The sequence below is a fragment of the Hemitrygon akajei genome, chromosome 31 (assembly GCF_048418815.1).
Source record: "Hemitrygon akajei chromosome 31, sHemAka1.3, whole genome shotgun sequence".
In the NCBI taxonomy this organism is placed as follows: Eukaryota; Metazoa; Chordata; class Chondrichthyes; order Myliobatiformes; family Dasyatidae; genus Hemitrygon; species Hemitrygon akajei.
Window position 1 is genome coordinate 31,089,961 of NC_133154.1, and position 144,179 is coordinate 31,234,139.

The 144,179-nt window shown below is 41.9% G+C and overlaps 1 protein-coding gene across 2 annotated transcripts; it reads right to left on the reverse strand.

Annotated features, from left to right (window-relative positions):
* Positions 1–555: 555 nt before the first annotated feature.
* pla2g6 (phospholipase A2, group VI (cytosolic, calcium-independent)) lies at positions 556–118,062 on the reverse strand. 2 transcript variants are annotated; one of them, XM_073033451.1, is made up of 17 exons: positions 117,944–118,062; positions 103,096–103,310; positions 92,557–92,772; positions 86,836–87,019; positions 79,824–80,011; positions 78,725–78,821; positions 67,635–67,817; positions 57,817–57,925; positions 48,599–48,733; positions 46,376–46,460; positions 45,543–45,706; positions 38,403–38,553; positions 33,624–33,760; positions 28,291–28,445; positions 22,969–23,136; positions 8,322–8,395; positions 556–4,771 (listed from the first exon to the last, which is right to left on the reverse strand). In XM_073033451.1, the coding sequence occupies exons 2-17, from the start codon at positions 103,296–103,298 to the stop codon at positions 4,627–4,629; spliced, it is 2,394 nt and encodes a 797-aa protein (XP_072889552.1). In that variant the 5' UTR covers positions 103,299–103,310; positions 117,944–118,062; the 3' UTR covers positions 556–4,626. The 2 variants fall into 2 exon arrangements, with proteins under 2 accessions (XP_072889552.1, XP_072889553.1); XM_073033452.1 differs by lacking the exon at positions 48,599–48,733.
* Between the last annotated feature and the right edge of the window lie 26,117 nt (positions 118,063–144,179).

Sequence of the window (144,179 nt, forward strand, 5' to 3'; positions counted from 1 at the left end):
CCATTTATACTTGAAATTAGGCCAATTAGGAGTCAACCATTCTGCTGTGCGATTACAGTTATGTTAAGGCCAGAACAAGAAATGAGGACAGATTTCCTTCCCTAAAGACAATCCATATAAATACAAAAGATTCTGTAGATGCTGGGAGCCCCTCTTTCAACCCTTTCTCCCATTGACCACTCTCTTCTCCTATCAGAGTCCTTTGTCAGCCCCTTACCTTTTTCACCTGTCCCCCTCCCCCACCCATCTAGCTTCACCTATCGCCTTCCAGCTTGTATTCCTTCCCCTCCTCCAACTTATTATTTCTGGCTTTTTCCTTCCTTATTTTTCAGTCCAGTTGAAGGTCTCTGCCTGAAACTTCAACTGTTTTTTCCTCTCCATAGATGCTGCCCACCTGCTGAGTTCCTCCAGCATTTTATACGTGTTGCCATTAATTTATAGTAAAATCTACCAGCAGACATTACCATCTATCCTGTGTCCTATGTAATTAGAAGCAATGGGATCCATTTTCCACTTAATCAAAATAGGTAATTAACAGCATTGGAACGTGGAACATGTAATTGAAATGATTTTATTCCATTTAAAATAAAGTGTAACATGTTTTATTAGGAATTGATGCAGTGAATCATAAAGAAAACAATCCATAACAATTACTGAACAGTGAAGGAACTTCTTGAAGGTGGATTCTATTGCATTTCTGTTTTCCTGTGGGTGTTTGAAAGGCAATGAATTTCAAGGTTGTATATGCTATACATACTTGGATACTTTACTTTGAACTTTTGGATAAAGCATTAAACTGATGACTCTCAGATGGCTGACAAATGTGTGAATGGAGTACTCAATTCTGCATCAGATCGAATCAGCGTGAATTGTGCTGGGAAGGCTAGCTACTATGCTTCTGGTTCCAACAAAGCATGCCCACAACTCATGACCTAACCTGTACATCTTTAGAATGAGGGAGGAAACTGGAGCACTTGAAGAAAGTCCACAGAGTCATGGGGAGAATGTCCTTAGACAGTGGTGGGAATCAAACTCTGCTTGATGATCACTAGTGCTATGAAGTGGTTGCTCTAACTGCTACACTCCCTAAACCAAGTTCTTCACCTTTTATCTACAAGTTTGTAAATTCATAATGCTCTCCTTAGATTTGTATAATTTTTTTTAGTAATGATCCTGTGAGGCTTTAGGCACCATGTTCTTCTCATTGCTACCATCAGAGAGGAGGTACAGGAGCCTGAAGACACATACTCAACATTTTAGAAACAGCTTCTTCCACTCCCCGATCAGATGTCTGAACGGACAATAAACCCATGAACACCACCACACTATTTTACTCTCTTTTTGTACTGCTTTTAAAATTTATTTCTTACTGTAATTTATAGCATCTTTATGTATTGCACTGTACTACTGCCTCATAACAAGCTTTTCAATGTATCTCAGTAGTAATAAACAATTCTGATTCATATTTTAGATGAGAGGACAGAGAAAAGATTCATTGGAATGGATAAAAGAATTCAGTTACACAGTTAGTCTAATGTTTTCCTCTTAATCGAGGGTTGGGGCGAGCTTCAATAGAAGCGGACAAGTCAGGACTGGTTTAGGTGGGGTGAAAATGGCACAAGAGGCTGGAGATGATGGATGGAGTCTAGATGAATGGTCTTGACCCAAAACATTACATGTCCACTTCCCTCCGCAGATGCTGCCTGACCTGATAAGTTCCTTCAGCATTCTGTTTGTTGCTGAAAAAATAGGAAGTGTTCTTGTAAGTGGTGGTCAAGAGCTCGGAGTATGTACAGTACTATGCAAAGGTCTTAAGCACATTTATATAGCCAGGGTGCCCAAGACCTTTTGCACAGTACTGTATTTGTCAATGCGGATAGGAGAGCATGCCTTTAAATCTGGTGGGAGCAAAGGAGGTTGGGAATGACAAGGGGATGTGGTGTGGCGCAGGTACAGATTTGCCCTGCCCTGAGACACCAGGCAACGTCATTTAATTCCAAACAATTGGTTTATTGATCATTACAGAATGTCCCTCTGGTGTCCCCTCCCCTCTACTTCCCCTTTTCCCAACCATGATTCCCCTCTCCCTGTCCCCCTTCCACTCTCAGACCACATTAGAGGCCCAAATCAGAATCAGGTTCCTCATCACTTACATATGCCACAAAATTTATTTGTTTTTGCAGCAGTACAGTGCAATACAAAAAAATTACTACAGTACTGTGCAAAAAGTCTTAGGTACCCTAACTATACATGTGTGCCCAAGACTTTTGTGCAGTACTGCAGGTTTGACATTTTGATCAAAAGGAATTTGTGAAAATTATCTGACCTCACCACTGGGAATGGCAATGGCTCTCAGTAGAGGCACTGGGGAGGGGATAACTGTAGAGAAATGGCAGAGGATGAATTTGCTCTATGGAGTTTTATTGCCTCATTTTTATTAATACAAGACTATGATTATGACACATAAAGTATGTCATTGGAATCACTGTACACCTTTACTCCTAAGTTAAGGCTCATTTATTCATATAATGTTTATCTTGCTTGGTTATATTCATTTATTCTAATTACATCATACACTATTAGTGCAAATAGTTAATTTCATAAAACATAGATAACGGAACAGAGAGAGTCTGCATTCCAGTTTGAACCACCTTCTCTGCATCATTTAAAGGAAATATGACAGCACAGTTTGTTGGCTCGTTTCATGCACAGTACAGCAGCATTGCAATTATTTAAATACATTAAAATCATATGTAAGGCTGTCAGTTCATCGTCAATTTGAGTAAACATAAATTTAAAACATGACTATGCAGTGTATCAAGTATACATGTTTTTAAGACAACGAACCATCTCTTCATTTAAGGCCTTCAGAATAAAGATCTGTGCCACTTACAATGTCAGCACACTCCAATTTGCTTTAGAACCAATAATGCTTAATCATGATTACAATATATATAACCATAAGGAAAGTATGTCTGAAGGGTCTGTCTTAATCTGTATAACGCTATGAAACTACAAAACACCTGAGCTTATTTGTATTCTATAAAGTGTGTATGGAATATTACTGCCTGTGTTATAGAGATGGGCTAATTGTTCATCATATAGAGGTTTTAACTGTAGTAAATTGGGTTATTCAAAGAGTGGACTTAGTGGAACATTAATCCACAGGGTCAGCTCCATGTTCTCCTTGTAATTAAGAACAAAACATTATTCTCACACCTGTATTTGCCTTACACATTGATTTTATTTGAATGTAGGTTAGGACTGATGAAAATATTGTTTGTTTTCCCATTAACCCATTGAACAATTAACTAATGATACCTGGATTGGTCTACAAATTGATCTTGTCTACCCAGTCTGATAAGAGCAATTGTGTTTTTTTAAGCAACTTGCAAACATTAACATCATGTAATCAGAAATCTGAAGCAATGCCGAAGTTCAAAGACAAAAGTGTATAAATATTTTAAATGATATTTCCCTTAATGAAATGTATTTGGGACACTTTGGTTTTTAGTTATATTAACTCTCTTTCCCAGCTGAAGAACTAACAAGCTTGGTAAGAATATTAAGACAAAAGTGAAAGGGATATAATTAGGCATAACAAAATGCATAATTCTCCATGATTACAATTAGTTATGTTTAAAATATTTTAAAGTTTATAATTAAAAAATTACATTAACCCATTATCCACATACTATCAATGGACAGGATACACAATCTGGTCAAATGCAGTTGGCTTTCAGACTACCTTTCAATCAAAAATTCAAAGAGTTTCCAGCTGATTTGGTAAGGAGAGTCACAAGTCCAAGGACATAGTATAAGCCATTTAGGACCAAGATGAGGGCAATGATCAAGTGAAATTCTCAACCACAGAAAAATGTTGTCAGTCCATCAAAACTCTTTCCTCTAATTTTCCTACATCTTTTCCAGCTATATAATCCTGACATCCACTGGTTATGCTCTTCACATCTAGTGAAAGTATTCTCTCCATACCTATAGATGCAAAACACAGCTTCCAAATTAAAGATTCCCTACCCCAACAAAATGAACTTTGTACCTCCAACCAAATGCCTTGAAATAATATACAAAATTTTTATATCAACTTTCTTTAATCAATTCTGTAAGCCAGGTTTTAAGGTTATTCTTGTTATTTAACCAATACATTCACAGCATTAAATTATTATGCACTGCCTCCAAGATCAAATATCCCTCTAAGTATGATGCAAAAAAATTTAATTTTGTATGCCAGACACATTCAGGTACGTTTCCGTGGACCACCTGCCTGTCAAACTGGATCCTGGTTTCCTCTACTCAACAGCGAACCCCTCATTAATTGGAAACACTCAGCACTCAGCTAGTCCAGTGCATCACTAAAGAGAAAAGAGTGGTTATGAGATTCGTAGCTGAATACACTCTTGAGTGGGATCTCTTTGTTTCTCCTTGATTTTATTTACACAAGACACAAAAGTATTAAGCATTGTGAATTTTCATTGGGTTAAAACTGTACCATTATTTAGTTCTAGTCATCACAAGTAAAAAATAATTAAATTAAATATTAAATATGTGGCAAAAATTCATTCGGCTCAAATATCTTCCAGTGGTTGGTCAGTCTTCCTTCCACACTAATTAAGCACTTAACAGAAGACGGGCAAGCTCTTGGATTCTCTCCCTCTCTTGATGGATGTAGATTTGCGTATCCCAAAGCATGTTGACTAAAATGGTATTATCAATTTCATCCAGCATCACATCTGTCTTCAGCTGAGAGTTCAACCTGGAAAGATAAAATGAATCAAATCAAATTTAGCCACCATTCGCATGGCTTCCTTACACAGCCAGGCTCAGCATCTCGCCACACAACTGTTGACCTGTGAAAGAGGCACATTATGACCTTATGCCAGCAAACCAAGTTATCACTATCAGTATTCCTGTAAAATTTTACAAAACAGAGCTTAAGATCTGTTATTCCTCATAGCTTCAGTAGACGCACTTTTTGCCTCTTAATTAGAAAACTCTAAATCAAATTCCCTCATCCTGAGTATAGAGTACAAGAATCTAAATTGATGCTTCAGTGCCATACTGAGAGAGCTCCACACAAAATCCAAGATTCAAAGTTTATTTATCACATCAAAACAAACAGTCCTCCATCATTTTGTGTGTAATACAATGAGATGTGTTATTTGCATTAACAACCAAAACACCCATGGGGTGCGCTGGGGGCAGCCCGCAAGTGTCAGCGCACATTCTGGTGCCAAAATAGCATGCCCACAATGTTCAGTGGAACAACACAGAATACAACAAGCAATAACAGCAAAGCAAGCCCTGTTCCTCCCTCCCATCCATGCACACACACGGTCCTCTAATCCCGAATACTGAGAGCATTTTCTGGTCTTCAGTAGATTTGGATTTGGACCTGAACACACAGGTTTTGCGTCTATAACTATCCCACTGGACTGGCGGAGATTCACAGAACCTGAGCTCGGGCCACTCAATTTCCAGACTTCCAATTTGACTCTCAGACCTCAATCCTTGGCATTGACTCAAAGGACTGGCCAATAACTGAACACAAGGACTTGAACTCTGGTCTTGCCAAATGACGGAACCCCAAAACTAAGCCTTGAACTCTGGTCTCACCAATTTGCAAACTCAGGAGGCGTCATCAGACCTCATGCATCCTGCCCACACAGAACACCGACTCCAGAACCCGCTGACAACTTACGACCTCTCTCTTTCTCACTGCCTGCCTGTCTGTCTGTCTGTCTCACTCCTGCCTCAGCAAGGACCTGGACTCACTGCAATTTGCCTATTGCCACAATATGTCTATGGCAGACGCAATCTCAATGGCTCTTCAAACAGCCTTAGATCACCTGGACAAAACAAACACCTACTTCAGGATGCTATTCGTTGACTATAGCTCAGCGTTCCAACACCATAATTCCCACAGTCCTGATCAATAAGTTACAGAACCTGGATCTCTGTACTTCCTTCTGCAATTGGATCCTCAGCTTCCCAACCTGAAGACCACAATCTGTGCAGATTGGTGATAATATCTCCTTCTTGCTGATGATCAACACTGATGCAGTGGGTGTATAATGTGGTTTGATACGGCTTCAATGCAATCTGTAAATTTGCTGATGATACAACCATTGGTGGTAGAATCTCAGATGGAGATGAGAGGGTGTACAGCTGAGTGGTGTCATGGGTACAACTTTGCATTCAACATCAGTAAGCCGATTGTGGACTTCAGGAATGGTAAAAGAGGGAACATAGAGGGATCAGAAATGGAGAGAGTGAGCTATTTCAAGTTACTTGGTTTCAAAATCTCTGAGGATCTAACCTGGTACCAACATATTGATACAGCTATAAAGAAGGCAAGACATTATTTCATTAGGAGTTTCAAGAGATTTGGTTTGTCACCTAAAACACTCAAAATCTTCTATAGATGTACCATAGTGAGCATTCTGACAGGCTGCATCACTGTCTGGTATGGTGGGGCTACTGCCCAGAACTGAAAGAAGTTACAGAAAGTTGTAAAATTAGTCAGCCCCATCTTGTATATTAGCCTCCACAGTATCCAAGACATCTTCAAGGAGCGATGCCTCAGAAAGGTGGCATCCATTACAGAAGACCCCCATCACCCAGAACATGTTCTCTCATTTTTACCATCAGGGAGGAGATACAGGAGCGAAGGAACACACTCAGCGATTCAGGAACAGCTCCTTCCCCTCTGCCATCCAATTCCAAAATGGACATTGAACCCATGAACACTACCTCACTTTTTTATTCACATTATTTGTTTTGCACTATTTAACATACATATATATACTTGCTGTAATTGATTTACTTTTTTTCTTTCTACATAATTATGTATTGCTTTGTACTGCTACTGCTAAGTTAACAAATTTCATGACACATGATAATAAACCTGATTCTATCTACCTGTCAACTCTTTCAAGTAGATACAACATATTCTATGACAGTGCCATGAAGTTAGTGATTTTCTCTGTATTCTACATATTTATCCCTCATTATTAAAATGCCTTTTATATTGAAACTAGTTCTTTATCTTCTTGCACCACAATAGTGATGACACTTTAAAGGCATCTCCCCACAATTGGTGACCTGTGCAACAGTAGCACACGGAGGTGAGACACACCTAACTAAGTTATCACTCTGTTAATACTCTTGTAAAACTTTACAGAACAGAGTTTAGGATCTATTGTCCATGCTTGCCTCAGCAGACACAATTCTTGCCTCTTAATTAGAATCAGATTTTTTGGATTTTGCATTACATAATGGGATAGCTTGGGATTTCTGACTCTAAATTTATCTGCTACCAGTAAGCAGTTTTTGTCTTACACTTGTTCATCGCACATACAGTATGTACTTAACAGTAAAAATTATTACATACTATTAATATAATGAAAATACAGCGTGTGCAGGGTAACAAAAGCAGCAGAGCAGCATTGGGAGAAATCCTGAATCAGCTGATGAACAACAGACAACAGCAGGCATTCAGGGTCACCTACAATGCCGATTAAAAGGTTACAGTATACTGTATTTGCATATTACTTTTTTATAGTTTTTATGTAAGGTATAAAAGCAATTAGCATTGTTATGTAAGGTATAAAAACAATTAGCATTGTAGACATGTTCTGGAGTCAGATTTTTATCAAAAACTTTTGACTTTAAATTTTTAAAGATTTTGAAAATCTTAATGCCATGCCTTTTCTTAAATTTCTGCAATCAGCTTTCTGAATATTCATAATTAACCTCAATTTTCAGTTTGTTGTGATAGATCTTTACTTGTTTCATGATCGACACACCATTGTGCCATATGTTTACTCCAACACTGACAAATTCATTCTTTCAATACCCGATCAAGATCTTCACTTTTTGCTTTATGCAGCGTTTTTCTATTTTTCATTAACTTCTGTTCAGTACAGTACAGTACATATATGAGGTTTCCTTAGAACTGTCTGTGATGCGCAGAGCATCATCTGTGAGCCTTCTCAGTGCCTTGTGGAATTTTTCATTTGTGATGTTATGGCAGTGCTAAAAAAAATTCGGATTTCAGAGGTTTTCGGATTTTGGATTTCGGGTAAGGGGTACTCAACCTGTATTAGCAATTGTTAGCCAAGGAATGGTGGATAACTCATCTGTTCACCTTCAAGATGTGTGAAAAGTAATATAAATACATTGTTTTGTATTGCTAATCCCAGAACAAATTTAATTTCTGCCAAGGTATCCCAGTGCTAATGCACCCAACTTCACATTCGGCAAATACTGGAGTCTTTGCTGTGTGAATTAAACTCAATGCCTACCTAAAGTATGGAATGTCCACCATTTCACACCAAGCTTTGGCTCGATCCACTGCTCGGCCATCAGAATCAGTGCACTAAAGACCAAAAGACAAAGGTTCCATTACTTGGTGTTCCGGTATGTATCAACCACTTTTCTCATCAACAAAACTATTGTAACATGTTTAAAACAAGAAAAACTCTCAAAGGAACTCCCAGTGGCAAACCAACAAAAGGTGCATGAGCCACAGAACCATTACAAAAGAAGGCAGGTTTTCAAAGGCAATGCCTCAAAAAGGTGGCATCCATCACTAAGGATTCCCACCACTCAGGACTTACCCTCTTCTCATTACCACCAGGAGAAAGTACAGGAGCCTGAAGACACACACTGAATGTTTTAGGAGCAGCTTCTTCCCCTCACCATCAGATTTCTGAACGGACAATGAACCCATGAATACTACTTCATTATTTTTGCACTACTTATTTAATTTTTCAAGACATATTTCTCAGAGTAATTTATGGAATATTTTATGTATTGCACCGTCTTGCTGCTGCAAAACCAATTTTATGATTGCGGATATTGGTAGTTTGTGTTAGCCATTTGGAAGTTTGGTTGAACGCCAAGCTTGGCAAATGTTCCTGCTCTAATCGAGAAGCCATCATCAGTGCGCAGTTGAGAGCGTTGTCTCCTCAGAAGGCCAGCTTATATACTCCTCCGGGGTCCAAATGGAAGAAAACACCTCCCTCAAAGATAGCCAATCAGAATCTTCTACTGCTAAACTGTTCATAGTGTTTTGAACCAGACAACCAGATTACGGCATCTAATCAATAACCCTAGAGGAGTATAAAAGCCATAATTCCAAGGAGACAACATCCTCAACTGTACACTGATGATGGCTTCCCGACTGGAGCCGAAACGTCTGTAAACATTTTGGCAAGCTCAGCGATCAACCAAACTTCCAAATTTCATGACCTATATCAGTGATAATAAATCTGATTCCGATTCTGATTCTTAGAAGTATCATAAAAGGTAAGAGAGAGCTAGAGAGATATGGCTTTGGGAAGAAATCCAGAGCTTGGATTTTGGTAACCAAAAATATGGCCATTGCTGGAGGGATTAAACTCAGAGGCAAAGAGTTTAGAGGTCTAAAGGTTTTGGGGTTAGGTGTAGGGCCTTACAGAGTGGTGAGCATACAGAAAGGTACGAAAATACAATTTCTTTCTCACTGAACCACCTACTCCCTGAGAGGCACCAGTTCCAATGAGTTTCCAACTGGAACATCAATAACTTTACTGATGACCAGTAATTTGACTCATCAACTGGTCAGTAACCTTAAATTCCTTGGCGTTACAATTTTGGATATGGGACCATTACAAAGCAGGCTCTGCAGTGCCTCCACTTTCTTAGAAGTTAGTGCAGATTTGTCATATCAGCTAAAACTGACAAACTTCCATAAATGCACAGTGGAGAGTATCCTGACTGTATCACGGCCTGGTATGGAAACACTAATCTCCAGGAAAGGAATAGCCTACTAAAAGTGGTGGATTCAAGCAAGTCCATCACAGGAAAAGCCCTCCCCACCACTGAGCACATCAACAAGGAGTGCAGCTACAGAAATCAGCATCCATCATCAAGGACCCCACATTTTATCACTTCTCCCTGCCACCACCTCGAAATGGATCCCACACCAGCAGGTTCCAGAACAGTTATTACCCTTCAACCATCAGGCTCTTAAACTAGCATGGATAACTTCAGTCACCTCAACATTGAACTGAGCACTAAACTCAACCTGTGGATTCACTTTCAAGGGCCTGTCGGGAAGCGGCCTGGTTGAGGGAAGTGCCTGGTGTGAAAAGTGCTAGTCTTTGGCTTGAGAGTCTTCGGTGAGGAGACTACGCCAGGCACAATTGCAGAGGGTGAAGACATGACCGCTAAGCTGATTCAGTGTGCTACGTGCATGATGTGGGAGGTCAGGGACACTGATGGTGCCCCCAGCTGCTACAGCTGTGGAAAGTGTGTCCAGATTCAGCTTCTGAAGGAGCATGTTGCAGCACTGAAGAAAGAACTGGATGACCTCAGGTTTATCAGCGAAAACGAGTGTTTTCTGGACAGGACCTACAGTGAGGTCGTTACACCGAGGATACCGGAAGAGAGAAAGGGGGCGACGATGAGGAAGGAAAGCATGCTTGAAGTACAGGAGACCCCAGGGGATGTACCTCTCGTAAACAGATTCACCTTCTTAGAAGCTGTCAGGACAGAAGATACTGCCAGTCTGAGAGGCGGACAGGTCTGCGAGCCGAAAATTGGTGCAGAAGCAGAGCCGAGGAGTCAGACATCAGGAAGAGCCGTGGTAGTAGGGGACTCCATATTAAGAGGTACGGAAAGGGGTTTCTGCGGCAACAGGCGAGATTTAAGGATGGTGTGTTGCCTCCCTGGTGCTAGGATCCAGGACATCACGGACCGATTGCAGGGAATCCTCAAGGGTGAAGGTGAACAGCCGGAAGTGGTAGTGCATGTTGGCACAAATGACATCGGGAAGAAGAGGAAGGACATTCTGCAGTGGGACTTGAGGGAACTCGGAAGAAGGCTGAAAAGCAGGACTTCCAGGGTGGTTATCTCTGGTTTGCTTCCAGATCCTCGTGCTGGAGAGGGCAGGAACAGGGAGATAATGGATCTGAATGTGTGGCTGAGGAACTGGTGCAGGAAGCAAGGATTTACATTCTTGGACCACTGGGATCTGTTTTGGGGTAGGGATAAATTGTACAAAAGGGACGGGTTGCACCTTGATAGGCGGGGGATCAGCATTCTGGCAGACTGGTTTGCCACTGCAACACGGATGTGTTTAAACTAAGTAGTGGGGGGGAGGAGATGAACTGAAAATATAAGGATGGAGTTAAAGGGAAAGTGAAAATAAGAGAAGTTAAAAAGGACAACAGAATCAATGGAGTAGAAAGCTCAAGAAGAGATCATACAGTATGGCCAAGTGAAATAGGAATTGATATGAAAGGAGAGGGAAGTAACGAATTAAAGTATTATATATGAATGCACGAAGTATAAGGAATAAAGTAGATGAGCTTGAGGCTCAGTTGGAAATTGGCAAGTATGATGTTGTGGGAATAACAGAGACATGGCTTCAAGCGGACAGGGCCTGGGAAATGAATATTCAAGGATATACATCTTATCGAAAGGACAGACTGACTGGCAGAGGGGGTGGGGTGGCTCTGTTGGTGAGGAATGATATTCAGTCCCTGGCGAGGGGGGACATAGAATCAAGGGATGTAGAGTCAGTATGGACAGAACTGAGAAATTCTAAGGGTAGAAAGACCCTAATGGGAGTTATCTACAGGCCCCCAAACGGCAGTCTGGATGTAGGGTGTAAGTTGAATGAGGAGTTAAAATTGGCGTGTCGCAAAGGTAATGATACAGTTGTCATGGGGGATTTCAACATGCAGGGAGACTGGGAGAATAAGAATGGTACTGGACCCCAAGAAAGGGAGTTTGTGGAGTGCCTCCGAGATGGATTCTTAGAACAGCTTGTACTGGAGCCTACCAGGGAGAAGGCAATTCTAGATTTAGTGTTGTGCAATGAACCAGATTTGATCAGGGACCTGGAGGTAAAGAAATGATTAGGAGGTAGTGACCATAATATGATATGAGAAGGAGAAGGGAAAATCAGATGTGTCAGTATTACAGTTGAACAAAGGGAACTATGGAGCTATGAGGGAGGAGCTGGCCAAAGTTCAATGGAACAATACCCTAGCAGGGAAGATAGTGGAACAACAATGGCAGGTATTTCTGGGAATAATACAGAAGGTGCAGGATCGGTTCATTCCAAAGAGGAAGAAAGATCCTAAGGGGAGTAAGGGGCGGCCGTGGCTAACGAGGGAAGTAAAGGGCAGTATAAAAATAAAAGAGAAGTATAACATAGCAAAAATGAGTGGGAAACCAGAGGACTGGGAAGCTTTTAAAGAGCAACAGAAGATAACATAAAAGGCAATACGCCAAGAAAAAATGAGGTACGAAGGTAAACTAGCCAAGAATATAAAGGAGGATAGTAAAAGCTTATTTAGGTATGTGAATAGCAAAAAAAAGTTAAGACCAAAATTGGGCCATTGAAGACAGAAACAGGTGAATTTATTATGGGGAACAAGGAAATGGCAGATGAGTTGAACAGGTACTTTGGATCTGTCTTCACTAGGGAAGACACAAACAATCCCCCAGATGTAATAGTGGCCAAAGGAACTAGGGTAAAGGATGAACTGAAGGAAATTTATATTAGGCAAGAAACGATGTTGGATAGACTGTTGAGTCTGAAGGCTGATAAGTCCCCGGGACCTGATGGTCTGCATCCCAGGGTACTTAAAGAGGTGGCTCTAGAAATCGTGGACGCATTGGTAATCATTTTCCAATGTTCTATAGATTCAGGAACAGTTCCTGCTGATTGGAGGGTGGCTAATGTTGTCCCACTTTTTAAGAAAGGAGGGAGAGAGAAAACACTGACCGGTTAGCCTGACGTCAGTGGTGGGAAAGATGCTGGAGTCAATTATAAAAGAGGAAATTACGACACATTTGGATAGCAGTAGAAGGATCAGTTTGAGTCAGCATGGATTTATGAAGGGAAAATCATGCTTGACTAATCTTCTGGAGTTTTTTGAGGATGTAACTATGAAAATGGACAAGGGACAGCCAGTGGATGTAGTGTACCTGGACTTCCAGAAAGCTTTTGATAAAGTCCCACATAGGAGATTAGTGGGCAAAATTAGGGCACATGGTATTGGGGGCAGAGTACTGACATGGATTGAAAATTGGCTGGCTGACAGGAAACAAAGAGTAGCGATTAATGGGTCCCTTTCAGAATGGCAGGCTGTGACCAGTTGGGTACCGCAAGGTTCGGTGCTGGGACCGCAGCTGTTTACAATATACATTAATGATTTAGATGAAGGGATTAAAAGTAATATTAACAAATTTGCTGATTACACAAAGCTGGATGGCAGTGTGAAATGTCAGGAGGATGTTATGAGAATGCAGGGTGACTTGGACAGGTTGGGTGAGTGGGCAAATGTATGGCAGATGCAGTTTAATGTGGATAAATGTGAGGTTATCCACTTTGGTGGTAAGAACAGGAAGGCAGATTACTATCTAGATGGAGTCAAGTTAGGAAAAGGGGAAGTACAACGAGATCTAGGTGTTCTTGTACATCAGTCAATGAAAACAAGCATGCAGGTACAGCAGGCAGTGAAGAAAGCTAATGGCATGCTGGCTTTTATAACAAGAGGAATTGAGTATAGGAGTAAAGAGATCCTTCTGCAGCTGTACAGGGCCCTGGTGAGACCCCACCTGGAGTATTGTGTGCAGTTTTGGTCTCCAAATTTGAGGAAGGACATTCTTGCTATTGAGGGAGTGCAGCATAGGTTCACAAAGTTAATTCTCGGAATGGCGGGACTGTCATATGTTGAAAGATTGGAGCGACTGGGCTTGTATACACTGGAATTTAGAAGGATGAGAGGGGATCTGATTGAAACATGTAAGATTATTAAGGGATTGGACATGTTGGAGGCAGGAAGCATGTTCCCGCTGATGGGTGAGTCCAGAACTAGAGGCCACAGTTTAAGAATATGGGGTAGGCCATTTAGAACAGAGATGCAGAAAAACTTTTTCACCCAGAGAGTGGTGGATATGTGGAATGCTCTGCCCCAGAAGGCAGTGGAGGCCAAATCTCTGGATGCATTCAAGAGAGAGTTAGATAGAGCTCTTATAGATAGCGGGGTCAAGGGATATGGGGAGTGGGCAGGAACGGGGTACTGATTGTGTATGATCAGCCATGATCACAGTGAATGGCGGTGCTGGCTAGAAGGGCCAAATGGCCTACTCCTGCACCTACTGTCTGTTGTCAATTACCAAGTTCTCAGTGTTATTTATTTATGTGTTTATCTTTTTATTTATTATTTGTTTTTTTTGTATTTTCATATTTTGTCTTCTTCACATTGGTTGCTTGTCTGTCTGTAGTTTTTCCATTGATTCTATTGTATTTCTTTGCTCTACTGTGAATGCCTGAAAGACATGAATCTTGGGGGTAGTATGTGGTGACATATACATACTTTGATAATAAATTTACATTGAACTTTGGAAGTTGCAGTGATGCTGTAATATTTACCTGCCAAATATTAAAAAGTCTAAATACAGTGGTCATTTAGAGGATGTTTCCAATAGTGGAAGAGTCTAGGACTGGAGGCACAGCCTCAGAACAGAAGGATATCCCTTTGGAACAGTGATAAGGACTACATTAATTTCTTTAGCCAGAGGGTGGTGAATCTATGGAATTTGTTGCACAGACTGCTGTGGAAATCAAGTAATTGGGTAAAAGGCATCAAAGGTTTCCGGAAAAGACAGGAGAATGGGGTTGCAAGGGATAGTAAATCACCTATGATGGAATGGTGGAGCAAAGTTGATGGGCCAAACGGTTTGGCGTTCATAGTCATCTGCCGGACGATGCTGAGGATGTTCTACGAGGCTGTGGTGGCCAGTGCTATCATGTTTGCTTTGTGTGCTGGGGCAGCAGGCTGAGGGTAGCAGACACCAACAGAATCAACAAACTCATTTGTAAGGCCAGTGATGTTGTGGGGGTGGAACTGGACTCTCTGACGGTGGTGTCTGAAAAGAGGATGCTGTCCAAGTTGCATGCCATCTTGGACAATGTCTCCCATCCACTCCATAATGTACTGGTTAGGCACAGCAGTACATTCAGCTAGAGACTCATTCCACCGAGATGCAACACTGAGCGTCATAGGAAGTTATTCCTGCCTGTGGCCATCAAACTTTACAATTCCTCCCTCAGAGTGTCAGACACCCTGAGCCAATAGGCTGGTCCTGGACTTATTTCCACTTGGCATAATTAACTTATTTTTATTTATTTATGGTTTTATATTGCTATATTTCTACACTATTCTTGGTTGGTGCGGCTGCTAGGAAACCCAATTTCCCTCAGGATCAATAAAGTATGTCTGTCTGTCTGTCATAGTTACACAGCATAGAAGCAGCCATTCAGCCCAGCTTGCCTTTCCCGACCAGGATGCCTAACTATGCTAATGCCATAAATTCTGGCCTAAATTCTTTTAAGTCTTTCTCATCCGTGTAACAGACTAACCGTAATTGTACCCGCTTTTATCACCATTTCTGGCACTTGTTCCATAATCCCACCACTCCGTGTGGAAATACTTCTCCCTTAGTTCTCTCCTAAATATTTCTCCTTTTACCCTAAGCATATGCCCTTTAGATTTAGACTCCCTTATGCAGGGAAGTAAGGACGGTCTCCCCTATCTGTGGCCCTCATTATTTTATCAATTAGGAAGAATAGAGGATGTCAAAAAGGAATAGCCTCTTCAATTCAATTTTGGAAATAAACACATAAACTTTAAAATATTACTTCAAGAGTAAATCACATCCAATATTACATGACTATTCAAAGTCCTCCCCACCACTGGGCACATGAAGCGCTGCCACAAGAAAGCAGTATTCTACCTCCAGGCCGTGGTCTCCTCACTACTACCATTGGGCAAGAGGTACAGGTAAAGTTTTAATGCTGCTAAAATAAATAACTACTGTGTCTGGTTGCTACTGCTGGGCAAGAGGTAGAGGTGACTTAGGTCCCACACCACCAGATTCAGGAACAGTTATTATTTACCCTCCAACCATCAGGTTCTGAACCACTTTGGAAAACTTCACTTATTTCAATTCTGAACTAATTCCAAAATCTGAGGACTCACTTTCAAGGACTCAATGTCTCATTTCTCAGTATTATTTATTATTGCTGTTGCATTTTTTATTTTTTTTGTCAGCTCAAGTTGGTAAAACCTGAGGTACTGGCATAGTGAAGCACTCTCAATTACTAGGAATTTTCAGATTAATTTGGTGGTGCTTAGTATTGTGGCTTTCTGGAAATTTACATAAATATTGCTGTGTAGACTTAATTGTTTAATGCTATTGTGTAGTAACTTTAGGATGATAGCAGCTATAGATATTCCTATTGGGACAATGTTCATATTCCATAGTCTTTCAACTTCTTCTTTTAATTCAACATATTTCTGATGTTTTTTACTTACTGATTTCTGTACGTAATGTGTGTTTCTAAAGGTGGTTATCTATTAAGTAAGTTGTTCCTGCTTATTTATCCAGTAATATTGTATCCAGTCTGTGGCTACAGATTGTTCTATCTATAATAATAGACTGGTTGTAATATAACTTGTAGGAAGGACTCTGACACTAAAAATGGCTCAGGCTTGTATTTATAATTAGGTATGGTTCCTTATATGAGTTGGTATTTTAAAGCAAGATTTTGGTGAACGATGCTTTCCATTTGATTGTGCCTGTGTAGGTAATCAGATTGAGTTAAACTGCTGTGGGATCCTGTAATGTGTTGGATTGTTTCTGGTTTCCCCTGGCATTTTCTGGATTTATTGTCTTGTATTTGTTGGGGTTTTTTTTATTACTGTTACGTATTTTTTGTGTTACCCACCTGGTCATGTATTGCCACATGGAAACCCTTCTGTTTCTGGGAAGAGGTCTCCGACCCTGAGCCATGTGTTTGACGCTTCCCTGTCAGCATCTAGTCTGCTCAGATCATGGGGGTGTCTTCCACTGGTTAACTTTTTTCTTCTGTAATTTCATTTTTCTGGGTTGTGCTTTCATTTAGGTTTAGTGGTGTGTAGTTCCTATCAGAATTGCATATGCTTATGCCGAGTGCTGAATCCTGTTTTGTTGATGAAAATATATCCTTAGAAGTTTTATCTGACTGTTATTACTGTACTGTATTACTACACTGTATTTATCTGACTTAGAAATTTATCTGACATAATTTTTATGTTTGTTATTCCTCTTTCTCCTTCTATCCTAGGTAGTGTTAGTCCATTGCTTTTGAGTGCTCATAGTGTTTTCTAAAATTCGTCATTTCAATTGTTAATTTTCTTTGTAAATATTCCAGATCAGTTTCAGACCAAGATATTACGCCAAAAAGGTCACATTACAATGGGTATAGTGTAAATGTTAATTGCCTTCCTTATATTTTTACTATTGAACTCTGGCAGATTTTATTAAGCCTTGAAGTAAATTTTGTCAAGTTTTTCCTTATCACACTATGATCTATTTTCTTTGCTTGTTGATATCCCTGAAACTTAATTGTTTTATATTAATCTACCAGTTGTACTGTATCCTACTATTCTGTACTATATTCTACTAGCTCTTTTCATCTTTCTTTATGTTTAATGTTCTGCACTTATCTTGTCCAAAGTTCATGTTTGAGCCTTCAGAAAATAGTTCTACTGATTGAATTAATTGCTTTAGCTTGACTGATGCACGAGTGTATAATTTCAAATTGTCCATGTACAGAAAATGTGCTAATGTTTCATTTGTTTGGCTGTCTCTTATTTGATACCTTATTTTTGTCCAATTCTGTTAATTTCAGAGCAGGTTTAAAGCTAGACGAAACCATAGTGGGCTTATAGAGTCGCCCCAGAAAATGCATTGGTTTATATTGATAACAGTGGTTGTTATTTATTGGTTGTCAATAGGTAACAGGTTTATAGTACGCCAACTCTTCATCAGATGTTGTAAGAATTTCTCAGGTACTGGGTGTACTTTATATATTAAGTCCTTCTATTAACCATGAGTGTGGGACAGAATCAAATATTTTTTGGTAGTCAATATTACAACATAAGAGATACCTGCTTTTCTGCTGGACTTGATTTAGAATTACAGAATCTATAATCAGATGTTCTTTAAATCCTTTCATACCCTTTCAACATCCTGTTCTGTTTTAAATATATTGTGGTTTTCTAAATGAGTGGTGATAAATTGCGAGGTGCATGATGTTACAATTTTATTATATATAGTTTGTAAACAAATAATAGGACAATATTTTAATGGGTCAGTTTTGATTTCTCCTTTACCTTCTGTCAAAAATTCAGGCATTTTATCAGGATTTTTAAGAAAATTGTAATGTATTTACAGGTATGGATGAAGGTAAGTTAATTTTTATGCCAATAATTATGAATATTATCACTGTCAGTACTTTTACAGTTGTAGGTATCTTTTATAACCACTTTTAGCATATCCATTGCAACTTCATGTGGTTGCATGTCTACGTTGTGTGAGTGCATTCTTTTTCCTCTTAATCCAGCTTGCTTCTGGATTCTGCATTTCCTTGTTTAACCAGATATTAGACCAAAAGTTCATTATCACTGTGCTTGTTGATAATTCTGTGCTAGTAATAATTCTGTTTTCTTCATTGCATGCATGTATGCTTTGTATGCACCAAGCTTTTGTTTTAGTGTATCTATAAATTTTAATTGTTCTTATTATTTTTAATTCTTCTTCTTATTAAAAAATTTGCAGTTTACTTTCTTTTGCACAGTGGCTGTTTGTCACCCTTTGTAAGTGGGAAGTTTTTCATTAATTCTATTGCATTTTTTGTTCTACAGTGAATGTCTACAAGAAAATTAATCTCAAGGTAATATATGGTAACATACACTATCTTACATAAACTGAGATAATGAGATAAAGTGGGATACATAAAGTGAGTCAATTTAGTTTGAAACTGTTTAATTGCTGATGAGGCATACATCAATGACAATGGCAGGTATAAAACCTCATTGTGAGAGAAAGCAGAATAAAGATGCAAAAAACATAGCAGCAAAGTAAGCAAGAACTCAGCTGCTGCCAAACTTGGCTTCCAGTTTTCTGCATTGTGGATATTGGGAAGGCTTAGAAGAGGCAGAATGTGCCAATACAAGATATTCTGCAGATGCCGGAAATCTTACACAAACGCACACATGAACACATGCACGTGTGTATATATACACACACACACACGACAATTTATCTAATAAGACACACAAAATGCTGGAGGTACTCAGCAGGTCAGGCTGAGAGGAATAAACGGATGACATTTCAGGTGGAGAGAAGCCAGAATAAGAAGATGCAGACGTGGAGGAGTACAAGCTGGCAGGTGAGACCTGGTTGGTGGAGGGGGGTGTGGGGGATAGATAGGTGGGTGGGGAGAGAAAATGGTGATGAACAGGAAAGTGATAGGTGGAAGAGTTAAGAGTCTGAATCTGAGAGGAGGAGAGAGGGTCATAAGAGAAAGGGAGGGAGGAGAGGAATCAAAGGGAAGTGATGAGCAGATGAGGAGAACAGAAGGAGCAAGAGGGGAGCCAAAATGGGGAATGGAAAAAGGGGCGGAGAAGAAATTTCTGGAAGTTAGGGTAATCAATGTTAATGTCATCAGGTTGGAGGCTACCCAGATGGAATATGAGGTGTTTACTCCTTCAACCTGAGAGTAGCCTCATTGCAATTGTAGAGAAAACCATGGACCAGCATATCGGAATTGGAAGTATAATTAAAATTTTGGTCACCAGGAACGTCGATCCTGACTCTGTTCTTAGCAGGGATTGGGAAGTAATATTAAGATGACTTCGAAGCACAGAATTATGGGGTTAAAATTCATACAAGGTGTGAGTGGAGCATTCAGTTCCAGTTGCCTCATTAGAGGAAGGATGTGGAGGCTATGGAGAGGGTGCAGAAGCAGTTTACCAGGATGCTGCCTGGATTAGGAACTATGCAATATGGGGAAAGCTTGAACAGGATCTGATGTGGCAGAGGCTAAGGGGATATCTGATAGAGGTTTATAAAATTATGAGCGGCATTGATAGAGTTGACAGCTGATATCTTTCCTTTGGGGTTGAAATGAGGGCATGCATTTAAAGCGAGAGGGGTTAAGTTCAAGGGAGATGCGTAGGGGCAAGCTTTCTTTTTAGAGTGGTAAGTGCTTGGAATGCACTGCCGGGGGGGGGGGGGGGGGTGTGCTAGTGGAGACAAATAAGATATAGAAATGTTTAACAGCCCCTTGGATAGGCACATGAATGTGCAAAGAATGAAAGGATGTGGACATTGTGGAGGCAGAAGGGATTAGTTTTCTTAGACATTTAATTACTAGCTTAATTAGTTCAGCGCAACACTGTGGGCCTAAGGGGCTGTCCTGTGCCACACACCAGTACAAAGGATGCATTTGCTCTTCTCACTTCATTCTCCTCACCACTGAGCTGACTCCAGTACTTATTGACTCACATTCAAGGACTCTGCAACTCCTGCTCTCAGTATTATTTATTTACTTTTTGAAAATTTATTATTGGTACTTTTTGACCTCTTTTGCACATTGAATGTTTGTCAGTCACTTTTACATATAGTTTTTAGCATAAAGTATTACATTCCTTTATTTTCCTGTGAATGCCTGCAAGAAAATGATTCACAAGGTAGTATATGTGACAGTCACGCACTTTGATAATAAATTTACTTTGGATTTTGAAGTGGCTTGGAAGGTCATTTTAGAAGGCAGTTATGTAAAATCCATTGCCATTGATCGCAAGACTTTTAGAGGTATGAATGGTCAGGGTCAGAGATTTACTTTCCAATATGAGACAACCTGGTTATTTTATAGTCCCCTTCACTAGGGCTGGCTAGATTGGTGCGCAGGAGAAACTGAATGTTGCAGCAGCAGAAGACCATGAACATACACCGAGTGGCCACTTTATTAGGTACAGTTTTAATTAACTCAGCTGCTTGATGGGATATGAACCAATGGAGTCCTTAAGACCATAAGACATAGGCTCACTGACTCTGCTCCACCTTTCCTTCATGGCTGATTTATTATCCCTCTCGACCCCATTCTCCTGTCTTATCCCTGTAACCTTTGACTCCCTTAATCATCCCTTAGCAGGCTGCAAATGCTGCAATCCGAAGCAGAAAACGAAGTGATGCAGGAACTCAGTGGGTGAGGCAGCATCAGTGGAGGGAGATGGTCAGTCGATGTTTCAGGTTGGCCCTGCAACCTGGATTTAGACAGTTTCAAGGGCAATGCAGTGAACCAGGAAAGTGCAAAGACTGAGTTTCTTCTTTCATGGACACTGGGGAATGTGATTTTTTTTTTACGATCAAGTTCTGATATCAGCCTTTTAATTCCAGATTTTATTACGTTCACAGAATGTACCAGTAGACATTGAACATGTCTCCCCATCATTACATCAAGGGATATGGGATTAGGGCAGGAAAATGGTGTCGATTAGAAGATTTGCCACAATGTTGGTGGACAGCAGAGGTTAAAGGGCTGAATGGCCTCTTACTGATCCAGAGTCTTAGGTTTTTACACTCAGTGGCCACTGTACCTAATAAAGTGGCCACTGGGTGTATGTTCATGGTTTTCTGCTGCTGTAGAGTTCAGTTTCTCTTCTGCACACTAATCTGGCCATTCTCCTCTGACCTCTCTGATTAACGAGGCATTTTTGCCCACAGAACCGCTGCTCACTGGATTTTTTTTTTTGTTTCTTGCACCATTCTCTGGAAACTCCAGTCTGTTTTGTGTGAAAATCCCAGCAGATCAGCAGTTTCTCAAACCACCCTGCTGCACCAGCAATCATTCCATGGTTGAAGTCACTTAGATCACATTTCCTCCCCATTCCGATGTTTGGTCTGAACAACAACTGAACCTCCACATAACTGGCAAACTAGACATTTGAATTGAAGAGCAGGTGTATAGGTGTATCTAATTTAATAGCCACTGAATGCATATTTGGGTTTTGACCTGAAACTTTTTTGCCGAGTTCCTCATAGTGTTGAAGGAAGATGAGTTAGAGAGACATGTGATTCATCTTCCTCCCCCATGTCTATGCTGGTGTTTAAGTACCTATCCACACACATCCTATGATAATCCATTTTATTCTCTTCACATTTCCATCAACTTCCCCCAGATTCTACCTCCTACCCATATACAAGGGGCAATCTGCAATGGCCGCTAAACCTACCAAACCACACAATGCTTTCAGATTTGAGAGGAAACCAGAGCACCTGGGTTAAATACATCACTGATTAGGAATTTTGTAGACCTCAGAATTGGCTGTATTGTAATTTAGAAGAATGAGGGGTGATCTCATTGAGACCTATTGAATATTGAAAGCCCTAGATAGAATGGATGTTGTGAGGATGATTCCCTGTAGTCAACTACATATACCTGTCTGGACACGCCCCCCCTGCTGACTGCTTCTGTGGCTCCTCCCACTGACCGTGGCTCCTCCCATGGACCCCGGTATAAAGGCGATTGGAGACACTGCCCCGGCCTCAGTCTCCAGGATGTAGCATGGTGGTCAATTGCTGCTTGTTCTTATAAAAGCCTATATCTCGCCTCATGTCTCTGAGAGTTATTGATGGTGCATCATTCCCATAGCGGGGAGACTAGGACTAGAGGGGACAACCTTAGAATACAAAGGCGTTCCTTTAGAATAGAGATGAAAAAGAATTCTTTTCAACAGAAGGTGGTGAATCGATGGAAATCATTGCCACAGACGGTTGCGAAGACCACGTCATTGGGTATATTTACAGCGGAAGTTGATAGATTCCTGAATAGTAAAGATGTCAAGGTTATGGGGAGAAGGTAGGAGAATGAAGTTGAGAGGGATAATAAATCAACCATGATGGACTGACGGAGTAGACTGAATGGGCCAAATAGCTTAATTCTTATGGGCTTATGGTTGAATTTTAGAAAGAGCCTTATAAATGAGAGCTGCTGTGAGTTCTTAAAGACACCAAATTCAAACAAGGATTGTAAAGATAGGCATATTTTATACTTACACAGTCAACCACCATCTTGCCCAGCTCCCGTGCACCAAAGACCGTTTTAGCCAGTTCCCAGGGATTGGAAGGACGGAAGACATCAACTGAGGACACTGGTACCTGCGGTGGTTTTCCTGTCCCAAGTGAAACCACGATACCAAGTCTCTTCACCTCATTCTCTCTACCCTGAAAATTGAACACATTTTAAATAATAAGTCTTTAAATAATAAGACTTAATAATAAGTCTTAAAAGCGGCTTCATAAACAGTTTTCTGACTGATACAGCAGCTATCGGTTATTGAATAAAAATCCTGCTACTTGATGGGGCTAAACTTTCCTCAGACTGTTGGATATAGTACTGTACTGTACACTCAGTGGCCATCTTATAAGGTACCCCTTATACCTAATAAGATGGCCACTGACTATGTTCATGGTCTTCTGTTGCTGTAGCCTACCCAGTTTAAGGTTCAATGCGTTGTGCATTCAATGTGTTATTTGAGTTACTCTTGCCTTTATGTTAGCTTGAATCTGTCTAGCCATTCTCCTCTGACCTTTCTCATTAACAAGATGTTTTCACCCACAGAACTACTGCTCACTGAATTTTTTTTTGTTTTTTCCACATCATTCTTCATAAACTCTAGAGACTTCTGTGTGTGAAAATCACAGGAGATCAGCAGTTTCTGAGAATCTCAAACCACCCCGTCTGGCATCAACAATCATTCCACAGTCAAAGCCACTTAGATCACATTTCCTCCTCATTCTGATGTTTGGTCTGAACAAAAACTGAACCTCTTGACCATGTCTGCATGCTTTTATGCACTTGAGCTTCTGCCACATGATTAGCTGATTTGATATTCACATGAACGAGCAAGTGTACAGGCATACTTAATAAAGTGGCTACTGAGTGTAGATCTACTGTATACATCACTTAACAGAGAATGAAGTTCTCTAATGATCTCAAAAATTCCTTTTCCCAGCATCTGTAAATACTGATGAACCATCTGTCTAAGTCAACACAATTGTGTGCAATTTCATTTCCATCTTGTTCTTAACTGAATTTGATGTATGCTCACTTCCTGTAGGTTATTGATAAAATTCCCTGTTAATATCCCTGTGTTATTCTCCTCACTATTTCGGGCATATCACCAAAATATTTACACCATGTGCCAGGCTACATTGGTGGGATGACAGTACAGAGGATCAGCTGCCTTAAATTCCAGAGGATTAATGTGTCAGATGACCTGTCCTGGACCCAGAGAATATATATGCAATCAAAAGGAAGGAATATCAGCTCTTCACTTACATAGAAGGTTCAGGAGCTTTGGCTTGTCACCAAACACTAATGAACTTCTACTGTTAAAAGTGTGCTGATTAGTTGCACTAAGCTTTGGTTCAGCAATTCAAATGTGCAGGAACGCAAGAAACATCAGAGTAATACACTCTTCCCAATACATCACGGGCACAACCCTCCCCAACCCCGGTATTATCTACAGGAGAGACTGTCTCAAGAAGGCAGAATCCAGAATAAAAAAAACACTATCCAGGCCATGCCATCTTTTCACATTACCACCTGGCAGGAGGTACAGAATCTGTGAGTCTCACACCACCAAATAACAGCTACTTTACTTCAACCGATTTTGAACTAACATGCACAATCCCAATCACCTCAGTACAGCTACACCATGGCAATTTTGTACTACAATCAAGTTTTGTTCTAGTTGTGTTCTGTGGTGTGGACAGCCCAGCACATCTGCAGCTGTGAACTTCCCATGATTCAGGACGTTTACAAAGACAGGTGGGTTAAAAGGGCCAGAAGGATCACTGGGGATCCGAGTCACCCGAGCCACAGTCTATTCCAGCTGCTACCATCCAGGAAACGGTACCGCAGCATAAAAGCCAGAACCAACAGGCTTCGGGACAGCTTCTTCCACCAGGCCATCAAACTTATTAAGTTACGCTGATCTGAGTGCATTTCTATGTTACATTGACTGTTGTATTTATTTTAAATCATAAATTACTATGATTGCACATTGCACATTTAGATGGAGATGTAGCGTAAAGATTTTTACTCATGTATGTGAAGGATGTAAGAAATAAAGTCAATTCAATTCAATTCATTGTAAAAATTGTGCACAATTGATATTTAGTTCATGTTTTTCTTGTTAACGTTACACATCTTGTGCAGGGGGCAGCGTGGTAGCATAATGGTTAGTGTAGTGCTTACGGTGCCAGTGATCAGAAGATCAGGGCTCAATTTCCATTACGGTCTCTTTGTGACCACTTGGGTTTCCTCTGGGTGCTCCAGATTCTTCCCAAATTCCAAAGATGTACGGTTAGGATTAATATGTTGCAGCATTACATATTGGCAGATGGTGACACTTGTGGGCTGCCCCCAATATATCCTTGGACTGTGTCGATCGTTGATTCAACAATGCATTTCACTATGTTTCGATGTATATGTATCAACTTAAAGCAGATCATCCTTAATCTGGAATATGTCTGTGACACAAAGGTTTTCATTGCACCTGTGCATACATAGACAGTTCTCGTGCATGTGACAATAAACTCGACTTTGACTTTGAATCTGGTGATTGAGAGCAATAAGGTAAGCGCGGCTCCAGTGCCAAACTAGTGATTTGCTATTACTGCTCACACCTGACAATCCTTTCACACACTGGGCATCAGAAGGGCAGCAACATCATTTAAAAACAATCAGTGAATACAGAACCACACGCGACATGTTGGAGGAACTCAGCAAGTCAGGCAGCATCTATGGAGGGGAATAAATGAAGAGGTCTCGGCCCATAACGTCAACTGTTCATTCCCCTCCATGGATGCTGGTTGACTTGCTGAGTCCTTCCAAAAATTTAAAACCACAAGACATCGGAGCAGAATTAGGCCATTTGGCCCATTGAGTTGCTTGCACATTCCATCATGATTGATTCATTCTCCTCCCTCACCCCATAACCTTTGCATGCCTTACTAATCAAGAACCTATCAACCTTTGGTTTAAGTATACCCAATGACTTGGCCTCCACAGCCATCTCAGGCAATGAATTCCAAAGGTTCACCACCCTCTGGTTAAAGAAATTCCTCCTCATCTGTGTTCTAGAAGGACATCCTTCTGTTCTGAGGCCATGTCCTCTGGTCCTAGACTCATCCACTATAGGAAACATCCTCTCCACATCCACTCTATCTAAGACTTTCAATATTTGATAGGTTTCAATGAGATTCCTCCTCATTCTTCTAAACTCCAGCAAGGGCAGGCCCAGAGCTATCAAACGCTCCTCACACAGTACTTTTGTCTCTTACATTTCCAAGAGTATTCCCATAAACCCCTTCTGGACCCTCTCCAATGCCAGCACATTTTCATATTCTATAGAATCTCTTGGATTTTTGAAATACAGTACACTTCATACCTGAACTCAGCAAATTATTGCTGACTTTATGACTTTGCTATAGGCAAAATAAGTCACTTTCAATGTATTAATATCAATACAGCAATCTGGCTGTCTTAAGATTATGCTCTTAGATATATTATCCTAATACCTATATGCAATTCTTGTTCTTGTTCAAATATGTTCAATACTTCTGCCTTGTGCAATAAAAGGGTAAACTGAGGACAGGATTCCTCTTGGTTGGGATTACTTTTCTGCCTAACATTGCAATTTTCAAATAAAACTCAAAAGAAAACTGTAAACAGAGTCATAGGATTATACAGAACAGAAATAGCCCACGCCAACCAAGTTGCCTACCTCAGCTATTCCCTTTTGGTTTCATCTGTGGCCAACCCAGGATGAGATGAGGAATTGTTCCGTGCCTGTTCTTGCTGAAACGTGGTTTCCGAACTACATCTCATGCACCATCAATCTTCAAGCCATGCCACACAGGGACTTGTGCTAATATTATTCCTGGGACTGTATGTGCTATTGTAACTGTATCAACTGTGTGTGACTGTATGTACTGTGTTTGCACCTTGGCTCCAGAGGAACACTGTCTCCTTTTGCTGTATACATGTGAATGGTTGAATGACAATTAACTTGAACGTAAACTTGATTTGCCTGTGTTTGTCCCATATTTCTCTAAACCAGAGGTTCCCATCCTTCTTTATGCCATTAAGCAAGGGGACCATGGGCCCCACGTTTGGAACCCCTGCTCTAATCTATCTCTACTAAAGATAACGTATTTCCACTCTAGTCTTGCAGTTTCTGAGGTGGAAACTCAAAGTCAAATGGGGAAGGTAGTGGCTAATGAGTAGTCTGTGAATTGGTCTACTTTCTCCTCTGTCTGCTCCCAACGCATGTCCTCAAGCTTCTCTGTACTATACCACATATTCCTTCTTCCCTCTGGGCAGTCAGTTAGCAGGAAAAAAGTCACAGAGTCATTTAGCTATATATTATGGAAAACAGGCCCTTCAGACCAACTTGTCCATGCTGATCAAGTTTCCTTACTGAGCATGTTCCATATTTCTGCATTTGGTCCATATCCCGCTAAACCTTTCCTATCCACCCTTCCATACCTGACCAATTGTCTTTTAGATGCCATCATTGTGCCCACCTCTACCACTTACACTGGCAACTAGCCTCATATACATACCGCCCTCTGTATGGAAAAAGTTGCCCATCAGGTTCCCTTGAAGTCTTGAAAGGTCTTGGCCCAAACCATCAACTGTTCATTCTCCTCCAGTCTTGCTGATTTCCCTCAACATTCTCAGTGCGTTACTCAAAATATGTTTTTGCCCTTGAAATCCTTCCTCTCTCAACTTAAAGCTTTGTCCTCTAAATTTTTGATTTCTTTACCCTGGAACCATCAACTTTGATGAGGCCCTCGTGACTGCCCTCAGCCTCTATCACAATGAAAACAGATAAAAATACCTTCAACTTTAATCAGAAACATTAACCCTGTTTCTCTTCCTACTGGGAGAGGAAGATGGGAGCTGACCTACTGAGTATTTCCAGTATTTTCTGTTTTTATAGCACCAACCAAATCTTTTGGCCAGGGCCTTGAGCCAACAGTAAATGTCTGAAATCAGCCTCCTGGAATTAGTTCAGTCAGTCTTCATGTTAGCAGTAGATATTAAATACAAAGTGCATCAAAATACATATCTGGAGCAATACATACAAAATACCGGAAGAACTCAGTAGGTCAGGCAACATTTCTGGAGGGGAATAAACAGTCAATGTTTTGGGCCAAGACGCTCCTTCAGGAATATCAGCCTGAATCATCGACTGTTTATTACCTTCCATAGATTCTGCCTGAATTTCTGAGTTCCTCCAACATTTTGTGTCTGTTTCCAGCATCTGCAGAATTTTGAGTCTGTGGGGGGAAAAGGTAACATACCTTTCTTTTCAAATTCTGATTGTATTCATGAATTTCAGTCAAGGCGTCCAGTGTTGGATTATTTGCGAGCAGCCCCCCATCAAGGAAGCGGCCCATTGGTCGGAAGTAGGTCGGGGCTGCTCCACTGCTTCGAGCTGCTCGCCACACCAGCTGGTCTGGTTTGAAGAAGAGCAACAGTAAAGAAGTATGTAACTTAATGTTTTTGATTATAAGTTTCTTTTGCTATATTTGTAACCTTTCAACTAAGAGGGTTGATTACTCACTGTGTTCCATGCACCCACCACTCTCTGTGTAAAGAACAGAGACATCCCCCTATACCGGGTATTCCCAACCTATGGTGCACAGACCCTCAGTTATCGGTATTGGTCCATGGCATAAATATAAGGTTGAGAGCCCCTGCTCTATATTCTCCTCCAATCACCTTAAAATTATATCTCCCTTGTATTAGCCATTTCCACCCTGGGAAAAAGTCACTGGCTATCCACTTGATCTATGCTTCTTATCATAGATAAGAATGACTATGACTTCTTATCAAGTCAACTCTCATCATTCACTCCAAAGAGAAAAGTCCTAGCTCACTTAACCTATCTTCAGAAGGTATGCCCTCAAGGCCTAGTAAATCTCCTCTGCATACTCTCTAAAGCTTTCATGTCCTGAAGGATGTGTGTATCTTTTTCTCCCCCCAAAGGATGTGAATCATAATCAGGTTTATCATTGCTGACATATGTTGTGCAATCTGTTGTTTTGTGGCAGCAGTACAGTGCAAGACATAAAAATACTGTAACACAATAAAAATTTAAATAAATAATGCAAAAGAGGAATAGAGAGGTAGTGTTTATAGGTTCAGAAATCTGATGGCAGAGGGGAAGAAGTTGTTCCTGAAACATTGAGTGTGGGTTATCAGGCTGCTGTACCTGCTCTCTGATGGTAATAAGAAGAAGTGGGCATGTCCTGGATGGTGAAGATCCTGAATGAAGGATGCCTTCTTGAGATCTCCCTTGGCTGGGATGGTAAAACTCCAATAATCAACAATATTAAATTGGATGTTTCCAAATGCACCTGTATTTCAATTTTTTTGACATGCTACACAGTAAATTAATTAATATTCCAGTTAACCTGTTGAGCTTAAAGGGAACTAGAAATATTCAAGTATTCTACAACGCAGCTCTGGCCACAGAGATTCCTGATTCCCAGTGTCCCCGGCCCCAGTTCTGGTTCAAGCCAAATAGGCCCTCCCTGGGTTCCAAAGACCTGACTTTATGGACACCCCATACATACAAATGAGCTCCTATATATGCAATGATATTCATATGACAATGTGAATTGGGAAAAAAATTACATATAATCACCTTGCAGTAATCAGATACCATTGTCTCCAGAACACAGGCTGCCAATTTCACTTCAGAAGGACACTTAAGAGAAATGCTTTGGAAAATGACAAGCAATCATTTCCATTGTAATTGTGCATGATACAATGAGACTTTTAGATAGGCATAGGAATATGAGGGAAATAGAAGGATATGGACACTGTGTAGGCAGATGATTAATTTAGCTGGCCACTTGATTACTAATTTAATTGGTTCAGCACAACTTGTGCGCCGGAAGGCCAGTTCCTGTGCTGTACTGTTCTGTTTTATGCTTGAAATGTCAAACCATCAGGATTTTTGAAAAAGCAAGCACTGGATCATGGAGTTATACCGTATTTATTGTTCATCCCCAACCGACAGATGGGTTTGGACTCATGTTTATACCAGACCAGGTAATGATGGACAGATTTCCTTCTCTGAAATATACTGGTGAACAAGATGAGTTTTAGAACATACTCTAATGGGGCAGCACAGTAGCATAGTGACTAGTGTACTGCTTTACAGTACCAGCAATCAGGGTTCAATACTCGGCACTGTCTTTGAGCAGTTTGTACATTTTCCCTGTGACTGTGTGGGTTTTCTCTGGGTGCTCCAGTTTCCTCCCATATTTCAAAGACATACGAGTTAGGGTTAGTAAATTGTGGGAATGCTAAGTTGGCACCACAAGCACAATGACACCGCGGGCTTCTCTCAGCACATCTTCAGATTACATTGGTTAATGACGCAAAAGATGCATTTCACCATCTATTTCAATATTTCGATCTACGTTTAACAAATATGGCTAAACTTTATTTTTAAATTCATTTTTTTAAATTCCAAATTTATTTAATTGATTGAATTTAAATTGCTACATACAATGGGATCAAAAGATCCAGGCCTCCAGATAAAAGCACAATGACCTAACTACTTTAATCCTCGGGGCCTGAATCGGACCCTGCAAATGTTTTATCAGAAGACTCTCCAAGTAGTCTAATATTCTCTTTCATGCAATAACTCGTCCTGAGAGCGCAACAACCCCCTCCAAATACACTCAGCAAAAAACATAAAATAGTACCTTCCCTCAAAATCTAACCCTTTAAGCCAAGTACCAATCTCTTGCTTCCCTGCTACATTTAGCTCAAGGCAAATAAATTTATCAGTCGATACTGTGCTCAAAACTAAATGCAGAATTTCAGATGAGACAAAGTATTTGGTGCCTAGTCTGTACTGAAAAAGATGTAATTCAGCCAGAACAGAATATACACACCAGAGAGCAAACATGAAACCTTCTTGGTTTGCTGTGGTTCTGGTCACAAAAATAACAAATTTAACGCACATGCTGCAATATCCAGCTACCCGAGGTGACTGACACTTGGGGAAACCAATCTCACACAACCAAGGCTCACAGAAACTACCAATTCATGCAGTCAAATGTGAAAAAGGAAGCAACCAGTCTTGGATGTCATTACTGACAAAATTTCCAGCATATTGTACATTCCTAAGCCAAAGCCTAAGGAAATTCCATCCCTATTGCAACACACATACTTAGACAGTTTTACATCTGGAAGGGATTGTGTATATAAGACAAACACATGCACAGACACTATATATATAGAAATCATCCTGTAGAATTAATTGCAATTTGAATTGTTGAAGCCAAAGGAACAATTGAACACCTGGGAGTCCCGCCAGGCCTTTCCACTGTTGACAGGTGAATAATCCATAAAACTTGTACTGCTCCTTCTCATATCTCTGTAGAGGCATGACATGTTTTTCTCTGCTTATGTGGCACAGTAATACAAGTTGTTGCATTTTATGCTGGTTGGTCTTCACATGGGAACTCTTGAGGCCCCATGTAAAAGATAAGAGCATAATTAGGCCATTCAGCCCATTGAGTCTGCTTGAAGTCTGATACAGGACCAACAGCAATTGTTACGCGACAGAGAGATAACTAAATGGTGCATTGGAGAGGGGAGGAGGAGAAATTATTATTTCAGATATATAAGGAGAAAAGAGACAAGAGTAGATACTGGACCTCTGGAAAATGATGCTGGAGAGATAGTAATGGGGACAAGGAAATGCAAGATGAACTGAATAGTATTGTGCATCAGTCTTCACTGTGGAAGACGCTAGTAGCATGCTCGAATTTTGAGAGTGTCAAAAGGCAGGAGTGAGTGGAGTTGCTATTACTAGGCAGACAGTGTTTGGGAAATTGAAAGGTCTGAAGGTAGGTAAGTCACCTGGGTCTGATGGACTACACCACAGAGTTCTAAAAAGAGTTAGCTGAAGAGATTGTGGAGACATTAGTAATGATCTCTCAAAAATTAATAGATTCTGGCATGGTTCCAGTAGAATGGAAAATTGTAAATGTCACTCCATTCTTCAAGAAGGGAGGGAGGCAGGAGAAAGAAAATTATAGGCCAGTTAGCCTGACCTCAGTGGTTAGGAAGACAATGGAGGCGATTGTTAAGGATGTGGTTTTGGGGCACTTGGAGACAAAATAGGCTGTAGTCAGCATGGCTTCCTTGAGGGAAAATCTTGCCTGACAAATTTGTTGCAGTTCTTTGAAGACATAACAAATAGGATAGACAAAGAAGAATCACTGAATTTTGGGTACCTGGATTTTCAGAAGACCTTTGACAAGGTGCTGCACATGAGGCTGCTAAAAAAGGTAAGAGCCCAGGATATTACAGGAAAGATACTAGCATGATTAAGCATAGGCTGATTGGCAAGAGGCAAAGAGTGGGAATAAAGGGAGCTTTTTCTGAATGGCGGCCAATGATTAGTGGTGTTCCACAGGGGTCTGTGTTTGAACCGCTTCTTTTTACGCTGTATGTCAACATTTTGGATGAAGTAATTGATGGCATTGTGGTCATGTTTGTAGATGATACAATGATAGCTGGAGGGGCAGGGTGTGTTGAGGAAACAGAGAGGTTGTACATAGGCTTAGACAGATTAGGAGAACAGACGAAAGGGTGGCAGATGGCATACAGTGCCAGGAAGTGTATGGTTATGCACTTAGACAGAAGACAGAAGGAATAAAAGCACATATTATTCTCTAAAGGCGAAGAAAATTTAAAAATCCAACATGCAAAGGTATTTGGGAGTCATCGTGCTGGATTCCCTAAAGGTCAATTTGCAGGTTGAATTAGTAGTGAGGAAGGCGAATGCAATGTTAGCACTCATTTCAAGAGTATATACAAGCCAGGATAATGCTGAGGTTTAATAAGGTACTGATGAGGCCTCACTCGGAGTATTATGAGCAGTTCTGGGCCCCTTATTTAAGAAAGGTTGTGCTGACATCCTTCAGAGGAGGTTCATGAGAATGATTCTGGAAATGAAAGGGTTATTTATATGAGCAGTGACTGAAGACTCTGGCCTTGTACTTACTGGAATATAGAAGGGTGGGGCGGGAATCTCATTGAAACCTATCAAAATGTTGAAAGACCTACAGTGCATGTGAAGAGGATGTCTCCTTTGGTGGGGGAGTCTAGGACCAGAGGGCACAGCCTCAAAATAGAAGAATGTCCATTTAAAACAGAGATGAGGAGGAATTTCTTTACCCAGAATGTAATAAATCTGTGGAATTTGTTGGCACAGGCAGCTATGGAGGTCAGGTCACTGGGTGCATGTGCTGCAATTAACTGGAATCCACTGTATATCTAAATTAGAAACCTATCTTTGGGTTCCAAAATGTTATACTGGCTATATACTACTTTCAAAAAAAGTACAGAAAATATAAATCAATATCACACACACACACACACACACACACACACACACACACACACACACACACACACACACACACACACACACACACACACACACACACACACACACACACACACACACACACACACACACACACACACACACACACACACACACACACACACACACACACACACACACACCACCCCTCGTTGATCTCCATAGCATCACCATCATAAATGCACATCCAGGCACTGAAACATTTCTCTTTACCTTTCGGCTGTGTAAGAGCCTGGAACTCTGCAGTCCGCTGGTACGGTGGGTCACGCTGCAGCTCAGGTGGATCATAGTTGCGAAACAGATGGAGTTCGGCAGGGTGTCGGTCTGAGAGGGTTCCAGTCACCATGACTCTGTCAGCAGGTGAGGCAAAGGAGTATGTGGAGAAAACAAAAAAATCCCCCAACACACGGTTTAATATAAGAAAATTGTTGTCTTAAGCCAGTCCAAAGCATTGCTGGTGCTTATGGTCAGGGTTATAAGAAATGTTGCAGGTAATTGTCACTCAGCAAGATCTCACTAATGATGATATAGAATCATAAATAAATCACAGAATAAAGGCAGGACCTCCAGCACAAGTCTGAATCAGATTTCAGACCTCCAATCTAAAATTATTTTAACATACAGGGTTATTCATCTTTTATTTTTTATTTAAGGATACAGCACGGTAACAGGTTTTTCTGGCCCAATGAGCCCACACCACCCAGTAATGCCGATCTGACCAACTAACCCATGCCTTTGGAATGTGGGAGGAAACTGGAGCACCTGAAAGAAAACCACATGGTCACAGGGAGAACATACAAACTCCTTACAGATAACAATGGAAATTAAATCCTGATTAGTGATCCACCCTGCTCATAGAATGATTATCCCATTCCTTTCAGGGAGGAGGCAATGTAGCATCCACACCAGAACCACTAAACTCAAAAGTAGTTACTTTCTCCAAGTAGTTATGGCTGATCAACACCACCACCCACTAACCCACCCCTCCACAACTCCAACCACCACTTTTATCAGTTCCTCTCAGAACTATGTACACACACTTCTGTGCCAAGTGTCACTTAATAGACATATAATCAATCTATGTACATAAGCTATCTAATGTATTTATATTTATAGTACTCTTTTATTAAAATTGTGTTCTTTGTCTTTCTGTACTTTTTCTGTGCTGCATCGAATCCGGAGTAACAATTATTTCTTTCTCCTTAACATTTGTGTACTGGAAGTGACATTAAACAATCTTGAAACTTGAATTTTCTTAGTGCTATAATAGCATTATGCTAACATGCTATGCTACCATGCCATCCCCAATTCTGCTTAGGTACTGCCAATTAATCTATCAATCAACATGCCTTTGGGATATGGAAAGAAACCCAAGCAGTCATAGCAAACTTCACCCAGATGGCAACCAGGACACTGTGAAACCCCAACATATTAATACAACAGCAAACTAAAGGTGAAACCACATGTACAAAGTGGATGCAGAGCTTTGACCTTGTTAAATTTGCTAGATTTATTCCTGTGCTGAGGGGAGTGTTTAAAGGGAAAGCTCAAGTAAAATGGGCCTATTTTCTCCTGCAGTTGAAATAATGTAAAACAATCACAATTGAATCTACATGACTGTTGACAAGATTTTGGTAAAAGGTTCTTCTCTTCTCTTGAGCTGAAAGTGGCTTTGAAATTAGGAAGGGTATTGATAGTGAATACTGAATTAATTACGATCAGTTCTATACCATGTTTCGCCCACATGGCTTTCCTTCGGGTGCTCCTGTTTCATTGCATATCCTAAAGATTGGTAGAATGCTACCCATTTCAATTCGACTTCCCATTCTCATTCTGACATGTCCTCCTCTATCATCATGATGACGCCAAATTCAAGTAAGAGGAGTATCACCTCATATTTTGCCTGGATAGCCACCAACCTGATGGCATGCATTTTGATTTCTGTAACTTCAGATATTTTCTCCCCCCTCCCCTTCTTAAACACAGAAACACAGAAAACCTACAGCACAATACAAGCCCTTCGGTCCACAAAGTTGTGTCGAACATGTCCCTACCTTAGAAATTACTAGGCTTTCCTATAGCCCTCTATTTTACTAAGCTCCATGTACCTATCTAAAAGCCTCTTAAAAGACCCTATCGTATCCGCCTCATCACCCTTGCCGGCAGCCCATTCCACGCACTCACCACTCTCTGAGTAAACACCTTACCTCTGACATCTCCTCTGTACCTACTCCCCAGCACCTTAAACCTGTGTCCTCTTGTGGCAACCACTTCAGCCCTGGGAAAAAGCCTCTGACTATCCACATGGTCAGTCCCTTTCAGCATCTTGTACACCTCTGTCAGGTCACCTCTCATGCTCTGTCATTCCAAGGAGAAAAGGCCGAATTCACTCAACCTATTCTCATAAGGCATGCTCCCCAATCCAGGCAACATCCTTGTAAATCTCCTCTGCACCCTTTCTATGGCTTCTACATCCTTCTTGTAGTGAGGCAACCAAAACTGAGCACAGTACTCCATGTGGGGTCTGACTAGGGTCCCATTACCTCTTTACCTCTTGGCTCCTAAATTCAATTCCACGACTGATGAAAGCCAATACACCATATGACTTCTTAACCACAGAGTCAACTTGCGCAGCTGCTTTGAGCGTCCTATGGACTCAGACCCCAAGATCCCTCTGATCCTACACACTGCCAAGTATCTTACCATTAATACTATATTCTGCCATCATATTTGACCTACCAAAATGAACCACTTCACATTTAACTGGGTTGAACTCCATCTGCCACTCCTCAACCCAGTTTTGCATCCTATCAACCCGCTGTAACCTCTGACAGCCCTCCACGCTATCCACAACACCTCCAACATTTGTGTCATCAGCAAACTTACTAACCCATCTTTCCACTTCCTCATCCAGGTCATTTATAAAAATCACAAAGAATAAGGGTCCCAGAACAGATCCCTGAGGAACCCCACTGGTGACTGACCTCCATGCAGAACATGACCCGTTTACAACCACTCTTTGCCTTCTGTGGGCAAGCCAGTTCTGGATCCACAAAGCAATTTTCTTTTTCCACTCCCCATTCTGGTTATTTTCTCATTCCTTCTCTTCTCCTCACCTGCTCATCACATTCCCTCTCTCCCATTTTCTACTTGCTGCTTATCAGATTTCTTCTTCTTCAGTCCTTTACTTCTTCCATCTATCCACTCCCAACTTCATAATTCATCCCCTCTCCCCTGCCCACCCACCTTCCACCTTACCTGGTCTCACCTATCATTTGCCAGCTTGTACTCATCCCCATACCCCTCAGTTCCGTATTCTGGCTTCAGCCCTCTTTCTTTTTAGTCCCGTTGAAGGGTCTCTGTCCAAAACATCGGCTATTTATTCCCCTCCATAGATGTGCCTGACCTGCAGAGTTCCTCTAGCATTTTATGTGTTACAGTAGATTAATTAGCTACATAAGTCCCCCATGTGTGAGTGGTAGAACCTGGGGAGAGTTGATGAGAACATTGGGAGAATAACAAATAGGAATAAGGTAGGATTAGTGTAGTTGAATGGCTCAAGATTGGTGTGCCATTGGTAGGTTGAAGGGCTATTTCCACTGTATGACAATTACACCACAATGAGAGGCAAATGATGTAAGAATCACCAAGAAATTCAAGAGGAAATTCAGAAAAAGCTATTTTCCCCTAACAGTGATTGGACTCAAACTCACAGGAAGTGGTTGAGATGAGTAATGTTGGTGCATGTAAGGGAGGTTGGAGAAGTAGACCTGAAGGAAATAGGTTTGACTGAGGGAAGTCAGGAGGAGGTGGCGGGAGTGGAGTACAAATGGACTGGTTGGGCTGATTAGAAAGACTACTCTGGGACACTCAGGGTAGGAGGCTGACTATTTAGCAACGAGATGAGGTAAAATGTCTTCTCTTGAAGGGTTGTGAATCGTAGGGATTCTCTATGTTCAAAGGCAGTGGATGCTTGGTCATTGAATGTTTTCATAGTCAAGATCAATAGTTTTTTAGACTTGAAGCATATCAGAGGATCAGAGAATCAGGGCATGTGGGAGGGAGGAAAGGGGATGGTTTGCTGTTGTTGTGTTGGTATTGTTATTGTTGCTTGTGTTTGTTCTGGGCGTCAGAGTGTGTGGCAACACTTGTGGGCTGCTCCCAGCACATCCTTAGATTGGGTTGGTTGTAACGCAGATGATGCAATTCACTGTATGTATTTATGTACACATGATAAGTAAATGAATCTGAATCTGTGTGGAGAGCAGATGGGAGAGAGGAGCTGGTATTGATGATCAGGCTTTACCTTCTTAAATGGTGGGATAATTTCAGCATGACACTTGTTCCTGGTGCTTACATAAAATAGTACTATTTTTAATTAATAGATAGACAAACAAAATGACAAGGTTTAATTAATATCCCAACAGATGTAACCATATAACAGTTACAGCACAGAAACAGGCCATCTCAGCCCTTCTAGTCCATGCCGAACGCTTACTCTCACCTAGTCCCACTGACCCGCACTCAGCCCATAACCGTCCATTCCTTTCCTGTCCATATACCTATCCAATTTTACTTTAAATGACAATACCGAACCTGCCTCTACCACTTCTACTGGAAGCTCATTCCACACAGCTACCACTCACTGAGTAAAGAAATTCCCCCTCGTGTTACCCTTAATCTTTTGCCTCCTAACTCTTAACTCATGTCCTCTTGTTTGAATCTCCCCTGCTCTCAATGGAAAAAGCCTATCCACGTCAACTCTATCGATCCCCCTCATAATTTTAAATACCTCTATCAAGTCCCCCCTCAACCTTCTACGCTCCAAAGAATAAAGACCTAACTTATTCAACCTTTCCCTGTAACTTAGGTGCTGAAACCCAGGTAACATTCTAGTAATTCTTCTCTGTACTCTCTCTATTTTGTTGACATCTTTCCTATAATTCGGTGACCAGAACTGTACACAATACTCCAATGTAACAGTTTACTCACTTGGGTTTTATAACATCGGTCATTTTGGTATTTTCCCCAAATTCTCTCTTTAAAAATTCCTCGAGTGGAACTGATGAGAATGGCCTGGATCCTTTAAAAACCTCATCTTTCATTCGGAAGTAAAGGCAGCGCAGAAATTGCATGGATTTTCCTACAAGGGGACATAAAGGAATATCCCAGTATGGGGGCCACAGGAAAATCTGTTTCATAATAACAACCGCAACCAATCTTAAAGTCAATATGACAATATTAGCACAATTATTTTCAGAATCGGAATCAGGTTTATTCTCACCGGCATGTGTTTTGAAATTTGTTAACTTAGCAGCAGCAGCATAATGCAATGCATGATAATATAGAAAAAAATAAATAAGTAAATCAGTTACAGTAAGATGTATATTAATAGTTAGATTTAAAAATATATTAAAAAGTGAGGTAGTGCTCATGGGTTCAATGTCCATTTAGAAGTCGGATGGCAGAGGGGAAGAAGCTGTTGCTGTTGCTGAATGTGTGCCTTCAGGCTTCTGCACCTCCTTCTTGATGGTAACAATGAGAAGAGAGCATGTCCTAGGTGATGGGGGCTCTTAATAATGGACACTACTTTCTGAGGCACCACTGCTTGATGTCTTGGATACTATGGAGGCTAGTACCCAAGACAGAGCTGACTAAGTTGACAACTTTATGTAAGCTTCTTTCAGTCCTGTGCAGTAGCCACCCTCCCCCCATACCAGACAGTGACACAGCCTGTCAGTATACATCTATGGAAGTTTGAGTGTTCTAGGTGACAAACCAAATCTCTTCAAACTCCTGATGAAATATAGCTGCTGCCTTGCCTTCTTTATAGCTGCATTGATAAGTTGGGACCAGGTTAGATCCTCAGAAGTTTTAACACCCAGGAACCTGAAACTGTTCACTCTCCACTTCTGATTTCTCTATGAGGATTGGTTTGTGTTCCCTCGTCTTACCCTTCCTGATATCCACAATCAGCTTTTTCATCTTACTAATATTGAATGTAAGATTATTGCTCAACACCACTCAACTAGCTGGTATATCTCACTCCTGTACACCCACTCATCTCCATCTGAGATTCTGCCAACAATGGTTGTACCATCAGCAAATTTATAGATGCACTTGAGCACTCATGAGGTGCGGCAGTGTTGATCGTTAGCAAATTGCAGTGGGTCCAGGTCCTTGCTGAGGCAGGAGTTGATTCTAGCCCTGACCAATCTCTCAAAGCATTTTATCACAGTAGATGCGAGTGCTACTGGATGATAGTCAGTAAGGTAGCTCACACTATCCTTCTTAGGCACTGGTGTAATCATAGATATTGACCAACTAAAGTTAAAGACAGAGTAAATTTATTATCAAAGTATGTATATGCTACCCGGAGATTCTCTTTTGCAGGCATTCATAGTAGAACAAGGAAATACAATAGAATCAATGAAAAACTACAAAGACTGACAAACAACCAATGTGCAAAAGAAGGCAAACTGTGCAAATACAAAAAAAAAACAAGTAAGAAATAAATAATACCGAGAACATGAATTGTAGAGTCCTTGAGAATGTGTCAAAAGATTATGGAATTAGTTCAGTGTGGAGATGAGAACAGTTCATTTGACACCCAAAGTAGACACTTTATTCCAAGCACTGTTATGAGAATAAATTACCTGGTGGAAAGATGCAAGGATGTTCTTTCCACAGATCCTGCCTTACCTGAAGAGTTCTTCCAGCATTTTGGTGTGTTACTCGGGATGTGCTCAAGGCCTCTATGAAGGATTGCAATATTCTCTTTATTACCAGGATTGGAGGATCTGAGTTATAAGGAGAGGCTGGATCTTTCTTCTCCTGGAGCATAGGAGGCTAAGGTGATCTTATAGATAAAATCATGAGGGGCATAGGTAAGGTGTACAGTCACATTTATTTCACAGAGTCTGAAATCCAGGTTTAAGGTGAAAGGGGAAAGACTTAAAGGCGACATGAGAGGCAACATCTTCAGACAGAGGTCTGTGACTATATGAAAGAAGTTGCAAAAGGAAGACCATAAGACATAAAAACAATCGGCTCATCGTCTGCTCTGCCATTCCATCAAGGCTGATTTATTATCCCTCTCAAACCCATTCTCCTGTTTCTCCCTGTAAACTTTGACAGCTTTACTAATCAATAAACTATTGAAGTGCTAGAGGCATGCAGAATTACAACATTAAAACACTTTTATAGAGGTATATGAATAGGAAAGGCTTAGAAGGATTTTGTCTAAACACAGGCAAACAGAGTGAGCTGAGTTAAGAAACCTTGTCAACCTGGATGAGTTTGCCCAAAGGGCCTCTTTCAGTCCCCACTGGCTCCCAGAATCTCTGGTCCACGAATGCACAGTGGAGAGAGGCAACATTCAGGATGGTATTGAGAAACTCAAGGCCATGCATTGGGAGCAGATAAAGGAGAAGTTAGACCAATTCACATATTACTCATCAGCCAGTATCTTTCCTGTCTGAGTTCAAGTTCCTACCTCAGAAGCCACAAGACTAGAGTGGAAGTACGTCAACTTCAGTCACGAGCAACCGGTCAACTAGCAGCAGCTTCTGCAGCACACTTATTGATGCAAAGATCGGAGAATGATCAGCGCTTGAGAAAGTTAATGATGCTAGAAGTAATCATTGCACATGGGTCCAGAGTGAAATACAAGGGAGTACCCAGAGTCAATGAATAAAACTGACTTAGTGCACAGCAATTAATGACTGCAAAGGGCAATGGGAAACCAATGGTAACACAGAACTTACAGTGATTAAAACCTGCTCACATCTCACTAGTCACCTAGTCACTAGTCAAATTTCAAAGTGAAATTTTACAAATTTAGTACAAGAAAAGAGCAGGATATGAAAGTCTCCACAAAATAGCAGCTTTTGGCTTGAAGTCAAAGTCAAACTAAATTTATTATCAATGTATACGTATGTATACGTCAATGTAGTATACGTATACAACATTGATATTCATTTTCTTGCAGGCATGAACATGAAAATTAAAAAAAAATTCATACAATAGTATTTGTGAGCAGCCATAAAGGCTAACAAACAACCAATGTCAAATGAAGACAAATAATGCAAATATAAAAAACGTACTGGAAAAATTAGTCCTTGAAAGTGAATATGTGGGTTGTGGAATCAGATCAAAGGTGAGTGAAGTTATCCACATCAGTTCAGGAGCCTGATGGTTTTAGGGTAATAACTGTGGGTATGGCTTTAGTATATCAGAGAAACCTGAGCACCCAGAGGAAAACCATGTGGTCTCAGGGAAGTCATACAAACTCCTTACAGACAGCAGCAAAAATTGAACCATGATCAGTAATCATCGGTACTGTAATTGTTTTATGCTACTGTGTAGTACCATAGGCTAGTTCAATCCAAACGAAATTCCTAGCAAGACCCACTGAAGCATGTTTAGCCAGGGGAAATCTGAACAATTATTCTGTCCTTTAGCCTAAGAACAACAGATTGCATGTGGTCTACCGGATTACACCTTGGCTGGAAACTATCCAAGGACCAGGGTTCAAAGCTGTAATTCTTCTCATACAGTTGGGATGATTCTAAATATGCACAGGATGTGATGACTCCAAACACAAGCATCTGTTCTATGCAGAGGCTTTGTACAGCATTGGTCAGACTACTCGGGAGTATTGTGAGTAGTTTTGGGCCTCTTATGCAAGAAGGGATGTGCTGGCATTGGAGTGTCCAGAGGAGGCTCACGGGAATGATCCTGAAAACTCACTGTAGTTTAGAAGGGTGAAGGGGATCTCACTGAAACCTATCGAACACTGAAGGCCTAGATAGAGTGGATGTGGAGAGGATGTTTCCCATAGTAGCCGAGTCTAGGACCAGAGGGCACAGCCTTAGAATAGATGGATGCACCTTTAGAACAGAGATAAGGAGGAATTTAATTCACCAGAGGGTGGTGATTCTGTGAAATTCATTAGCATAGATGGTTGTGGAGACCAAGTCATTGGGTATATTTAAACTGAGGTTGATGGGTTCTTGATTAGTAAGGGTGTCGAAGGTTACGGGAAGAAAGTAGGAGAATGGGGTTGAAAGGAATAATAAATCCTCTATGGGGTAAATGGCCAAAGTCTGCTCCTATGCTTTATGGTCCTATTACCTGAAGTAGCAGATAAAGATGAGCTCAATTAGTTGTTCAGAGATGGGTAATTTACCTTACCAACAAAAAGCAGGGTTTGTTTCAATCTACCCAGCGACTGTTGACTCCTATTAATAAGGCTTTTTATTTTAAAAAATAACAAATGAAGCTTAATGTATTTGGAAATACACCTTTGTGAGCATGAGATTAATTCAAAGATTTTTCTCTTCAATGAGCACTAGATGGCCTCCTTTCTGTTGATAATGATGGAACTGAGATTCAAGTGTAAATCATTTAGAACCGTTTAAAAGGGAGACTATATTACAGACTGTCCCTGGCTAAGAAACAAGTTCCGATTTTACATATGCTCCTCAGTCAATTTTGTCCAGAAGTTAGAAAATACACAAAAATCTATAAGATCATAAGATATAGGAGCAGAATTAGGCCATTTGGTCCATCAAGTCTGCTTCACGATTCTATCATGTCTGATTCATTATCCTCCTTAAACCTAGTCTCCTTCCTTCACCCCGTAACCTTTAACACTCTTACTAATCAAGAACCCATTACCCTCCACTTTCAATATACCCAGCATCTTGACCTCCACAGCCGTCCAAGGCAATGAATTCCAGATTCACCACCCTCTGGCTAAAGAAATTCCTCTTTATCTCTGTTCTAAAGAGACGTCCTTGTCATATGGTACATAGCCACATCTCCACAGTATTGAAATGAATAACATCAAAAGCACACAGGATTGATTAAAAAAGAATAACTGAAAGTGGAGAAAGAGGAAACTAGTTCTGCTGCTTGTAGCAACAAATATATGTACATATGTCTAACTTTTGAAATTAGTATTATTGTGGAAGCATATTCATATGTAGAGGAGCCCATAAGTCGGTTGTTTGTAACCTAGTTACTACGAGTATATAATACAACTTTTAAAAAACATCTAAAGTTATATTCTTTCCAGAATTCCCATATTTTCTTACACACAAATAACTAACATCTGAAACTGATAAGTTAATAAAGTTGTAAGTAGCTGAAATAATTTTGCTTGTTCAGCCTCAAAGGGAAATATTCATTCTCAATATTACAGTGCCAACTACTGCTTTAACAAAAGTTGACAAGATGAAGATAGGTTCTTCTCTAATGAACATGAAAGCCAAAGCAGAAGTATCGAGGGTAAGATTTTGATCTCATTCCACCCATTTCCAAAGTGGGTTCAGTGAGATATAGTTTCAGATGTCATGATCTGCACCCAATGAGTGCCAGAAAAATATCCAAGGTGAATTTTTAGCTTTATTTTTGTTTGCAGTTACTCAAGTCAAGTATGATGTTCTTGCAAGGGGTCATTCCCTTAATGGAGAACATTTGTGCATGAGTTTGTTTAACATGGGGAGGTTGATGCATGGGTAGCCACCAAACAGTCCTTGACAGGTTAGGGCCAGGGTCCAGTGGCATGGAATGCAAAACAACCTCATACCTTGCACTACTGCAGACTTCCTCCACCTTCACTGGCGTTGTGATCTATCATCATCTATCGCTAGCTCCATTGTTGAGGTCTTAGTTGGATCGTTCTTTGGAACCTCCCCTTGACCTTACTGCCATGATGACCCTACCAGAAACTAATCTCCAGACAAAATAGCTCTCGGGGTTACACAAAGTCACAAGTCTCTCCTCCACAGTGAAGTTGTGTCTGTCACATACATGTCACATGTGCAACACTACCATCACTTCTTATCTGGACAGTGTATAATTCTTGCACTACCATCTTATCAGTGTGGAAAAGCTGTTGCACTGGGTCAGATCTACCCTCTCGATCTCAGAAGTCTGTGTCCAGTGGTACAAGTACTTGTCACAAACTAGGGTCTTCCTTGGTGACAGTGGATGACCATCACTTCTTCTGTGCTTTATCATGCCCTTTACTCTCTGCAAAATGTTGCAGAACTACGTTCAAGGCCGTTGGATCTCAATGTTCATCTGCTCAGTCCGCTGGACTGACTTCACATGCTAGGACAAGTGTGTCCCTATTTATCAGGGCTGCTGGCTACCCTCACCTGGTTTTTCCTGCTTGTCAAAGTGGTGTACTGGGGTGTGGCCACTATCACGTGCAAACAGCTACTTAGAGCCATAGATGAGAGTTGAGTGATGATGCGACCAAAGGTGACTGAGCTCCTACAGAATGGACATTATAAGCCCTTTCACCAGAGGAGCCACCCCTCCTCGGACAACTCAAACACTGTACCTTATACTGGATGAATTCCTCCATTCATCACTATTAGCAGGTAATACACAGGTTTATGGTACTATATGGCATTGTTTGCATTCTAATTTGTTCTGTATTTCATTTAACTACATAATTTTTACTTAGTTAAATAGTAGTTTGTCTTTTTTATACCTTTTTAACTATTTCCAAGAAACCAATTAATTGGGGAAGGTGCTTAATTGGGCCAAAATGTACTGGTCCCGCTATGTTGAAATTAACTGTAATCCACTGTATTTAAAACAAGGTTGATAGGGTTTTTGATTCGTAAGGGCATCAAGAGTTATGGTTAGAAGGGAGGAGAATAGGGTTGAGAGGAATAATAAAAAAAACCACGATGGGATGGTGGAGAACAGTCAATGGCTGAATGGTTCTGCCCCTATATCTTATGGACATATGAACATCTGTAAAAATGGAACCCATTTGTTAGCTAGAGATAGCCTGTAATGTGGTCTCCCTTTTGCGAAAATTCAAAGAGTTTTAAATTTTAGTCAGGCTAGTTTCTTTGTGGTCAACTACAAAAGGCTTTTGGTACCCAATATGGAGATCCAGGAATATCGATTTCTGTTTTAACTACCCTCACAAACAGTTGGGCAGCAATGAAAAGAGTGGATGCTAGGTAAAATCCACATGATTACAGGAAGAATGTGCAAACTCCTCACAGACACAACCAGAGATCAGAATGAGCCAGGTTGCTGCAGCTATGAAATATAAAGTCCAGATCTTGGTTCACATAGCTCACTTGCCAGGCCACCTACCATGAACAATGGCAAGAGCCAGAATTCCTCCAGTGCTGGTGCCCGATATCCAATCAAAGAGCTCTCGAATGGGTCGGCCCGCTGTCTGCTCAATGGCGATTAGCAGCTGAATTAGGACGAGACCTCGGATTCCTCCCCCATCTAGGCAGAGCAACCGATCATATCTGAAAACAAGGACCAACAATCACTTTTATTCACTACCTACACTTAGATGTATTTGGAATTTGGTGTGGCATGTTGGCGTGACTTGCAACAAAAAACATTCAAGAGTTATAAAAAATATCACATAAGAACTAAACTTAGAGGTTAAAGTACAGAAATGGAATAAAGTGTGCATAAATGCATAAACACCAGTATTGTAAAGAGTGGTTTTAAAGTGTTTACAGTGCAGTGACTGAGACAATAGATAGAGGGGGTTGGGGCTAACTAGAATGGTTGACCAGATGGCATGCAGCTTCTGTTTGAATAGCCCTATAATACTTTCCAGAAGGGAGCTTTTGGAAAAGGCAGTCTGCTAGGTGGGTAGTGTTTGCAACAATTTTTCCTGACCGCTTCTTTGTTCTTGCCACGTGGAAGTCCTGCGGTGATAGTCGACTACAGCCAATGACTTTTCTGCTGCCCTGACTTTGCTGTAGGTTTCATATATTGTGGGAGGATGCTGCACCAAACCAGACAGTAATGGCTGATGTGAGGATGCTCTCTTTATGGTTGTGTAGCTGCACCAGTATGTCTGGGGAAGAAGGAATTTTACCATTTGACTGAGCACCCTTTTCCATCCCACTCAACTGCAGAGTTTGATTTCCGTTTACGGATTCTCTGATGCACTTGCTTACCGCAGATGCCTATGTCCATCTGGAACATCCATTCCTTTCGATAAGGATCCAAGTACAGTGGCAATCCCTACAATATCATCATATCCTAAAAGCAGAGAATACACTTCGGTTACATTAAGCTTCTTCATCCTAATTTCACTGGGAAAACTCCTATATCCACTTTCAAGTTTTAGAGCTATGTTATTTGATTAGGAGGAAAAGAACCATTGCGGTTAGTAATTGAGAGAGTAAAAGGCTGAGTTCCAATCTCAATGCAGTGTGCTCAGAATTTGAATTCAATCTAAGCAAAATCAGAAAACCAAAAGCTGAGCATGAAGAAGTCAGAAAAAAAGAACTGCAGAAAGGAATTGATAGGTTGTTTGTAGAATCAGCACTTGACGGCCTGAATGACTTCCTTCCTTTCTGTAGTGACTCTAGTAACCAATATCTCTTAGGGAAGGGAAGTTATTGCAGTTTACATATTTATGCAGCTCTAGCCCCATAAACGTGGCTGATACTTACAAGCCACTCAGTTATGTGAAACTACTTCCAGCAGCTCACCTTCTTAACCAGGGATGGGAAATTAATGGAAACCCAGTTTGCAGAACCATGGATCAATAATTACTTTAAAAATATGTTTTTTTGGCAATTAGCATATGGTGTCCAACAGATAGTATCAAAAAACTGCCTAGATTTGGGGCCACCTATAATCAATATTCATTAGACCTGGTCTAAGTTATGGCTGATGTGGAAACAAGAGTTCAGGGAGGTTTTGGCTTTGACTTCCAGCCTGCACTGGATGTCTTTTCATCTGATTATCTACCACAGCAAAGCCATAATTTATGTCCACCCTTAAGAGGACGGCAATGAGCCTCTTTTTGAATTGTTGAAGTTAGTAAAAATATTTGCTTGTGAGGGATTAGATCCAGTGACAAATGGTCAGTGAAGTACCTCCAAGTCAGGATGGTGTGTGACCTGGATGGGAAATGCAGGTGGTGATTTTCTTCTGTGTCTACTGCCTTTCAGATGCTTCATGCAAGAGATGCTGTCAAAAAGCCTTTGGCAAGTTTCTGCAGTGAAGTTTATAAGTGGTATGTACTGCAGCTACAGTCCATTCACTGGCTGTGAACATTCAGAGTCCTAGAAGAAATTTCAATCAATAAACTGATTTTACGGTTTGGAAATTGGGAAAATTTTAAGTGGATAGGATCTTGATTAGTAAGGGTGTCAAATGGGGGGAGTTTCCTATAGTGGGGGTGGGGGGGGAGTCTAGGGCCAGAAGGCACAGCCTCAGAATGGATAAACATCCCTTTAGAACAGAGATGGGGTGGAATTATTTTAGCATCTGCGGAATTCATTGCCACAGACTGTTGTGGAGGCCAATGCATTGGGTATATTTAAAGGGGAGGTGGATAGTGTTTTTTTGATTAGCAAAGGCGTCAAAGGTTATGTGAAAAAGGCAAAATAATGGAGTTCAGAAGGATAATAAATCAACCATGATGGATTGGCAGAGCAAGCTTGATGGGTCAAATAGCCTAATTCTGCTCTTATGTCTTATGGTCACCCTACGTTCATAATCCAGCATTTGGTGTTCAGAGAGGGATTGCTAAAGCAAACAGCTTCCTAACATTTGATACTTCATGGCAATAATTAACTGGGTGTAACCGTGGAGGCATTCAGTATGTGTATAGCTGCATTCCACTAAAAACACATTTGGACAAAATGATGAATCAGAATATATCAATAATAGCTGACAAATAGTCAGACAAATATGTGGAAACCATACTCACATCCACTACTCAGAAAAACAGATGGTTTCAAAATGATGACTTTGCAGAGGTGGTGCTGTTCTACTTGTGTTAATGGGCTGGCAAACTAAAGTTAGCAACTCTGTTCATCTTGTGAAAAACTTTTGAACAAATAGGGGAACTGTGCCTCCTTTTAGCCCTTTAACAGCAACCATTGGACTGCTTTCAACATCCATATGCAACCCATTTTTTATTATGAAAAAATTTTCAAAGTGACTCAAAAAGAAATGTTTAAAAACAGGCATTGGGAAGAGAAAGTATGAAGAAACAGGAATTAGAAATTTGCTCATGTGAATTTTGCTAGGAACACATTTCAGAAACAGCAAAATTTTGCATCTCCCTCAATCCCTCCCCTGACTCCACCGCCACAAAGCATAGACAGGTCCAGGTTGGAAGAGCAAGGGTGCAGCAGAAGGAAGCCAGTAGCTAAGGTTACCTAATCCAGTGTTTCCTCTCACAGGGGCTGGTCTTGCAGAGTGTCTAGCTGGCGATGTGGGGGAGTCAGAAGGCGGGTAACAGCATTCAACCCCTATACTATACAGTAGGCTCAGCATCACCTTCCGGTTATTGCCTTTGAGGGCATCAAACAGTTAGTACCAGGCATTGAACAGACATGGCATCATCATAACTCAGAACCAAATTTATCACGTGCAGGTTGAAAAGTTAAAGATTATTTGTTATCAACACACCTTTAAGCACTATATCTAAAAACAGTAAAGGTTAAAATCAATTTGGAGATGAAAATTTTTATCTGCTTATCAAAAATCAGACTTTCATCTTGTTCCTCCTTCTCTCAAATTCTTTTATCAATTGTTGGAAGAATAGGGAGGGTGGGAATAATTTCATGGGCGTGAAATTCATTCATCAGACATAGTTTCTTTTTTTTAATGCCCAGTGGTGTGTCACATTGTTTTGGTTAATTTGCACTCTGGTATGCAAAAACCACAATTTTTTTCGGAATGCATTGTTAAACCAGGGAATGATGGAATTTATAAAACTTCCTTTTCTATCATCTCCCAAATTAATTTTTTTCTCTAAAAAAACATACATTGCAAAGGTAAATGGTGAACCAAATAAAGATCCCCCCAAGCTACTCCTCCCCAAGTTATGACAGGCATCCATTCCTATGAGCCGCTAGTAAACTAGACAGTTCACAAGTTAAAAATGCAGCCACGAAGTGTGTTTTCACCTAGCCGAATATATCTGCAGTCTCACAGCAGCTGCCAAATCCATCCCCACCCATCACACCCCATCTCCCATATGCTTGGTTGTGTATACGTACATCTAATGGCCTGGATAAGATTTCTACTGCTATGCTATCAGGTATTTTTATTTTAACAGTTTTCTGTAAAGCAGTGTGTTATGTTATTAAGAGTGTTTTGGCTTTGACTAAAGGTAAAGAGCCATGTTGCCTAACTTAGAAATGTTCTGTCAACCAATCAGTACTGCCTGGGTATGCATTGTAACTTTCTGTCCAGTGGGGTGGAAGATGTTTCTGCACTCTGGTTTGGGGCATTCTGATAGGAGATGCAAAGAGAAGATCACCAAGGAAGATGCCTGGAAGGTCCCATCCGAAGGAGACACCCTAATGCAAGGAGTGCTTTGTGAGATGAGGGATTCCAATAAAGGAAGATTTATCTCTGGTTGGTAATAGGGATTCCACATGAGTAAAGTGATACACCCAGCTACTACAGAAAAGAGTTCCAACATTTAGACTGGCTTAACTATAATAGGCCCTTGTATCTTTCTCTTCTTCTCAGGTTAACTGTTTGATAAAGTTGAAAAATTGGTAAATATACTTTCTGTATAATTTTATGTTGGTGTATGATCTGTCACTTCTTGCTGACCGATAATTGTGTGTGTGAGCACAGTATTTACACAGCATTCTCTACAATCAATGTTCCTCCCCAGAACATCCCAACATTTCTACTTGGTTGGATTCCAAATCATACCGACCCGAGACGTATATTGTTTATGAAAGATGGCCTTCTCACCGGTGAGTCACATGGCTGTTAGCAGAGTTAGCTAATGAACCAAGTTTGTATACGAGCCCTGGTGAGAGGGTTACATACTAGGTGCATATGTTGGGTATTTACAAGCTTAGGAGGACCTGGAGGAACTCAGCATGTCAGGCTGAGATTCTTCATCGAGACTCCTGCCACAAAATAATAACTTTCACGACATATATCACATATTGAACTTAATTCTGATTCTGCTAAATGTCTGAATCAAATCCCAAATGAGACAGATTTGATGCACTATGTAATACATAAATACTCTTATACCTAGGTCCACTTTACTGCATGAACCTTTCTTGATATTTTCATACTGTCATACCAGTTGTAAACTTTTTCCTTTTATTAATTGCCATGTCAATATTTTTCATGCCTTGTGTCAATATAATCACCCCACTGAAATTATACCCTCCTCACAACTATAACATTGATGCTGCTGTGTGTGATCATAGTCTGGCCCAGTCAGTCATGGGTGTTTTTGAGGTGGTAATATGCAAGACCATAAAAACCATAAGACATAGGTCCAGAATTAGGCCATTTGGCCCATTGAGTCTGCTGTGCCATTTCATCATGGCTGATCCATTTCCTCAGTCCCAATCTCCTACCTTTTCCCCATATCCCTTCATGTCCTGACCAATTAAGAATCTATCAGCTTATGCCCTAAATATACATAAAGACTTGGCCTCCACAGCTCCCTGTGCCAAAGAATTCAAGATTCACCACTGCCTGGCTAAAGAAATTCCTCTTCATCTCTGTTCTAGTAGGACACCCCTCTGTTCTGAGACTGCATCCTCTGGTCTTAGGCTTTCCCGCCACTGGAAACATCCTCTCCACATCCACTCTATTAAGGACTTCCAACATTCGATAGGTTTCAATAAAGCCACCCCTCATTCTTCTGAATTCCTGTGAATAGAAGCCTAGAGCCATCAAACGCTCTTCATATGACAAGCCATTCAACCCCGGAATCATTTTCGTGAACCTCCTTTGAACCCCCTTCAGTTTCAGCACAGCCTTTCTAAGAAAAGGGGCCCAAAACTGCTCACAGTACTCCAAGTGAGGCCTCACCAGTGCTTTATGAAGTCTCAACATTACATCCTTGTTTTTATATTCTAGTCCTCTTGAAGTGAATGCTAACATTGCATTTGCCTTCCTCACCAGACTCAACCTGCAAATTAACCTTTAGGGGGATCCTGCACAAGGACTCCCATGTCCCTTCACACCTCAGTTTTTTGTATCTTCTCTCCATTTAGAAAATGGTTAACTTCTTCCACCAAAGAGCATGACCGTAGACATCCCGACACTATATTCCATCTACCATTTCTTTGCCCATGTTCTTAATCTAAATCCTACTGCCAGTCTTCAAATGCCAAAGACATGCTAATTATAGAGGCTCTGCAGCTCTTACAATCTGGAATGGAGGTGCATTTGCTGGTCAGATGGTTGAGGTTGTATGAATTGGACAGTCAGATGAATGAATTGGATTTGTTTGCTTGAACTGTCACTTCCTTATCAATGGTAGAGAACCTCACCTTTTTTACGGAGTTGGTGGATCTTGGCAGTAAGCTAGAAGTCAGATTTTTGGCATTTCATTAGTGCTCTCAATGCCTGACTGGGAGTGAGGGAGTATCAGCCAGAAGGATTCCTGATCAGTACACAGTCAGCAGTCCGTGATCGCAAGCATCTATTCAATCATTCTCCACCAGAATCTAAAGCCACTCTGCCATCTTTCCTCCTCCCTCTGCTATACATATCCTCCGGGTTTTGTTTTTTTACCCCTATGATTACTCATTCAAGTTAGTTTGGCACCACATACTTATATTTGGTTATATATTCTTCCTGACTCTCTCCTGTCACTGACCTTCTTCCTGTCTTCACTTGCCCTCTTTTTCCTGACTCTCCACTTGTTTGAAATCTGTACTAGACTGAAACTGCCCATATCAAACACTAACTCTGTGTCTCCAGCCACACACTGTTTCTGACATGCTGAGTGCTTCCAGTGCAGCATGATAGTGCTGTGGTTAGCGTAATGCTTTAGAGTGTCAGTGACCCAGGTTCAATTCCAGCCACTGTCTGTAAGTAGTCGGTACATTCTCCCTCTGACTGAGGGGGTTTCCTTGAGATGCTCTGGTTTTCTCACACATTCAGAAGATATACAGATGGGTAAGTTAATTGCTGTACTCAATGTGGGTAAGTTAATTCCTGTTGCTGTGGGTAAGTTAACTTACTAGATGGGTAAGTTAATTCCTGTTACTGTGCTGTATCTCTAAGAATGCTTTATTGTTTATGCTTCTGATTTACATAATCCAGCCTTTCATTATTCTAAAATATACTGTATCTTGACTGTTGCAATTCAAGTGTAGAAGTCCAAGATAATAAAAGAACAGACAAATTTCTTATAAGGGTTTCAATCTCTGTAAACTGCTTCATTTTTCAAAGCAATAAAAGTAAGCTATAGTTACATAATGTTTATATTATAGTTTAGAAGAATGAGGAGGATTTCATTGAAACATATTACACCATATAGTCAGTGGGACTAGGTGAGAGTAAGCGTTTGGCATGGACTAGAAGGGCCGAGATGGCCTGTTTCCGTGCTGTAATTGTTATAGATAGATAGATACTTTATTCATCCCCATGGGGAAATTCAACATTTTTTCCAATGTCCCATACACTTATTGTAGCAAAACTAATTACATACAATACTTAACTCAGTAAAAATATGATATGCATCTAAAATCACCCTCTCAAAAAGCATTAATAATAGCTTTTAAAAAGTTCTGAAGTAGTTTACTTAAATACATTGAGTCCTAACTCAATATGGTTATATGGTTAAATATTGAAAGGCATAGAGTGGATGTGGAGAGGATGCTTCCTATAGTGGGGAGTCTAGGACCAGAGGGCACAGCCTCTCTAGCCATTGAGTGAAGAATCAGTAGAATTTAATGCCGCCGACAGCTGTGGAGACTAAAGTCTTTGGGTATATTTAAAGTGCAGGGTGATAGGTTCTTGATTAGTAAGGACATCAAGGGTTATGGGGAGAAGGCAGGATAATGGGGTTGAGAGGGAAAATAAATCATCCACGTTTAGATGGCGGAGCAGACTCCATAGGCCAAATGGCCTAATTCAGATATTTTATCTTATGGTCTAATGTTACAAAGACATTCAAAAGCTATAGGTTTAGGCTCTAATTTAATAGTATACAGTTTCATTTTAAGGAAAGGAGCTGTTTATTCTAGTTTAAAGTTTCATCATTCTGCAATATGTAATAATTTGCATGAAATTTTGAAGTTAAGGATGAGAGGAGACTTTAAAGATATGTACAAGATGGTAAGAGGCATAGATTGAGTGGACAGCCAGAGACACAGCTGATGCAAGAGGGCATAAGTTAAAGGTGATTGGTGGAGGTGTATGTCAGAGGTAAATTCTTTACACAGAAAATGGTGAGTATATAGAAGGACCTGCCGGGGAGGTGGCAAAGGGTAAATAAGGGGCATTTAAGAAACTTAGATAGGCACATGGCTGACAGAAAAATGTTGGGGTATGTTGGAGGGAAGGGCTAGATTGTCCTTAGAGTAGGTTAAAAGATCGGCACATCATGGTTCAAGGGGCCTGTACTGTGCTGTAATGTTCTATGCTCTGTTAATTTTTAATCTGAACAATGTGAACTGTGCTAAATATTACCCTGCAAAGTAATGAGGAGTAAACAGCGGGAAGCCACAGATAAACTCTCATATAAAAAGTCAAGGCTTTAGAGGAACTAGATCTATAGCGTACAATGCCTTTCATTTTACATTTATGGTTGCAAGATTCATCTCATAGCAACGATGCAGATCAGGTTCCAGGATATTGCAGACGTGCTGTGAGCCAGAGTTAAACATTCTAAGAAATTCTAAGCCCAACAGTTCTATAATGCTCCTTCAGTGCATTCAATACTATATAATAAAGAACTGAATCTTAAAAGTTAAGAGTATGAACAACATAAACCAGTTAATTCCAATCTCTCTTAAAATTTTGCACAATGCACTGAGAATCTTTAATAGATACCTCATGAACCAAATAATATGGCTGCTGAGTGTATGTTCCTGACCTTCCCATGTTCGTGCTGTAGCCCATCCACTTCAAGTTTCAAAGTGTTGTGCAATCAGAGATGCTATTCTACACACCACTGTTGTAATGTGTAATTATATGAGCTACTCTTGCATTTTTGGAACAGTCTGGCCATTCTCCTCTGACCTTTCTCAGTAACAAAGCACTTTTTCTCACTGAATTGCCGCTGACTAGACTTTTTTTTGTTTTTCACACCATTCTCTGTTAACTCTACATACTGTGCGTGAAAATCCCAGGAGATCAGCAGTTTCTGAGATACTCAAACCACCTCGTCTGGCAGCAACAATCATTCCACAGTTAAAGTCACTTAGATTACATTTATTCCCCATTTTAATTTTTGGTCTGAACAATTGAACCTCTTGATCATATCTGCATGCTTTCATACATTGAGTTGCTGCCATATGATCGTCTGATTTAAATATTTGCATTGATGAGGTGCTCAGGTGTGGTAATGAGTATATGTTGTACTGAATATAATGCATTCAGTCAAGGACATGAGACACAAGATTCAAAAATTCACAACCAAAACACATGCAACATTCACCTCTTTACAGGTTTCACATACCCTGGCTGTGAAACATTTACAGCATTGTTTTAAGTCAGCATTACATGCTAGAAAAATGATCAAGAGTCATGCAAACAGCCCATGCACATTCACTTGATATAGTCATACAGCATAAAACCAGACCCTTCAGCCCAACTGATCCATATCAGCTAAGAATCCCATTTAAGATAGTTCTATCTACCTGCATCTCAAGGTACATTTATTATCAAAGTACGTATACAGTACTTCCAGACAGTCCTTTCAGGTGACGCGACACTTCACCTGTGAGTTGGCTGGTGTGGTATACTGCGTCCGGTGCTCCCGGTGTGGCCTTTTATATATTGGTGAGACCGACGCAGACTGGGAGACCGTTTCGCTGAACACCTACTCTCGGTCTGCCAGAGAAAGCAGGATCTCCCAGTGGCCACACATTTTAATTCCACGTCCCATTCCCATTCTGATATGTCTATCCATGGCCTCCTCTACTGTCAAAATGAATCCACACTCAGGTTGGAGGAACAACACCTTATATACCGGCTGGGTAGCCTCCAACCTGATGGCATGAACATTGACTTCTCTAACTTCCATTAATGTCCCTCCTCCCCTTCTTACCCCATCCCTGGCATATTTAGTTGTTTGTTTTTTCTCTCTCTCTCTGCCCATCACTGTGCCTGTTCTCCATCTCCCTCTGGTGCTCCCCCCCACTCCTTTCTTTCTCCTGAGGCCTCCCGTCCCGTGATCCTTTTCCTTCTCCAGCTCTGTATCACTTTCACCAATCACCTTTCCAGCTCTTAGCTTCATCCCAACCCCTCCAGTCTTCTCCTATCATTTCGCATTTCCCCCTCCCACTTTCAAATCTCTCAGTACCTCTCCTTTCAGTTAGTCCTGACGAAGGGTCTCGGCCCGAAACATCGACAGCGCTTCTCCCTATAGATGCTGCCTGGCCTGCTGTGTTCCACCAGCATTTTGTGTGTGTTGTTTGAATTTCCAGCATCTGCAGATTTCCTCGTGTTTACGTATACAGTATATAACTTTGAGATTCGTCTTTTTTCAGACAGCCACAAAACAAAGAAACCCCATAGAACCCCTTTAAAGAAAACCCCCACACAACCATCAGGTTTGTGGGGGGGGAAAAACAAATTGCACGAACAGCAAAAAGCGAACAAATAACACACAAAACAGTGAACACCAAACTGTAGTGTCCCCAAAAGTGAGCCCACAACCACAGTCCACTAAGGTTAATAAAGCCAGTGCAGGAGAAGATAGCCACTGCCACAGCCACTGTCAGTCAGTCAGTTCAGCACTGTGTCAATGGCTGTAGTACTTGATCAAATCGCACAAATGGTTCAAAGATTAATTTATTATCAAAGTATACAACTCTGAAATTCTCCAGATAGCCACAAAACCAAGAAAGAACGGCAGCATGATAATCAACCCCCAAATCCTCCTCCTCTGCACACAAAAATACCGATAAAGATTGAGCAAAAAAACACGTGTAAAAAACTAGCAATCAAAAGGCAGCCTCCCCTCTCCAGCAGCAGAGTGATCCCACCAGAGATCAAAAGACAGTCTCCCCTCTCCAGCAGCAGAGTGATCCCACCAGAGATCAAAAGACAGTCTCCCCTCTCCGACAGCAGAGCGATCCCGCTAGTGATCAAGAGGCTGTCTCCCTTCTTCGGCAGCACAGCAATCTCACCAACGATCAAAAGGCAGTCTCCCCTCTCCAGCAGCGGAGTGATCCCACCAGAGATCAAAAGGCAGTCTCCCCTCTCCAGCAGCAGAGTGATCCCACCAGAGATCGAAAGGCAGTCTCCCTTCTTCAGCAGCAGAGCAATCCCACCAGAGATCAAAAGGCAGCCTCCCCTCTCCAGCAGCAGAGTGATCCCACCAGAGATCAAAAGACAGTCTCCCCTCTCCAGCAGCAGAGTGATCCCACCAGAGATCAAAAGGCAGCCTCCCCTCTCCAGCAGCAGAGTGATCCCACCAGAGATCAAAAGGCAGCCTCCCCTCTCCAGCAGCAGAGTGTTCCCACCAGAGATCAAAAGCCAGTCTCCCCTTTCTGGAAGCAGGCAGCCTGCGTTCACCTTCCACATTCACCTCAATGTTTCAATGTCCCTCGTCGCTTTAATCCGTCGAAACAATGGAAGCTTTAATTGGCGAAATGGAGTCGAACATCAGCTCACACCCCATCACGCAGACAAGGTTCGCGCATGCTGCCTCTGTCTCTCAGAATCCTCTCGGAGACTGCAGAATGCGATCTCCAAACTGGAAATCACAGGCTTCAACAGTTCCACAGTCACATTCAAGGCATAAAACAAACATAAAGGACATAAAAGAAGTGAAATATATGGTTTCATGGTCTATCCAAAAGCTTCCACCACCGCAGGCACCATCTTGACCGGAAGGTGTTCAGCACTCAGTACATTAAACATGAAACCGCAGTAGAAAGTTAGTCCACCACCATGAGCCACCAAAGCGACCAAACCTTGCAGCATGATACCCATCTTCCGCTGGCAGCAACCGGCCCCTATCCCTCTAAATCTTTCCTATAAGTGTCCCAATCCAACTACCTGTTAAATGTTGTTTATGCATTTGCCTCAATCTCTTCCTCTGACAGCTCATTACATACACTGAACACCCTCAGATTTCCATTATATCTTTCTGCTCTCAGCTTGAACCCGTGTCCCTTTAATTCTTGCAAGCCATATGCCTTCTTTATCACCGTTTGTTACGGTTCATTGTGATTGGAAGTACATCCAGATCTTTCAGTTTGTAGAACAGGGCTTTCAGCAAAATCTCTAAATCCCTGAATTATTGTTTAATCAAAATGCATAATTACATTCAATGAATGTATGCTTTGACAGTGAATGAACACGTGCCTTTACATCGATGAACATGAACATCAATGGACACATGCCCTTACATTCAATGATACCATTTTTCCTGCCCCCCCCCCCCACCTAAGAGTTGACAACTAATTAATTTTCTCACCTTTACTGTGCCGAGCAGCAATTAATCCAGGTGTCTCTCCGAAATCATTGGGCGATTTCACATCAGCGCCAAACACAATCAGAGCTTTGATGAGATCCAAGCTGTCAAGCTGTAACAACAGAAAGCTATTTTATTAATTTTAAAAGGATGCCTCAAAAGTTTAACCTGTATATACAGGCCAATTTGAATGTTTTAGAAAGGAATTTTGGTTAAGTTTTAATCAATGTCTCTTATAAAGATATTTCAGAATGAAATTTAAGACTCAAGGTTGTTTAAAGTAATTTCCAGTACAAGTGCAAAGGAGAACAAAGTATTTGTTACTCTGAATTCAGTGCAGCAAAAAATCACAAGGTGATAACAAACACAATAATTAAAAAACACAAGATAGTTTATAAACACAGATTGATTGTATATTCACAAAGTGATGCTAGGCACAGGAGTGTCTATACATAAGGTGCTTCTGACGGGAAATGATAAAATGGTGGTGAAGGGGGAGTGTGGTGAGGTGGGTTAGTGAGTGGAGGTGTTGTTGCACGAATGAGGTCACTGGAGAAAAGTACTGGTAGATATGAAGCAGGTATCATATTGCATTGCCAGCTCCCAAACAATGCTGTTGTATATGTCTGCAGGTCACCAGCGCTGACGGTGGCAGCTGCCGCCATTTATTTTTCTGACCTAGAAGCCACCTTCACCAGCTCTATGATCTTCTCGGACAGAATGGGTGCTGCTGAGATGAAAGATTGCGCGTCTGCCGTGACTTTTGCCTGTTTTCTCCCCCTTTTTTGGACACTGCCTCCGATCATGTCCCGATAGGCCACAGCTGTAGCATATCAACTCCTTTACCGTTCTATACCTGGTCCGGCAGACCTTTGCTAGGTGCCCTGGTCGTTGGCACAAAGCAAAGAATGGTCCCCCTAATTTGCAATGTGATGTACACAACAGTATTGTTTGGGGACCAGCAATGCAATATGTTAGTGGACACAGAGGCATTGGTATCGATAGCTCAGCTACCCTTGCCAATATATTACAAGTGTAGAAGGGAAAACTGAAAGCAGAAAGGGGCGAGGTGAATACTCAAAACTGGTGGAATGCAGCTGAATGTATTTCTGGGCCTGTCCAAATAATGAGTGCACTATCCTAGGAATAATCCTAAGGAAAGCAGGGGCTATTATAGATTTGGGAGAGGAAGAAGTAATAAGTTGAACTCAGCGGCAGCGAACACGTACAGCCAATAGAGTACACAAACTAGCCAGCATAGCCACAGCTGCCCTGCTCATCAAGGATTGGAGCCAGGATGGTGCCCATGGGTTACTTTGTCAGCAGTGCGGGCTAGACACAGTAAGATTGTGGTCGGATAAAGATAAACCTAATTGAAAGACCTTGTACCATGCAATTTTTTGCCCACTTACAGAAACACGTGTGCACTGAATAATTTCTTTAATAAAAACAATATATTAGCTAGTTATAAAATTTGCAGGCAAATCACTGCCAACTCCATGTTGTCAACACCGTCTACATCAGAAACTGGAAAAGGAAATGAGATTAGAAACATAGAAAACCTACAGCACAATACAGGCCCTTCGGCCCACAAAGCTGTGTCGAACATGTCCCTACCTTACAACTACCTAGGCTTACCCATAGCCCTCTATTTTTCTAAGCTCCATGAATCCACCCAGGATACATGGATCCATTCAAGAGAAAAAGACCCTATCATTTTCGCCTCCACCACCGCCACTGGTAACCCATTTCACGCACTCACCACTCTCTGTGTAAGTAACTTACCCCTGACATCTCCTCTGTACCTACTTCCAAGCACCTTAAAACTATGCCCTCTCGTGCTAGCCATTTCAGCCCTGGGAAAAAGCCTCTGACTATCCACACAAAGCCTCTCATTATCTTGTACACCTCTATCAGGTCACCTCTCATCTTCCATTGCTCCAAGGAGAAAAGGCTCACTCAACCTATTCTCATAAGGCATGCTCCCCAATCCAGGCAACATCCTTGTAAGTATCCTCTGCATCCTTTCTATGGTCTCTACATCCTTCCTGTAGTGAGGCAACCAGAATTGAGCACAGTACTCCAAGTCAGGTCTGACCAGGGTCGTAATTGCAACATTACCTCTTGATTCTTAAATCTAATCCCACGATTGATGAAGGCATAGCAGCTTTGAGTGTCCTATGGACTCAGACCCCAAGATCCCTCCGAACTTCCACACTGCCAAGAGTCTTGCCATTAATGCTATATTCTGCCATCATATTTGACCTACCAAAATAACCACTTCACATTTATCTGGGTTGAACTCCATCTGCCACGTCTCAGCCCAGTTTTGCATCCTATCAATGTCCCACTGTAACCTCTGACAGCCCTCCACACTATCCACAACACCCTCAACCTTTGTGTCATCAAATATACTAACCCATCCCTCGACTTCCTCATCCAGGTCATATATAAAAATCACAAAGAGTAGGGGTCCTAGTACAGATCCTTGGGACATACCACTAGTCACCGGCTTCCATGCAGAATATGACCCGTCTACAACCACTTTTTGCCTTCTGTGGGCAAGCCAGTTCTGGATCCACAAAGCAATGTCTCCTTGCATACCATGCCACCTTACTTTCTCAATAAGCCTTGCATGGGGTACCTTATCAAATGCCACAAATGACTGTGTACAATTGTAAAATATTCTTAACATTCCACCGAGGTAGATGGTGACAAACTTTAGTCTGCAGTTTAAATTCCTTTGCGCGCTAGTGGCAAAAGGTATGTGCGTATACACACTCACACACACCTTAAAAGGGAACATTGAAAGCAAACTGTCTATGCTATCACAGCAGCTGCATCCACTATAACCACTTTATGATTTGTCTTGCACTATCTCAATGCCCATGAAGCTATGCAAAGTGGGTCGGCCCCACAGCTATCCCTAAATTTAAAACTTTCTGGTGGGCTTCATTCATCATTTTCAGGAGGACTGAGATGTTCCTCCTTGGATTATCCAACCCTGAATACTCCTCCATCACTTGATGTTTACTTTCTGCATAATCCATGGCTGCCTCATCAGCTCTTTGAATCACTGCCATTATTGTTCCCCAGTTACTCTCACTCCCCCTTTAAAAGACTGATATCTTTCTTCATTGCTGGTGTTCCTGGTAGTTGCCCATATACCATCCCACACCCCCTGGGCCATATTCCACATATTCCTTGAGCACTTCGCTTTTACCTATATATATATATAGATAGATATAGATATAGATATAGATATATATATATATATATATGGTGCATCTGGTGAATTTCAAACATTTCCTTGAGCTTGCGCCAGAATTCCGAATTCCCACATAAGACTCTAAGTGAAGACAGCTCTGACAAAATGCTGTTTCTCCCCGGCGGTAAAGGGCTTATGAATGGTTATAATCAGAGTCAAGGGCTCAGTCGGATCATCCGGGTTCTCAAACTGACCTCAATAGGTGCCATCCTGACAAATATATCTGGATAAAAACTCTCCCTGAAATATCTGCACACTAATTCTAACATTATGCAAAATATAAATGATGGGTACTGATTAAACAGCACATACTTAAAACCGCAGTGTATGTATTTGGCAATCTGCCATTTTTGTGTGCCTGAACTCATGATATCTGCTGGATTCCTTTGCATCACACTCACAAACTGCGTATGCTAAAAAGCAGCTCCCAGAATGAGTATACATACCTCCACTGGTGTCCTGAACCTTCAATAACTACCTTCCGGTGGCTCTGTCTCATCTAATTAACACACCGAGTTTCGTCTCTTAAATAAACACATATGCACGTGAGCACACTACTTTTATATCTACCAGTTCAACTCTCTGTAATCATGATACCTTGCGTTCCCGTGTACCACCAACCTGAACAGATCCAAGTGTGAGTGTTATATTCATCCACTGCTAAGAATGCTGACCACACGATGGTTTGCACGAAGGTATCCCAGTCCTGACACCAAATGCTGTTGTGTGAATGAAGTCACCAGAGAAAAGTACTGGTGGATATGAAGCAGCCTCGTTATTCGACAGTACAAGATACAACAGGCATATGGAGAACCTTTCCGTTCGAGAAAGGTCTGCCTGTGTCCAACACTACATATATTTTATATGTTAAAGATCAAAGAAAATCCAGGACAATTCAAACAAATCCATATTTACAATGGCCTCTTAAATTACCCATGCCTAAATGCCTAAACCTTTCCACCATCGCACCCAAAGTACGTGTTAATCACGATCATATCCATGCAATGGGATGTTGATCGGATTCATGCATATTGTTACATACCCCGTGGGTATCTCGTGACTGCTTCATGACCATATCTGGTGAGCATGATGTAATGGTCTTGTGATGGTAGAGAGGCGACACTATGTTGGCAGCTAATGGCAGCATACATAACTAGTAGTCCTTCCTTTTGTTCTTGTCCACTACTATTCACCCACCACCTCACACATTTAATCTTACTATTCTTGTTAGATTAGTCATTCCTTTTCCTAACCCAATTTTGCATCCAAGAAACCCGGAGCATTTTGTTGACATAATAATGAGCTGGCTGCGGTTTTGATTCTATTCTATAATTTGGCAAAGACCATTGATAAAACCTGCGAGGATTCCAGTTTTAGAGACTGAGCTCTAGCCTGGATGGTACGTGGACCTACATGATAAGATTTTAATTCTGAGTATTTTGGGAATGTGTTCCATGCATCTGAGCACTTTATAAAGGCCTGCAATATCATACAGGATCCGATCCATTCTGCTCATGGACTGTTTATCCTACTCCTATCAGGAAAGAGGCTATGTAGCATCCAAGCCAGGACCACCAGATTCAAAAACACTTACTTTCCCCAAAGAGTAGGGATGATCAATATCTATGTTAGAGCGATTTTTTTTTTTGGGCTTAGCACATGTAGCAATTAACTGACTTTGGCCACCAATCTTCAGGTTTGAATGTACGTTGAAGATTATATTTAAAATGCAGATCAGACAGACCCTATCTCCTTTACAATTGCATTGGAGAGAGATAGGAACAGACAAGTTAGAAAAGTGTTTAATTGGAGTAAGGGGAATTATGAGGCTATCAGGCAGGAAATTGGAGGCTTAAACTGGAAACAGATGTTCTTAGAGAGAACTATGGAAGAAATGTGGCAAATGTTCAGGAGATATTTGGGTGGAGTTCTGTATAGGTATGTTCCAATGAGACAGGGAAGTTATGGTAGGGTACAGGAATTGTGGTGTACAAAGGCTGTAATGAATCTAGTCAGGAAGAAAAGAAAAGCTTACAAAAGGTTCAGAGAGCTAGGTTATGTTAGAGATCTAGAGGATTATTAGGCTAATAGGAAGGAGCTTAAGAAGGAAATCAGGAGAGCCAGAAGGGGCCATGAGAAGGCTTTGGCGAGCAGGATTAAGGAAAACCCCAAGATATTCTACAAGAATGTGAAGAGCAAGAGGATAAGACGTGAAAGAATAGGACCTATCAACTGTGACAGTGGGAAAGTGTGTATGGAACCAGAGGAAATAGCAGAGGTACTTAATGAATACTTTACTTCAGTATTCACTATGGAAAAGGATCTTGGTGATTGTAGTGATGACTTGCAACAGATTGAAAAGCATGAGCATGTAGATGTTAAGAAAGAGGATGTGCTGGAGCTTTTGGGAAGCATCAAGTTGGATAAGTCACAAAGACCAGATGAGATGTACCCCAGGCTACAGTGGGAGGTGAGGGAGGAGATTGCTGTGCCTCTGGAGATGATCTTTACATCATCAATGGGGATGGGAGAGGTTCCGGAGGATTGAAGGGTTACGGATGTTGTTCCTTTCTTCAAGAAAGAGAGTAGAGATAGCTCAGGAAACTATAGACCAGTGAGTCTTATCTCAGTGGTTGGTAAGTTGATGGAGAAGATCCTGAGAGGCAGGATTTATGCACATTTGGAGAGGTATAATATGTTTAATAGTAGTTAGCATGCTTTGTCAAGGGCAGGTTGTGCCTCATGAATTTTTTGAGGATGTGACTAAACACATTGATGAAGGAAGAGCAGTAGATGTAGTGTATATGGATTTCAGCAAGGCATTTGATAAGGTACCCCATGCAAGGTTTATTCAGAAAGTAAGGAAGCATGGGATCCAAGGGGATATTGCTTTGTGAATCCAGAACTGGCTTGCCCACAGAAGGCAAAGAGTGGTTGTAGATGGGTCATATTCTGTATGGAGGTCAGTCACCAGTGGGGTGCCTCAGGGATCTGTTCTGGGACCCTTACTCTTTGTGATTTTTATAATTGACCTGGATGAGGAAGTGGAGGTATGGGTTAATAAGTTTGCTGATGACATGAAAGCTGGAGGTGTTGTGGATAGTGTGGAGGACTGTAGGAGGTTACAGTGGGACATTGATAGGATGCAAAACTGGGCTGAGAAGTGGCAGATGGAGTTCAACCCAGATAAATGTGAGGTAGTTCATTTTGGTAGGTCAAATATGATGGCTGAATATAGTATTAATGGTAAGACTCTTGGCAGTGTGGAGGATCAGAGGGATCTTGGGGTCCGAGTCCATAGGACGCTCAAAGCAGCTGCGCAGGTTGACTCTGTGGTTAAGAAGGCGTACAGTGTATTGGCCTTCATCAATTGTGGAATTGAATTTAGGAGCCGAGTGGTAATGTTGCAAGTATATAGGACCCTGGTCAGACCCCACTTGGAGTACTGTGCTCAGTTCTGGTCGCCTCACTACAGGAAGGATGTGGAAGCCATAGAAAGGGTGCAGAGGAGATTTACAAGGATGTTGCCTGGATTGGGGAGCATGCCTTATTAAGACTAGGTTGAGTGAACTCGGCCTTTTTTCCTTGGAGCGACGGAGGATAAGAGGTGTATAAGATGATGAGAGGCATTGATCATGTGGATAGTCAGAGGCTTTTTCCCAAGGCTGAAATGGTTGCCACAAGAGGACAGAGGTTTCAGGTGCTGGGGAGAAGGTGCAGAGGAGCTGTCAGGGGCAAGTTTTTTTACTCAGAGAGTGGTGAGTGCATGGAATGGGCTGCTGGCAATGGTGGTGGAGGCGGATACGATAGGGTCTTTTAAGAAGCTTTTAGATAGGTACATAGAGCTTAGTAAGATAGAGGGCTATAGGTAAGCCCAGTAATTTCTAAGGTAGGGACATGTTCGGCACAACTTTGTGGGCCAAAGGACCTGTATTGTGCTGCAGGTCTTCTATGTTACATATTTTCTTAAGGTGGTGAACTATTGGAGAAACCCATCTCGCAACTAATACTGCTCAACGCAAGGTACTGGGTAGATTCTGTACCTGATAAAGTGGTCATTCAGTGCATGCTCCTGGTTTTATGTTGCTGTAGTCCATTCACTTCATGATTAAATGTGTTGTATATTCAGAGATGCTATTCTGCACAACACTGTTGTAACATGTGGTTACTTAAGTTACTGTCGCCTTCCTGTCAGCTTGAACCAGTCTGGCCATTCTCCTTTGACCAAGGTGCTTTCTCACAGAGAGCTGCGACTCACTGGACGTTGTTTTGTTTTTTGTGCCATTCTCTGTAAACTCTAGAGACTATAGTGTATGAAAATCCCAGGAGATCAGCAGTTTCTGATATACTCAGAACACCTCATCTGGCACCAACAATCATTCCACAACCTAAGTCACTTAGATCACATTTTTTCCCCATTCTGACGTTCAGTCTGAACAACAACTGAACCTCTTGACCATGTCTGCATGCTTTTATGCACTGAGTTGCTGCCACATGATTGGCTGATTAGATACTTCACTAACAAGCAGGTGTAGAGGTGTACCTAATAAAGTGGCCACTGAGTGTCTGCTCCTGTTAATCTAATTTACTGTTCACTCGGGGCACATCGCACTCAACAAGCTGACATATATTAAGTCAAGATGTACTCAGTTTATCTCTATTTCTATCTATCCATTGAACCATTTTAGAATACTAGAACAGTATTAGATAGATGATGTATGGAGAATGGCTAAACTACATAGCATTACACTTGGCCTCTATCTGAGTTTCCTGTAATCTAACACTGAGCTTAGTCAGTGGACAATATGTGACAGGCTGCAATCTGCTGCAGCTGTAGTTAGGGTTATCATGGAGAACCTGATGGTGAAGATCAACCACAGAAACAATGAAAACCACAAACAACTTCCGATAAATGAGGCTCTTGTATGGAAGCAGATTGCAGTAAGTGAACCAGCAAAGACTGATTGTGGGTATGTACAGCAACTATTTATTCACAAGCAAGCAGCGAAACATTTCACTCGCATGTAAGTCGAACAAGCCCTCATCCAAGTCACCCAAACTATGGGAACTACAACACTAAGCATTGATTACAACACTTATTAAATCTGTCCAAGTTACACAAGATTGAACAAGTGATAAGGACTGCTGAACATGATGTGCACTCAAGACACGAGCCCCTCCCCCTTTTAACTGTAACGCACCTTCCACAGTTTCCCCAGCCCTTCCCGTAGCTCACAGCCTGAGAAAGACTTTCCGTACCTGAAGACTGGAAAGCAGTTGCAGGTATCACAGCACGTGACCTGGGACCAGAAAACATCGCTGCAAGGCACAGAAGCTAACCAACGGGAAGGCAGATACATACTTCGAGTGGACCCATCATTAACCAGCATGAACAACTTTCAAAACAATGTCCGGTCAGCAAGTGAGTTAATCTGCCATATTACAGAGGCCAACACAGATGGGATTTGATCATCGGCATGGACACGAGCTAAAGGTGCTTAGGTGCTGTAAGACTCTTCTGAAAATGCCCAATAAATAAAGATATGTTCTGAGAAGTCATTGAGGGGTAGAGATGGAGGCGGCATAGTAGCATGGTGGGTAGCACAAAAGCTTTACAGCACCAGTGATCACCAAATGGAGTTTGATTTCCGCCGTTGCCTGTAAGGAGTTTGTACGATCTCCCCATGACCGCACCGGTTTACTCCAGGTGCTGTAGTTTCCTCCCACATTCCAAACATGCACAGTTAGGGTTAGTGCGCTTGGGCACACTATTTTTGGTGCTGGAAGCACAGTGACACTTTCAGGCTGCCAGGCACAATTCTCACTGATTTCATTTGACACAACTTATGTATTTCACTGTATGTTTCGATGTACTGCATGTATAGTACATGTATTAGGAATTGGGTATGATTTGGTCAGGACATGACATGCAACGAAGAACAACAGCATTCAACAATTATAAAGAATAAAATTACGGATATGGAATAAAATGAGCAAAAGATAGATAAATACTAGCATGTATTTACAATGTACACAGCTTTATAAAAAGTGGTTTGAAACGCCTACAGTGCAGTGGAGTGTTGGGGACAACAGACAGAAGAGGGTCGGGGGGTAACTAGAATGATTGATCAAATTGACAGCTGGGGTAAGAAACTTTTAAGGTAGCATTAAGTTTTTGTTTTAATAGCACTTTCCAGAAGGGAGCATTTGGAAAAGGCAGTTTGTACAGTGGATAGTGTCTGCAATGTTTTTTCCTGCCTGTTCCTTTGTCCTGAAGACATACAGGTCCTGTAATGATCATACACTGCAGCTAACGAGACCTTTCCTGCTGACCTGATGGTTCTTACGTTGTGAGAGGATCCTGCACCAAACCAGACAGTAATGGCTGATGTGACGATGCTTTCTATGATGGCAGTGTAGAATTGTACCAGTATGCTCTGGGAAAGATGGAATTTTACAAGCTGCCACAATGGCTAAACAGAGTTACAATACTTATCATGCACAGTCCTGAAACTGATGGATTTTTTGGTAAGATTTTTAAAGAAATACTGACCTTCATGGCAAGATGAAGAGGTGTATTCCCATTTTCTCCCTTTACATTTGGATCAGCTCCATGCACCAACAGTGCCAAAGCACACTCAAAACGCTTACGCTTCACCATGATGTGCAATGCCGTCTCTCCAGTTTTACTCAGGTAGTTCAAGCTACATCCATGATTAATCAGCAGCCGGATCATCTGGAATTATTCCATCAACACAACATCATAATTCCACAACAAGATAACCTGTATGTGCAGAGTGCCATTCAAAACCCCGCAACAACACAAAGAGTTTCACAACCAATAAAGCATCATTCAGACATGACACACTTCTGTGATCATAATTCAAAGAAAAATTATTATCAAAGTGTGTATACTACCATGAGATTCATGTTCTTGCAGGCATTCAGAGAAATTAATCAATCTTATGTGCCACATGTATTTACACTTATTAAGAATTTACTGTGGTGTATCAAACAACAAAATACATTCAACAATTATAAAAAATAAAGAATTACATAAAAAAAGGAACTAGAAATTAAGAAAAAGCTTAGAGGTTAAAGGTGAAATAAAATATGCATAAATAAATAAATACCAGCACGGATTTTCAATGTAAACAACATTATAAATTGGTTTGAAGTATTTATAGTGCTGTGTAGTGACAAGGTTAATAGATAGAGGGGTTGAGGGGAGATTGAATTGGAATGGTTGATTAGATAACCGCCTGGGGAAGAAACTAGAATGCAGCATCAAGATAAAGCTAACACATTGGCCCCATGCAGACTTTCATATTTGACTCAATATTTAGATATTATGGATTCCATGAGATAATCGGCTCTTGCGTGTTTCGTATTGTAATCAGCCAGAAATGCTATAGTCTACGAAAGCCCAAATGGACATTTGGTACATAGGTTGGGTTGACCTCCATACTCTCTATGAAATTGGCTTTGACTCCAATACTAACTCAGACTTGAAAACTTTGGATGAAATTCCTCTAAATACCTCTAAATAAAGAAGGTGGAGTTTCTTCATTATGTAACTTCATTCTCAAGAAACAGTAATTCAAAGCTGTGTGCTCTTATCTGTGGATAATTAATTAAAACTTTAAAAATACCTACTCTGCTCCTTTCCCTCACCAGAACAAAATCAATGACTCATCTCATTAGACCAGAAGAACTGAAGCAAAGTTCAAAGTAAATTTATTATCAAAGTACATATATGCTGTATTACCATGCGCTACTCTGAGATTCACTTTCCTGTGGTCATTCACAGAGAAGAAAGAAATACAATATAATCATTGATAAACTTGTTACAAGGATTACCCGTTAATAATCAAATCGGCACAGAGAAAATCTGTATTTACTGACAAGTACCTCTGCTGTCTTAACTAAAGAGCACGTGAATTTACACAACCGAATACCTGTATATACACCCAAGTTTCCCTGAACCTCCATAAACAGTCAAAGAATAGAAAAGGTAATAACTAGGAAAGGAGTCTATGTTCTGACATTGGGTCCTCCACGTCCATGATGGAGAGTTGTCACTGCCTCACTTTTGAAGCCTTTCGTTTTATACGTTTTCCTTACCATCGATGTTCCCTCTAATTTGTAAAGACCAGTGTATGCAAAAATCTTGTGCTATGCAGTGACAATATGTGTGCACTGAATAATTTCTTCAATAAAAACAGTATAAATACACCAGAAATAAAATCTGCAGCCAAATCATTTCAAACTCAACACCATCTGCATCAGAAACTGGAAAAGGAAATGTGGTTGTGTATATACTTAATATGCAAACAAGGTAGAGGGTGACAATCTTTAAATTCCTTTGTGTGCTAGTAGCAAAAGATGTGCTTGTGCACACACCTTAGAAGGAACATTGCTTAACTAGTTTAAATGTTGCATTTCAATCTCATTGGCTCAAGGTCAACTAACTGACTTGTGTCACCTTCTTATGGGCTCTGGTCCAAGCCAACATATATTTATTGCCCTCTTCCTCAAGTGACAACTGGTAATTTATTGCTCTTTGTACAAAATCTGTTACTAAACCAGTAACCAGCTTGTATCATCCAGGGCAGACAGAGGCCCAATCATTCACAAATCTGAATGTTATATCATACCATAGAACACCTCACTACTAACATCTTATTTGATAATAGTCTCTAATCCAGGGTCTACTTCAAAACACTGATTCTGCTGAGCAAAACCAGTTCACAAAATGGAGGATACAAAGCAGCTTCACAAAATGGCAGCCTCCATTCTTTCGACCTCATGGCAAGAACAAAGACAATTGGTTTGTCTACTTCCACACTCCTTGATTCATTTGAATTTACTGATTTGTAGACCATAGTTTTTTTTCTGGCCAACAAAGCACACGTGAAGACTGAAAAATACAATGTGCAAAAGAAGACCAACTGCAAAATTCAAAATAATAATAATCATAAACAAGTAAATAACACTGAGAACATGAACTGTAGAGTCCTTGAAAGTGAGTTTGTAGGTTGTGGAATCAGTTCCGCGTTGAGGTGAGTGAAGTTATGAACACTGGTTCAGGAGCCTGATGGTTGAAAGGTAATAACTGTATCTGAACCTAGTGATTTGGGACCAAAAGCTCCTGTACCCCTTTTCTGATGGCAGCAGCAAGAGAAGAGCGTGACTTGGGTGGTGAGGGGCTGGATCTTTGATGTTGAATGCCATTCAAGAATATGCTATTCGATTCTTTGTGTCTCCTCCACCATTCAGTAAGATCAGGAATGATCTTTTACCTCAAATTTCCCATGGTCCTCAATTCCTTAATATAGTTTCAACAAATTGTGTCTGCATGCCCAACTCTCTTGAGTACAGACCTCCAAATAATCATGACTGCGGGTGAAGAAATTTCCTCTTACCTCCACTGCAATAGGCAGAACCCTTATTTTTCTTGTTCTAGACAATCCAACTAGAGTATATGTAGGGATACCAGAATTATCGCTACATGTCAAGCCCTATAATAATTTTGTGTCTTACTGTCTCTTATTTTTCTGCCTTCAGAATAACAAAGCACCAATCTGTTTAATCTTGCATTGTTGGACCTGCCTGCCAAGATATCTTCACAAGGAACCATGCCAGCCTCACTATCTGGGCCAGGCCTCTTCACATTACTACCATCAGAGACAGCTACAGAAGCCTGAAAACTCATCCTGTTGACTGTAAGTTTGCAGTATCATCAATCTCACTACACACTGCCTCTGTTTGTAAACTAACTATCTCATCCTCAGCCCTATCACTTTGGTTCCCATCCTCCCGCCAAATTAGTTTAAACCCTCACAGATTGCAGTGAACAGGATGAGGTGCAAAGCAGGACAAAAATCAGGAAGGGTGAATACAAGGTATCATATCTGAATGTGCGCAATGTATGAAATAAGGTAGGTGAACTTGTATCAGTTATAGACTGGCATGTATGACATTGTGGGCATCATTGAATCATTGCTGAAAGAGGATTATAACTAGGAGCTTAATGTCCAAGGATACACATTGTATGAAAAGGACAGACAGGTAGGCACAGGGGGTGGTGTGGCTCTGTTGGTAAAAAATGAAATCAGATCATTAGAAAGAGGTGACATAGGGTTAGAAGGTGTTGAATTGTTGTGGGTAGAGCTAAGGAATTGAAAGGGAATTGAAAGACCCTGATTGGAGTTATGTACAGACTGCAAACAGCAGTAAGGATGTGTTCTACAAATTACAATGGGAGATAGAAAATGTGTGCTAAAAGGGCAATGTTGCAATCGCCATGGGGGATTTCAATATGCAGATAGATTGGGAAAATCAAATTTCTAGAATTCCCCAGCATTCTAGAAATGAGTCTATGTGATGGCTTTTTAGAGCAACTCATTGTTGAGCCCACTAGGGGATCAGCTATTCTGTAATGGGTGTTGTGCAAAGAATTGGAATTGATTAGAGAGCTTAAGATAACTCTTAGGGTCAAGTGATTATAATATGATAGAATTCACCTGTAATTTGAGAAGGAGAAGCTAAAGTCAGATAAATCAGTATTGCAGTGGAGTAAAGGGAATTACAGAGCCATGAGAGAGGAGCTGTCCAAAACTGATTGGAAAAGAACGTGGCAGGGATGAGAGTAGAACAGCAATCGTTGAAATTTCTGGAAGTGATGAGAAGATATAAGATATATATATCCCCAAAGTGGAAGAACTATGGCTGACAAGAGCAGCCAGCATGAAAGTCAAAGAGAGGGCAGATAATAGAGCAAAAATTAGTGTATAGTTAGAGGATTGGGAAGCTTTTAAAAAACCAACAGAAGGCAACTAAAAAAAGTCATTTGGAAGGAAAAGATGGAATACAAAGGTAAGCTAGCCAGAATATTAAAGAGGATACCAAAAGTGTCTTCAGATACATAAAGTGTAAAAGAGAGACAAGATTGGATATCGGACTGCTGGAAAATGATGCTGGAGAGGTAGTAAAAGGGGATGGACTGAATAAGTATTTTGCATCAGTCTTCACTGTGGAAGAACTAGCAGTACATCAGAAGTTTGAAAGCATCAGGGAGCAGAAGTGTGTGAAGTTACCATTAAAAGGGAGAAGGTTCTTGGGAAACTGAAAGGTCTTAAGGTAGATAAGTCACCTGGATAAGATGGTGTACACCCCAGGGCTCTGAAGGAGGTGGCTGAAGGGATTGTGGAGGTAGTAGTAATGATCTTTCATGAATCAATTGATTCTGGCATGGTTCCAAAAATGGAAAAATGCAAACATCACTTCACTCTTCAAGTAAATAAATTATAGGCCAGTTAGTCTGACCTCAGTGGATGGGAAGATGTTGGAGTCAATTATTAGGGAAGTGGTTTCAGGGTACTTGGAGGCTGTAGTCAGCATGGTTTCATTAAGGGAAATTCACGCCTGATAAATCTGTTAGAATTCTTTGAAGAAATAACAAGCAGGACAGACAAAAGAGAATTGATGAATGTTGTTTATTTGAATTTTCAGAAGATTTTGACAAGATGCCACTTATGAGGCTGCTTAACAAGTTAAGAGCCCATGGTATCACAGGAACGACACTAACTTGCATAAAGCAGTGGCTCATTAGCAGAAGGCATAGTGTGGGAATAAAGGAATCCTTCCCGGTTGGCTGCCGGTGACTAGTTCCGCTTCTGTTTACATTATTTGTCAATGACTTAGATGATGGAATCAATGGCTTTGTGGGAAAGTTTGCAGATGATAATGAAAATTAGGTGTAGGGGCAGGAAGTTTTGAAAAAGTAGAGAGGCTATAGAAGTACTTAGATAAATTAGGAGAATGGGCAAGGAAATGGCAGATAGAATACAGTTTCGGGAAGTGTATGGGCATGTACTTTGGTAGAAGAAATGAAAGGGTTGACTATTTTCTAAATGGAGAGAAAATACAACATTCTGAGGTGCAAAGGGACTTGGGAGCTCTTGTGCAGGATTCCTTAAAGGTTAATTTGCAGGTTGAGCCAGTGGTGAGGAAGGCAAATACGACATTATCATCCATTTCAAAAGGACTAGAATATTGTGAGTAGTTTTGGACCCCTTATCTAAGAAAGGATGAGTTGACATTATAAAGAGTTTAAAGGAGGTTCAAGGAAATGAATCTGGGATTGAAAGGCTTGTCATATGAAGAGCGTTTGATGGCTCTGGGCCTGTACTCATTGGAACTCATAAAAATAAGGAGTGGCCTCATTGAAACCTATTGAATGTTTAAAGTCCACAATAGAGTGGATGTGGAAGGGATGTTTCCTATGGTGAGAGAGTCTAAGACCAGAGGATACAGCCTCAGAATAGAGGGACATCCTTTTAGAATGGAGATGAAGGAGAAAGTTCTTTTGCCAGAGTGGTGAATCTGTGGAATTTGTTGCACAGGCAGCTGTAGAGGCAAAGTTATTGGGTATATTAAGACAGAGATTGATAGATTCTTGATCAGTAAGGCCATGAAAGGATACAGGGAGAAGGCAGGAGATTTGAGCTGAGAGGAGAAATGGATCAGCCGTGACAAAATGGCAGAGCAGACTCAACAGACCAAATGGGCCAAATTGTGCTCCTATATCTTATGGTCTTTCTGTATAACTCTGATCCGGCAACATCCATGTAAACTTTTTCTACACTCTATAAACCATATTTACATCTTTCCTGTATGTAGGTGACCAAAACTGCACACAATTCTCCAAACGAGGCCTCACCAATGTCATATACAATTTCAACATAACATCCCATCTCCTGCACTTTGATTTATAAAAGTCAATATTCCAAAAGCTTTCTTTACGACACTATCAAACTGTGGCACCACTTTCAATGAATTACGTAACTGTATACCCAGATTCCTTTGTTCTACCATTCACTGTGTAAGACCTACATTGGTTGGTCCTACCAAAGTGTAACACCAAAGTGTAAATTCCATCTGCCATCTTTCAGCCCATTTTCTCAGGTGGTCCAGTTCCCACTACAAGCCATGATGGTCTTCCTTGATGCTAACTGCAAACCCAGTCTTGGTGTCATCCACAAATTTGCTGATCCAGTTAACCACGTTATCATCCAGATCGTTGATATAGATAGACAATAGACAATAGGTGCAGAAGTAGACCATTCGGCCCTTCGAGCCTGCACTGCCATTTTGAGATCATGGCTGATCAATTCCTATCAATACCTGGTTCCTGCCTTGTCCCCATATCCCTTGATTCCCCTATCCATAAGATACCTATCTAGCTCCTTCTTGAAAGCATCCAGAGAATTGGCCTCCACTACCTTCTGAGGCAGTGCATTCCAGGCCCCCACAACTCTCTGGGAGAAGTAGTTTTTCCTTAACTCTGTCCTAAATGACCTACCCCTTATTCTCAAACCATGCCCTCTGATACTGGACTCTCCCAGCATCTGGAACATATTTCCTGCCTCTATCTTGTCCAATCCCTTAATAATCTTATATGTTTCAATCAGATCCCCTCTCAATCTCCTTAATTCCAGCGTGTACAAGCCCAGTCTCTCTAACCTCTCTGCGTAAGACAGTCTGGACATCCCAGGAATTAACCTTGTGAATCTACGCTGCACTTCCTCTACAGCCAGGATGTCCTTCCTTAACCCTGGAGACCAAAACTGTACACAATACTCCAGGTGTGGTCTCACCAGGGCTCTGTACAAATGCAAGAGGATTTCCTTGCTCTTGTACTCAATTCCCTTTGTAATAAAGGCCAACATTCCATTAGCCTTCTTCACTGCCTGCTGCACTTGCTCATTCACCTTCAGTGACTGATGAACAAGGACTCTTGAGATCTCTTTGTATTACTCCCTTACCCAACTCTATACCGTTCAGTTAATAATCTGCCTTCCTGTTCTTACTCCCAAAGTGGATAACCTCACACTTATTCACATTAAACATCATCTGCCAAGTATCTGCCCTCTCACCCAGCCTATCCAAGTCACCCTGAATTCTCCTAACATCCTCATCACATGTCACACTGCCACCCAGCTTAGTATCATCAGCAAATTTGCTGATGTTATTTTCTATGCCTTCCTCCAAATTGTTAACGTAAATGGTAAACAGCTGTGGTCCCAATACCGAGCCCTGTGGCACCCCACTAGTCACCACCTGCCATTCCGAGAAACACCCATTCACCGCTACCCTTTGCTTTCTATCTGCCAACCAGTTTTCTATCCATGTCAATGCCTTCCCCCTGATGCCCTGAGCTTTGATGTTACCCACCAATCTTCTATGTGGGACCTTATCAAATGCCTTCTAAAAATCGAGGTACACTACATCCACTGGATCTCCCCCATCTAACTTCCTGGTTACATCCTCGAAAAACTCCAACAGATTAGTCAAGCATGATTTACCCTTGGTAAATCCATGCTGGCTCGGCCCAATCCTATCACTACTATCTAGACATGCCACTATTTCATCCTTAATAATGGACTCTAGCATCTTCCCCACCACCAATATCAGGCTGACAGGTTGATAGTTCTCTGTTTTCTCCCTCCCTCCTTTCTTAAAAAGTGGGATAACATTAGCCATTCTCCAATCCTCAGGAACTGATCCTGAATCTAAGAAACATTGGAAAATGATTACCAATGCATCCACAATTTCCAGGGCCACCTCCTTTAGTACCCTAGGGTGCAGACCATCTGGACCTGGGGATTTGTCAGCCTTCAGTCCCATCAGTCTTCTCATCACCGTTTCCTTCCTAATGTCAATCTGTTTCATTTCCTCTGTTACCCTATGTCCTTGGCCCATCCATACATCTGGGAGATTGCTTGTGTCTTCCTTAGTGAAAACAGATCTAAAGTACTCATTAAATTCTTCTGCCATTTCTCTGTTTCCCATAACAATTTCACCCAATTCATTCTTCAAGGGCCCAACATTGTTCTTAACTATCTTCTTTCTCTTCACATACCTAAAAAAGCTTTTGCTATCTTCCTTTATATTCCTGGCTAGCTTGCGTTCGTACCTCATTTTTTCTCCCCGTATTGTCTTTTTAGTTAAGTTCTGTTGTTCCTTAAAATTTCCCAATCATCTGTCCTCCCACTCACCTTAGCTCTGTCATATTTCCTTTTTTTTAATGCTATGCAGTCTCTGACTTCCTTTGTCAACCACTGAGGCCCCTTTCCCCCCTTTGAATCCTTCCTTCTCCGGGGGATGAACTGATTTTGCACCTTGTGCATTATTCCCAAGAATACCTGCCATTGCTGTTCCACTGTCTTTTCTGCTAGGCTATCCGTCCAGTCAACTTTGGCCAGCTCCTCCCTCCCATAGTTTCCCCTGTTCATCTGCAAACACTGACACCTCCGGGCTGCCCTTATCCTTCTCAAATTGCAGATAAAAGCTTATCATATTGTGATCACTACCTCCTAATGGCTCCTTTACTGTGAGATCGCTTATCAAATCCTGTTCATTACATAACACTAAATCCAGAATAGTCTTGTCCCTGGTCGGCTCTCGTACAAGTTGTTCCAAGAATGCATCCCGTAGGCACTCTACAAACTCCCTATCCTGTGGTCCAGCACCAACCTGATTCTCCCAGTTCACCTGCATGTTGAAATCCCCCATAACTACTGCGACATTACCTTTGCCACATGCCAATGTTAACTCCCTATTCAACTTGCACCCAATATCCATGCTACTGTTTGGTGGCCTGTAGACAACACCCATTTGGGTCCTTTTGCCCTTACTGTTCCTCAGTTCTATCCACACAGACTCTACTTCTCCTCACCCTATGTCCCCCCTTGCAATCTCATTCCTCACCACCAGGGCCACCCCACCCCCTCTGCCCACATTTCTGTCCCTACGATAGCACATATACCCTTGTACATTCATTTCCCAGGTCTGATCTCCCTGCAGCCATGTCTCCGTTATCCCAACAACATCATAGTTACCCATTCGCACCTGGGCTTCAAGCTCATCCGCCTTATTCCTGACACTTCGTGCATTCAGATATAGAATTTTTAGCCCATTTCTCCTCTCTCTGTTTGAATCGCTGCCTATTGTGCTTAACCTAGCTCCCCGAACTCCCATCGGGCTAAACGCCCCTAGAATTTTGTTGTCCTTCCTACATTTACTTATTCTTTCAACACATTTAACTCCGTGTTCCGTCAGACCATCCCTCTGTACACGAGTCCTCCTTATCACTTGTTCCGCCCCACCTTCCTCTACTACACACTTAATATTCCGAAACCGTGTAGTCCCCACCTGTCCTTTATTCTTCCTCTCGCTATCCTCTCTCACATTCTGGATCCCCGCCCCCTGCAAATTTAGTTTAAACCCCCCCAAGAAGCTCTTGCAAACTTCCCTGCAAGAATGTTAGTACCGCTCCAGTTCAGGTGTAAACCGTCCCTTCAGAACAGATCTCACCTTCCCTGGAACAAGGCCCAATTATCTACAAACCTGAAGCCCTCCCTCCTGCACCATCCTCTCAGCCACGTATTAATCTTTATAATCCTCCTGTTCCTTGCCTCACTCGCACGTGGCACAGGTAGCAATCCTGATTCTACAACAATGGACCCAGTACTGATACTTGCAGCACTCCACTATTCATAAGTATGTATCTTATCACGAGAAGTGATGAGGCCTCTGGTAAAAGCTGGAGTGCTGCAAAATCGACGCACTTGTAGTTGGAGACGGGCTGGTTAGACTGAACAATTTAGAGAGAAGACAGGACAGAGGAGTTCCGATATCCGTCCAACTAACCCAGGTACGAGGGTGGTTCGCTCTAAGCACTGAGCTGAATTGGAGAGGTCGAGAACGACTTCTTCAGCAGCCAGATCCGGGTCTAAAGTGAATCACTGGGTGGTGTGTTCAAGGCCTGGAGCAATTCGCCGTGGCAAGGCCCTTGTCCTAATGAGAGGTACATTCCAATGTTTGGACAATTGAAATGCCAGCCCATGTGGACAGGGCGTCGAGAATCGGGCAAGGTTAGATCAGTCTGTACGCTGAACTGATTTGGAGAAGTCAAGAACAGCTCCTTTGGCAGCAAAATCTAGGCCTGAAGTGATTCACTGGTGGCAGAGCCTGGTCCTAGTGCGAGGATCGGACAATTTACATACCAGCCCAGATAGTCTGGGGGCTTCACTCTCCATGACGCTAAGGCTGTGAGACTGCTCCCAACTGCTTTGCTTTGTATCTGCGAACTATGCGGCAATTTGCATCGCTAATATGACAAACTGAATACTGAGGCATTGGGCCTACTCCGGGGATTAGGACCCAAGGACTCAATTTGGTTCGGAATGCTGTTGTTGTTGCTCACCGCGATTGTTTATATGATTTGTTTTGTGGTTTTTGTTCTCTTTCTCCGTGGGCACTGGGGAGGTTGTTTTTTTTTAATTAGGTTCTTTCAAGTTCTTGCTTTGCGACTCTCTGGAAGCAAATAAATCTCAATGTTGTATAATTTATACATTTTTTGTTAATAAATGCCCTTTGAAACTGAAAAAAAGCATGCAGAATTCAAAAACATTTCACTACCCAATTAAACGAAAAAGGTAAAGATGAAAACTATGCAAATTGATAGGTCATTCGAAGCAAGAACGTATTGTAGTACCACTGCATTTTTTCCAGGCATTAACTGCTCAGGAAATGAAACAGGTGAGGTGATAGTAAGATATTTAAAGGAAAATCAACCTCCGCTTTCTTGGCCCAGTGAAGAGGTGTTCCACCATAATGAGCATCTTCACTATGAATCTGGTTTGGGTCCGCCTCAAGAATAGCCTCAGCACATCTAGAAAGTAACAAAAGAAAAAAATGTTACAATGGGTGCAAAGGAGAATTACGGGGTTACTGCCTTGACTAGAGAGCGTGTCTTATGAAGATAGGTTGAGCAAGCTAGGACTTTGCTCTCAACAGACAACACTAACTCAAATAACCACACGTTACAACAGGGGTATGCAGAAGAGCAGCTCTAAACGCATAACATACCAAGCCTTAAAGTCGATAAGTTACAGCAGCAGAAGACCATGAACATACTCTTAATGGCCACTTTCCTAGATACACCCCCATACCTAATAAAGTGACCATTGAGTGTATATGTGCATTGGAGGTGAGCAAGGTCCGGCTTGTTTACAATGAGCTCCAAGGTTCAATAACAATAGTAATAAGCAGCTCTTCAAAGAGAAACATAACCAACTATACCATAATGTATAGTTAGCACATCGTTTTACAGTGCCAGCAACCTGGGTTCAATTACCATGGCAGTCCATGAAGACTTTGTACATTCTGCAATTGATCACATGAGTTTCCTCCAACATTCCAAGGACGAACGGGTTGGGGTTTGTAAGTCATGGGCATGCATTGTTGGCGCCAGAAGCATGGTGACACTTCTTAATTTACACAGAGAAACAAAACTGCAATGGGCCATGAACCCACGGTAGCGAATTACACCCATGTGGCCAACTAACCTACCCGCCCATACATCTATGGAACGTGGGAGGAAACTGGAGCACCTGAGGAAACCCACGTGGATCATGGGGAGAAAGTAAAAGCTCACAGAAAGCGGTGGGAACTGAACCCAGGTAGCTGATGCTGGAACAGCATTAAACTAACCACTATGTTACCATGCTGCCCCACCTTGCGAGCTGCACCCCCCAGCACATCTTGCGCCATGTTGGCCCTCAAAGTGAAACGTGACCAACAAGTGGAACAAATATTTGTTAGAGACAGAACAGCACATGGAGTCAGAGAGCAATATAGCACGAACACAGGCCCTTTGTGATAGAATCCTTACCCAATCTGAATGAACTTCATGGATGTGTGGATTGGATAACCATGTGAGCCAACAATGTTACAACTAGCCTGGCACTGGAGTAAGGACTTGGCTACATCAGCTTTGCCCAGTCGACAAGCGATATGAAGTGGTGTTTCGCCGCTGTTGCTCAAGTGATTCACTCCAACAGAACGCTGTTTACTTAACAACTGTAAATTAAAAACAGACAGGAAAAGAAGTGTAAATAAAATTAGGGCTTTCTTGTAATAATTTAGTAGGTGACTATGGGCAACATCATGGTCAATGAACCACTTTACACCTGGGCTGACGTCCAGTCCAAATACACCTAACAGTGTGCAAGCTAATAAAGGCTTAACCAAAGGTAGCACTAAAAGCCTCAAGCATGTTTCCAATGGGCATCAGTACACTGAACTAACAGTCCACAATCCAACAGCAGTGAACTAGTGAGAGACTTGGCAAAATCCATTGAATCACTTTAGTCTTAGGAAATGCTGGCAGTTTAAAGAGAAACACATGGACCTTATTAAAATGACCATAATTATTTCAAGTCAATTTTATTAATTTCAGAAAGTCATTTCAATGTATCAGTTCACGAAATACAGGAACATTTTTGATAACTGGTGAGCACGTTTCAGTTGACCAACATCAGAAATAGGATCAGAAAAAGGCCATTTGGCCCCTCTTAAATGTTGTCATCCAATAAGATCATAGTTGACTTTCTACTTCATGCCATTTTCATGCACTAACCCATCTCTCCTGATTTCTTTAATAACTAAAATTCTATCCATTTCAGTCATGAATATTCTCAGGTACCGAGCTATGGCAAGGCAGGTGTTAAGATGATGTCCATGCAAGGATAGTTTACAGACAGTGTGCAGTTAACTCAGGCAAGAAAGGACTTTAAAGAGCATAGCTCCTCTTTGCACTCTCTCTCTCACTCTCTCCACCTCTTATGATTGTTGTTTCCCGTCAGTCCTATGGAGATATGTTTACCATATTAAGTGATATTTCTATGTATTTTCTATACTTTTGTGGATCTCTTTTATTTGAACTCAAGATATTCCTTTAGCAGAGCCACACACACAAAATGCTGGAGGAACTCAGCAGGTCAGGCAGCACCTATTGAAGGAAATGGACAGTTAACGTTTATGGTAAGGTTCTCGACCCAAAGCATCGGCTACCATTTCCCTCCATAAATGCTACCTGTAACACTGAGTTCTTTCAGCTTTTTGTGTGTTTCTCTTTAATTAGCCTTGCTAATCTTGGGAGGTGGAACTCACTATAGGAAGGATGTGGAAGCTTAGGTTTATCAGAATACTGCTTGGATTAGAGAGCATGTTTTATGAGGATAAGTTGCGCGAGCTAGAGCTCTTCTATTTAGAGCGAAGGAGGATCGGAGGCAACTTGACAGAGGTGTACAAGATGATAAAAAACATAGGTCGAGCGAATAGGGCCAAAATGGCTAATACGGGGGGCACAATTTTAAGGTGTTGAGAGGAGAGTATGGAGGAAATATTTTTAAAAACACAGAGCGGTGGGTGCGTGGAATGCACTGCCAGGGTAATAGTAAATAGTCTGCCAAGTGCAGTAGTAGAGCCAGATACATTAGGGACATTAAGAAACTCTTAGATAGGCAGATGGATGATAGAAAAATGGAGGGCTATGTATGAGGGAAGGATTAGATTGATTTTAGAGTAGGTTATAAGCTGAGCACATTATGGGCTGAAGGGTCTATAATGTTCTATAGTGTTCTATGATCTAAACAAACAGAAGAGGTTCTGTCCAAATTATCTTTCTCTCCATCTTGGGTAGGGAATTTCACATACACATTCCATATACAGTTTCATCCTTAGACCATTCAAAAAAAGAGAATGGAGAGGCTGAGCTAACAGGTCAATTCAACAGGGAACAGAATTATTGTCACCAAAATACCTCAATTGATATTAATGCTATTTTTCAGTATAATTGCACCAAATGAAAAGCAACCATATTGAAACAATGAGCGAAGAAAAATAAAATCAATTATGCATTGGCTACTTTTTAGTTATAGAATTCTGCAACAATGCTACTGGAATGAATAAATACTCATCATGTCCTCCAACCTGCCAAAGCTATTATAGTATTTCATAAACACAAGAAATTTTATAGATACTGGAAATCCAGAGTAACACACACAAATAATGTTGGAGGAACTCAGCAGGTCAACAGGCATCTATGGAGAGAGATAAACAGTTAATGCTTTGAGCTGAGATCCTTCATTAGGACATTAGATTATTTATTCTAACGGTTTCAACATCACAAGTTGACAAATGTTCACTTGTCTTCTGATATTGCTCCTACTTGTCTTTACCTGTTCTTCTCATCACGTCAGTGAGAACTAGGAGCAGAGAGGCTCATCTAGCAGCTGGCACTGCCGCTGCCTGTAAGGTGTTTGTATATTTCCCCCCGTGACCACGTATGTTTCCTTGCATATTCCAAAGATGTACAGAATAGTAAGGGGTAGGAAACTGTGAACATGCTACTTTGGTGCCAGAAGCATGGGAAAACTTGTAGGCTGCCCCCAGCACACACTTGGCCAGCTTTGGTCATTGACACAAATGATGCATTTCACTGTATGTTTCGATGTATATGTGACAAGTAAAGCTAATCTTTATTTGTTACATATATCTATAATACCTCTTTATCAGTTTTATTTACCAGCAAAACACGGCCTTTTCAAAAGAGAGAAGATGAGCCTAAGGAACAAGCTGAGGAACTGATTCTTAGGAGGAACCAAGCCATGAGGTAATGCTTAGGCAATCAAATAGTTTGAGTGTTAAGAATTCACAGGAGAGTGGGAAAGCAGAAGAAGCTACGCAGAAATAGGCATTGAAAAAGGCTACTGCTCAGTGAAGATACAGAATGAAGGAACAGCACACATAGCATTAGGTGTTGTAAACTAGTGCACAATCATGATGAACATTATAAAACACTGATTTAGCCACAGCTGAAGGATTGTGTCTAGTTCTAGGCAACACACTTTAGGAAAGAAGTAAAGGCTTTGGAGATTTACCAAAATGATTCCTGAGATGCGAGGAGTTGGTTATGTGGACAGATGGGAGAATCTGGGGCTGTTCTCCCTAGAAGAGTTTGCAAAAGCATTCTGATAGAGGTATTAAAAACCATGCAGAGCAGAGACAAGAGTAGATAGAGAGAGGCTGCTCCCACTGGCAGTCAAATCTAGGGGAAGCGGAATGAAGGCAATGGTCACAAGAACCAAAGACACATAAGACATTGAACATAACAACACAGCACAGTACAGGCCGTCAGAACCACAGTGTCGTGCCAGCCTTATCTATTTATTTATTGAGATACGGTGCAGAATAGGTCTTTCTGTCCCTTCGAGCCATACTGTCCAGCAATCCCCTGATTGAATCCTAGCCTAACCACAGAACAATTTACAGTGACCAATTAACCCACCAACCTTTGGGCTGTGGGAGGAAACCAAAGTACTTGGAGGAAACCCATGCGGCGACAGGGAGTACATGCAGACTCCTTACAGGCAGTGTCGGGAATTAAACTCAGGTTGCTGGTACTGTAAAGCGTTGTGCTAACCACTATGCTACCGTTTTAACCTTCTCTACGATCAATCTAACCATTCCCTCCGACATAGCCCTCCATTTTTCATTAATTATGTGCCTATCTGAGAGTCTCTTAAATGCCCCTAACGTACCTGCCTCTAACACCATTCCTGGCAGGGTATGCCACATACCCACCACTCTCTGTATAAAAGACATGAGTGAAAAATCGCAAGATATTTGGATACAAAACGCATTGCAGGAGACAATTAAAGCAAATTAAATTATTGCATTCAATATTTTCTTGAAGAAAATAATTTGCAAGACTATGAGATGATGGCGAGGGAATGGTACCAGTTCGAATGCTTTAGTGTTAATCACATAGACACTTAATGGGCCGAATGGCCTTTTTCCACACAGCAACCATATAGTATCCTTGGGAGATTTCAATTCCTTTAGTTTCAATGGTTTGCAAATTATTTACTTTTCCTCCAGAAATATGTTACCTACTTTTCATTGGATATGGAAAATCTATTGACCCAAAGCTTGAAATTCTCAGCTACACAGTGAACAGTTCAACTAACCTCAAGGCACTGTGTCTCTCTTCAAATACAGAGAAGTTTCTTAATTACACAACAATCTTTGCATAAGCTGCCCCAGACAAACTCCGTGTTTTCACATTAGGCAAGAATGTAGTTCACTAGACATGAAATCACAGTCAGTTTTGTAATACAAATTACTGGATGAGGAAACTGACATAATGAAGTCAGTTTCAAAGCAGACTAAACACTTGTCCCGTCCAATGCTTTGGCTCTTAAATTTTGCCTCATGCTGCTAGAACTTTGGCCAAAATGTAGTTTAATTTTTACAGCTTTTCATCTCTGATGTCAGCAAAGAGCAGACTTTACTTTCCCTGTAATTTCATTATAGAGGTCTCAAGGAGGAAAACACAAGTTCAGCATCTTTAAGTTCTACCACCACAGCTTTCAGATTTTTAGCTTGAATACAAGTACCCTACTTTTTTAGGCATGTTGGTTCAGAGGATGTTGATTAACAAAAACAAAAGCTCTGGAAATCTGGAATAAAATGCTCAAAATACTCAGCAGGTCAGGCAACCTCTCTGGAGAGAAAAAAAAGTTTTACACTAAAGACAATTCATCCTCCCTCCCCCTTCTCTACAACAACTTCTGTTGTTAAACATTTATTTCTAAACGATGCTAATTCTCCAAAAATCTCATCACTTGAAATGTTAACCTTATTTCTCTCTCCACAGATGCTGCCTGACCTACTAAGCAATTCCATGCTCGCTGGTTTTATTTCAGCTTTCCAGTACCTGCAGTATTTTATCTTCATCTTTACAACACCTGTGATTGGACGATCTGGGCTCAATTCCCGCCGCTGTTTATAAGGAGCTTGTACGTTCTTCTCATGACTACATGGGTGCTTCAGTTTCCTTCCACATTCCAAAAGTCGTACAGGTTAGAGTTAGTACATTGTGGGCATGCTATTTTAGTGCCAGAAGCATGACAACCACGTGAGGAGTTTCCAACACATTCTTTTACAGTGTTGGTCACTGACATAAAAAACACATTTCACCGTGTTTCCAAAGGCAACATGAGTGAATCTGCAGATGCTGGAAATAATTTTTTTTTAAAACACAAAATGCTGGCAGAACTCAGCAGGCCAGACAGCATCTATGGGAGGAGGTAGTGACGGCGTTTCGGGCCAAAACCCTTCATCAGGAGTGAAGTAACATGGGATGGTCAAGGGGGGATAAGAAGTGGGAGGAGGGATAAAGTAGAGAGCTAGGAAGTGATAAGTTGGAGGGAAATGGGCTAGGGGGAAGGTGGAGAATTATGGGAAATAAAAGAGAAAGAAAGGTAGGGCTGGGGGGAGATTATAGTGAGGGGGGAAAAGAGAGAAAGAGAACCAGACTGAAATAATAGATAAGGATGGGGTAAGGGGGGGGCAGGGGTATCAATGGAGGTCTGTGAGTTGGATGTTCATGCTGGCAGGTAGGAGGCTACCCAGGCGGGAGATAAGGTATTACTCCATCACTTCCTAGCTCTCTACTTTATCCCTCCCCCCACTTCTTATCCCCCCTTGACCATCCCATGTTACTTCATTCCTGATGAAGGGTTTCGGCCCGAAACGTCATCACTACCTCCTCCCATAGATGCTGTCTGGCCTGCTGAGTTCTGCCAGCATTTTGTGTTTTTTTTTCACCGTGTTTCAATGTTTTGATGTACAAGTGGCAAATAAAGCTAACCTGATCTAATCCAATATTCATCGATATCCAAAAATCCACTGGCTTCTGATCAACAAAAAAAGGCAACAGGGCCTCCATAGCCCTCATGGATACAGAATTCTAAACATAAACACAAGAGATTCTGCAGATTCTGTATATCCAGAGCCCAAAAACTGCTGTAGGAACTCAGCGAGTCAAGCCACATCTACAGAGGGAATAAGCAATCACCATTTCAGGCCAAGATCCTTCAAGACTGCTAACATTCTCCAATTTCTAACATTCACCACTCTTTAGATGAATACATTTCTTTCCACCATCTGTGGAGAAAAACAATCAGTTAACATTGCAGGTCAATGGAGTTAATTGCTTTTCTCTCCATAGACACTGCATGATCTGAACAGTTCCATTACATTCCATCTTTAATTCTGCTTATAAATTGGCGATTACCAGAGAACCACATGATTTAAAATAAATCTATACTTAAAGGTTCTAGAAACAAATTCATACTATCTATCAAAATAGAGCTAAAGATATATTTGAAAGGGAAGAAAAATGCAGGTTTGCAAAGAAGAGCAGAATGTACACCAGTAATGTTCTCTTGCTGTAGCCTATCCACTTTAAGGTTTGACGTGTTGTATGTTCAGTATTACTCTTCCACACACCGCTGTTGTAATGTGTTGTTATTTGAGATACTGACACCTTCCTGTCAGCTTGAACCAATCTGGCCATTCTCCTCTGACCTCTCACAAACAAAGCATTTTCACCCACAAAACTGCCGCTCACTGGGTGCTTTTGTTTTTCCCAACAACATTCTTTGTAAATCCAGGAGATCAGGAGTTTCTCAAATACTCAAACTACCCAGTCCAACACCAACAAACATTCCAGCGTTTAAGTCACTTAATTCACATGCCTGGCCTGAATAACAACTGCACTAGCCAATCATGTCTGCATGCTTTCACACATTGAGTTGTTGCCATATGATTGGCTGATTAGATATCTGCATTAACAAGCATGTGTACAGGTGTACCAAGTAAAATGGCCACTGAGTGTGTAATGACTACCGGTAATTGTTAACTCCTCTTAAAAAAATCAGGCATAAACACAATAGGCAGAATAGCCTCTGTTATGATATTTTTTAATCAGACAGAATATTTAGTAAATGAAAGACTTTAAACAAGAAAGGATCATTCTAAGATTCCATGCATACCTCAATGATCTGACAATTTGACTGCTTAGCAGCATAGTGAAAGACTGTCTCCTTGTTCTTATCTGCAATGTCCAAGCGAGCTGCACATCCTTCCACGAGCTCCCGAATGCAGTCTACATCCCCCTTCTTGCAAGCCAGGTGTAGAGGAGTCATGCCCTCTTCACTTTCTGTGTCATTGATGCAGCTGTGCAGAGAATTGAATGAATTGACTTTATTTCTTACATCCTTCACATACATGAGGAGTAAAATTCTTTACGTCTCCATCTAAATGTACAATGTGCAATCATAGTAATTTATAATAAATAGAACAGTCGATGTAACATAGAAATACACTCAAATCAGCGTGAGTTAATCAGTCTGATGGCCTAGTGGAAGAAGCTGTCCCGGAGCCTATTGCCAAGGAACTTAAACTTTTAAAAAAATTGCTTATTATTCTCATGATGAGCCTGCTCCTCAGACACTCTAACTAAAAATATGCAATAGCTATCCTGCACCGAAGCAGGTGAATCATGCTAGGTCCCAAACCACTAGGTTCAGGAACAGTTATTACCCTTTAACCATCAGGCTCCTGAACCAGCGTGGAAAACTTCACTCATATCAATACTGAACCGATTCCACAACCTACAGACTCACTTTCAACTCCTGTTGAACTAAATTGAATTGGCTTAATTACTTACATCCTTCAGATACATGAGGAGGAAAATCTTTACGTTACATCTCCATCTAAATGTACAATGTGCAATTTATAGTAATTTATAATATATATTATGTACAACAGGATAGTCAATATAACATAGAAATACAGTTGTGTCAGCATGAGTTAGGCAGTCTGATGGCCTGTTGGAAGAAGCCGGGATGGTAGCAGCTGAAACAGTTTGTGGTTGGGGTGACTCAGGTCCCCAATGGTCCTTTGGGCCCTCTTAACCCACCTGTCTTTGTAAATGTCCTGAATAGTGGGAAGTTCACATCTCCAGATGCACTGGGCTGTCCGCACCACTTTCTGCAGAGTCCTGCAATTGAGGGAAGTACAGTTCCCATACCAGGCAGCGATGCAGCCAGTCAGGATGCTCTCAATTGTGCCCCTGTAGAAAGTTCTTCAGATTTGGGGGCCCATACCAAACTTCTTCAACTGTCTGAGGTGAAAGAGGCGCTGTTAATGCCTTTTTCACCACACATCGTAAAGCGTATTAATGTTTTTTTTGTATTTGCAGAGTTTATCTTCTTTCGTCCAACTTTGTGTGTAGGTTTTCACTGATTATTTCTATGTATCTACTGTGAATGCCCACAGGAAAATGAACCACAGGGTATGGTAACATATACGTACTTCGACAATGAATTTACCTTGAACTTTGAACTAACCTGGTGATGCTGAGGTGTGATCCCATTATTGGTGATGCACATCATGTAATGCCACAGGTAGATTAGAACAATAATTTTTAAAAATGGTTTTATTTTACAGAATTACAGTTAATTAATTTATATAAACCAGCATGTACCTCTGTTTAAAGTTATATTTATTTCAAGGCGCTCCTGCATTCCTTCACTGTAAACATGAGACCTTACCCTCCCATTTACCTAGTACTTCTGGGCTTGATGAGCTGTATTGGCTTCTGATACAGCAACCTCTTGATTTCTAAATTACCATCATTTTCAAGTCACTCCATAGCTTTATCAGCTCCAAACCTTCCAAACATGAGTGCCCCCCAATCCATGCCTCTTGTTAAACCTAGATATAATCACCCCACCATTAGTTTACTTAGTCAACCTGCTAATCTCTTTAATTTCCTCTTTCAAACTTCCTTCTTTCTTCCATAAACACATTCTTTGATGCTTTTGGCCAATTGCCCTTATAACTCCTTAAGAGATTTAATACATCTCCTGTAAAACACCCTGGAAGGTGTGTTCAATGTCCAGAACTTTACCCTGCAGTTGGTGGGGGACACAAATTGGCCAAATCTGGTAAGAGCAGTAAATGAAAATCAAACAAAAAAACAGCAGATGTTCAAAATATGAAACAAAAATAGAAAATGTGGCTAACACTCTGCAGGTCAGAATTCACGATGAATGTCTTTGACCTGAATTGTTAATCTTGTTTTTATCTCTTTCAAAGATTAAAGATTAGATTTGTCACATGTACATTAAAACATATTGTGAAATGCATCATTTACATCAACAACTAACACAGTCTGAATCTGCGCTGGCGGCAGCCCACAAGTGTCAACATGCTTTTAATGTAACGTAGCAGTCTCGCAACTTATTACTTGAACACATGTGCCCTTGGAACGCACAAGGAAACAGTCGTACTGAGACGAAATCCACGCAGTCACAGAAAGAGCATATAAATTCCTTCAGACAGCAGCAGGAATTGAACCCCAACCTTCAAATTGCACATGCTGTAAAGCCTTACACTAACTGCCACACTACCATGCCCCCTCCCCGTTGATGCTACCAGCATTTCCTGCTTATTTGGGACAACGCTTAAAGGACAAAAACTAATCAAGAAAATTGTCAGGATACCCTTTATTTGGGACACTATGATGCTTAATTGGGACAGGAGACTGCTGCTGAACAGTTTCTAACAAGTGTCAGTTGTGTGCACTTGTGTAGCCATTACACAGACTTAGAGTGCACAGTTTTTAAAATAGCGTTAGCTGTTTGTGTTTGTATTCAAAAAACAGTGATTTTTGTCACTGATCGTTAGCAAGAAATAAGCAGCAAGACAATTCAGAATTGTCCTCACTGAAGTTTCAAGCACTCAGGCTTCAAGATGCCAGAAAGGGCCAGGAGTGAAAAGGAAGCAATTTCACTATTTCAACAAGTTAGAAACTATGAAGAATTTGAAGAAATCAACAATCATTTTGAATGTTACAATGGAAATGAAAATTTGGAAGATGCAATCATCAAAAGCATTGTATGAAGGCAGTCCATTAGCTGCATGAGGTGTCTGCGCTAATTTTGTTCATTTACAGTCCATCAAAAGAACACTACAGTATCTTCGTTGTCTGTCATAACTGATGGTGACAATGAAAGCTGTATGCGAGGGTTTTAAAAGTGGAGAAGTCATTGCGATGGGACAGTTCCACTGTCCTGACCTTGGAAGTCCAGATCTAATGGTATGAGTAGTCATCACAAACTGGGGTCCTGCAGTGGATGACCATGACTTCTGTGCTTTATCATGCCCTTCGCTATCTGTGAAGCATTGCAGACCACCTTCTTGGTCATTGGATCTCGGTGTTTATCCGCCCACTCCACAGGATTGACTTTACATGCTAGGACAGGCATGTCCCTATTTCACTGGGGAATGAGGCCTGCCAGTTATCCTCTCCTGGTTCAGCCCCTTGCTGAAGCAGTGTACCAGGGTGTGGCTGCTGTCGCATGCAAACAGCTACTTACAGTGACAGGTGAGAACTGAGTGTCCAGTGGGGACCAAAGGTGAGTGAGTTGCCCCAAAAACTACACAACTAGCTCCTTCACCAGAGGTGCTACCCCTTCCAGGACACTCTATACTCTGAAGTGTATGCTGCCACTGGGCAGGAGATACAGGAGCCTTGGGTCCCACACCACCAGGTTCAGGAATAGTAATTACCCTTCAACCATCAGGCTCCTGAACCAGCATGGATAACTTCATTCACCTCATCTCTGAACTGATTCTATGACGTACAGACTCATTTTGACAACTCTTTAAAACTCATGTTCTCTCTATTATTTTTACTTGCACGATTTGTCTTCTTTTGCTCATTGGTTGTTTGTCAGTCTTTGTTTTATGTATAGTGTTTCATAATTTCTATTTTAATTATTTTTTTCTTGTAAATGCCTTGAAGAAAATGAATCTCAATGTAATATATGGTAACATATACATACTTTGAAAACAAATTTTACTTTTTTAAAAATAATATTCACTAATGACCCTGGACAAACTCCTCTCATGGTCCTGTATCTCAGAACACATCAACCATCCACTTGCTACATAAACCATTTTCCTAAGAAAAACATGCAAAATGCTGGAGGATCTCAGCAAGTCACCCAACATCCATGGAGAGGAATAACCAGACAATTCTTCAGGATGAGAACCTTCCGTCCTGATGAAGAGCCTTGGCCTGAGGCTTTGATTCCCTTTCAATAGCTGCTGCCTGACTTCAGAGTATAAGGTGTCCAGGAAGGAGTAGCATCTCTGGTGAAGGGCCTGCTCGTGTCTTTTCTGGGGCAGCTCACTCACCTTTGGTTCCCTCCGGACACACAAATTAAATCAATTCACTGATGATCCAATAGCCTCTGCCCTCCACTCTGTTCTGTCCCATCCGGAAAATGGGGCCTCATATGCCAAACTGCGGTTTATAGACTTCAGTTCACCGTTCAACACCATCATACCCAATAAACCGGTGGGGAAACTGTCCTCACTGGGTCTCAACACCTTCTTCTGCAATTGAATACTGGACTTCTTAACGGTAAGGCTACAGTCAGTCCATGTGGGCAGGAGTGTCTCTAGTCCCATTACACTGAGAACTAGTGCCCCCCAGGCTGTGTGCTCAGCCCATTGCTGTTCACACTGCTGACGCATGACTGTGTCGCAGGACCCAGCTCAAACCGTGTCATCAAGTTGGACTTATCAAGAATGGTGACAAGACGGAGTATAGAGAGGAAGTGGAGTGGCTGGTGGATTGGCGTGAGAGGAAAAACTCAAGCCAGAACACAAAGGAAATTATTGTGGACTTCAGGAGGTGCAGACAAACCACCCCACTCTGCAAATACATGGCTCCTCCATAGAGTGAGTTAAGTTTATCAAGTTCCTGGGAGTTCACATCTCGGATTACCTTACCTGATCCCTTACTATCACCTCCCTGAACAAGAAGGCACAGAGGCGCCTCCACTTCCTAAGAAGACTGAGGCAAGCAAGGCTCTCGTCCCTCATCTTAATTGCGTTTTGCAGGAGCATTACTGAAAATGTCCTGAGAAGTTGCATCTCCATCTCGTATGGGAGCAGTCAAGCATTGGACCAGAAGTCCCAACAAAGGACTGTGAGAACAGCTGAGAGGTCTCCCTACATTTATCAGGAGCACTGCATATGCTGGGCCCTTGGTATCCTCTATGACATTCTACTATCAGGCAGGAAACAACGATGTATAAAAACAAGAACGGTCAGGATGAGGAACAGTTTCTTCCCTCAGGCCATTAGGATTTTGAACTCCTGAATGCATCATATTCAAAGTGTCACTGGTTAATCTGTTCTGTACCTGCCAATATTTAAATGAATGCACTTTAGTTTGTTACTCATGTGTGATTCAGTTGTAGATTTTATCCCTACCTTCATAAGTTATCATGTGTTATGTGTACTACTGTGTTTTACACCCTGGTTCAGAGAAATGTTGTCCCATTTCTATATACATTTTATGGCTATATATATATTATATAGATGTATACAATTAAAAGACAATAAACTCGACTTGCTGAGCTCCTCCAGCATTTTGTGTGACTTGCTCTGGATTTCTAGCATCTGCAGAATTCCTTGTATTAACCATTTCCCCAGGTTGTTCAATGTAGAACCTCGGGCAGAGCCGAGCTTGGATGGGGATTTACTTGGGAGTCTGGTGCCAGCGATATAGTCGGTGCACGCCAGTCCAGCATCAGTCATCATTTACTATTGAAAATTTACACCATTGGCTACAGGAAACAAAAGATGGCAGTAATTTGTATCCCTACAACTTTGAAACACAAATCCTTTACCTCATAATGTGATTGTGGCGGAAGCTCTCCTTCATGCCCATCTCCACAGCAATGTGGGCCAAGGGCCAGTCTGGGTGGCTTCGCAGACAGTCAGTCAGCTGTTGCACAGTGTCAAGTTTCAGCGAGCCCGAAGCTACCTCGTAGAACGGCCTCATCTTCTGTGCAAACTGTAAGAAGACAGTTCTAGCCTCCACTTCTGAGCTTACCTGGAACAACCTGTAAAGGTAAGAAGGGTATGACATAAGAATTAGGAGTAAGTGTAAGCCATTTAAAGTTCAAAGTAAATTTACTCTCAAAGTACGCACAGGTCACCATATAGCACCATTACACTCATTTTTACAAGTAGAACAAAGCACTACAATAGAATCAATGAAAAACTACAGACACTTCCAAACAACCACTGTACAAAAGTCAAACTGTGCAAATACAAGGAAAAATAGAGAGATGTGGATGAGGGGAGAGAGAGAGGGGTGGGAGAAGGTGGAGGGCAGAGTGGGAGGGTGAGAGGGAGAAGGAATACCAAGAACATGAGTTGTACAGCCCTCGACAGTGAGTCCATAAGACATAGGAGAAGAGTTAATCTGTTCAGCTCATCAAGTTTACTCTGCCATTCCATCATGGCTGATTTATTATCCCTTTCAACCCCATTGTCCTGCCTTCTCCCTGTAACCTTTCATACCCTTACTAAACAAGAACCTATCAACCTTCAGTTTAAATATACCCAATGACTTGACCTCCACAGCAGTCTGAGGCAATTTCCACAGATTCACAACCCTTTGGCTACAGGAATTACTAGGGTCCTAAAGAGTCCACAGGTTGTGGAATCAGTTCGGTGTTATCTGTCACTTTCAGTCTACTCCATTATTCATTAACATAATGGCTTCACTAATAGCTGAGATTATTGTGCAGTGAAGTACAAATACAATGAAAACCTTGCATGCGGCCGCAGCACAGCCACATGGGTACAAGCAACACAGACTGTGAACACACCATTTTCAAGCATGATGCCCACATCCCTTTGATTCAGAAATCTACCAATCTTTGTTTTTAATGAACATGAAAAGTGAACATGAAAAAAATGAACAGAGGGCACAATGTCCAAGAAGAATCAGAATCAGGTTTAATATCTACTAACATATGCTCTATGAATGTTGTTTTGTGGCAGTAGTAGAAATGCAAGGCATAAAGAAACCTGATTCTGATATGGGTCTTTATTGCTGACTGAGTGGGAAAGGGCTAGGGAGAGGGGAATCATGGTTGGGAAAAGGGGAAGGAAGCGGGAAGCACCAGAGAGACAATCTGTAATGATCAATGAACCAATTGTTGGAATCAAATGACCTGCCTGGTGTCTCAGGCTGGGTGTACCTACACCTCATCTACACCACCCCCTACTCTAGCACTCAATTCTCTGTCACCTGTCCCACTCCCCTCCCGCAGCGCTCTACCCTCGCCATTCCCAACAATCTTTGCTCCTGCCAGATTTACAAACTCACTCTCCGCTCCAAATTGACAAATACCATACTGTGCAAAAGTCTTAGACACCCTAACTATATATATGTGCTTAGGACTTTTGCACAGTACTGTATTAAAAAAAAGTTAAATAAATAGTGCAAAAAAAGTGTAGTGTTCATGGGTTGGTTCATTGTCTGTTCAAAAACTTGATGGCAGAGAGGAAGAAGCTGTTTCTAAAACATTTAGTGTGTGTTTACAGGCTCCTATATTTCCAGTCTGATGGTAGAAATGAGAAGAGAACATGTCCTGGGTGGCAAGGGTCCTTAATGATTGATGCCACCTTTTTTTTGAGTTATCGCATTTTGAAGATGTCCTTGATACTGGAGTTGGATGAATTTGCAACCCTTCACAGAATTAAGTGATAGTAGAAATTTAAATACACTCAATGGCTACTTTATTAGATACACCACTCATTAATGCAAATATGTAATTAGTGAATCACGTGGCAGCAACTCAATGCATAAAAGCATGCAGCCATGGTCAAGAGGTTCAGATCAAACATGGGAATGGGAAAGGAGCGTGATCCAAGAGACTTTGACCTTGAAATGATTGTTGTTGTGTATCTCAGAAACTGCTGGTCTCTTGCGATTTTCACACACGGTGGGAAAAACAGAAAAATCCGCTGAGCAGAAGTACTGTGGGCAAAAACACCTTGTTAATGAGAGGTCAGAGGAGAATGGCCAGACTGGTTCAAGCTGATAGGAAGGTGACAGTAGCTCAACTAGCCACGTTACAACTGAAGTGTGAAGAAGAGCATTTCTGAATGCAAAAAACTTCGAACCTTGAAGTAGATGGGCTACAGCAGCAGAAGACCACAAACATACGCTCAGTGGCCACTTCATTAGAGTCATGAGGTCATTTCAATTCTTCAAACGCTCTTTAGAACTTAGACTCTCAACAATTTTCAAGCAATAGGTCATTGCTTCAGTTATAAATTATATAGTCTGAAATAGTTGAAGGCTCATTATATCACTCTAATGGCAAAAAGAACATGTTTGAAAGCAGCTTAATCCAGTCACATTTCCATCTCCTGCAGTTTAAAATGGTCTTGTTTATACCACAGAAGACGTTCACCCAAGGAAAGGTGAAAAATGCAGCCAAACAATTTTGTTGTTGCCAACCCAACAGCCTCTGGGCGTTATGCCACAAATGAAGTTGTCCAGTGGGATTATTTAGGGGGGGAAAATGCTCTGCGTAATTGGAACCAATCTTTCTTTTAATTTATTGAGGTACAGCCCTTCAAGAGATGCCACCCAGCAATCCCCCCTTTTAATCCTGGCCTAATCAGGGGACAATTTACAATGGCCAATTAACCTTCCAACCAGTAGTCTTTGGACTGTGGGAGGAAACCAGAGCACCCAGAGGAAACCCATGTGGTCAAGGGGAGAACGTACAAACTCCTCATAGGCAGCTGTGGGAATTGAAGACGGGACACCTGTACTGTAAAGCGCTGTGCTAACCATTACACTGCCATGTGTTTGCTGGCAATGTTGCCCTGGTTAAATAACAACCATGCTCTCCTCTCACTATTGCCGTTGGGAAGGAGGTACAGGAGCCTTAAGTCCCACACCAGCTGGTTCAGGAACAGTTATTATTCTTCAACCATATGACTCCTGAACCGGAATTAATAACCTCACTTACCTCAAAACTGCGCTGAGTCCAAAACCTATTGACTCACTTTCAAGGACTCTATAACTCCTGTTCCTCATTATTTATTACTTATTCAATATAATTAGTTTTTTTATTTGCACTGATGGTCTCCTTTCATACATTGTTTGCCCATCCTAGTGTGTAATTTTTCAACGATTCTATTGATTTTCTTTATACTTACTGTGAATGCCCGCAAGAAAATTAATCTCAGGGTAGGGTGCATGGTGATATATACATCGTTTGAACTTTGATGTTTTTCAAAAAAGTCTTAATCTTCTTTCTAATTCTTTCCAAAGACTTCATCTTCCTAATTCTGCAAATTTTTCCCTACTTATAATCCTCCAAAATAATCATGTTCCTAAAATTCAGAATCAGGTTTATTATCACTAATACATGTTGTGAAATGTGTTGTTTTGCAGCAGCAGTACAGTGCATACAAAACGTTACAATAACAAATATAAAGATTAATAGGTAGTGCAAAAGGAGATCAAAATAGTGTTCATGGACTGTGATGGTGGAGGGGAACATGCCTTTCCTATAACACTGAGCACTGTTTTCTAGCCACGTTATAGAGCAAGATGTAAACTTGCTCTCAATTCCAAAATACATAGTGCAAACAATAGGGATTAACAAGGTTGCGTTCATAGGTTTGTGGGCCGTTCAGTGGAGGGGAAGAAGCTCTTTCTAAATCATTGTGTGGGGTCTTCAGGCTCTTGGGCCTCCTCCCTGATGGTAGGAATGAGGAATGGCTAGGGTGGTGAGAGTCCTTAATGATGGATGGTGCCTTTATTTTGGCTACCAATCCATCAGCTACCATTGCTCTCAACTCCAGGATTCTCCCCCTGAATCTCGCCATCTATTTTTCCCTCTTAAAAAACTTGACCACCTTGACCAAGGTTTTGCTCACCTGCCCTGACGGTTCCTTCTGTGGCCTAGCCTCTATTTCACTTGATGTTTGATAACATCTTGCGAAGAATTCTTGGATGTTTTCCTAAATTAAAAGCCCTGTTGTTGCTCTGTTGTGACATGGGTCAATTAACGGTTGAGAGGAAGGAGACAGCAAGAAGTTTGTTCTCTGACCTGTGGGATGTGCACACAGATTTGAATTGGGTCTTTGTCATTAGTATGCATGCTAAAAAATAAAATATAATCAGATAGGTCTAAATGAATATTGGACTTTTATCTTAACCAAGATGAAGAATGAACTTATTCTTCAATTAAAAATGGCACTGGTTAAATCTACTCAAGGTCCGATGCTCTGGGCAAATTAACCAGTGTGATACTAGGACAAAGTTGCATAAACTTAGTTTGTTTTCCCAAGTTCAGTACATTGAACCATGATCTAATCAAAGTATTTAAAATAATGAAGGAATTTAATATGATAATTAAAGAAAAAACATTTCTATGTTGATGAAATTATAATATCTTAAAAGTAAAAAAAATTATAACTGATTAGGATTAAGATTAGCTTTATTTTTCATATGTACATCAAAACATTCAGTAAAATGTATTGTAAACACAAAGTACACTGCAGATACTGTGGTCAAATCAACACGTACAAACAAGCTGGATGAACTCAGCGGGTCGGGCAGCAACCGTTGAAAGGAGCAGTCAACGTTTCAGGCCGAGATCCTTCGTCAGGACTGAAGAAGGAGGGGGCAGGTGCCCTATAAAGAAGGTGGGGGGAGGGTGAAAAACCAATCAGAGGAAAGATCAGGGGGTGGGGGAGGGGAAACAGGGAGGGAATAGGCAGGAGAGGTGAAGAAGGAATGTAAGGGGAAAGCACTATGGGTAGTAGAAGAAGGCAGGATTATGAGAGAGGTGATAGGCAGCTAGAAGAGGCAGAGTGAAAGTGTGATAGGGGAAGGGACAGGGAGGGAATTACCGGAAGTTGGAGAATTTGATGTTCATACTAAGGGGCTAGAGACTACCCAGACGGTATATGAGGTGTTGCTCCTCCAACCTGAGTTTGGCCTCATCATGGCAGTAGAGGAGGACATATCTGAATGGGGATATGGAGTCCTAACGAAGGGTCTCGGCCCAAAACATTGACTGCTCCTTTCAACGGATGCTGCCCAACCTGTTGAGTTCATCCAGTAAAATGTGTTGTTTTGCGTCAACAGCCAACACAGGAAGCAGCCCGCAAGTGTTGCCATGCTTCCGGTGCAAACATAGCATTCCCACAACCTATTAATCCTAACTTGCATGTTTAAAAGGAATGCTGCCACAAGAAAGCAGCATCCATCCTCAAGGACTCCCATTATCCAGCCTATGGCATCTTCACACTACTGAGAGGAAAGGTGGTACAGGAGCCTTAGATCCCACACTATCAGGTTCAGTAATAGCTACACCCGATATCCATCAGACTCATGAACCAGCAGCAATCAAAAGGCAGGCAGTCGGCGCTGAAACTCGCCTGCCTTCTGCGTTCAGCTCAATGTCTCAGGCTTCCTCGAAGATTTAATCAGTGATCATTAAATGCTTTAAATGGCGAAACAGAGTCAAACATTGGCTCGCAGCCCGTCTCAAAGTTTCTTTGCATTGAGGCCGTCCCAGTACATGCTTGCTTCCTGGAATCTTCTCGGAGTCAGCAAAGCACTGGATCACTCAAACAATCTCCAAGCTGTAAATCACAGGCTCTAAACAATCCCAGAAATACATTTAAGATGAAAAACAGACATAAATGTAGGAAAACAGCTATTTTCATTTGCTATCTGGAAGATGTCGACTGAGGAAGAGTTGTACGCTGGCGCCATCTTGACCAGAAAAAGATGTGAGAAAAAGATGAAATTGCACAAAAGGCAAAAAGCAAACAAACACATAAAATATCCACATCAAACCAGGAACCCAGGAGAATTCAATCTAGTTCAGTTCAGTTCCATTCAGTGCTACTGGCCGACTGCAGACCGCAGAGCCAGTCTTCACTGAAGCACCTCAGTCCTTGTTGATTGCCTTGATCAAACTGTTCAAAAACAGCAAAGAAAAAGTAACCAGAATCCAGCAACATGTGCACCATGAACCTCAAAGTAGCCCAAAACGAGTCCACAGCCACGAGCCTTGCCGATGTGGACCCCAAGCCTCCTGCACTTTCCTCTGACAGCAGCTAGCTGGAGGCAAAGGAAGACCAGTCAGGTGCAGGCACAAACAGTGCTGAGCACACACCGGTCCTCTGCTCTCATCTTCGTCAACTTCAACCTTGCTCAACGCCTCAATCGGAAAGAGGCGATGGAGTTGATCATGGGCTCGCATCCTCAATGCCTCAATTGGAGTGAAGCGATCATGTTGTCTCCAGGCTTCAGGCCACACACTCTGCTCCCAACCTCACAGAGTCTCTCTCAGAGACAGCAATGCACCAGATCGCTGAATTGGCCCCAGAACACACCATCAAAGTGTAAATCATGCTTAATAGTAGAATCAGATATGATAGAAGTAATAGTAAAAGTTGTTTTGTGAACTGTCTGCAGGGCTTCGCCTTTTGTAGCATTGTTCACTGGCATCATTTTGAAGCACCAATGACACAAATGTCCACATCAAACTATGAAAAAGGAACAGCGAATGAACCCTCCGTTGGATGTTGCATCCCAGCTGTCTACATGATATGGCAGTACAATTGAAGAGCAAGCTGTTGCCCAGGTAGCAGGCTACACCTCTCCATTCAGCTGATGAATCCAAAGGAATGGCAGAGACCAACAGAGTTTGGCACCAGTGGCATTGCAGGAGTTGCCAGTCAATGTTGAACACAGCTTAGGACTGCTTCTCACTCAATGTAATAAGATCAAGGAACTGATTGTAGACTTCAGGAGAGGGAAACCAGAGGTCCATGAGGCAGTAATCATTGGCGGATCAGTGGTGGAGAGGGTCAGTAACTTTAAATTCCTGGGTGTCACTATCTCAAAGGACCTGTCCTGGAGCCATCGTATAAATATTGTGAAAAAAGCACAACAGTGCCTCTACTTCCTCAGGAGGCTGAGGAGGTTTGGCATGTTATCGAAAACCCTGGCAAACTTCGATAGATGTATGGTGGAAAGGGTGCTCATTGGCTGCATTATGGCCTGGTATTGGAACACCAATGTCTTTGAGCAGAAAATCCAATAAAAGTTAGTGGACTTGTCCCAGTATATCACAGGTAAAACCCTCCCAACCATTGAGCACCTGTACATGAAATGTTGCCATAGACATAAGCAGCGTCCATCATCAAAGATCCTCACCACCTAGGCCGAGCTCTTTTCTCGCTGCTGCCATCAGGTAGAAAGTATAGGTGCCTCAGGAATCACACCACCAAGTTCAAGAACAGTTACTATCCCTTAACCATCAGGCTCTTGACCAAAAGGGGAAAACTACACTCATTTAAGGACTCTGTAATGTTGTTATTTCATGCTCATTATTTATTATTATGTATTTATATCTGCATTTGCACAGTTTGTTTCCAGTTAACAGCTCCTGATGTTTACAGTTATTGTTCCATAGATTTGCTAAGTATGCCCGCAGTAAAAGAATCTCTGGGTTGTACGTGATGACGTATTATGTGCTCTGATAATAAATTTTATTTTGAACTTAGGGGCTTCAGCTGCAGATTTTTCTTCAGGGTTTACTCCCAAAGCCTTCCCATGAGCGGTACAGCACAAGGTAGCGGAGATTTGAGAGCAGAGTTTTCTTTCACCTAGAGGAGCTGCCAACCATGGCTGACGAGCTCCACCTGCCAAAAGCAATGGTTTTAAGGTGCCATTAACCCAGTTTTGCCTCTTCGCCTGTCAATAGAAACATGTCCACCAGACTTAGTGGCTAAGCCACACATGAAGGCCAGGAGCCAGACTTGGTTATCAGAGGCTACTTGAGACACACGCCATTGGGAGTACTTAATAGGTAGTGGGAGCTTATCCCCACTACCACTCCCCCCACCCCGCCTTGGGTATAACAACCTTAAAGAATGTGATTATATAGCACTGATATCATATTGGAATAGGAACATGCTGATGGAAGAAGAGGTGCCAGTAGTCATGTTACATAGCTTAATTACCAATGACGGCATGTAATCAATTCTCTAACTTCTGGTAATTTGTCCCCAATCCCCCCCATCTGTTCTCCTCACCTATCACCTCTTGGTGACCTTAGTCTTTCCCTTTCTCCCTCTCCTCTCCACTCTCCTCTCCTAACAGATTCCTTCTACAGCCCTTTACTTTTCCAGCTACCACCTCCCTTCATCCCTCTGACCCTCTGATAACCCACCTACCTTCACCTATCACCTTCTAGCTTGTACTCCTTCCCCTCCCCTATCTCCTTAATCTGGCTTTTTCCCCCTACCTCCACCTTCCTTTCCAGCCCTGATGAAGGGTGTTGGCCTAAACCTTAACTCTTCATTCCTTTTCATTGATGCTGCCTGACCTGCTGAGTTCCTCCAGAATTTTGTGCCTGTTACTCTGGATTTGCAGCATCAGCAGAATCTCTTGCAGTTACTTACTAACCTCACATTTACTTCTACTGCCATTTATAATACAGGCAAAGCCTTCTGCCTCTGGATTAGTAAAGTCTCTGGAATTAGAGTCTGATTTTGATTGGCAAAGCTTACAAAAGCAAGTGATGGAATTATGGTCTGATATCATAAAGCAAGTGTTAGCATCAGAGCTAATCATTGATAGGGGAATCGAACTAGGTCTAAGAGCATTGCTGAAAATGTGCAAAGCAGTGACAATACAGGCCAGAATAGTCTATAATAAAGCATAACTCTCCACAGCCAGCTAAGTACAGGAATACAAACCCATTATCAAGGTATGCATATGTCACCTTGAGATTTGTTTGCTTGCAGACACTTCTAGGAAAATAAATACAATCCAATTTATGAACAACTATACATAAAGAAAGACTGGCAAACAAACAATGAGGCACTTCAGAGTGTGGTTTCTAGACTTGCAGTCTAATGCACGAATCATTAATGGCAGAGAAACAAGACAAATTGTGCAAACAAAAAATAAGCAAATAACACTGAGAACAAGAGTTGTAGAGTCCTTGAAAGTGAGTCTGTAGGTTGTGGAATCAGTTCTGAGTTGAGGTGAGTGAAGTTATCCACAACAGTTCGGGCGCCTCATGATCGTAGGGCATCAACCGTTACTAAACCTGGTGGCATGGGACCAAAAGCTCCTGAACCTGCTGCCCGATGGGAACAGATGAGGGCAATTCAGCCTCTCAAGCATCTCAAGTATACCATTCAATATCATTGCTAACACATAGCCTAAATCTTTTCCTCCAACTTTTAATGCTTAGTCATACAGTACAGAAAAAGGCCCATTGATATCAATCCTACACTAATTCCGTTTTTATTTTTCCTATTGCTTCTCCCCAGATCCTGCCACTTCCCTAGTAAAGGGGGATAGCGCATTGGAGCCAATTAGCCTACCAACTCTTATGGGAATGTTGGATGAAACGCAATCACAGGAAGGACAAGCAAACTCCACAAAGACAGGATCAAACCTGGGTTGCTGAAACTCTGAGGTGAAGAAAAACAACTGATCTAGCATGAACTGCCATATGCAGAAGAGAATTCCAAATTCCTATCACAATCGGTGTAAAACTATTTCCTAACCAAAGCAATTATTCCAATTTCCTGATTTTGACACAAAGCCTGGACTCCCTAACTGCTGGAATTAACTTTTCTTTAACTTTTCTTTCTGTTCCCTGAAAATGGGTCAATTCACTCCATACCCTAAATTGCCAGAAGTTCAAGTATTTCTTGTAACATTTCTTCATAGTTTAACCCTGAAGAAGACCAGGCATTAGTAAATTAGTCCGGAGAATCTTAGCTGGCTCTGGCAGCTTGACTGGTTGTATTTTCCAAAGGTATGACCACATTCTGAAAAACTAAATATCCTCACTAAAAAAAAAATCAGAATTATAAAGAACAGATTTGGATCGAAGGCATCAGTTTGATACAAGGCAATTTAAACTTGGATATATACATATCAGTAATGGTGTCAACAAAATGAAACCTCAGTTCTATACAATTAACAGAAATAATTATGAGGTGAGAGACAGGATGTCTGTCTTTACCATTTAGATCCAAAGTTACTCCTGAATGAAAAAACCTGTTCTTCACCACAATTAAAGTTTCACTAACAAAGTGGTCAGAACTATGTGACACTTGAGAGTGTGGTTTCAAGATTTGCAGTTTAATTATGAATCACTAACTGGAGAGAAACAAACCTGCTGTTTTTTCCAGCAACAGGTTTTTTTTATCATTGAGAAACAGGGCATAAGATCATACTATGTTGAATGAATCTCAAAGTAGTATACTTACTTTGATAATTAATTTTGACTTTGTTACTGAACAGGTGTCTCACAATAGTCCAGTGATCTTTCTGACTATTGCCCACAATAAGTTCTCACCTGAAGGCAGTCTGAGGTATGCTGGGATTGATAAGCAAGCAATCCCAGGACTGCATTGTACGGTAAAGCACCACTCGGTTATCATCCATGACTCGGTTGTAAGCTGCATACTCAGACAATGGGACCTCCCGCACACGGTAAGGATTGGCGAAGAGATTGGTCACAGTGTTCAAAGTCTCTACCAAGCGGCCAAAGAACTGCATCCCTACAAACACCTGAAAGAACAGAACATGAGGTGAGTTTGGAGGTGGAAGGCAGGAGGAATAAGAGAGTAAAAAAAGAAAGGTTACCGTTTTATTTTTCATTATCACGCACAGATCACTCATTTCTACACCATCCTTCACAATCTTAACATTGTATCACCTTTGAAGCATTCCTGAGGGTCAATCATTACTGCTTTGTACAAATAAGCTCCACTTTCCTCCCGCATTCCAAAGATGAACAGGTTAATATGCTAATTGATTATATAAATGGGTAGCACAAGCTCATTGGACCAGAAGGGCCTGTTATGGTACAGCAGTAGTAGTAGTAATGCAATCGTAGATTTTTATAAATAACGCTCAGGCACTTTAAGTTTAAGGGAAATCATAACAACTCCATTATTGTCCACCAAGCACAAAATACAAGGTGCAGTACAAACTTCACGTAATTATGTTATCACGTCAGACCAGCCTCTTAACGCAAACCGCAACTCAATGTCGGTGGGTGTGAATCATGCCTACGTTTCTACCCATTCCACCCTACACAGGCATCCACCAGAATTCACCAAAACCGACATTGTGAGCCTGTCCAGAGCTCCTCCCACCTCAGGTCCTATTTTCCATGGGTGGAGAAACAGCAGGTGCCCCTGGCTCATCCAGAGGTGCGTTGACACGCTCATGGTCATGTTGTGATGTCAGGGGCATGGTAGTTGAATCCTCCAAATCTTGGTAGTCTGGTTTAAGGCGATCTACCGAAATACATTCATGTTTACCCTTCCTATGATAAAAATCTTTTCTCTCCATTCCAAAACGCAGAACAAGCCATTGTAAGGGTGCCTAAAGGGATGTTGATGTGCACTACACTGGACAAAAACAAATGAAGCAGAATGTAAGTCAACAGGAACTCAAGAGTGCCGTACGCCATAATGGGAGGTAGGAATAGTTGCAAAGGAAATGAGTTTACTGAGGAGGGCGGAATGTTGTTGAGAGGCCAACCAGGCGGTCATGGTGTCAGGAATAAAATCTCCTGTCTGTACACCAACTCAGCCACAGATGACTACAGGTCATCTTTTGGAGCTCTTCTGAACCCAGCAGGACCCACAGGAGATGATCATGCCCACAATCATCAGCCAGGGAAGCCCTCAGAGCAGCCTTTAAGGAGCAGTGAAACCATTTGCGTAGGCCATTGTATTGCTGGTGATACTCCGCGGTGTGATGTAGCCTAACTTCAAGGATCTGGGCCAGCGCAGCCCAGAGGTCATGTGAATTGGGGACCACGATCAGAGGTAATGACAGATGGGGTGCCAAACCGAGCAACCCAGGAGCTGATGAACACCTGAGCCATGTCTGTGGCCATCACTGATGCTAGCGGGACTACCTCTGGTCACCTGCCTGGTGGTAGGTCCACCATGGTAAGAAGGTGCATGAAACCACATGGGAGGGGAGCGTGGGGGGGTGGGAAGAGAAGCAACCAGGTCAACATTGACTGGGTCAAACCGTCGCTCAGGGATCTCAAAAGCTGCCAATAGTGCCTGAATATGACAGCTATTTTTCACCCTGAGGCATACAACACAGGGTGCTTGCAGAAGGTGTGAAACCCTTCCCATCAAAAGTGTCGTCGTGTGGATTTCCTGCTACCCTGCACTACTAAAAAAATTACGAGGTTTTAGATATGGTGAATTTCTGTCACCGCTTCATTCTACGAGCTGCTGCTGAACTTGTGCTCCCTCCGTAGAGTGCTAATTACGTGGCTAATTACCCACATCCTTTATAAGGCCGTGCCACACAAACTTTAGTGCAACCAGTTTCTGTGAGGCCTTCCAGCCAGGATGGGGAGGCCATAAATGCAGTGAAAAACAGTATGCCTCTAGTTTACGGGCACTATGGTGTGAGGGCAACTAGTTGAGACATCGCACAGGAGAGATTCCCCAGCTCCCCCAAACTTAATGTCAGCCAACTACAGGCCTGTGACTGCTGTTCAGTAAGCCTGGACCTCTGGGTCAGCAGCTTGGTTGGCTGCCATGTTGGCATAGTCAACCCATATGTGTATGGCCTCAACCCATAAGATTGGCCATGAGAAGTTTCAGCCACTCCATTATTTTTCTCCTTGATGTGTTGTATGTCTGTTGTGAACTCTCATATGTAGGCCAGGTAGCATTGTTGCAGTGCAGAACAAGGGTCTGATATTTTGGCCATCGTGTACACAAGGGATTTGTGGTCAATGAACATTGTGAAATGGTGACCCTCTAGTAGAAAAAAAATCAGCAAGATAGAGACAGAAAAGCTCAGGATCAAACATTATGTACTTCCTTTCAAGGGAATTGTGCTGCCAGCTGAAGGCAAGCAACTGCCACACGCCTTCGACCAACTATTCATGCACAGCACCCACAGCATAGTCTGAAGCTTCAGTAGTAATGGCTTTAGATGCATTTGGGAGTGGGTATGCCAGTAGGGTCACATGGAAAGAGCTCATTTGGTGTCATCAAATGCTCTGGTCATGTCCGCTGACCAGTCAAGCACATAGTAGGGGTGTAGTCTTTAAGAGCACTCTACAGAGGGAGCACAAGTTCAGCAGCAGCTCGTAGAATGAAGCGGTGACAGAAATTCACCATATCTAAAACCTCTTGTAATTTTTTTAGTAATGCAGGGTAGCAGGAAATCCACACGATGACACTTTTGATGGGAAGGGTTTCACACCTTCTGCAAAGGTGTGATGGCTGAGAAAGTTGATGATTGACAACCCATATTGGCATTTAGCAGGATTAATAATCAATCCGTGTTGGCTTAAACGCTCGAAAAGTGTGCAGAGATGAGATGCATGTTTGGATTTGGATGCACTGGCGACAAGTATGTCATCCAGGTGAACAAAAAGAAAATCTAAGTCTTGTCATACAGAGTCCATCAGCTGCTGGAAAGTCTGTGCTGCATTTTCAGCCCAAATGGCATGTGCAGAAACTCAAAAAAGCTAAATGGGGTTATCACAGCTATTTTGGGAATGTCCTCCAAGCCCACAGGCAACTGATGTTAGCCCCTAAGTCAACTTCAGAAAAAATTAACTTTCGAGCTGAACGTGCTGAAAAGTCTTGTTTGTGGGATCAGGTAACGATCAGGAGTGGTGACTTCGTTAAGGTGTCAGTAATCGCCAAATAGGCGGCAACCACCACTGCACTTAGGGACCATGTGGAGGGGCAAAGCCCAGGGGCTATCTGACCTGCACACAATGCCAAACCTTTCCATGTTGTCAAACTCAACCTTTGCAATTGACAGCTTTACTGGGTCCAGTCTATGCGCGCGGGCATGTACCAATGTGATGCTCGACCCCATGCTTTGTGACTGTAGTTGAGAATGTGGGCTTGGTGAGGTTTAGGAATTTACCCAGCAGTCAAGTGAACTCACATGCACTTGACAGAGTTGCTGTGGGGAACTTAGTGGGGGTGCAGGATAGTGGCCCAAAGCCCTTGACATCCACAATCCAGCTGTTCTTGACATCAATTAACAGTCCTTGGGCACATAGAAAATCTGCGCAGAGCAGAGGTCTAGCCATTTTAGCCAGGATGAAGTCCGAAGTGTAATGTCGCCCACTGAAGCAGAGTGTCACCCCTTGTGTCCCATAAGTATCAGGAGCCTGATGCCATTGGCAGCCTCCACCGAGGTTCTGTCGCGCTTTACCTTCTCATCAATAGATGATGCTGGCAGCACATTCACTTGAGCACCCATGTCACAAAAGAAGCATTCCCCTGAAAAGGTGTCTGTAATGAACAGTAGACAACTCTGGCAGCTGCCACAGTGTTCACTGACCACTGATATCCTGGTGCACAGGCACTGTCGAAGCTGCAAGATGGTTGGCACTTCCTAGCACTCATGGTAAAAGCATAGACCCAGCGTTGTCTGTTTTGCAGTCATGGGCATGCATGTGTTGGAGGCCCTGCTGACCAGGTTTATTGAGGCAGGGAAAGGAGGAGGAATTTTACACTTCGGCCTCCGCTGACTGTAGACTATAAGCCATTTTAGCAAGCTCCCTATGGTCATTCATGGGTGTATTAGCAAAGCTTATATAAAACTTGATCAGGCACTACTGCAGAAAGAGTTCTTTAAAACTAACACAAGGGTGGTGATTTCCCCAGGAGAGACAGCATGTGGTCCATTAGCTCTAAAGGCCTAACATCCACCACCCCCCACCAGCTGGGTAAGGAGAGCAACTGTTTGGTGCGATCTGACTCCGATAGTCCAAGTCTGTAATGGGGAGCCTTCAGTGTGCGCTACATTTTGCTTTCAGGTGGGTTTTCAAGTAGACAAAACACTCTTGCTGCCGAGGAACTACCGAGCAATGCTGCGATGTATACACTTGCCCCTTGCAGGATCTATCCTCATGTTTTCCTTCAAAATTTAACCTGAACATTTCATTTGATCACTTTTATCCAACATCCCTACCTTCTCACATTTACCTTGACTGGGGCACTTGACGTTTAGCCTTAACTTGACAATAGTTCCCCACTGCATTCTCAAGACAGAACGCAGAACAATACAGTACATGAACTGCCCCTTTGGCCTGCGATGTCTGTGTTGAGCATGATCTAGATTAAACTAATCCCTTCTGTCTGCACAGCATCTATACCCTCTATTCCCAGCCCATCTAAAAGCTCCCTTAGATTACGGTTTTCTAAATGGCTGACCTTAAATTGTTGTTGCACTGGGAGTTACCACTGCCCACCACTGTGTATCCCCAAACAATTCTGCTAAAAGGCTTATTGGGATTTCAAGTTTTTACTTCTTAGAATGATAACATACCTAGAAAATAAACTTGTATTTTCCCTCTTCTGAGCTACTCTGTATTCCTTTTGTTTCAGATTTCTAGTATTTCTCTTTCATATTATCAAAAACAGGTTTAATTGAACTAAAATCTAAAGGACTATCGCCTTCTTCTATATCCTCCATTTGGTGTTATGGATATTTGTACATTTGGATGCCCAGAGGCTAAATGAGTCAGAAACAGCACGTTTCAGCAGTGCCTTCTAATTATATAGAGATATCACACAAGCCATTTAAATGTGATTTTCCTCTCTAAACTAGAACGCATCATGTCTTGACTTGTACTGACTACAATTTAGTCATCTGCTCACCAGATTGGTTACTAGTTAGACAGCATTTCTGTTGTAGAACTCACACCTATTCATGATTTTTGAATGTCCTGTTCTTCATCTCTAATGTTAATGGAATGTACAAATACAGAACAGTATTCTCATGTGCCAAAAAAACATTTCTTCTCCCCCACCCCCTTCCTGGTGCCTCTCTTCTTGACCTGGTGAGTGCACTCAGCTTTTTCAGCACTGATGTCTGATTTCCACCATCAGCGATATTTTGCTTTTATTTATTAAACACTCATTACAAATTCCAAAATTACAATCAAGGTGCCAAACCATAAGTAAGCAATTGCGAATGGCAATCCGATAAAGTGAAATCCAATTTGCAGCAAAGTCTTGCATCAGCAGTTCTAAAGATTTAAAATAATTTTAGTCCTATTACAGTAACAAGATTACATATGATTACAGATAAGAGATAATCTTAGCGGCAAGTTCTACAAAGAAAAGTTGAAACATCTAGCTTAGAAGCAAACATTTTAAATTTAATTCTCTGCTATACATCAGAGAAATACAGGATGCGGTGTCATGATTCAAACAATTGTAATGTCTCAGGTTTGCCTGAGGAGTTTAGTTATCCTAACTGTTCTAAGAGAAGATAAAAAAAAGTTTTAGCATGTAGGCAATTGGAGAAAAAAGCAGAAATATCAATCCTTGATATGATTTAAAAACTTCTAATCTTTCAATCTCAATGAAGCCATTCAAGCACATGTAAACACAATATTTAAAAGATTTGCTTTAAGCCTATGCATTTTGCATAATAAATCAATTTCAGGTTGCTTGTTTTTCCTAATCAATTTTAATAAATTATAATAATAAAATCACAATGACTGAAAGTAAATTATAGGAATCCATCTTAATGAACAGTCTTGATGAAGGGCAACATATAAAGTCAGACACTTCAGAAGCTTTTGTAATTATATTCCAGTATGGAACATTAATCAACAAGATTATAATTTGGCTTTATTTTTAAAATATTGATATCTTGCTTGCTAAAGATAGTACACTGTACTAGAGTGCATGAACTGATCCAAGTGATATGATCTACACACAAACATAAATTAAGATCAGGAGGCCACTCGTCCCATCAAGCTATTTAATAAGACTGTGGATGATCAGACTGTGAGCTCAACTCTATGCTTACATCTATACTCTCAAAGACCTTCTACTCTCTTGCTCATCTTGAATCTATCCAGCTCTGCCTTAAAAATATTTAAAGACTTGACCTCAACTGATATTTGTGGAAGAAATTTCCAAAACTTCACACCCACAGGAGAAAACATGTTGCTTTATCTGTCTAAATGAATGACTCATTTTAAAATAGTCACTAGTTCCAGATTCTTCCACAAGAGGGAAAATTGTTTCCACATCTACCCTCTGCACCTAATGACATTCATCAATAATGACGCTTTTGTCCCTCTTCCCTCCGGCAGAAGGTTCAGGAGCTTGAAGATTCGTATGGCCAGATTTGGGAACAGCCTCTTCCCAACTGTGATAAGACTACTGAACGGATTCTGACCCGGATCTGGGCCATACCTTCCAAATATCTGGACCTGACTTGCACTACCGTACTTCCCCTTTTCTATTTTCTAATTATGATTTATAATTTAAATTTTTATTATATTTACTTCAATTTGTACTTCAGGGAGCGCAAAGCGTAGAATCAAATATCGCTGTGATGATTGTATGCTCTAGTATCTATTGTCTGGTGACAATAAAAGTAAAGTATATTCATGTCTCACTTCTCTGAACTCCAGCAGATATAAGTTTAGCCAATTCAATCTTTCATCAGAAGACACTCCACCCATTCGAGGTATTAGTCAACAAGTCATTCCCAGGTTAGGGCAGAGTTCCCTTCCTGTAAATTCTTTGTTTTCACATGGCAGAAAATGCCAATAGGGCCTTACCAGCCAGCAAAGCTCCTCTCAAATGCTAATTTTATATGTACACGTTGTACTTAAATTCAAGTTAAAGTTCAATTGTCATTCAACCATACAGAAGTATACAGCTAAATGAAACAGTGTTTGTCCGAGCCCAAAGTGCAAAACACAGTCACACACAGCACATATAGTCACAAAATAAAATTGGCACAAGACCCTGAGTGGCAGAGCCTGAAGATTAACGCTGCATGGGATATTGGGAATTTAGTAATTTGGTAATCTGTAAAATGGGGAAGACCCGCAGTTTACTTTCTTCTAACTGCTTCCAATACACAGACATTCTCTCTTAAGTAAGCATAGTACACAGTACACCAGATGTGGGTCCATCAGTACTCGACATAACATCTATTTTCCCTAATGTTGGATTAAGGTCCAGATTGTTGTTTCTATTGTGTTGCCAACAAGAAAGCATCATCCATCATCAAGAACACTCACTGCTGCAGAATTTGCCGACGATATGAAGACAGGTGGAGGGGCTAGTAGTTTTGAGGAAGCAGTAAGACTAGAGAAGGACTTAGATTAGAATGGGCAAAGACGTGGCAGATGGAATATAGTGTCGAGAAGTGTATGGTCATGCACTTCGGTAGAAGAAATGAAAGAGTTGGCTATTTTCTAGGTGGAGAGAAAATCCATAAAACTGAGGTACAAAGGGACTTGGGAGTCCTTGTGCGGAAGTTCCTAAAAGTTAATTTGCAGGTTGAGTCTTTGGTGAGGAAGGCAAAAGTGATGTTAGCATTCATTTCAAGACTACTAGAATATAAAAGCAAGGATGTAATGTTGAAACTTTATGAAGCAATGGTGAGACCTCACCTGGAGTACTGTGAGCAGTTTTGGCCCCTTTAGAAAGGACGTGCTGAAACCTATCAAATGGTGAAAGATCTTGACAGAGTGGATGTGGAGAGGATGCTTCCTGTGGTGGGAGAGGACACAGCCTCAGAATAGAGGGGCATCCTTTTAGAACAGAGATGAAGAGAAATTTTTTTCATCAGAGTCACGGATCTGTGGAATTCTCTGCCACCAGCAGCTGTGGAGGCCAAGTCTTTAATGTATATTTAAGGCAGAAGTTGATAGATTCTTGATTGGTCAGGGCATGAAGACGGGAGATTGGGGCTAAGAGGAAAATTGGATCAGCCATAATGAAATGGCAGAGCAGACTTGATGGGACAACTGGCCTAATTCTTATGGTCTGATTATCCAGGCCATGCCCTCTTCTTGCTACTACCATTGGGCAGGAGGTTTGATTCCACACCACCAGGAACAGTTATTACCCTTCAAGCACCAGCTCCTAAACCTCTGTGGATAACTTCAGACACCTCAACTCTGAACTGCTTTTACAACCTACAGACTCATTTTCCAAGACTCTATAACTCGGTCTCAGTTTTATTATTTTATTTATACACTGTCTTCTTTTACTCATTGGTTGTTTGTCAGTCTTTGCTTATATATAGTTTTTCCATCAATTCTATTATATTTATTTTCCTATAAATGCCTGAAAGAAATTTAATTTCAAGGTATTATATAGTGACATACACACACTTTAATTATAAATTTACTTTGACTTTGTAGTTTTTGCTTTCTTTCAGCTTGCTTACATGCTTGTATAATCATCTTGTTAATCTGTAAACTTTTAGTCTTTGCAGCATATTTGGTTCAATATTTCCATAGTTTCTTTGCAAAACTGAGGTGCAACTTAGTTAACACCTCTTAATGTTTCTAATCTAAACTGGTTCAGTCCAGTTTGCTCAGGGACTGTTTGCCCTCTCCAGTTCGGGAGAAGGCTACGTAGCATCTGCACCAGGACAACCAGACTCAAAAATGATTACTCTCCCTAAGCGGTAAGGCTGATCAACACCTCCACTCACTAACCCACCCCTTCACACTCCCAAATACCACTACTTTATCATTTCCTGTCAGAGGCACCTTGTATACAGACACACCTGTGCCTATATCATTTTATGGATATACAATCAATGTATATAAGCTATCTTATGTATTTACATTTACTGGTTTTTTTTACTGTTGCGTTATTGTAGCCAGATTAGAGGCATTCAACTCTGGAGATCAAGAATGCCATCTTATTGGCTCTTCACACAACTCTGGAACAACTGGACAGCTAAGATACATACATCAAGATACTCTTTATTGACTACAGCTCAACATTTAATACCATTATCCCCTCAAAACTAATCAGTGAACTCCAAGACCTGGGCCTCAATACCCTCTTGTGCAAATAGATCCTGGATTTCCTCACTTGCAGACCCCAGTTAGTTCACATTGTGGAGGAGATATTTTTTCCAAACTCCAACAGCATAGGAGTACCACAAGAATGTGCGCTTAGCCCCCTGCACTATTTGCTTTACACCTGTACATTGCTAAGTACAGCTCCAACACCATATAAAAGTTTGCTGATGACACCACTGTTGTGGGCCATATCAAAGGGGGTGATGAATCAGCATACAGGTGAGAAATTGGAGATTTGGCTGACTGGTGTAATAACTATAACCTCTCACTCAATGCCAATAAGACCACGGAACTGACTGTACACTTCAGGAGAGGGAAACCAAAGGTCCATGAACCAGTACTCATCCAAGGATCAGAGGTGGAGAGGGTCTATAACTGTTAAATTCCTGGGTATTACTATCTCAGAGGACCTGTTCTGGATCCCTCATATAAATATAAATGCAAAGAAAGCGTAACAGCACCTCTGCTTCCTCAGGAGACTACAGAGGTTCAGCAGGTTATCGATAACATTGGGAAACATCTATAGATATGTGGTGTGAAGTGTGCTGTCTGGCTGCATTACGGTCTGTTATGGGAACACCAATGCACTACATACAAAAGGTAGTGTATTCAGCCCAGTACAACACAGGTAAAACCCTCCCAAACATTGAGCACATCTACATGAAATGTTGCCATAGAAAAGCAGCATCCATATCAAGGGTCCTCACCACCCAGGCCCTGCTCCTTTTTCACTGCTGCCATCAGATAGAAGGTACAAGTCAGGACTCACACCACCAGGTTCAAGAACAGTTACCATCCCTCAACCATCAGACTCTTGAACAAAAGGGGATAACTATACTCATTCGATTTCTGGTGTTCCCACAACCAATGATCTCACTTTAAGGACTCTATATTATTATTTTATACTCGTTATTTATTGCTAATTATTTATATTTGCATTTGCACAGTTCGTTGATAACTGATCCTGTTTACAATTCTGTTCTATAGATTTGCTAAGTATGCTCACAGGAAAAAGAATTTGCTAAGTATGCTCACAGGAAAAAGGATCTCAGGGTTACAGCAGGTGACATGCATGTATAAATTTTACTTTGAACTTGATCTTATCGTGTGGTTTCTGTGCTGCAGTGGATCAGAGTAACAACTTTCATGTTCTCCTTTATGCTTAAGTACTGAAATGACATTAAACTACCGTGAAAGTTGGCAGGATAAAAGGAAAGCATCTGATTATATTTCTTTATTAGTTCTTTACTTGCCTTGCCTGCTGCCACAGTCTGACCCTGTCAAATCTGTACTATGATGAACATCTAATAAAATAGCTGTAACCATAAGATATTTGCCTCATTCTAGACCTTTTGGACAAGATCATATCCAGATCTATTCCTATCTACCCACTATATTTGCATGAAACTCTTTTGCAAATCATACATTAGAACACTCAGGTCCCTCTGCATCTCCAAGCTCAGCAATCTCACTATTCAGACAAAATAGCCGATTTCTGATTTTTCCACATGGAACTCCACTTGGCAAATCTAACAGGTAGGCTCACGGGTAGCCACAAAGCAAGAAAGAACCCAATTTAAAGAAAAAAAGGAGTAAAAGATAAAAGACCAACATTAAATGCACAAGAGAAAGAAAAAAAATACAAATCTTGCAAACAATTGAAGTGAACAACAGCGTTCCAAATCAATAATAAATCCTCAGATCCAAATCCCAGAGTAGCTCCAGAGTAACTTTGTCACATGGTGTGACACAGCAGAATCATCTGCAGCTTAATGTGAAAAAGACTAAGGAGCTGGTGATGGACCTGAGGAGGGCTAAGGTACCGGTGACCCCTGTTTCCATCCAAGGGGTCAGTGTGGACATGGTGGAGGATTACAAATACCTGGGGATACGAATGGACAATAAACTGGACTGGTCAAAGAACACTGAGGCTGTCTACAAGAAGGGTCAGAGCTGTCTCTACTTCCTGAGGAGACTGACGTCCTTTAACATCTGCCGGACGATGCTGAGGATGTTCTATGAGTCTGTGGTGGCCAGTGCTATCATGTTTGCTGTTGTGTGCTGGGGCAGCAGGCTGAGGGTAGCAGACACCAACAGAATCAACAAACTCATTCGTAAGGCCAGTGATGTTGTGCGGGTGGAATTGGACTCTCTGACGGTGGTGTCTGAAAAGAGGATGCTGTCCAAGTTGCATGCCATCTTGGACAATGTCTCCCATCCACTCCACAATGTACTGGTTAGGCACAGGAGTACATTCAGCCAGAGACTCATTCCACCGAGATGCAACACTGAGCGTCATAGGAAGTCATTCTTGCCTGTGGCCATCAAACTTTACAACTCCTCCCTCAGATTGTCAAACACCCTGAACCAATAGGCTGATCCTGGACTTATTTCCACTTGGCATGATTAAAGCTGCTCTCAAGCTCTTCAAATCAGCTCCAACCTGAGCCCGTTGTATGAGCATCAAAATCAAATCTCCTCTGCCCAGGCCCCGACTATCCAATCTCGCTCCTCAGCCAGCTAAACGGGCATCGGAACTCCACCTATCTGCAATGATTCATCCCCCCCCCCCCCCCCCCACCAAACTCACCTCACTATCATTCGTCCCTTCACTGTTTGTGGTGATAATTTAACACAATTTACCTCAGAAAAGGTATTTTTAGTGATGTTTTTAACTGGATTTCTTAGCCTTTTGACTACCAGAAAGCTGTCACACACGTTTGGTAGTGCCATCCTGAACATTATAAAGGTCTCTGTATTGAGTTGGACCGTCATCTAATGATCAGTCCTCATTTGACACGGAATCACCAAACTCCAGGTTGCCAGACGATTCACAGGATTGATTGGCTCTCCAAATTTGGGAAGTAAACCAGCCATGGTCGTTAGAGATGCTGAGGAGTATTACGTATACCTGCACGACTGCTTGTTAATGCAAATATCAAATCAGCCAAACATGGAGCAGCAACATAATAGATAAGTGTGCAGACATGGTCAAGAGGTTTAGTTGTTGTTCAGACCAAACACCAGAATAGGGAAGAAGTGTGATTTAAGTAATCTTGACTGGAATGATTGTTGGTACCAGACGGATTGGTTTGAATATCTCAGAAACTGCTGTATCTCCTGGGATTTTCATGCTCAACAATCTCTAGAGTTGACGGAAAACAAGAGGAACAACAAAAAACATATCCAGTAAGCGGCAGTTCTGTGGGGGAAAACGCCTTGTTAATGGGTGTGGTCAGAGGAGAATGGCCAGGCTGGTTCAAGCTGACATGACGGCGATAACAACTCAAATAATCACACATCACCACAAGCTTCAGAGCTGTGTGTCAGAGTCAGACATAGCTATAAGCAGCACTGCGGCCCCACAGAGGACTGTATTGGCACCCTTCCTGTGTACCTGTATACTTCAGGCTTTAGATACAACACTATATGTCAGCTGCAGAAATTCTGATGACTCAGCAATAGTTGGGTGTATAAAGGGAGGATGAATACAGGGCCCTGCTGGAGGACTTTGTCAAATGGTGCGAGCTGAATCATCTGCAGCTCAACATCAGTAAGACAATGGAGGTGGTGATGGACTTTAGGAAGACTAAGCCTGCACTGCTCCCTGTGAGGACACAGATGTGGTGAGGACCTGGGGTGCACCTGGATGACAGACAGACATACTTCATTGATCCCGAGGGAAATTGGGTTTCGTTACAGCCACCCAACCAGGAATAGTGAAGAAATATAGCAATATAAAACCATAAATAATTAAATAACAAGTTAATCATGCCAAGTGGAAATAAATATAGCAATATAAAACCATAAATAATTAAATAATAAGTTAATTATGCCAAGTAGAAATGACAGACTTGAGTGGAGCATCAACCCAGAGGCTGTGTACAAGAAGGGCCAGAGTTGCCTTTACTTCCTGGGGAGACTGAGGTCGTTTGGTGTACGCAGGCCTCTCCTTCACAAGTTCTACCAGTCTGTTGTCAGCAGTACAATCTTCTATGCAATGGCATCAACATGGGTGATGCCAACAGGCTCAATAAACTGATTTGAAAATCCGGCTCTGTTATAGGTGTCAAATGGGACACACTGGAGGCTGTCGTAGAACAAAGGACCCTATGGAATTCTGGACAATGTTTCTCACCCTCTGCATGCCACCTTGGCTGAACAGAGGAGCACTTTTACTAACAGACTAAGACAACTGTGCTGCTCCAAGGAGCACTATATGAGGTCATTCTTACCCTTGGCCATTAGGCTCTATAATGAGTCAATAAATGGCCAGGGAAACTATGACTGTTCGAGGTAATTACACAATTATCTTTATTGCTGTTTTTTCCACACATATGTAAGTTATGTATAATTTACATTAACATGTTTGTCCTCATCTTGAAACATACTGCGCTGCTGCTAAAAAGCTCATTTTCATTGTATTTAGAGCCAATATATGCATGCCTATGACAATATTGATCTTGAACTACGGTAGGTTTAAGGAGAAAAGGGAAGGATTTAAAAGGGACAACTTTTTCTCCCCTGCACAGAGTGTAAATGGGTATGTGGAACAAGCAGCTAGATGAAGTGTTCGAGTTAAGTATAATGACATTTAGTATACATTTGGACAGTTGTGTGGATAGTAAAGGTTTGGAGGAAAGTGGACCAAACACAGGCAAATGGGACAAGGTCAGATGGCAACACACAGATGCTGGAACTCCAGTGGATAGCATCAATGGAGAAAAATGAACAGTCTACACTTCAGGTGCAGACCCTTCTTCTCAACCTCATTAAGGTCTCCACCCAAAATGTGAACTTCCCTTTTTCAAGATGCTGCCATTCCCAGAATGTGTCTCTCCAGATGCCAGCATCTGCAGTTTCTTCGAAGGCAAAGTCCAGCTGATTGTCAAGCCTACAACTAGGCGTAGTGGCATCACCTGGCACGCAGCAGAGACAACATGTTCACAATTTGCGCCTCCAGGTTCAGGTGGATGCCTTAGTCAGCATGCAAATGCTGGGCCGAAGGGCTTGCCTCCGTGTTGCGTAACTCCACGAGGAAATAAACTAGTGCGGAGTGCAGTGGGATGGATGTGTGAGCTGGCACAGATCCAATGAGACGAGTGGCCTCCCGCATTGTACTGTAGCTGAGAAACACGAGCACAGGGCGAGCTGACGCCACCATCACACGGTGCCTCACTGAGCTGGGATGCTGACCGCCCCCGGGCTGCCACTGACCCCCGCCGCCAAGGATGCTGCATTCCTCAGGCCTGGCCCCGCTGTCATGGAAACTGCCCCTCGCTCAAACCCAACACCCCCTAAACTCCCCGTCAACGAAAACTCCATTTACCTGAAAACGAAACCAAGCTCCCTCGCCAACCCGACGGACAGCCGCCTCAGCCAATCGGCTCCAGAACACGCCACTGGATAACCAATCGTTGGGCTACGTGGAAAGAGGTTGGATCGCCTCATGTGACTGTCGGCGAACCCGGGCGGATGTCGACTCATTGTCATGTTGCTCCGTCTCTGAGGACAGCATGAGGAGCGCCATCTTTGATACGGGCAGTGTGGCACGAAGATCATTAGGAGAATCACAAACAAGTCTTGGTGAGGGGTCTCGGCCCGAAACATTGACTGTGTACACTTTTCCATAGATACTGCCTGGCCTGCTGAGTTCCTCCAGCATTTGTGTGTATTGATACTGGTGGGAGGCTATTTTGATCGCAGTCTATTAGCTATCTTAACTAGTATTGCCTGCTGTACTAGAGGCGAATTTTCATCGATAGATGTCATTGTCTTACTCTATCATAAAATTCTCATGCAATCAAAATGAAATTCCAAGAAAATGCACCAATAAAAGCGTATGGTATGTCGTCTCCCAGATGTCAGGGCCCAGGACATCTCGGATTGAGTTCCCAGCATCCTTAAGTGTGAGGGTGATTAGCCAGAGGTCGCAGTCCATGTAGGTGCCAACGGCATGGGTAGGTAGAGTGACAAGGTTCTGCAAAGGGAGTTCAGGGAGTTACGTACTAAGTTAAGGGCAGGACCTCCAGTGTTGTGATCTCAGGATTGATATCCATGCCACGTGCTACTGAGGCCAGAACTAGGAAATTATACAGTTCAACACGTGGCTAAGGAGTTGGTGTAGGAGGGAGGGCATCAGAATTTTGGATCATTGGGATCCTTCCAGGGTACAGAAGAAATGATTTGCCCCTGAACTGGAAAGGGACAACTATCCAAGCGGGGAGGTTTGTTAATGCTGCATGGTGGGGTTTAAACTAGAGTTGCAGGGGGACGGAAACCAGAGTGCCAGAAGTGGAGAGGTTGTGGAGACAGATTTTGGTAAGACCTCAGACAAAGTCAGGAAACAAAAGGTTGAGCCTGGTGCTACTAATGTCCTATGTTGCATATATTTCAATGCAAGAAGTACAGTATCTTAGAAAAGGCAGATGAGCTCTGGGCATGGATCAACATGTGGAATTATGATATTGTAGCCATTAGTGAGACTGGGTTGCAGGAGGGGCAGGATTTTGGAGTTCCGTTGTCTTAGATGTGACAGAATTGAATGGATTAGAGGAGGAGGGGTGACATTACTAGGCAGGGAAAATATCATGGCAGTACTCAGTCAGGAGAACTCACAGGAGGCATTATAGGTGGAACTGAGAAATAAGAAAGGTATGACGACGTTAATGGAGCTATATTACAGACCACCAGAACAGTCCACAGGAATTAGAGGAACTAATTTGATGGGAGATTGCAGACTGCTGCAAGAAATACAAAGTTGTTATAGTCGGTGGTCTTAACTTTCCACATATTGACTGGGAATCCCATACTGTAAAAGAACTACTTGGTGTAGAGTTTGTCGAATAAGTTCAGGAAAGTTTCCTTAATAGAACTTCCAAACAGTCCCAGATACTGGAATTGCAATGAGGGAATGTGTTAGAAGTGTGAGCAGGGGAACATTTTGAAACTAATCACATTGTGATCACTGGATGCAAAGTAAATATACAAAAAAATAGGTCTGGTCCGCAGGCTGAGATTCTAAACTGGTGAAATGCCAATTTTGATGCTATCGGAAAATTGTGGCAAATGAGGATTTGGACAGGTTATTTTCTGGCAAAGGTGTGCTTGGTAATTGGAAGGCCATCAAAAGTGAAATTTTCAGAATACAAAGTTTATATGTGCCTGTCAGAATAAAAGGAGAAGGTAACAAATGGAGGGAACCTTGGTTTTTAAGAGACGTTGAGCTCTGGTTAAGAGAAAAAAGGAGGCACATGGCAGGTGTAGGCAGGCAGGAACAAATAAGGTGCTTATGGAGTACAAGAAATGCCAAAGAACACGAGAAAAAAATCAGGAGGGCTAAAAGAAGCCAAAAGGTGGCCCTATCAGCCAAGGTAAAGGGGAATCCTAAGGAATTCTACAGATATGTTAAGAGCAAAAAGATTTTAAGGGTCAAAATTGGTCAGAATGGTAATCCACATGTGGAGCCAAAACAGATGGGGGAGATCTTAAGTAAATTTTTTGCATCTCTGTTTACTCAGGAGATAGACACAGAGTCTGTAGAAGTGAGGCAAAGCATCATCCACTACATGGACCCTCTACAGATTACAGGGTAGATAAATCCCCAGGGCCTGACATGGTGTTCCCTTAGACCCTATGGGAGGCAAGTGCAGAAATTGTCGGGGCCCTAGCAGAGATATTTAAATCATCCTTAGCGACAGAAGAGGTACCAGAGGATTGGAGGATAGCAAATGTTCTTCCCCTGTTTAAGGAAGGTTCTAAAAATAAAGCAGGAAATTATAGGCCAGTGAGGCTGAAGTCAGTTGTGGGAAAGTTATTGGAAGGTATTCCAAGAGATTAGATATACGAGTATTTGGATAGACATGGTCTGATTAAGGATAGTCAATATGGCTTTGTGCTTGGTAGGTCATGTCTAACTAGTAGTATTTTTCGAGGAGGTTACTAGGAAAATTGATGGAGTCAAGTCAGTGGATATTGTCTACATAGATTTTAGCAAGGCATTTTACAATATCCCGCATGGGGGTGGGGGGGTGGCCAAGAAAGTTCAATTGCTCGGCATTCAAGAGGAGGTAGTAAATTGGATTAGATACTGGCTTTGTGAGAGAAGCCAGAGAGTAGTAACATGTGGTTGTCTCTCTGACTGGAGGCCTGTGACTAGATGAGTGCCACAGGGATTGGTACTGGGCGCACTGTTGTTTGCCATCTATATCAATGATCTGGATGATAATGTGGTCAACTGGATCAGCAAGTTTGTGGATGACACCACGACTGGGGATGTTGCAGACAGCGAGGAAGGCTATCATGGCTTGCAGAGGGATCTGGATCAGCTGGAAAAATGGGCTGAAAAAATGCCAGATGGAATTTAATACAGACAAGCGTGAGGTGTTGCGTTTTGGTAGGACCAGCACACTGAACGGTCATGTACTGAGGAGTGTGGTAGAACAAAGGGATCTGGAAGTACAGGTCCATAATTCACTGAAAGTGACATCACAGGAAGATAAGGTCATGAAGAAAGCTTTTGGCACATTGTCTATCATAAATCAAGGTATTGAGTACAGGAGATGGGGTGTTAGGTTAAAGCTGCATAAGATGCCATTCACGCCTAATTTGGTGTAGTGTGAAGTTTTGGTCACCTATCTACAGGAAAGATGTAAATAAGGTTGAAAGAGTACAGTAAAATTTTACAAGGGTGTTTCTGGGCCTGGAGGACCTGAGTTATAAAGGAAAGATTGAATAGGGTAGGACTTTATTCCTTAGAACATAGAAGATTGAGAGGAGATTTGATAGAGGTATACAAAATTGTGAAGGGTTACACAACCAGAAGTTCATGGGTTAAGGGTAAAAGGTGAAAAAGTTAGGAGGGAACATGATGAGCTTGATTTCAATGTTTAAGCGCAGTTTGGATAGGTATATGGATGGTAGGGGTATGGAGGGCTATGGTCCCGGTGCAGGTAGAGGGGAATGATTAGTTTAAGTAGTTTTGGCATGGTCTAGATGGACCAAAGGGCCTTCTTCTCTGCTGAATTTTCTATGACTCACAAGTTCTCCATGCTGGTTCAGGAGCCAGATGATTGTAAGTTAACAATTGCTCCTAAACCTGGTGGTGTGGGACCTAAGGTACCTGTAATTCCTTTCCAATGGTGTAGCACGTAATGTAGATGCTTCCATTGGTAGGAAGAACTGTACTCTTGACGAAGCAGTACTGTCGGACATACTAATGGAGAAAGGTAGAAATAAAAAAATAGGCAAACACGAGGAAATCTGCAGATGCTGGAAATTCAAGCAACACACACAAAATGCTGGTTGAACGCAGCAGGCCAGGCAGCATCTATAGGAAGAAGCGCTGTTGATGTTTTGGGCTGAGACCCTTCGTCAGGACTAACTGAAAGGAAAGATAGTAAGAGATTTGAAAGTAGGAGGGGGAGGGGAAAATGCAAAATGGTAGAAGACCGGAGGGCAGCTGAGAGCCAGAAAGGTGATTGGCAAAAGGGATACAGAGCTAGAGAAGGGAAAGGATCATAGGACGGGAGGCCTAGGGAGAAAGAAAGGGGGAGGGGAGCACCAGAGGGAGATGGAGAACAGGCAGAGTGATGGGCAGAGAGAGAATAAAAAAGCTAAATTTATCAGGGATGGGGTAAGAAGGGGAGGAGGGGCATTAACGGAAGTTAGAGAACTCAATGTTCATGCCATCAGGTTGGAGGCTACCCAGCCGGTACATAAGTTGTTGTTCCTCCAACCTGAGTGTGACTTCATCTTGACTGTAGAGGAGGCCATGGATAGACATATCAGAATGGGAATGGGATGTGGAATTAAAATATGTGGCCACTGGGAGATCCTGCTTTCTCTGGCGGACAGAGCGTAGGTGTTTAGCGAAACGGTCTCCCAGTCTGCGTCAGGTCTCACCAATATGTAAAAGGCCACACCGGGAGCACCGGACGCAGTATACCACACCCGCCGACTCACAGGTGAAGTGTCGCCTCACCTGGAAGGACTGTCTGGGGCCCTGAATGGTGGTGAGGGAGGAAGTGTAAGGGCATGTGTAGCGCTTGTTCCATTTACAAGGATAAGTGCCAGGAGGGAGATCGGTGGGAAGGGATGGGGGGGATGAATGGACAAGGGAGTCGCATAGGGATCGCGAAAGGGGGGGGAGGGAAAGATGTGTTTGGTAGTGGGATCCCGTTGGAGGTGGCGGAAGTTACGGAGAATTATACGTTGGATCCAGAGGCTGGTGGGGTGGTAGGTGAGGACAAGGGGAGCCCTATCCCGAGTGGGGTGGTGGGCAGATGGGGTGAGGGCAGATGTGTAGGAAATGGGAGAGATGCGTTTGAGAGCAGAGTTGATGGTGGAAGAAGGGAAGTCCCTTTGTTTAAAAAAGGAAGACATCTCCTTCGTCCTGGAATGAAAAGCCTCATCCTGAGAGCAGATGTGGCTGAGACGGAGGAATTGTGAGAAGGGGATAGCATTTTTGCAAGAGACAGGGTGGGAGGAGGAATAGTCCAGGTAGCTGTGAGAGTCTGTAGGCTTATTGTAGATAGCAGTAGATAAGCCGTCTCCAGAGATGGAGACAGAAAGACCAAGAAAGGGGAGGGAGGTGTCAGAAATAGACCAGGTAAATTTGAGAGCAGGGTGAAAGTTGGAGGCAAAGTTAATGAAGTCAACGAGCTCAGCATGCATGCAGGAGGCAGCACCAATGCAGTCGTCGATGTAGCGAAGGAAAAGAGGGGGACGGATATCCGTAAAGGCTTGGAACATGGACTGTTCCACAAAGCCAACAAAAAGGCAGGCATAACTGGGACCCATGCAGGTTCCCTTGGCTACACCTTTGGTTTGGAGGAAGTGGGAGGAGCAAAAGGAGAAATTATTGAGAGTAAGGGAGTGATACACCATCAATAACTCTCGGAGACGTGAGTTAATGTAGGCTTTTATTGGCTGGAAGAAAGCACCGTCAGCAGCAAGCGACCACCACACAACATCCTGGAGACTGAGGGAGGAGCAGTGCCTCCAATCGCCTTTATACAGGGGTCTGTGGGAGGAGCCACAGGAGCAGTCAGCAGGGGGGCGTGTCCAGACAGGTATATGTAGTTCACCACAAGGAGAAAGTGGGAGGAGCCAAAGGAGAAATTATTGAGAGTAAAAATAGACTTGTTGATGCTTTGGTTAGAGTCTTCATGGTGAATCCTCAGAAATAAAATACAACTATAGTTGAAATCTGGAAATTCACCCACCTTCCTTTCTGATCTTGATGAAGGGTCTCGACCCAGAATGTCGACCGTTTATTCCTCTCCATAGAGGCTGCCTGACCTGCTGAGTTTCTCTAGCATTTTGCGTGTGTTGCTCTGGATTTCCATCATCTCAGAATCTCTTGTTTACAGTTAGGACTCGTGCCCAGGTTGTCTGTTTACACTCGCAAAACAGACTGTGTCACAATGACCAAGAGTAGAAAATCAGGTTGTTTGCTTCCTGGGTAAAGTCATTGTATCATTGGACACTAGGTGTACCACAGTCCTGCCTGAGTGAGCTAGGGGGCTTTCCTCTTGGGAGCAACAGAGGTTAGGAGGCCCTTTATTAGAGTGTTCAGGCATAGACGGAGTGGTGCCTTTTTCGCCAGGGTCCACACCAGAGGACATCCATTCAAGGTTGTGGAGGAAAGTTTAGGGGAGCTGTTAAAGGTAGGTTTTTTTTTTGTCACAGAGAATGGTGGATGTGTGGAATGTCCTGCCAGGGGTAGTGGTAGAGGCAGATACATTTAAAGGACTCTTAGATAAGCAAATGGATGACTGAAAATTGGAGGGCTACATTGGAGGATTAAAAGGTTAGATTAATCTTATAGACTTAGTCCCAGTGTGGAAATGAGAGGGCATGATTTTAAGGCGACTGGAGGATTTGAGAGGTAGGTTTATCACAGAGAGTGGTGGATGCCTGGTGGTAGAGGTTGATACATTAGGAACGTTTAAAGAGAGTCTTAGATAGGCACAGGGGTCTAAGCAAAATGGAGGGTTATGGGCCGAGTTGGAAGGAAAGATCCGATTAATCACAGAATAGGTTTGTACAATCCAAAAATCACAACATTACCAAAGAAATGGATTTTTATGGTATCCTGAGGGACCAGCAAACTGGACTCTCAAGAATGTAGCTACCGCACGGCGGCCATTGGTGGAGAGGACTTGGGGAGAAGATTGACTTTGGCAGTGTCCAGAAAAGGAACTGATGTGTAGCCAACTTAAACACTGAGCTAGATTAAAAGATCAAGTTCAAAGTCAGTAAATTCATTATCAAAGTACATGCTGTATATGTCACTATATACAACCCCGAGATTCTTTTTCTTGCGGGCATACTCATCAAGTCCAGGAACCATGATAGAATCAATGAAAGACCTCACCCGGCAGGACGGACAAACAGGCAATGTGCAAAAGACATCAAACTATGCAAATACTAAAAAAAACCAAATAAATTAGCAATAAATAGAGAACATGAGATGAAGAGTCCTTGAAAGTGGGTCTTTAGATTGTTGGAGAAGTTCTGTAATGGGGTGAGTAAAGTTGAAGTTATTGCCACAGATTCAAGAGCCTGTTGGTTGAGGGGTAATAACCGTTCCTGAACCTGGTGTGGGTCCTGAAGCTCCTGTACCTTCTTTCTGATGGCGGAGAAGAGATCATGACCTGTGTGGTGGGGGTCCTTGATGATGGATGCTGCTTTCCTGTGACAGGGATCCGTGCCAGGGTGCTCAATGGTGGGGAGGGTTTTAACCACGATGAACTGCGCCGTATCAACTACCGCACGGTGGCAAGGCGGAGGGCGAAGGAGGAGCCGGCGTTCAGCACACTGCTCCGTGAGGTTTACTCGTTTCAGTGCTGAACTAACTCCGCAATTGTGGCCTGCTGTCATCGGCACTTGCCTCCGCGCTGAACTGGCTCGAGGGCCGCGGACTCACTTTCGGGAACCCCGCATGGTTCATGTTCTGTGTGTTATTTATTTACTGTTTTTTTTATTGTTGGCACGATTTATTCACACACAGAATAAATCTTGACAGTCTTTTTTTAAATGAGTTTCTGTCATGTTTTTTGATTTTGTGGTTGCCTATAAGATGGCTATATACAGTATAGAGTGCGCATACTTTCATAATAAACGTACGTTGAACTTTGAAATTACTACAGTTTGAGCAAAAAGTAATTTTGACTGCTCCTTTAATATTCTAATGATTCACTTATTACTTCAACAGAAAGCTAATTAGTAACACTTAGTAATGCAAAGGTCAATTGTTACATTCACCTTTGCAATCAAGGAATGAATGTTATTTATTGCCCAGAACTACAACATTCCATTTACATACATCCAGTCAGGGCAGTTTTGTGTTCACCTGAGATCAACAAATGAACCTACACTCAGTGGCCACTTTATTAGGAACCCCATGGACCTAATGAAGTGACCGCTGGACAGATGTTTGTGGTCTCGTGCTGCTGTAGCCAGTCCACTTCAAGGTTCAATGTGTTGTGCATTCGGAGACGCTCTTCTGCACAAAGTTCAAAGTAACATTTGTTGTCAGAGTACATACATACTACTGCTTATAATCCTGAGATTCTTTTTCCCGTGGGCATACGTAGCATATCTACAGAACAGCATCTCTAAACAGGATCAATGCACAACAAACTGTGCATATATGGATACAAATAAATAGGAATAAATTATGAGTAAGAAATAACAAGTTAAAAAGTCTTAAAGTAAGACCTTTGGTTGTGGGAACACCAGAAATAGAACGAGTGTCGTCATCCCCATTTTTTCAAGACCCTGATGGTTGAGGGGTAGTAACTGTTCTTGAACCTGGTGGTGTGAGTCTTAAGGCTCCTGAAATTCCTACCTGATGGCAACAGTGAGAAAAGAGCATGGCCTGGGTGGTGAGGATTTTTGAAATGGATGCTCCTGTTCTATGGCAACGTTTCCTGTAGATGTGCTCAATGATTGGGAGGGTTTTACCCGTGATGTACTGGGCCGAATCCACTACCTTTTTTTAGGGTTTTCCACTGAAAGGTGTTGGTGTTCCCATACCCGGCTATAGGGCAGCAAGTCAGTACACTTCCCGCCGCACATCTATAGAAGTTTGAAAAGGTTTTTGATGATATCTTTAGGGAAAGTCCCCAACATGATCGTACTGCATGATTAGTTAAGTTACTCTTGCCTTCCTATCAGCTTTGAACCAGTCTGGCCATTCTCATCAGACCGCTTTCTCATTAATATGACATTTTTGCCTACAGAACTGTCACCAACTTGTTTGTTTCTCACACCATTCTCTGTAAATTGTGGAGACTGTTGTGCATGAAAATCCCAGGAGATCAGCAGTTTGAGATACTCAACGCCCCCCTCCCACCAACAACTATTCCATGTTCAAGGTCACTTAGATCACATTTCTTCCCCATTCTATGTTTGATCTGAACAACTGAACCTCTTGACCAACGTCTGCATACTGTTATTGATTGAATTTTGTCACATGATTAGTAAGCAGGTGTACACGTGTACCTGATGAAGTGGCCGCTGATTGTACTTCCCTTAACAGTCTAATCTGTGAAAGTCCCAAGCACGATGGTTAGGCCACACATCTTGCACAACAACAATGATACAGCTTGTGCTTCACTCGAGATCACTAAACAGAAAAAGGTCACACAATGAAATCTTTATGTGTTAAGTATGGCTGAGAGGTTTCTAGCAACAGTGGACATTGATTGGTTTAGTTTGGTGGGACTTTCCAAATGCTCCAGAATCTCATTTGGTAGATGTGGCATGTGAATATTTTGACCCTGTGTGTACGAATTACAACCAAAAATAAACTGTGCTTTCACCTGGCAATGTTTGGTAACTAGACAGAATTCTTCAAATAGTTTCTTTTTAATTCATAGAACATGTAACATAATAAAGTACAGCAGACTACAGGCCCTTCAGCCAAGTGTAAACTTGCACAATCAATCTAACCCTGCCCATAACAGTCCCTTTTCCTTACACTCATGGGCCAATCTAAGAATCTCTTTAGTGCCCCTGATGTATCTGCCTGTCCCACCATCCCAGGCACCCACCACTATCTGTGTTTAAAAAACAGGCCCTTTGGCCTAGTCCAGGATGAACCATTTAAACTGCCTGCTCCCATTGACCATAGCCCTCCGTACCCTTGCCATCCATATACTTAACACTCTCTTAGACATTGAAATAGAGCTTGCGTGCACCACTTGCCCTGGCAGCTCATTCCACACTCAGCCCTCTGAATGAAGAAGTTTCTCCTCATGTTCCCCTTAAACTTTTCAACTTTCACCTTTAACCCATGACCTCTAACTCTGACATCACCCCCAACATTTCCTAGACTCATCTCAAAATAAACTCTGGTATTGGCCATAGCCGCCCTGGGGAAAAAGCGCCTGCTCTCCACTCTGTCTATCTTAGACATCTCTGACAAGTTGCCTCTCATCCTCTGTTGAGAAAAATCCCTAGCTCACTGAACCATGCTTTAGCATTGGCACATCAGTTCAATACCGGTGTTTATTTCCCCTGCCTAATTGCCCTTGAGAATGTAATTTTAAAAGTGATTTAAAAGATTAACTTTATTTGTTACATGCACATTGAAACATCGAAACATGGTGAAATGCATTGTTTGGGTCAATGATGTGCCAGGCACAGCCCCGTGGACTGGTCTGCATTCAGTGGTAACTATTAGATACACCTACTCGTTAATGCAAATCTAATCAGCCAATCATGTAGCAGCACATCAATGCATAAAAGCATGCAGACATGGTCAAGAGGTTCAGTTGATGTTCAGACCAAACATCAGAATGGGGGAGAAATGTGATTTAAATTACTCTGACTGTGGAATGATTGTTGGTGCCAGGTGAGGGGTTTGAGTATCTCAGAAACTGCTGATCTCCTGGGATTTTCACACACAACAGTCTCTAGAGTTTACAGAGAATGGTGTGAAAAACAAGACATTCAGTGAGGGGCAGTTCTGTGGGTGAAAATGCCTTAATGAGAGAAGTCAGAGGAAAATGGCCACACTGGTTGAAACTGACAGGAAGGCAAATAATTCAAATAACCACGCATTACAACAGCTACGCAGAAGAGCATCTCTGAATACACAACACATTGAACCTTGAAATGGATAGGCTACAGCAGCAGAGACCACAAACACACACTCAGTGTCTACTTGATTAGGTACAGAAGGTTGCTAATAAATAGTGTAATTTGCCAGTGCCATGCCACACTGACCCCATGACATGTCAAACCAAGAATCTGTGCACTTTGTCTCAGACATTAGCGTCGTATGGCACCATTTTGAAAATAAGCAATGCCCTTCTCCCATTTGTTTAATCTTCAACCAGCACTGTGTCAAAGAGCCAAAAATTCATATTGTACCTAAACTATGCTATACTTAACTTGAAAGGTTTTAACTTGCAGCGGATAGTGAGGTCAGCTGAGAAGATCATCGGGGTCTTTCTTCCTGCCATCACGGACATTTACACTACATGCTGCATCCACAAAGGAAACAGCATTATGAAGGACCCCATGCACCCCTCATACAATCTCTTCTCCCTCCTGCCATCTGGGAAAAGGCTCCGAAGCATTCGGGCTCTCACGGCCAGACTATATAACAGTTTCTTCCCCAAAGCTATCAGACTCCTCAATACCCGAAGCCTGGACTGACACCTTGCCTTACTGTCCTGTTTATTATTTATTGTAATGCCTGCACTGTTTTTATGCACTTTACGCAGTCCAGTGTAGGTCTGTAGTCTAGTATAGCTTTCTCTGTGTTTTTTTTATTACGTAGTTCAATCTAGTTTTTGTACTGTGTCATGTAAACCATGGTCCTGAAAAACGTTGTCTCATTTTTACTATGCACTGTACCAGCAGTTATGGTTGAAATGACAATAAAAGTTGACTTGACTTGACTTGACTTAATGACACAATACTATAGTACATTATGTATATCGACCATTAAAACAATTGGAGTCAGGTATGTACTAAGAATTGTGCAAGTGTCCTACTTTCCTTCATTCATGATGCAACTTCACTCTCACACTGAATGCTCTAAGTTTATTTTATATTTAGAGATGCAGGGTATCCCAGCCAGCAACCCACCACAAGCCTAATCACGGGGCCATTCACAATGATCACTTAACCTACCAACCGGTAGCTCTTTGGGCTGTGGGGAGGAACCAAAGCACCCGGAGAAAATCCATGCGATTTATCGGGAGAACATACAAAGTCCTTATGGGCACCGCTGCATTTGAACTCCGAACTCTGAAACGCCCAAGCTGTCACAGCTTTGTGCTAACCATAGACCTCATGTGGGAAAACCAGATCTTCTTCGTTAATAAAACTGCTTAAGAACAGGTACTTCTTGCGACTGCTGGTAAAATTCCATCTTCCCCAGAGCATACTGGTGCAATTCTACACTGCCATCGTAGAGATCATAGGGTAGGGAGGGATATGGGATATGGTCCAGGTGCAGGTCAGTTGGACTAGGCAGAAAAATGGTTCGGCACAGCCAAAAAGGGCCAAAGGGCCTGTTTCTGTGCTGTAATGTTCTGTGGTTCTATCTCACAGCCTTTAACCATCTGGTTTGGTGCCCCATATTCTCGCAATGTTGGCTGCAGTCTACCAGCACACAGGACTGGTACCTGTCCAGGACAAAGAAAGAGGCAGGAAAGATCGTAGACACTACCCACTCTGCAAGTTGTCTTTTCCAGCTACTGTTCTATAGATTGGCTAAGCGTGCCCACAGGAAGAAGAATCTCAGGGTTGTATGTGGTGACATGTTTGTACTCTGATAATAAATTTTACTTTGAACTTTGATTGATATTAAATCTAAACCTTGTGGGTGAGTGCAAAACATTTTAAGGCAATGTTTTAATAAACCCTCAGTGGATGTTACTAAATGTAGGTTATCTAATGGATATTGTATGGGGGAGAGTGGGTACTATGTTTGCATGAACTGATTGCTTCATTTCCTATGTTCCAACTGCTCTTAAACAAAGTCAAAGTTATTTTATTATCAAAGTGAGTATATATGTCATCATATACTGTACTACCTTGAGAATCATTTCTTGCAAGCATTTGCAGGAAAGTAAATAAATTATGTAAACTATACAAAGACTCTCAGACTACCAATGTGCAGAAGACAACAAATTGCACAATTAAAAAAATAAACAATACTGAGGACGGGAGTTGTAGAGCCCTTGAAAGTGAGCCTATAGGTTGCGGAGTTAATTCAGTGTTGAGATGCGTGACGTCATCCACTCTGGCTGAGGAATAATATCTGTTCCTGAACCTGTTGGTGCAGGACCCAAGGATCCCGTACCTCCTGCCGAATGGTAGCAGCAAGAAAAATTCATGGCCTGGGTGGTGGGGGATCCTGGTTGATTGATGTTGCTTTCTTACTCAACGACGGGGGAGGCTTTGCCTGTGACGGACTGGGTTGTATTCACCACTTTGTAGACCGTGATCATCAGAACAAGATGGAACACAAGCAACAAAATCAACAGCACCAAAATAAAAGGCCTGCTCCTCCCCCACCCCACCCCACCCCCCACATGTATACACAGTGCTTTAACCCCAGGACAGGCCTACATCCTACAGCCTCCAGCAGATGTGTGGTCTGACCCGCTGAACTCCCCCAAGAAAGCTGGGTTCCAGCATCGGCAGTCTCTTCACAGAAATGCAAGTTATTGAGAAACGCATTGTCCCTGCTATCAACCTGTATCTGTTTGGAACGCAGGAAGATCCAGAGCGCCTTGAGGAAGCCCATGCAGTCACGGGGAGAATATAGAAACTCTTTGCACACAGTGGTGGGAATTGAACCTGGGCCTCTGGCTCTGTAAAGCATTATGCTAATCATCACGCTACCGTGCCGCCCCTGAAACGTCGATATTCTAAGTTCTGTTTCTTCTTCCACTAACTAGATCATTAAGCTAAACTCCGCAAAAACTTCTTGATAGGAACACGAGAAATTGGAACAGGAGTAAGCTATCTGGTTTGTGGAGCCGTCTGACAAGATCTTGGCTGAGCAATGCGCTCCTGTATGGAGGGGAATAAACAGTTAATATTTTGGGCCAAGACCCTTCATCGGGACTAGAAAGCAAGGGGGCAGACTTAGAATACAAAGGTGAGGGGAGGGGAAGGAGTACAAAGTGGCAGATGATAGGTGAGACTAGGTGAAGGGTGCGGTGGCTGGGTGGGTAGAGGGGTATGATGTACTTATTATTACTATTAGAACTATTAGACTCCTTCATCAGCTCTTTACCTCTTCCACCTATCATCTCCCAGCTTCTTACTTCACCCCCCCATTCCCCAACCACCTTCCCCATCACAAGGTCACCAGCGACCTGCCAACTTGTATTTCTTCCCCTCTCCCTCCTCATTCTGGTTGTTGCCCCCCTCCTTTCCAGTACAGGTGAAGGGTCCCAGCCCAACTGCTTATACCAGCATTTTGCATGCGTTGCTCCAAGAGTATCAGCATCTGTAGAATCTCTTATGTTTAAGATCACAGCTGATATGGCCATGGACCCAACTCCACCTCCTTCCCTTTTCCCAAAAAAAATATTTTCCTGCTATGCAAAAAAATAACTATATTTAATGAGGTTGCATCTACTGTTTCCCTGGACAGAGAACTTCATAGATTCAATACTCCTAGTTTCTCCTTATCTCCAACTGTTGACTATTTATTCATTAGGTATCAATGCAAATAACCATTCAACCAATCCTGTGGCAGCAGCTCAGTTCATAAAAGCATGCAGACGTCAAGAGGTTCAGTTGTTGTTCAGACCACACATCAGAGTGGGGAAGAAATGCAATCTAAATGACTTTGATAGCACAATCTGCCAACACAGATGCCTTGTGCAGGAAGGCACAGAGTCGACTGTACTTCCTTAGAAGGTTGGCGTCATTCAATGTCTGTAGTGAGATGCTGAAGATGTTCTATAGGTCAGTTGTGGAGAGCGCCCTCTTCTTTGTGGTGGCGTGTTGGGGAGGCAGCATTAAGAAGAGGGACGCCTCACGTCTTAATAAGCTGGTAAGGAAGGCGGGCTGTGTCGTGGGCAAAGTACTGGAGAGTATAACATCGGTAGCAGAGCGAAGGGCGCTGAGTAGGCTACGGTCAATTATGGAAAACCCTGAACATCCTCTACATAGCACCATCCAGAGACAGAGAAGCAGTTTCAGCGACAGGTTGCTATTGATGCAATGCTCCTCAGACAGGATGAAGAGATCAATACTCCCCAATGCCATTCGGCTTTACAATTCAACCGCCAGGAGTAAGATATGTTAAAGTGCCGGGGTTAGGACTCAATGTATTTAAGTAAACTACTTAAGAACTTTTTAAAAGCTATTATTAATGCTTTTTGAGAGGGTGATTTTAGATGCATATCATATTTTTACTGAGTTAAGTATTGTATGTAATTAGTTTTGCTACAATAAGTGTATGGGACATTGGAAAAAATGTTGAATTTCCCCATGGGGATGAATAAAGTATCTATCTATCTATCAATATTCTCTCGCATTTACAGAGAATGGTGCATAAAACAAAAGAGAAAATCAGCGAATGGCAGTTCTGTGGGCAGAGGTGCCTGTTAATGAGAGAGGTCAGAGGAGAATGGCCAGACTGGTTCAAGTGACGGTAAGTCAAATAACCACACGTTACGACAGTGGTGTGCTGAAGAGCATCAATGAACGCACAACACATTGAGTGGCTGGGCTACAGCAGCAAAAGACCACAGACATGTACATCCTGTACCCAGTAAAGTTGCCACGGTAGCCAAGGTGAGTTCATGCAGCTGCTCTCCTCATAAGCAGAGAAAAAGACGTTACCCATCTTCTGAGACTTTTTTGATTACTGGACTGCACTTCACTTCATATTGGTTTTCGGTATTTTCTTTCTTGTGAATGATTGGTGGGTGGGGTGGTCTGTTAATTTTTGTGTGCAATGGGGATTGGGGGTTAATGCGACTGTCACAGTTGTTTTCTGTGAGTGACGGGGTCGGGGGTCGTTGATTGTTATTGCGAATGTTTTTTTTGCTGCATGTGGGGGGTGGATTTTGGGTGTGCCAGTTTTGTTTCTTTCTTACCCCATCCCTGATATATTTAGTTTTTTTTGTTTTGTCTCCCTCCCCTTTTTTTTCTTTCTCTCTCTGCCCATCACTCTGTCTGTTCTCCATCTCCCTCTGGTGCTCCCCTCCCCCTTTCTTTCTCCTGAGGCCTCCTGTCCCATGATCCTTTCCCTTCTCCAGCTCTGTATCACTTTCGCCAATCACCTTTCCAGCTCTCAGCTTCATCCCATCCCCTCCGGTCTTCTCCTATCATTTCGCATTTCCCCCTCCCCCTCCTACTTTCAAATCTCTTAGTATCTTTCCTTTTGGTTAGTCCTGACAAAGGGTCTCGGCCCGAAGCGTTGATAGCGCTTCTCCCTATAGATGCTGCCTGGCCTGCTGTGTTCCACCAGCATTTTGTGTGTGTTGCTTGTTTCTTTTTCATGCTGGTTGGGTGGGGGGGGGGGGGGGGGTTGAAGATTTTTTTTCCTCAACACCCATGGTCTTTCTGTATTTAACGGCCATCTGGAGTAGACAAATATCAGAGTTGTACTGTACATGCATACTTCCACAATAAAATGAACCTTTGAAGCAGCCCGCATTTTAATAATATCTAAGACTATCACAATGATCTAACTCTTATAATAGCTGTCTTGCTTTTTTCCCAATCTTGTAACATTTTAAGTTTTAAAAGTTCACTGTTCTTTGCCAGGAATCCATGGAATGTGTATGATTCAATTCTAGATAAATCACTAAGCTGTGTAACGCATCTTCCTCATTGAAAGCATGTGATGCTCATGCTTACCACTAACATCATGGCTATCTGTGATGTGAGATGGTATGATTCATTAGTCAGCTGGGCTTCTGTGAAATTCTGTGAGAACTTTTCTCTGTAAATCGTTGTAGAGCATGTTAGATTAGAATCAAAATTGTTATCAAACTTCCGAAAATCAGATTACCTCTAACATTTCTCTGTAAGTGATATCCTCGTCACTCTTCCCGCATGTTTTTCACATTGATTGTTTGCAGTTTTTTTTTATCAGTATTAGTGTGTAGTTTTTCCCATTGATTCTGTTGTATATCTTTGTTTTACTCTGGAATGACTGCAAAAAGATAATCTCAGTGTCGAATATGGTGACATACAAGTACTTTGATAATAAATTTACTTAGATCATTTGCCCAAATGCCCCTCCCCCTCCTCACCAATTGTCTGAGGCTACGTCCACATTAGACTGGATAAATCCATAACCAAAGCTTTTTCTCTTCGTTTTGACCCTCCGTCCGCACTGAAACGGCGTTTTCCTCCCCCAAAAATTGAGCTTTTCTAAAACACCCTCCAGAGCCTATAAATTTGAAAACGGCGGATTGGGCAGAGGAGAGTGGACGGGGTAACCGGAGAAATCGAAAAACACTGTCATGATGTGCCGGAACAGATGGTGATGGCAGCACGCCATTTCATTGTTTTCTTGAATGCAACCTAACAATTTCAGAACAGACAGAAACGAGACTGAAACCAGAAGAGTTAGAAATGTACTCACCAAATACTTTGACCCATAACTTACTGAACAAATAAGTATACTGTACTCACTTTGCCCTGTTTTCTGCCCTTGCTCGTATGAAGGTAGTTTACCTATTTATTGCAAGTACTTCTCTGACAATAGATGTGTAACAGCCTAATGTAACATTGTATGGAAATACAAGATAACACTGATGCAGACATGTTTTATACATTTAACAAGGTGCTTTATTAATGCAACAGTTAGTCAGTTTTTCAATGTTCGTCGTCAGCCGGGTCATACTGTCCATGAACTCCCTGTTGGTTGCCTCTATACGCTCCAGTATTTTTTTTTAAGTCCTCCTGCGCGAGAGCCAACAGCTGCCCATCATTTGGCAATTAAGTTTTTCTAGTCTGTAACTGGACAAACGCACGGCAAGCCTTTCACGGCACGATTCGACACCCGAAGTTCAAGGGGGATATTAGAGGAAAGTTTTTTACTCAGAGTGTGGTTGGTGCTTGGAATGCACTGCCTGAGTCAATGGTGGAAGCAGTACACTAATGAAGTTTAAGAGACTAATAGACAGGTATATGGAGGAATTTAAGGTGGGGGGTTATATGGGAGGCAGGGTTTGAAGGTCAGCACAACATTGTGGACCGAAGGGCCTGTAATGTGCTGTACTGTTCTATGTTCTATGTGTCCTGCGCATGCGCAGTAGGAGGAGGTTTGCCGAAATACCTGTTTTGATGTGGATGGAGGTATTTTCAAAATCGCTTGGTGTGGACGCCCATCGTTTTTATATGAAACCAGCGTTTTCAATATTATCCGGTCTAGTGTGGACGTTGCCTGACTCTGACTTCTTCCAGGATCTCTGCTCTTCATATTGGAGGACTGGCTATTCAGCGACCCACAGAACCTTGGGTCTTGTGTTTGGTAGAGTGTGGAGAGCCTTTATTCACAAATACTCCTTTCTGAAGGCCAATCTAAGAAATGTTTAGGAACTGATCTACCTCTTAGTAATATGATCAAAGAGGCACAGAGCAAATCTGCATTTACCAACAAGTAACCTTTATAGTCTCAACTAAAAAGCACATGGGTTCACAAAATAACTACTTGTGTACACACCCGCTAGAATTCGCTGACCCGCCACAAACAGTCAATAAAGAGAAAAGGTATTAAGGGAAAGGAGTCAACACTGTCTAGTATTCCTCGTGGTCCTGAATCCACAAAGGCTGGTCTCTGGAAAGTTGTGGCTACTTTTATTTGAAGCTCATTACTCTTATGGTGTTCATCATCAGTTCAAATTATGTATTTCCATCCCGTTGGCTCTAGGTCACCTGACCTGCCTGGGTAACCTTCTTACTGGCTCTGGTTCAAGGCTACAACCTACATTATTCTATGGTCTCTGCCTTCAACCACGTGCCTTGGGTGCTTTGAACTCTGACTGATTCTAAACAGTCAAACCAGGTGACTCAGACACCGAGCCTAATAAGATTGATTCTCCTGCAAGCCCGCTACTTTTCATAATAAATAGCTACTTGTCGTAGGTTTAGCAGGTCATTAGCTGAAACTCCTTGCGTCCACATTTAATTGCTCTGATTCAGTTATCGCAGAGCAAGAATCAGTTCAGCGAACAGTTCACAAAATAGTGGCTGCGAGGATGGTCTCACAAAGTGACCGCCTCCATTCCTGTGTGCTTTCTGGCCAACATTTTATTGTCATGTTTGCCAAGATAAGGACCTTCACCACCTAGGACATGCACTCTTCTTATTGCTGCCATCAGGAAAGGGTTAAAGGAGCCTGAAGACACACACTCAGGAGCATCTTCTATCCCTCCCCCATCAGACTTCTGAAGGGATGGTGACCCCATGAACACCACCAAACTTTTTGCACGACTTACATTTTTGATATATATTTCTTATTATAACTTAGTAATTTATGTACTGCTACCACAAAACTACAAATTTCATGACATACGTCAGTGCTAATGAACCTGATTCTGAAATAGAGTGAGAAGCATCATCCAGGCAGAGAGAACAAACAACATAAAACAGGGCAGCGCAAGAACAGGCCCTTTGGCCCACAACGTTGTGCAGAATTAATTAAAATAGTAATTGACTGCCTAGTTTGTTAAAGCTTTCTACCTGTGGTGAACTACATATGCCTGTCTGGACTGCTCCTGTGGCTCCTCCCACAGACCCCCGCTGACTGCTCCTGTGGCTCCTCCCACTGACCCCTGTATAAAGGCGATTGAGGCCTGATGCCCGGCCTCATTCTCCAGGATGTAGTGTTTTTCATTCTTCCAGTCAATAAAAGCCGATATCTCGCTTCTTACGTCTCAGAGTGAGTTATTGATGGTGCATCACTACTCACACAGTGTCTATATACCTCCTTTCTCAGCACATTCACACAACTATCTAAAAGTCTCTTAAATGCCTCAGTCTTATTAGCTTCCACTACCATCCCTGGTACTCATCTCTCAATGTGTAATATGAAACTTGTCTCACACATCTCCTTTTGAACTTGTTCCCTTCACCTTAAGTGCAAGCTCTCTAGTGTTAGACATATTGACCTTAGGCTGAAAATATCAATTGTCTGCTCTATCTATTCCTCTCATAATCATACAAACCTCTATCAGGCCTCCCCTCAGCCTTCACCACTCCAGAGAAAACAACCTAAGTTTGTCCAAAGTCTCCTCATAGCACACACCCTTGAATCCTGGCAGCATCCTGATGAGCCTCTTCAACACCCTCACCAAAGCCTCCACATTCTTTCTGTAATGGGGCAACCAGAATTGAATACAACTCTCTGGATGTGGCCTAACTAGAATTTGATAAAGCTACAATATATCTTCCCAACTCTTAAGCTCAGTGCCTTGATTAATAAAGGCAAACGTGTCATACACATCCTTTACTTTATCAACCTGTGCAGCCGCTTTCACATGGTTGTAGAAAAATAGGGGGTTATGTGGGAGGGAAGGGTTAGATTGAGTTAAAGGGCCGGCACAACATTGTGGGCCAAAGGGACTGTATTGTGCCCTGATGTCCCATGTTATGTTTTATGTTGGACCCCAAAGTCCCTCTATACATCAACAGTGTTAAAGGCCTTGCCACTGACAGTGTATTTATATTTGATCTCCCAAAGTGAAACACCTCACATTTGGACAGATTAAACTCCTTCTGCCATTTCTCCATCCACATCTGCAGCTGGTCAATACCCATTTGTATCCTTGACAATCTATTACCTGTCCACAAATGTACTAACCCATCCAAACATATTTTCATCCAGGTCACTTGTATATATCTCAAACAGCAGAGGTCCCAATCCACCATTGGTCATGGACCTCCAGCCAGGAAAGGTTCCATTGAACATTACCTTGAATCTGACAGTACATGCTTGTAGCCTTTTGTACCTTCTGTCCAACAGGGGAGGAGAGAGGTTAGCTACAGATACTGGTAGCCACTATAACCAACCCTGTAAAAAGTTAGCAACCATGTCAAAATTTACAAGTATTTCCAATTCAGAACTCTATAAGGTTGTAACAAACAGTAAATTGTCTGCTTCTTGTGTCAACCCTGTCCATACCACACTTTTTAAGCACCATTTTCATACTGTTTTCAATTTTGTTAGGAAAACCCCTACTTAAAAACCCGAACCTTGGTAATGAGGCACTATCTAATTACAAACGCATACCGAATCTTCCCTTTCTGGGCAAGATTCTTCAGAAAGTCATTTTCAACCAACTCAACAATTTTCTGAATGAGAACATTATTCTAGAAATCTTCTATCAGATTTCAGAGCAAACCACGACATGAAGATGGCCCTTACCAAAGTTGTCAGTGACTTTAAGCTCAGTATTGATATCAACAAAGCCTCGGTTCTAATTCTTCTAGATCTAAGTGCTGCCTTTGACACAATGACCACATTCTCCTGGATCACTTTGAGAACTGAGCTGACCTCTCTGGTAATGCCCTTGATTGCTTTCACTCACGTAGCTTAGAGAGAAAAATGTTTGTCTCTCTCGGAGACCAATTTTTTTAATATAAAAGAGATACAGTGTTCCTTTTGGTGTTGCTTAGAGAAATTGTCTTGGTCTCCTACTCTCCTCCTTATAAATGCTCCCCATAGAAAACATAATTAGAGAGCATAACCTGATTTCAACAGTTATACAGATAACTCACAATTGTATATCTCGGTTGAGTTAGATGATAACATCCTATTTCCTCTGAATTCTGGCGTAGATGCAAAAAACAAATTAATGAGCAACAACACACACAAAACGCTGGAGGGACTACTAAGGCCAGGCAGCATCCATGGAAAAGAGTATAGTCAATGTTTTGGGCCAAGACCCTTCATCAGAACTGAAAGAAAAAAAAGGGTGAGGAGTCAGAGTTAGAAGGTGGTGGGAGAGGAGGGAGAAACACAAGGTGATAGGTGAAACAGGGGGGAGGGGTGAAGTAAAGAGCTAAGAAGTTGATTGGTGAAAGAGATACAGGGCTGGAGAAGAGGGAAACTAATAGGAGAGGACAGAAGGTGGGGGAAGAAAGAAAAGGGAGAAGAAGAGCACTGGAGAGAGGTGATGGGCAGGTGAGGAGCTCAATATCCTAAAACTAAATGAAGATAAAATGGTTGGTTTCTGATATCTGTGGTTGGTTTCCAAGCCCAAAGAGATAAACTTCCTGACAAATCTGGGAACTTGGCTCTCCTTTAACTGGCCTGTGTGTTATCCTTGATTGAGATTCGAATTTTAAGCCCCACATAAAAAGAGGGATCAGAGCAGCATTTCTGCACAAGAAATTTTGCAAAGGTACCTTTGTTTCTGTCACATAACGATGCTGAAAAACTAATTCACGACTTATATCAAATAGACTAGATTACTGTAATGCACTTTTTATTGGCCTTCCAAAGCAATCTGTTGACAAACTTCAACTCATTCAAAACACCACTGCTAGACTTTTAACTAAAACCAGGATTGTGTCATTATCTGTGCATTCGCTCAGAACCAGAAGTTATGTTGGGGAGCTGGTTGCACGTGCTCGGGTCGAGCTGAAGCCATTACTGGAGTGTTCTGCAAATAAAAATGGGCTGGCACTTTTACCCACGCTGTTTGTCTTTATTAAGAACAAACATAACATGGTGTCAGAAGTCAGCGTGAGGTCTAAACACAGACAATAAATGAAGACCGTGCATGGTTAAGAAAAGGGCGGCTAGGTTCCAACAGAAAGACATTGTCAGCAAGAGAGCACGTCGTGTTCTGAAGCTGCTGTCGTTCACCAAATTCACCAAGAGTGATTCAAGTGAGATCCTGAAAATTCTGTAATGGATAAGCTATGTCCCCCACACCTATGCAGTTTACCAGCAGTCTAACCGATAGCTGCAAATGCTTCAAACAGCCATTCAATATATACTTAGCGGCGAAAAGAGCCGGAGGGGCAAATAAAACATTAAAAGTGTTTATCTTTCTGCATGTAATTGGCAAAGATGCTTTGGACATATATAACAGCTTTATATTGGATACTCTGATGGAAAGATCAGTAACGGTAACTGTAAGCAGGATCTGTAAACTGTAAACATAAGGAACTGTAAACTGTAAAGAAACTGTGCAATTGTAGATATAAATAAATAGCAAAAAATAATGAGCATGAATTAACAAGATAAAAGAGTCCTTAAATGAGCCCTTTCGCTCAAGAGCCTAGTGGTTGAGGGGTAGTAACTGTTCTTGAAACTGGTGGTGTGAGTCCTGAGGCTCAATCTGATGACAGCAGTGAGAAATCAGCATGGCCTGGGTGATTTGGCGATTTGAGAGACTGACTAGTTAGGGACAAAATAGCTTGCTGAACTTCAAAGAATGGGCTCAGAGAAAGATTACTCCACGAAAGAGATTTAACACTGGAAAGGGCTGTGGATATGTGCAGGGCAGCGGAGACCACATGATCACAAGCTAAGGAGTTGCTCAGGGCAGAAACAACAGTGCATGCTGTGAAAACAGAGCGGCAGAGCACAAGGTGTTTCCCAAAGCAAAAGCATAGCAGAGAGGAAGGCTCAAACAGTAAAGGTAGCAAATGTGGAGGTAGGAACATTCCAAGGATGTAGAAAGTCCTGCAATAACTGTGGGAAGAAGAATCATTTTGTAAAGTACCTGGGGCTACTAAGAGAAAGGTGCACGCGGTTGCTGAGGAAATGTAGGAAGTCTGTGCAGATTCTCTGAAGACTGCTGGTGCTGGTAAGTTTGAACAGATTGTTCCAGTGACTGTGAATGAGACAGTAATTCCATTCAAGCTTGATAATGGAGCCCAAGTGAATCTGTTGTACATAGAGGATTACAAGACCCTCCGATTAAAGAGCAAGATTTACCCAGTGAAGTTAAAAGTGACAGGCTAGACCACAGAGAATGTTCCAGTGAAAGGAGGCTGTATAGTGACCTTCAAGCACAAGCAGCATCTAAAGGCACACCTACAGATTGTAGATAAGAGAGTACTGCTAGTATTAGGCCTGAATGCATGTGGAAAGCTTAATCTGGTGGAAAGTTTTTGTACTGGCTTCACAGACCAAAGAGGACCACACAACACTCATGGAAGAGTACACAGATGTCTTTGGGAGGCTCAGATGCTTACCTGTTATTACTTGAGAAACTCGTAACAGCGTCCATGAGAGGTCCGGAGTGGTTATGCAAGAGAAGCACAAGAACTCTACCTTCCATAGACATCTGTACTAGCTACACCAGCATGATAGTCAGGGACCCAGTGCCAAACAGACTGATCATGATGAAAGAGTCACCAGTCTTGTTTCCACATCATGCAGCTTTGGGTCAAAATCTGTCTCTCATTGACTTCCAGTTAAAGACTGGAAATCAAAAATATCTCCACGATCCTTGCTGAAGTTGAACAGGAAAAATAAAAAGGAAGATGGGATGGTTATTAGGGATTTCCCTGCCTGTAATAATGGATTGGTCATAATATAATTTGTGGAATTCTAACTCTAAAACTAGATCAAGCTTGTATTTATAGTAAAATATGATTTCTTTTAAGAATTTGTATTTTAAAGCAAGATTTTGGTGAATGGTTTACCACTTATATGTGCCTGTGTAGGTACTCAGATTGACTTAAGCTGCTGCAGGATCCTGTAATGTGTTGGATTGTTTCTTTTTTTTCTTGGCATTTTCTATATTTATCATCTTGAATTTGGCAGTCTTTATTATGAATTTTTGTTAATTTTTGTTTTAACTTCCTAGTCTTGTATTGCCACAAGTAACCCTTCTGTTTCTGGGAAGAGGTCTCCAACTCTGAACCAGGCGGTCGACACTTCCTTGTCAACTTCTAATTTGCTCAGAAGTTTTATTAAACTGTTGTGCAGGTTTTAAATGTCTTTTATTCCTGTTTCCCCTTCTGTCCTAGGTAGTGTTAAGCTAAGCACATTCAAGTGTACAGAATGATTTCTGAAGTTTGTCATTTCAGTTATTATGTTTCTTTGTAAATTTTCCAGATCGGGTTTTGGATCAAGATATTATGCTAAAAGAATACATTAATGTAAGTATAGCAAAAGTGTTTACTGCCTTTGTTATATTGTTACTGTGGAGCTCTGATTGGCAGATTGTCTTAAGCCTTGCAGAAAAAAGTTTTTCCTTTTTCGCACTATGATCTATTTTCTTTGTTTGTTGATATCCCAGGTATTTAAATGTTTCACATCATCCATCAGTTTGCATCGGATCCTGCTGCTCTGTTTGTATTCTATTAGCTCTATTGCATCTTTCTTTATGTTTAATGTTCTGCACTTATCCAGTCCAAAGTTAATGTTTGTATCTTTCAAAAATATTTGAATTCATTGATTATCATTATTATTATTATTATTATTACAATTTATTTTTTCTCAGCTCAAGCTGGTAAAACCTGAGAAACTGACATAGCCAAGCACTCTCATTTATCAATGCCTTGGAACTTTTGGGCTATTCTAGTGGTGTTTAGTATTGTGGCTTTCTGTAGATTTACATCGATATTACTCTGTAGTCTGTTGGAAAAAGAGAGAGAGAGAGAGCTACTGCCTCTACCTCTTCCAACGATTCTGAGTGAGGCACAGAGAGATATGTATTTACTGACAATTACCTTTATTGGTCAAACTAACAAGTACGTGAATTCATACACTAAATACCTTGTGCGCACACCTGCTAGGTATCCCTGACTCTCCTGGATAGTCAAAGAATAGCAAAGGTATTACCCGGGCGGAGGAATTTACGCTGGCCAGGCGTTCCTTGTTCCTCGCGGTCCCGATTCACTCTCCACGTGCTTCACGCAGGGTTCTTCTCGCTTGTGTCTGCGATGGTTATTCTTCGAAGTCACCGCCACAAGCACCCACAAAGCATCCACTTTTATATCCATTTCTTATCAATTCAAATGTCGCATTCCTGTGTCATTGGCCGCAGGTCATGTGTCTGGCCTTTAACTGGCCTTTTTAAAAGCTATTATTAATGCTTTTTGAGATAGTGATTTAGATGCATATCATATTTTTTACTGAGTTAAGTATTGTATGTAATTAGTTTTGCTACAACAAGTGTATGGGACATTGGAAAAAAAGTTGAATTTCCCCATGGGGATGAATAAAGTATCTATCTATCTATCTATCTATCTAACACCTGGTCATTGGCTCTGGTCCAAGCCAGCATCCATCTATTGTCCTCTTCCCATCAAGGGACAGTTGCTGACTCATGGCTCTTTGTTCTTAGTCAGCAATTAGCTCGAATCGCCTCAGATAGATAGATAGATAGATAGATACTTTATTCATCCCCATGGGGAAATTCAACTTTTTTTTCCAATGTCCCATACACTTGTTGTAGCAAAACTAATTACATAACTAACTAATCCTAACTAACTAATTAACTAATAAATAACATTCACAATCCTGCATGTTATAGCCAACCGAAGAACACCTCATAAATAACTCCTTATTTGGAAATGACCTCCAGACTAGCAGATTACCTGAAGAGTCTTTGTGCCTTCTTTAAAACACTAATCAAGTCCAGCAT

Bases quoted from the DNA above. Each gene is read 5' to 3' on its own strand.
- pla2g6 (XM_073033451.1), bottom strand. From the start codon at position 103,298: ATGCAGTTCTTTGGCCGCTTGGTAGAGACTTTGAACACTGTGACCAAT. The intron at 78,822-79,823 runs GTAAGGATTCTA...GTTACTTTCTAG, and splicing joins ATGAAGTTCATTCAGATTGG to ATGTGCTGAGGCTATTCTTG. The intron at 23,137-28,290 runs GTATGTTACCTT...TTCAATTTTCAG, and splicing joins ATCAGAATTTGAAAAGAAAG to GGTAGAGAGAATGAGGTGAA.